General features: G+C 37.8%; 4 protein-coding genes across 5 annotated transcripts; 2 read left to right on the forward strand and 2 right to left on the reverse strand.

The window, feature by feature from the left end:
• Positions 1-25251: 25251 nt before the first annotated feature.
• On the reverse strand, positions 25252-29321 carry LOC149808142 (uncharacterized). The gene is made up of 2 exons (XM_089973814.1): positions 26443-29321; positions 25252-25640 (listed from the first exon to the last, which is right to left on the reverse strand). The coding sequence occupies exon 1, from the start codon at positions 29070-29072 to the stop codon at positions 27222-27224; it is 1851 nt and encodes a 616-aa protein (XP_089829940.1). The 5' UTR covers positions 29073-29321; the 3' UTR covers positions 25252-25640; positions 26443-27221.
• A 3195-nt stretch (positions 29322-32516) lies between these two features.
• LOC149808143 (very long chain fatty acid elongase 7-like) lies at positions 32517-72916 on the forward strand. 2 transcript variants are annotated; one of them, XR_016424080.1, is made up of 8 exons: positions 32517-32816; positions 53406-53593; positions 59346-59429; positions 59854-59910; positions 65241-65346; positions 66009-66145; positions 68032-69100; positions 69219-72916. XR_016424080.1 is itself a non-coding variant. In XM_089973828.1 (7 exons), the coding sequence occupies exons 1-7, from the start codon at positions 32768-32770 to the stop codon at positions 68275-68277; spliced, it is 867 nt and encodes a 288-aa protein (XP_089829954.1). In that variant the 5' UTR covers positions 32517-32767; the 3' UTR covers positions 68278-72916. The 2 variants fall into 2 exon arrangements, 1 of the variants encoding a protein (XP_089829954.1); XM_089973828.1 differs by having other exon boundaries at positions 68032-72916.
• A 30433-nt stretch (positions 72917-103349) lies between these two features.
• LOC149808144 (uncharacterized) lies at positions 103350-108051 on the forward strand. The gene is made up of 2 exons (XM_089950016.1): positions 103350-104128; positions 107400-108051. Exons 1-2 carry the CDS (start codon positions 103468-103470, stop codon positions 107624-107626), a joined length of 888 nt encoding a protein of 295 aa, XP_089806142.1. The 5' UTR covers positions 103350-103467; the 3' UTR covers positions 107627-108051.
• A 5818-nt stretch (positions 108052-113869) lies between these two features.
• LOC149808145 (protein FAM161A-like) lies at positions 113870-139239 on the reverse strand. Its single transcript, XM_089973844.1, has 5 exons — positions 137489-139239; positions 133103-133178; positions 128414-128575; positions 124313-124412; positions 113870-123166 (listed from the first exon to the last, which is right to left on the reverse strand). Exons 1-5 carry the CDS (start codon positions 139236-139238, stop codon positions 122960-122962), a joined length of 2295 nt encoding a protein of 764 aa, XP_089829970.1. The 5' UTR covers position 139239; the 3' UTR covers positions 113870-122959.
• Between the last annotated feature and the right edge of the window lie 4940 nt (positions 139240-144179).

Consider the following 144179-nt stretch of genomic DNA (forward strand, 5'->3'; position numbering starts at 1 on the left):
AATGAGTTTTTTTCGTAGGGGTGGAGAAGCTTTGGACAGGACAGATAACATGTCCCCATGTTTGGCTAAACGTGGTGGTAGTCCTTTTCTTTTCTTTCCTTGGGGTTTTCTGGAGGGTGACATCTTTGCTTGTGGGTTTCGGGACATTCACCAAACAGACACTAACGTCGATGACTTAACACACACCCTTTTATCTTTTTTTGGGACTATCGCTTTGTCATAAAGGTGACAATGTTTTTCCCAAAATCGCCAAGGAATCCTCCCCTTTGTTGACGCCTCTTTTTCTTGGAACGACTGTGTCTTTTCTTAGGGTAACGTCGATGCTTGGCTAAGCGCTTTGTCGGATGACGCGTCTGCCTTTGTCTCTTTCTTTTGTGGCTTCTTGGAGGTGACATCTTTTACAAGTTCACTGATACCCCGAGTTGGTCACAGGTCTTTTTATACTGGAACGCGTCGCCACTGATTGTCTTTACGTCGTATCAGTTTGAGGACAGGCATGACACGTCGTGCAGGGGTACGCAACGGACTAAATCGAGCCAGTTCTTGCTTGGACAAATCCAGTAAACTTTGTAACATACCCGATCTTTCATGGACTTTGATTTTGGGAGAAGGTACTTTGTGAGCAGCAGCCACTGCCGCTAAATTGGAGGGTCCTGCCACTGGGGAAGTTCTTTTGGGGGTCATCAACGGAGAAGTTCTTGGTGTGATCAACGTCTCCAAGTACTCTTCAGTTCCTGGTGACATCAACGGAGAAGTGGACAAACGTGAGGCTGTCGGAGACGCAGTCACCGCTGTGGCAGGTCGTGGTTTGCGAGTGTAAGGTTGCGTCCTGGCCGAAGTGCCTCTCTTGCGACTAGTTTTCTTCTGTGGACTTTTCTTTTTCTGAGGACTTTTTCTCTGTTTCTTTTTCTGGGGGCTTCTTTTCTTTTTTCGGGGTGGTGTCTGGTAAGAGGAGGGTCCTGCCACTGGAGAAGTTATTCTTCTTGGGGACATGGTCTTTTTCTTTTTCTTCTTGGGGCTTCGTTGGACTTTTGTCTTGGGGATAACTTTGGGGGCATTAGGATCCCATCTTAAGAGAGAGCGAATGATGACCCCTCCTAGAGTACCGCTCCCTCCAGGTTTCAAAATGATTTGTTTTTTGGTTTGAGTGTTGATGCGGGGATCGGCCAGTTGGACCAAAGCAACTTTGTTTCGATCGAAAAAGCGTTGGGTTTGATGAGGAATCTGAATGATTCCTTGGAGTATTTGACGTGCTGTCACCGTGAACCATCGTAAGACTTCTTTAAGACTAGCTTCTAAGACACGAGCTCGTGTTTGTGGATTTTTTTCTCGACTGATGCCATACAAGGCACGAATCAATTTGACGGGAAGATGCGACTGAAGGGACGTCATGTTCACACTGTGTGAGACAGACGAGAAAGGGTCTGAGGTGTTTATAGATTTTTTTATGGGGAGTGAAATGAAGTCGAGGACGGAGACGTGTACAGGACAGGCCCTCCGTCTTGGCACCAGTGGTGAAACAAGTGGGTACGAAATCGCAAATCCTCGGGGGTCGTAGGTTTCAAATCGACGAGTAAATAGGCGTGTGGCGTTTGAGTGGCATCGTCGTACGCCTGAGTCAGCCAAGGCGTTCCTAACTGTTTGGCTAAGACTTGCACTTGCGATTTATCTCGAGGGCTTTTAAACAAGACCACGTAATGCGCATTGAGACTGATGGTGCGATGGGCTTTACCTTGTTGAAACAAATTTTGGGTGATGTAAACGACACTGGCATTACGGTGATGCCCTTTGCGCGTGAACCACAATTTAATTTCTTCTTCGTCTTCTCCTAACATGTCGTCGAAAATGACCAAATGGGTTTGACGGGAGTCAGAGACGATGCCGTCGTCTTCTTTAGGAATGCCTTCCACAAACACGATGGAGTCGCCTTGACTTTCTCGCAAGAGGCTGTACGCCGATTGCCACTCTTTGTAACACCACACGATCCGCTGAGGTGGCCGATCGATCAAATGATGTTTATGTTCGATCAAACGTTTGACGAATTCGGTTTTGCCTGAACCGCTAGGTCCGGCAATGAGCATGTTAAAGGGATGGCGAAGATACAAAGCCTCCCAACTGGCACGATCTAAGTGTTCGTCGATGACTTTGACAGTAGAGGAAGAGGGAGCAGAGACAGCAGAGGTAGCCATGGTGTGAGAAATGTCACTTGTGACACGAAAAACAAACAAGACGAGAATTTATATACTTTTTCAGAACACGTTTATTGAATGTTTTTTTTCAAACATGAATACGAAAGACAAAAGTACATAAAAGCCAAAGGCCTAAGTACAAGGATAAAAGGCACATGATAACTATGAACGTGGAATAAACACAAGTGTCTGTACAACAACCACATGTTTTGGGTAATGTTCAAACCAGTTCTATAGTAGGGGGTAAGGTCACACAAGTGTCCTCCCGAAAGGGTCTTTCAGGCCTGTCCACGACAGTACTGTCCTGGGTGACGGGTTCTTCTGGCACCGTCACTAACACGGGTTGAAAAGTAACTTTTTTCCTTGAACAACTCTCGTGCATACTGGGCCACTTCTTGGGTCCAAGCCTCAAAACCCCATTCTTTCCAGGCACGGACATCTGTCCAATGGGGATGTAAGTCACAAGCTACACACACATCGTCATACACGTCTTGGGTAGCTAAAAGTTGACGAATCTTTTTTTCCTGTTGAGGTCGAGAAGCATCCAGATGAAATCGCAAGGCTTTGAGCAAAAGGAGTTTTTCGTGACCATTTAAGGCCATTGAGGTGGTAAGTACTGATCGTAAAGAGTCCACAAAGAATCGGCTGGTAAACGAAATCCCAGAAAACAAGTCACTAAGACACACACCACTTGTCGTCCCAAATTGAATGGATACAGTTCTTGTAATAATCGATGGTAATGATCCACGGTTTGAATATGGTCATTGAGTTCCTTCCACGGAATCTGTTCAATGACATGTGACATAAGCCGTGGCATGGCAGCATGTTTTTATATTCTCTTTTTTTCGGATGCAATACACGTACTTTCTAGCCAGAGATCTTGGTTCTCCAGTAGGGAATCTAAATCTTGCATACTGTAGCCGAAACGTCAGAGATCGTTTAGAAGTTTCCTCTTCCGCTAAGTAGATTCCACGTAACAAATGTTGGTAATCCTTTAACTTGTCTTCCTCAATGCGTTGCACTAGGTGAATCTCGAAGTAACCATAATTATGAACATGTCGATCATTAGCGACCTCAAAGTTTTGAACAATGTCTGACCATTGAAAGAATTTCTGACGAATCAGTTCTCTTATACCATTCAGGTACCAGTGGTTAAAGATCTGGTGACGTAACGGATGCAATTGTTCTTTACGTTTCACTTGTATTTTGACCAGCTCTCGGTAAATCCTTTCTCTCAACTCCACAGGCAAAGCACGAATGTTCTCTTGTAAAGTATTCATGAATAGGTCAGTCCGTACAATTCACAAAAGTAATCCACATAGTGAGTAATTTCTGACCACTGCCATTCAGGGTAACGTCCAAGAATGTCACTGAACTCTTTTGATGTAAACGGTCTAAAGCGATACAATAGAAGAAATGCACCCTTGACCCAAAGAAATCTAACACACTGGTTGACTTTTTTCACTTTCCTCTTATGAATTTCTCGACACAAAATTTCTACAGTTCCCCACTGAGATTTCACTCTGGCAAACCCCTGCCAAACTTCCTTGTAAATCTTCTCTTGTAGTTCTTTAGGTAATGATTCAATATCGTTTTTGAAATGAAGTTTAAATACTGGTCTCGGTGATGTCCAACATTTGACTCCTAGCCAATATGGTTTCTTCTTCGTCAACGACATGGTAAGTTACTTCAATGTCTCGGTCCAACTAAGGGTAAGTAATGACATTTCGGTGACCATCGAGCATGTTCTACGTAGGCCGAATCTTGCGGTTCCCAGTGGTGAAGTGACACACCGCAACTGAAGCACTTGACTTTATCTCCTTCGCCCAAGTAGAAAAATCCGGCTCTGGCTAATTCTTCGGGGGTCGGTCCTCCCAGATACTTAGGCCATTTTCCTTTGAACGATTGAAAACAATTTTCAAAGTCGCAGTATTCCGACAAACGCACAGGAAACGAATATTCGTTTTTCACAGGTTCGTTACGATGAGGGTTGAGTGACATGGGCAGGAGTTTGCTCAAGGCTGGATGACATCCGTAGGGGGGTAGACGTGAAGGTGAACATTCCCCTTTAAAACGAAACCCAGTAAAATGTCCAAGAGGACGAGCGGCATCACTTTCGCATCCCTCAGGTTTGACACGCACAGCATCACTTTCCATGATAGGGGTAGGGACACTAAAGTTCCCATGATGCTTTACGGCATCGCTCAGGTCACAACGTACAGCATCGTACCCATCGCAAGGCTCACAATCGCACTCGTCTGCAAACTCCGTTACGCAATTACAATGGTAACCACATGGACAATCGCAGTTTCCTTCCGGACATTTTCCGTCGCAATGCATGGGTCTTATCCATCCAATATTAGTCACACTAGAGGAAGATACAACTTTTTTACAATCCCCAAACTGGAACGATGTCTCTTTCAAAGTATTCATCTTGTTCGCTCGGTCTTGGTAGTCACAATGAACTATCGATCTTGACCATAGCCCCTTTTTATACTAGTCGCAATGCAGTCTCCAGCTTGTACATCTTTCCTTTTTTACGTTTTTTATGTCTTGTTCTGGAAGGTACCGTCTCTAAGGTACCGTCAACATTGTACCGTAGTGTGATGGGTGGAAAGGCCATAGAAAGGTAAGGGCAATGCGGAGACCATCGAGTATGCTCCAGAATAGCTGAATCTTTATAGATACATAGATCCATTCGTAATTTCAGTCCGCAAGCGAAACACTGTACCTCGTATCCCAATCCTGACTCAGGTCCCAAGTAGACAAATCCTGTTCAAGCTAAAACATGCGAAGAAGGTAATCCTTCCCTATCCGTAGGCCATTTCTGAAACGTGTCCAATCGACGGGCACAATCACAATAGTCAGGTAAGAAGACTGGAAAATGGTAGGGTTTGAACTTGGAGTTCTCATCGGATTTCTCACTCGATTCTTGCTGTGGCGAAGTCATCTTTCTGGTGGGGTAACTATCCTCTTACAACCAATGTTTTATACCAACGTGTCCATACGGTAAGGTGAAATGATTGGGAAGTCGCACTCGCTTCTGGTACACGATTTGATAGACTTTTTCCAAGGGTCGACTGACGATGTGGTGAGTGGGTAAACGTACAATCTTGTTCGGTTGATAGGTGGTCACTTTAAAGTTTCCATCCTCTCCCGATTGCAAGGCTTCTTTCAATACCCCAAAGTTGACCACTCGACTGGTGCGATAATTCAGAGTCAGTCCTTTCACTTTGCACGTCGTGTGCACTTCTCCTTGTTTGTCCCGGTATTCGTAGCCGTAATTTTTGGGACCGCCACTGACGAAACTTAGAATCTTGTCGTCGGGATGCTCGTCTGTCCAGGCTCCTAAACGGTCTCCTTCGATGTTAGGGTGATGTTGAATCGGGTGATGGATGTAAATGCAACTGTCCGTGTCAAAGTACAGGACGCGTTCTTCTAACAGTTCTAAAGCTTCGTACAATTTTAAGCGAGCATGGGCTGTCACGTAAGCCGCAATGATGACATTTCCAAAAGGGTCGTCTTGTACAAAGTCCAGATCTTCTTCGTAATTGACCAAGATCAAATTCTCTCGAACGACGTCCACGTGTTTCATGTATTTGGTTTTGTCGTGAATCATCTGAAAGTAGCGGGAAGGTTCTGTCAAATATTCCGTCTTGGGTAAACACGGTCGTTGTGCCATTTTATCCCACAAGCAATTTAACATCACTTTGGCAAACGATCGCCTGCCTTCGTTTTTCTCGATGCGGTCTAAAGTGATGCCTTCTTGTTCGTAGTATTTCTCTTTGAATTGTATTTGGTCTTCGGGAGTGTGACACCAGGAAGGATAGCCGCTGGCTTCTTGCTTCAGTTTCAAAAAGGCATCCACGAAGTCTGCGAAAATGCCTTTCTGAGTAGGGTCACCCTTGCGGTATTGTTGTGTCTTGGGAAAGTGGCAAATTTCGTACACTTCTAACAGTTGGTATCCCATGTCCAGAGCTTTGAACAATTCTACGCTGACCCAGGTTCCCGTCAAGGCTCGTTCTTCCTGGCTGTGATGGCAAGGTTGGTCTTGGTTGCACGTTTCGGCACAAGTACGGCACAAGGGAAACATCAGTTTGCCTTGACAATGGTGAGGTAAGACGGGATGGTATAGGTTCGTGGGAGGCAAAACTTTGCACTTGATCAAGCCTTCGTATTGTCGAATGTTGACCAGGTCGATGTGTTCCGTCAGCAATTGCGGGTGCCCTACAGGAAAGCGACAATATTTGCACACGTAGGGATACAGCGAACACACGTCCAAGTATTTGATTTCTTCTCCTTTCTCTTCGTCGGCTTGGTACAGCAAACAGGTGGCATTGGTCCTTCCTCCGTACAAACTATCCCTCGGGTTCAGCGGGTCCATGAACTGGTAACTTTCCACGAGGCGTTTAAACTCGGGATCGGTTTTCATACGGTGATCGTACTCGTGTTCCCACATTTCCACCACTTGGTATCCTTGCTGTTCTAACTTTAGGCGCCGCTGACAAGTGTCCTGGTACAAGTCTTCCATGGTTCGTTGCAAAAACTGATTTTTAGTGCCACGGTCAGGGTAACAGACGGGACATCCGTGAAATAAGCAACCGTTAAACTCGTACACGATCTTGGGGTTTTCTAAGTCCCAGCCATCAACCGAATACATTCCGATGGTCTTTTCGCCCCCTCCGTTGCGGGCATGCTGAATCCACTTGTCTTCCTTGTCGCACAAGTAATGTAACCAACGTAGGGCTTTGACCGAGTATTGACGTTTGACATAGTGGGTCGTTTGAGGACTGATGACAGCCACGGTGTTTTCAGGCATGAATCGTTGTCGATACACTAAGGAACACGCTTTGGCAATGGTGCAGGCTTCTTTCAAAGGATCGACCCCTCCGTGTTCCATGAACAGTTCTCGAAATTTTCCACAGCAACGCCGTAAAATGTCCACGTCGGAACGACAATACTTTAGCATTTCTTCCTGAAAGTCGAAAGGGTCCGAGGCGTGAGCCTGGTACCAAGCGTAGAAAGCTTCTCGTTGTTCGGTACGCATGTTGTCGGGGTCGTAATAGTGAGCCTCAGGTAAATGGGGTAGAACGGCGTGTTGATTGGCTTCCGTATTGAAAAAGTGTGGAAAGTACCCTTTAGCCATTTCTGTCATTCCAAACGTTTTAGGCATTCGACTCAAAGGCATGGCCAAATAGCTCATCGAATCTTTAAACTGTACTTGTCCCACTTGCATGAAAATGATTTTGGCTCCGTTCAAAGTCACTTTAGGACGCTCGGTGCCTTGTTCCGTATAGTACCTCAAAAGAAACTGTCCATCGTATCCGGAGAAATTGTGAGCCATCACCGTGGCATGACGATGACAATCTCCGTAACGTTCGATGTCCTCTTGGCTCCACGTCTTGTCGACGGGGTCTAAGACCCATTGGGCAAAATCGGCTAACGTGTTCGGTCCCCGAAAGATTTTTTCACGCCCTCCAGGAATCTTGCTGCAGTGAGGGCAATGACTGAAGATAGGTTCTTGAATGCACTTCTCGCACGCTCGATGAGCCACGCAGAAATTAGGAATGTGAATGCCGGTTTCTTGCATGCATTCGAAATCGAAAAAGATGAAATTGCCTTTCTTCTTGTGACCGTCCTCTTTCTCTGGTGGGGGTTGGTATTTTTGCACGTAACATTGGTGTTCCAAGTCCACGATGTGGTGACAAATGTGACATTTTTTCTTTCCTCGACATACGTGTGCCTTGGCAGCATTGGTACATATGACTTGTTCACACGTAGGGCACAATCTCAGGAGTTGACAAGCACATTTCTTCTGTGAACCTTGCGTTTTCAGATGTTGTTGGTAACAGGTAGGGCTGACAAACGTGCGCAGACAAGTTGAACAAGGCACTGGTTCTTCGCTCAGACAGGGTGAAGAGGCCAAACATCCTGAGCATTTCAATCCACAATGCTTGTGTTGCTCTCGATTATTATAACCATGGTCACATTTCTCACAGTAATAACCGTATCCCAGGAATCCGGTGATACTGGTAATGGTATCGAAATGGTCATCGTGATGATAAACATGAATGTATTTTCCGTCCTTAAAATCTTGCCCTCGAAACAACAAAGACCCGCGCACTTCTTGAGGGTGCACTTTCAAAGAGTATCGTGGAGCTAGGGCATCTTGCAATTTTTGCATCTCAGGAATGCCACAGGGTGTATCTTTGGACATGCCAGCTTGTCGTAACAGGAGTTCTGCTTCACTTCGTTGTTTGGCTCGGTCCGATTGTCGAATGTTCTCCCAGTCTCTTTTCCATTCTACCGTGTCGTTCTTGTTGGCATAGGTTCGTCCCACCACGATGGCACGGGCTAAACACATCTGGTCATGAGGATTGTGAATTTGGACAAGGCTACGCTTAATGCTGCGAAGGTCGTTCACCAATAACATCTTTTTGCGTCCGGTCCCTTGAGGAGGAGAGACGTGGGTCATGTCCAATGTGGCTTTTCCATCGGTGATGTCAAACTGGTCATTAGATTGTTGCACGTGTTGAATCTTGTCCATGACTTTGGAAGCGGTCAATTCTGCAGGGGTGCTAAACTCGATCCAAACAGGGGATTTCAAACCGACGTGTTGTATGGAAAGTCTCAAGCGATCGTCTTCTTTGGGTTGACATTGTCGCTTGAGTGAAGTGAGCAGAGAATCCCACACTCCGGTGATGAACCCTTCTGCTTTCTCTAACGGTACTTCGGACTTGAAATCTTTAAACTTCACCATGTATTTGTAAGCCGTGGTTCTAAATTTTCTAGAGGAGCGCTTTTCTGTCTCTCGAATGGAATATTATTTTTCAGGGTTGACTAAGGGTGGTGAACTTGGTTTAGAGGTTTCAAATTCTGGTTCACTCATGTCCTCTTCAAAATCACTGGCATGAATTTGTGCCAAGACTTCAGCCCTGGTTCGAGGCGATAGATCACGTTTCTGCCTCTTACTTTCTTCTTCTTCTTTCTTCTCGAATGAATAGGATCGTTTCATCTTGAAAGCAAAAAGTCAAATGACTCAAGTTCAAACACCATGAGCTACTTTATAGTCATAGCAGACCAGCGTATATAAAAGGGTGTGTGTCTTATCCTTTCACTATTCATTTCACTCTCAAGCCGAGCACAACGATGGAAGAGACTAACCAGATGGAACGTTTCGTCAGAGCTTTGCGAGGGGTCATTAGAAAATTCTCTTCAGACCAGCCTACGGACTACTCTCCTTCCTTTCGAGATAAAAGTCAAGATACTTGCTATATCTGTCAGAAGAAAGGGCATTGGTCTTCAGAGTGTCCAGACCGTCAAAAAAGAACAAAAACAGGGACTAAAAAAGACAAAAGTCAAGATACCTGTTATTATTGTAAAGAAAAAGGACATTGGTCTCCAGATTGCCCAAAAAAGAAACAAGAGGAGTCAGAAGAAAAGAAGGATTCTTCAGAAGAAGAGAGGGATTCTTCGGAAGAAGAGAGGGATTCTTCAGAGGAAGAAGAGGAAGAAAAAAGACAATTCTATTTACAAGAGGCAAAGAAACAGGAGAAGAAGAAAAGAAGAAGGGAAGAAAATGAGGAAAAGACGGTGAAGAAATTCAAAAAACAGAGAGACTAAACAAGGAGAAAGAAGAAGTTAATGAACTTTTTATTAAAGTGTTGTGTTGTGAATTGTGAATTGGATTGTAAAAAATGGATAAAAGAATAAATTAATGATATAAGGTAAGAGTCTTTTAGTTCTGATTTTAAAATAAGAACGTACACTCACGCACTCATACACAGACACGTACTATAAGGGTAAAATGGGTGGGGTTTTTTTTGAGTTATTGGCAAATTGAAACTGTATTTCTTTTCGAGAAATGTGGGTGGCCCTGAAAAGGGCCTTTTTCTCTTTATGATGTAGGGGTGAGTTTAAGCAATCAACTTTAACTGCCTTATGCCTTTGCCACGGCCAAGGCCTACTTCTGGACTGCGTAATGTTGATGATGATAATGATTGGGTTGAAATCACTAAGGGTGGTACGGTAGGCTTAGTCACAGGGTTGACGTGTTTAGCTCGGGAAGGTCGTATTCTCTTCGGTCGTGATAAAGAAGTCTGATACATTTGTTTCAGACTTCTTAACTCCGCTAAAATGTCCAACAGTACCGTGACCGTTTGATTTTCACCCTCTTGTTTCTTTGCTGCTACTTCTTCTTGCTGTTGTTGCTGTTGTTTTTTTCTTACCTCTTCTTCTTGTTGCTGTTGCTGTAGGAGAAAAGCCTGTTCCGCTTCCTTTTGTCGTTGTATAAATTTCTCCAATTCTTCTTTCTGTCTCTGTCTAAAATTCTCCACTTGCGGTAATGAAGAAGGTAACGAAGGTTCCGGAACAAATTCTTGCGAGGAGAGAAAATCCACAAAATCCCAATTCACCTCTTCTGAAAGTAAGTCCGGGTTCCCTTGGGCGGTCTCCCCTGCTGGTGCACCCCATTGGATCGTTTTCTGAGTTTCCGTCATGTTGAATCACTGTCGCATAGATTGACTGCACACAAGCGCTAGCGAATCTATATAGACTACGTGACGTCACAGACTGCTCTCTTCGGATTGGATGCGGGCTGACTGAATTCTGTAACGCGTGTTCGGATTGGTGAATGAACTCAATCCGTTTCAATCCTACCTCTGCCTATAAATAAGCGCAGTTCAGTGCATTGATTCACCTGTTCTCGTCGCTTCAAGATGTGGACCACAGTTGAGTCATCCACCCTTGTGTCTTCCATGATGTTTAGGACAGACATGCTCATGTATGTCCGATCCAAGTGGACCGTTGTCCACAGGACAAACACCAGCCTGTGGATACGTAGGATCTACGTTTGAAAGACAAGGATGCCTGAAAAGAGTGCTAATTTACGGGCCAACAGTGAGACGCAGCCTAAGGACAAGAAGAAGACCAATGCGGTGCCCTTTATGTTAATGAATACATTAACATAAACCCAAAGGCCCTTTTCAGTGCCAGCCATATTTCTCGAAAAGAGATAGCCTTTCCATTGCCTACCCCTTTTTTATTTTTTTTAAAAATAGAGACCCTCCCTGTTTCAATTTTACATAGACCCTATACAGTCCCAGGGTTTTTTTGGCCATGTTAAATTTACATAGACCCTATACAGTCCCAGGGGTTTTTGGCCATGTTAATTCCCATAGACCCTATATTGTCCCACGATTTTTCTCCATGTTAAATTTACATAGACCCTATATTGTCCCAGGGGTGTTTTTAATGATAAGTCCCATAGACCCTATACTATCCCTATTCACTACTAGTATACAGGACTGGGATAAAACAGCATTGTTACTCGTTGAGTCTACATGACTAGGACAAAAATAGCACTGCTACCAGTCGAGTTTACAGGACTGGGACTAAGGCAGCATTGCTACACCACAAGTATACAGGAGTGGGACAAACACAGCATTGCTACTCTTCAAGTCTACCGTGCTGGGACAAAAACAGCATTGCTAATCGTCAAGTCTACAGTACTGGGACAAACTCAGTATTACAACTCTTCAAGTCTACATGACTGGGACAAAACAACATTGCTCCTCTTCAAGTCTACATGATCTGGGCAAAAATAGCATTGTTACTCGTCTAGTCTACTGGACTGGGACAAAAACAGCATTGCTACTCTTCAAGTCTACTGAACTGGGACAAAAATAACATTACTACTCGTCGAGTCTACTGGACTGGGACAAACAAAATCATTGCTACTCTTCATGTATACAGGACTGGGACAACAGCAGCATTAATACTCATCAAATCTACAGGACTGGTACAGGCAGCATTATTATTCTTCGAGTCTACAGAATTGGGATAAAGGCAGCATTACAAATCTTCATACGTTCAGTGGTTTCTCCGAACATTTTGCACTGAAGTAACTTTGAAATCCTTGGTAAGAAAAGTACTTTAGTTATGAAAATTGCATAAGACATTTCATCGTGCGCTTACCCATATTAAAATCTGAGTAAGAATACAACATTTCTTGACTTGCACCTGATTTCTTCACTTAAATGTTTGTTTTCCATGACTTAAGGTAGAAGTCCCTGTTTGAGTCACTTATTTAAAATGTCCACAAATACGCGTCTTCTTCATGACTTTGTAGTAAGTGTATATTATATATCTAAAAAAAACCAAAACATTTAAGCTAGAGTCCAATGCAATATTTGGACCACAAAAAAGAGCTAGTACATATCATGTAGTTAGGTGAAATGTTTCCGTTAATTCTTTAAACCTTTCATTTCTTCATCTCTCTAAGCATGTGCACCTCATCCATTTTGACAAAAGCTGGTTTGTTCTTATAAATCTACATATTAACGCTGCCGCGCGGAAAGGTTATTATCCAGGAATCAATGACCCTTATTTGCCATCTGGACCTTGAACTGCATCAGCTATGGGTTGGACGGTCGCCTTGAGAGCAAAAATTATTTAATAGGTCAAATACGTATATGCCTATATAATACGCGACAACAGTCTCGATGCGACGATATATGAGAGTCTACTCTTATCGCAAAACGAAGGAAATTTTATCTTTGGCTGAATCAGTACTCTAGTCATTACACCCCGATAAATATTTTGTGGCTGCTTGAGCTCTGGTCAGTATACACTGCGGTTAGTACACTGCAGTAGCTGCCTTTATATCCAGTTATTTGACTATAACAAAAAGTAGAATTTTAAACTGTTATGTGTGAAATCATGGCTTATTAACTGACGCCTCTTTACAAAAGACAAAAACAAAGAAAAAAGTCTTGATGCCAGTAAAACCACAAGACCAAAAGACCAAAGTTACCAACTTTAAATCGGTAATCTGTACATGTGTGCATATATAAAAGAAATGGACAAACCAGTAACCATAGATACTGCTATAATAATTATTAGCAATACCATCGAATATGTAACCATATTCAACGCTTTAAAAGAGGCATCCGAGTGTCAGTGTCACGCCAATGCATTAAATGACATGTCCAAATTGCTCAAATGCATTTTACCAAACTTCACTTAAATCATGAAATGATTTTCACACACACACACACACACACACACACACACACCAACGTTCAACAGAAGTTTATTACATTTTACAAAAAGCATCCTGGTTTGAAGGAATTTCTCTTTGATACAAATTATGCTGATCAGACGACAAACGTAACTGACTATAACTTATTAAACAAGAAAACTTTACGTAATTTTTGTTCAAAATCAATCTACTCCCTTTAATAAAGTTTTGACGGAAAGCATTGTATTAATCTACATATATTTCCTTGCATGTGGCCATTAAATGACGAATAGGTAACTAATCTTGTCATATTAGCATTAAAATGTTTTCAACTGCATTTTTATTTGTTTAAAATATAATCTTTTCGTGTGTAGCAAAGCTGTGTACGTCTGTAATTTATCTTTTTAATATTTTATTTGATTCTTAAAAGGGGGGTGGGGTGATACTCATTGCACTCTGGGATACAAATTATATTTTAATCAGGAAAACCCCACTATAAAAAGAAAATGCAGCACCAAGACGTATTTCATGCCTTGAGCACAAATGAAAGCTGAAATATCATCTTCCGGCATATTTCGAAAAATTTGAAACATTGTCTTTTAAAAATATTTACAAAAAGGTTTGTCTTCACCATATTACGAGCATGGTTTTAAAATCTTATGCCAACACCCCCCAAATGTAATGATTTCCCAGCCGTACCAAATGTTAAGCTTCGTTGGCAGCTACTAACTTCAATACTAATCGTTTCTTTTCAAGTTAAGCATCATTTACCTAACCCAACAAAAATGTAATGGTTTTTATAGACGGAGTAATCTGCGACCATAATTGTATTCAAAAGTCAGCCATCAGGTATTTGCAATAAGCACATGAATGTATGACAAGATCAAGATGCCAAATCCATCTATCTAATACGTTAATTATACTGAAAATGTGCGCTTAGCAAGAATGATAGTGCACTGCATTACAGAGGTAAAGATGGATGAAATCAGATCATCCTTTATTAACTTGGTTATAAAAAAATATTTTAGATGGTAGTGAATAATAAATAATTTAGATCCAGACAAACTGGAATATATCGTCCGCATGTTTGTCATGCATAAATATGAATAAATGTATATTTATCTACGTTTTCAGTAGATATATGTAATCATTTATTCATACATTTATTGGAAATGTACCAGCATTATTTTGTAACTTGTTTTCTATTTAATTATTATTTTTCTGATAAAATCATATGTGAAAACATTGTGTGACGTTCTGTCGTATTGGGGTGGGGTTCTCCCAATATAATTTAATTAAATTAAATTGAAAGTTCCACCCTGGCTCGTTAGGTTAGAAAGTTAAATTAGTGATGATGTAGATTTACAGCTCTGAGCCCCCAGTCAGCGATGCCGACGGTTAAATTATAGAGAACACGAAGATGAAATTCAATCAATAACAATTTAATAAATGTGATAATTTAAAACCGATAACTTCCAATCACTCGTCTTTCCCTCGACCAAGTGACAGCCTAATTCATCCCGTGATTTACAGTGTGAGTTCGATTTTCCCCCTGTCCTTGCATCTACTCATCTATTTCTTCCCGCTGATTCTTCCTTCTTTCCGTTCCTCTAACTCCCCCTTTGTCTCTGTTTCCCTCTCTACTATCTCCTCCAGCTTCGCTCCAGACTTCAACCTCTCCTTTCTTCTCCTTTCCCTCTCTATTATCTCCTCCTCCAATTCCGCTCCCAGACTTCAACTCCACCCTCTTCTCCTTCCCTCCTTTCCTCCGTCTCTCTATCCGAGACAACGGGACCAAACTTTAACTGGTCTGTCCCTCAAAGCTTCCTGTGAAAAACCACAAGGCGTTAATAAATGTTTTATCGAACCTCACCTCACACTATAACGACAATTAACCATCAGACAGCTGTCACTGTTTCGGCCACGCATGCATACACATCGAAATTCCCACACACTTCTTGCAGGGTAAACAATGGCGTAATAACACAGTATCAGCGAATTGTTATACAGACATCAATACATTGCGTCACGTCGGTATATACACATATATATTTAATCTCATCGTACTACAATCTGACAAAATCAGACGCATGTCTGTACATTACAAATATTCAACAATGGCAAAATCCATAATCATATGAACATATGTGTTAGTCTACTATAAAACACCCACATAGCAAAGTACAATATTAACTCTTACGACGGCTGGCAAGCTATATAATTCTTTACAAATATCAACTCATTTCTTCAAAATATGCAAACATATTAACAAAACAAAGTAATTCTTCGTACTACGATTCTAGTACTAATAAAGTATACATACGACCTACAATTAAAATGCAGTCGCATTCCACAAAGACCGAACAAATATCTACTGACCTTTTGAAGCTTTCTGTACTTAGAATTTCCCGCTCTAAGATTTTCCCGCCAATAACGAATGGCTATTCGGAGTTACGCTAACCTCTTCTCTGGGTAATTTCTCTCAGCGAACTAACTTTTGCCGGAAAACGCAGGGATATCATTCTACCCAAATCAAGGTCTCCCCCCTATCTCGATTCTGATTGGGTGGCGCTGTGCCCCTGTCCAATTGTCTTAGCGGACAGTTCAACCTGTCTGTCTGTTTGCAGGGGAAAGAAGTTAGGACACTCCCACTTCTTCATGCAATTTCTTTTGATCTTGGAAACATTTCGACACCTATGTGATAATTGGCTGTCTGTGACTTTGCAACTCCGATGTCCGGTTCTTCTATTCTAGCCACAACAATCTTACGTAACGGATTAGTGCTAGCCTTCGGCATTGTTCGACATCAAACAATGACCCGTCAGAATTACCTGATTATACATGTTACAAACTGGGCTACTCTGGGTCGGGGTAAACATGACACATTGTCACAAAAACAAAGCTACAGGCGACGCTCTACGCGCTTGAATACCACAAGCTGACGATTGTCTTCGTTGACGATTACTGGTCCGATGCATCTTCCCTAGCCAATGTTCCGATGCGTCAAACCCATCAACACTTTGACGAATCGATCAGATATTTCAGTGCTTCGGGTCTGTGAATTTCATTGGAAGCGGTCGCAGCCACCGCTTCCAGTTAAAATTAAAGTCGTTCAAATCAGAAAACTGTTCCTACATGATCTAGAGAAGGGGAGTACACAACTGGAATGGACTCATAAATAATCATTTTTCCACTGCTGGCCCTTGTTTGTGCAAATACACTCTTTCCGTCTACCATTTCCGGCTGATACAGGTGACGTTCACCAGTTTCGTATTTTGCAAGGGTTAGAATTTTAAAGCGGAGATAGCAGTTTTTTGAGAGGGCACATTTGAAGTATGGGCAAGCTGTATACTCTATAATCCATACCAATTTCAGCAACAGTACAAGAAAGTAACATAGAGGTATATCAATATTCTCTCCACTGTACATGTTGCTAATGTAAACAACTTCACCTTACACCCGTCACTTTCTCAGAAGTTCATAATGTCTGTAGAGCGCCCCATATAAAACACCCCTGTTACACGCTTTTGGTTGGTTGGCATTGCATACTAAGGAAGGCAACAATAAAATCCATTTGATGTCGCTAGGACAACGTACTGAAATATCTGATCGATCCGCCAAAGTACTTGTCGGATGAATATGATTTTTAATTACAAAATTTTACAAAGCACAAATAGATTTTCCTCTGATCGGTATTGCCAAGTTACCCAAATGACGAAATAGGTACTGGATATACACTTATTCTTCTAGTCGTGTAAGGAAAGACTTTTACAGTTTTGCCACTGTCCTGTGATATTATAATCTCTCCTACAGGACACGGTAAACAGCAAAACTACAATTGTTCGTCTGCTGGATCGTGGATGTAGAATATGCCTAAGGCACCCTCTTGCATGTCACAAGACACGGCCAATGGAGGAAACTTGGTATGCATCGAGTGATGATAATCATTATAAGAAGAAAATAAAACTGACTTTGAAGTTTACGAATTTTACCGTTATCTTTGTTTTGTACCCATTTGTTTGATATGTCTAAATTTACTCCGCACCAAATAGCCAGAACGTTGTTGCTGTGCCGTTCAACACACACACACACACACACACACACACATACATACATACATACGTACGTACATACATACATACATGCTTCGTTTCATAATTATTCAATATATCTTCTCTCTCTGTCACCTTTCATTGAATATTTTCACTGGGGACCGGGATGTATTATGCTAATTGAAAAAAAAGCCTTCTGCACAAAATCCGTTGTTATAAAAATAAAATTGTCCAGTTGCCATTAACGTAAGCAGAATATGTTTGCGATAAAAAATAAAACTTTAATTTCCCCATAGAATGAGAAATGTTATGTAGTTCATTTTTAAAAATCTACACTATAAACATATTGCGTCAGTGACAAAGTAAATAATTGAATCATCTGATTGTATCTATGGACGATTCCAAGTTAACAGATGTCTTTCCCAAGGGTAAACTTCAATAGATGATGATACCGTACGTTGTTGATCCAGATTAAAGCATCGCGTAGAATAATACCTATTTTAGAACAGTTTAATAGACTAAACAGTTTAATAGACTAAACAGTTTAATAGACTAAAAGGGAAAAATTGTATATTGACCGATTATCTCTGTATCACTTTTATGACTCTCTCTCTCTCTCTCTCTCTCTCTCTCCTTGTACAGGGCCATTCAAGTGTCTGAATTAGAACAGCTCAATCTTATTTTTAATAAAACATTGCAGTTATAAATGTCTGTTTTACAGTTGTAACTCTACAATTTAAAAAAAAACAAAACACAATTACTGAAACTTCCAAGGCAAAGTTGGGTGGCTGTGGAATAGTTCCGTGTTATTCTCATCTTTTACCAGAGGTCCAGAATTTGTATTCAGAGATAAAATATAGAATTAAAAATCAAATTCACATAAATAAATAAACTCCATTCTGCATTCTCACAATACATGTTAGCAGAAATATTTATAACAAGAAAATATTCATGTCAACCATTACGACATTATTATAAACTTAGTTTCTATGGTAACTGCATTTACTAAATATTCAGATATACATTCCAAAATGTATTCATTATTTAATCTTTTGTTGTTTTTTTTTCATATAAAAGTTGGTAAATATTTAGTGCATACAACAGAGAGAGAGAGAGAGAGAGAGAGAGAGAGAGCAGGACGAATTGCAATAAAATGATCACGTCTTCAATACTTTCATGGCATATTTGACACAGTCTAAAATAATATTATGTAAGCTCATATCTGTCAGTGTTAGCTTGCAAATCCGATAACCCGCCTAGCAATCTACGTATTAGGTTTATTTTGTACTGATATCAATATATGTATTATTCAAAGCTGAAATTCAATCTCGAATCAATCCTCTTGACAGTCTTGATACAAATCAAAACAATACTATTCATTTCAGCGGTAGTTTAGTTTGCTCCATCTAGCTATAATAGATTATCCTCAGTTGTCACCACAGTTAAATAGTGACACTGGTATGAATTCGAGTTTGTGCTTGGTGGGCTGCTTTATTTTTCATGTTGCAGATTTTTTTTTTTTAAATTTGGCTGATTGGACACATCTTGCTGTTTTAGATTGATATTCCATGGTGAAATAAAAGAGATGTACATTGAAAGTACTTGTGATCATGAATACATGTAACTACAGGTGCACGTTGTTAGGGGTATACCGCTGTATCATTTTCCGGAGATAAGAATCACGAACTTTCTCACTGTACCGGTACTTCAGTAGTTTCTGTCAATAAGGAATGCACGAATTAATAATATTAACAGCAGGTTTTCAGTTTTCATGACAAAGCAATTCAATTTTTTTTTCTTTATGAATGTACAAAACAGTTTAATTTATCACAATATAATTTTTAATATTATAACTATCCTTATATTTTTAGTCCTTATATCACATGCTTGACATGTGTCACGTATGCCAAAGTGGTGGGGAAATGAGATGCTGTGAAAGATATTCGGGCCAAATACAACTGTTGGAAAAGTTTGGATTAAAACGTGTAATTTTTAGTCAATTACTAGCATATGTTAATGTGTTAAGATTTATACTTTGTAACACTGCGCTGCGTATCATCCTAAGATTTCCAGGGGAGCAGTTGGTTTCCTTTTGAATTTGACATAATTTCTCTAGTTTACTATATATTTTCTCGCTTAATAAGTAAGCGTGTTTTATGTTTACAGACACTCTCTCATAAATATCTTGCCCAGGTGTTAGTATCTCACTCGAGGATTTTCAGCCTACTGTATGGTGTAGCCAGCAAATTGTGGGCGTCATTGTTAACACTTCTTTTTTTATAAACAAGCTCTCAAATGTCAGAACACCTTCTTCCAGTGTGTCAGCCATAGTGTGTGCTTAATTATCCCACTTTAGTTACAGCTTTTAGATTACAACTTATAGAACAATTAACAACATATAGCAAATTCATCTACTATAACGTACTGACAATTTTTTTTTAAAAATCGGAGGGAGGGGCTGCGATTTCTTTTGAGCTGAGATATAAAAAAAATGTAACTGAGTGTATTTTTTTTCTTCTTTCAAATAACGTAATAGATATAGGACGGTGATATGTTGCTATAAATTAGAACGCGATTTTTTTGCAGCTATCGACATATGGATTTTTCTTTTTTTAATTTCACTGCCCTGCCCCAGAACATTAAACTGTCGGTTCCTAACATAATTGCGGTTTACAGTGGCACATGTCGCTGTATGTCCAGAAATACCGCGACATACGGCGGTACAATATTTTTCATGGTACCCATATCTACATTATTGAATCACACACACACACACACCTTATTGTAAACTACTTTTATTCGTACACTTGCTCAGTTTTGGTAGGGAGTGTGTACAGTACACTTTTAAATTTTTTTTATTTAGAATGGCAAGAAATCCGGACAACTGGAGAGTCATGTTTACATTTATAAAGCATCATTTTTTTTATACCAAAGTACATATAAATTATACATGTTTCATCCCACCATCACCAGATCCGTATAAAAACAGAACATTGAAGATGGTGCATATGATGAACTCCACCTCTAACTGAAACATTATTTTCGAAAGAATAACTCTGCCTTCTTTGGCCTAATGGTTTACGTTTTGCCTCTTTTTTGTTTTCTGTCTTAAATAATTCTTTGTTATTTTGACTACCTTCCTTAAAATTAAAACCATGGAAAATTTAATTGACAAGTAAATATATGATAAATGGTACTAAATGTTCTGATAAGTCTCTGCTTGCTTTAAATTTGTATCCTACGAACAAAAATAGAGACAACTGTTTTAAACTGACTTCCTGTTTCAGCCACTATGATTTAGTGTTGGCGCCAAACATGTACTTACGAATCATATGATGCGTCTCAGATACAAGGGTCACTGTACAAATCAATTTACTTAGACATACCAAGAACAATGCAGGTTATGTCCGATATATTGTGTACTTATGACTGAGATAAAGCTATTATCGTGCTGCATAAGGTGGTTTGTTTTCTTTTGTTTTAATCGTGCACCCTGTTGCATAAGGAAGAGAAAGAATTCCTACGACAGAGGATAGGTAGACGACAGCGGAAATGCGCCATTCATTTCAGTTATTGGAAGATACATAGTTTCGATGCATGTTGACCCACAGATGTACAGATTATGAACATTTCCCTATCTGGTAGTAAAGATAACACAGATATCGTTTTCACTATACAAGTAAATGCTCAGCCCAGTTAATCTCAAGGATGCACGTGCAGCTTATCGATCTTGGTATTATTTTGTTCATACGTCATCAATTACATTCGTCAAAGATGAGACAAATGTTGTTTTGTTTTTCTGTCCGAACAAGTACATTTTTTAAAAAATCTTCCCAATAAATTAAAAAATGTTTGTAAACGTATATCTTTATAGCACCTGTGTAAGAATAACACGTTTTTCATTTAACTTTGAATTTCAAATTCATTTATATAAAAAAAAATCCCTTTAAGTATCACGTGCTTATCTGGCATCAGCTCTGACAAACATCATGCATCAGTTACTAGGCAGCTTTCAATCACATGGATTGCATGCGAAACCGAGAACTCTTTACGACTGCATGTACGTGGGTGCGTATTAGAAAGGAGATAAGATATGTTTTACATGTGAGTTTATCTACCCTGTGAGATTCAACAGCTAAGGTATTTGTGCTTTTCGCGTAGGAATATGACGCTGTGTTTCATATAACAATTGGTGTCGGTTTCTAAATATCCTACCGTACATTTTAAAGTAAGTTTTCCAAACAGCGTGTTCTAACAGGCTTGGAATACCTTGAAAAATAAAAGATTTTATAGTGCCTTGAAAGGAACACGTTTTGCTAGCATCTTCCATCGTTGAAGTATATGCACCTTGACACAATTACGAATTATTTCCATAACGCATTTGTGATACGATAGCGAAGTGGCCTTGAATTCGTAAATCTTGAGAGTGTGAGATTGAGCATTAAATACGATTAGCTACTAAAACGGATTGTATACAAGTGTTAGCTTTTGTCACCAAAACTTCCAGTATATTTTTCTAGACTTAAACACAAGAGAAGCTATCGTTTCTAAAATCTGAGGGTTTTATGACTGGCATTTTCTTTATACCACGTAACTTCCAAACTTTATTAGAAGCGTTGCATAATTAAATGGGAGGTGGGTGATCACATGCCTTCACATACAAGTCCGCAACTGACCTGGTGCGTCACCACCCGCACCCGATACGTCCATTTCACAAGGGGCAAATAATTCAGACGTAACAAAGATGCATTTGGATCCTCAAATTGAATGCGTGCAATGCTCGCTAGGGTATCCATCTGAGTAATCTTTGCATAAACATGTTAAAATGTTAATAGCTTGGAGTCTGTACAATGCTCACTGTGCAATAAATTGTTAAAATAAAAAATAAAAAAATATCTGAATCATCTCAAACGTAACAAAGAACAGTCCGAATAACGTTTTCTTTTTACCTTTCATAAAATATTTGTCTGGCATTGTCGATATTATAGCATTTAAAAATAACACACACGCATTCCTATTATCATACATAACCCATCTCTTCCGGTACTGTATGAACTTCATCTCGTTTTTTCCGTTCTGGTATCGTTGCCACCTTTTGTGTGAAGTGAACAATTTTCCACATACATTACAAACAAGCAAGTTTTCCGCCCGTATCATCAAAAATTTCAGAGGTAGTTTCTAGCACATTTTTTTTTCAACATTTGTTAAATTTAACGGGGTCCATTTTGATCCATGTGGAAGGGTTCTCCAAAGCTTTTGCAAATAGTATGTTAATAGTTGGCGGTTTGATAGCTTGTACTATCATGGATACAGTGAATACCGAGGTCCTCTCTTTATTTTTTTTTCCAGGCTAAGATCGTTTGTGAATCGAGAAATTTTCCACCGTTAGAGTGTTAACTTATTGTCCTTTTAACTTATTGATGATGTACAGTCCCTACCCACCCTTGTACAAGTCAGCATCAACGATCTCAATTACCATGGACATTGACATGATCCATTTTGCTAGGCGATCAAACTATTGTGATGAATTCCTTATTTCACGTGTTTTTACAGAAATGTATCACGGATGCATCTGAAGTGTACTATTAGGATTTAGTTCTAAGTGGGCTCAAGCAGGCATGTGAGAGGTTTATATATATATATATATATATATATATATATATATATATATATATATATATATGGCATAAGTTACATTATTTCACACCGCTCCGGTGGCCTAGTGGTTAGATAGAGCGCTCAATCCCCGGCCGAGTCATACCAAAGACTTACAAAAATGGTACTAACAGCTGCCTCGCTTGGCGCTCAGCATTAAGAGGTTAGTGTTATGACTGGTCGGGGTCGGCCTGGTGTCAGGATAATGTGACTGGGTGGGACATCATGCTACATGTCTGCGGCATGATGCCCCAGTGCTAGACATCACTATAAACAGGCCACACTGCAGACATCGTAGCGATATGACTGAAAAATTATTACAGCTACGTTAAAAATCCAAATCACACACACACACACGCACACACACACATTATTTCATACTTCTTAAACAAACGTTAGAGTTTTGTCCCTTTATTCTTGTAACGGTCACGTATCTCATTAGCACTATAGCACCATTGGCTTCCATAAAAGCTCAAACCAGACAAATACAATATGTTGGCTTGATTGTCATTTTATACAGATGAATCTACAGTATCATCATTTACATTGTACGACCACAACCAAATTTAAAATATTATTTTGTAGCGACACTTAAACTAGTTAAACGATGTCTATCTAATACATCGGTGAAGTAATTATAACATAATTTTAGTCTATACAAAAATCTGACTATACATCCCCGTTTGTTTGTACCCCCTAATATTTCAATAACGAAAACGTTTAATGTGATGAAAAGTGCTCAGAACTCAGTCAATTGAATCAATCATTTATAATTTCTAACTTAACTGTGACCAGAATGACACTAATAATGGCACTGCACCTTTCATGCTTAACGGACTTTCCATACTAACACGGCGCCATATTGCAATCGCTCTAGACTAGTTTATTTCCATCAGACAACATAACGAAGTAGTTCAACCTATTCGGTAACTGCCGGATAATTCCGTAAATTAACATAACGTTGAGAGTTTGGAATAATATCCCCTTGCACACATGACCATAGAAATTAAACCGCTTGTTAAATCCAAGTGAAAGGCAACTTTGTTGTTGTCATTCTTTTCCTTTGCTTGATTCGACATTGTAAATATCGGAAGCTGACGACATATGTACGTACATCTGTAGTTGTACACACCCCTTTGCTGAAAATGAACTTGTCCAAAAACTGGAAATGGATCTCGAGCGAGTCCGTCTATTATATTGAAAACTTCCGTTAAGCATGAAACGCGCATAAGATGACGGTGTTAGGGTCACTCGACTCTCAGTCAGTTAGAAATTATAAATCAGTAAATGAATTGACTACGTTACTTGCACTTTTTATCGGGGAAGTATAGTCAGACTATAATAAGATACTTCTGTTTCCATGCTATAGTCTCATTATACATCCCCGTTTGTTTGTAACCCCCTACCGATTTCAATAATGAAAACGTTTTATGCGATAAAAATTGCACAGAACTAAGTAAACTGAATCACTGATTTATAATTTCTAACTGACTCTGACCAGAATGGCACTAATACTGGCAACCCCTTCACCTTTCAAGCTTAATGGACTTTCCATATTAACACGACGCCATATTGCGTACACTATGGGTTAGTTTATTTCCATCTGACAACATAATGACGTAGTTCACATGTGATTTTGATTTTTAACGTAGCTTTAACGATTTTTCAGTCATATCGCTACGATGTCTGCAATGTGCCAGTTTATATTGATGTCTAGCATTGGGACATCATGCCGCAGACATGTAGCATGATGTCCCACCCAGTCACATTATCCTGACACCAGGCCGACCACTCCTAACACTAACCTCTTAATGCTGAACGCCAAGCGAGGCAGCTGTTAGTACCATTTTTGTAAGTCTCTGGTATGACTCGGCCGGGGATCGAACCCGAGGCGGACGATCTAACCACTAGGCCACCAGAGTGGTAATCCTATTTGGTAACTGCCGGATAATTCCGTAAATTACCAGAACGTTGAGAGTTTGGAATTTGTACACATGAACATAAAAGTTAAACCGCTTGTTAAATCCACGTGAAAGGCAAATTTTTTGTTGTCATTCTATTCAACATTGTAACTATCGGAAGCAGACGACATATGTATGTAGTCGCAAACACACTCGTTTGCTGAAAATGAACTTGTTCAGGAATGTGGGGGTGTAGTGGTTGTCTAGGGGTGGGGTTCTTCTTATAGACTTTAACGAATTATGAGAAGTTCCCCTGGTCCTTATTCAGAAGGTTAATTCTGGACACTATATTATTTATTGACTAAATATATTTATGGCTACGAGCCCCCAGTCAGCAATGCCGACAGTTAAATTAAAGAAATACAAAGATGAAATTTAAACAATAACAATTTAATAAATGAAATTTAAAAGAATTTAAAGTAATCAATGTCTCTCTTTCACCCAATGATCCCTTTGATCATCATTTGAGTTCACAGTGTGAGGAGATTTTTCCCTTCTTGAGTGCTACTCATCTAATCTCTCCTTTCGTGATCTCCACTTCCGCTTCCTCTTCTATAATCCTTGTTCCTTGCCGTTATCTTGACTTCCGGTTCCTCTTCTAGTATCCGGAACCCTTGACGATATCCCTTGAGGTCACCCGAAATTCACTCGGTATCTCTCACCGTCACCCGAAATTCTCTGAACTTCTCTCGTCCCCCGAAATTCTCTGAAATTCTTTCGTCCCCCGAAATTCTCTGAAATTCTTTCGTCCCCCGAAAGCTTCCTGTTGAAAGGTATAATGCATTAGCATAGGGTTATAAAAATCTTCCCTCACACTACGTCACTGAACTGAACCATCAGTTTAAGGCGGGACATTTGGGTCGCGCATGCGCACACATCGAAATTCCCATACACTTCCGCCGCTTACAAAAATGGCGCCATAACACAATCACACAAAGGATTCAAATATCTACATACTGAGCCCTATCAGTATATACATACAAAATATTTCAAACATGATTGTACTAAAATATTACTACGATTAGTAATATGACTATCTATATATTTATATATATTTATATATATTTCCTACACAAGCGTACCAAATCCACAATATTCACATTCAAATGGTGATAAACGGCAATCCGTTACTCAATGGCAAAATCTATCATTACGTAAACAAATTTCTTGTCTACCAAAATATAACTACGCAAAGAATTACAATATTAATTCTTATAGCGGCTAGCGAGCAATACAATTCTTCACAAATACAAATCGTCCTTTCAAAAGGGCGTAAACGTAATAATCCACGAAATAATATGCACACATATTACTAGCGAAAGAAGAGAACATTTTCGCCTCACAAATCAGGTGTACATGGTAACATTATGAATAATGAGGCAACGAATCAACATCGTAATCAATCGTAAACAAAAGTACTAGCTAAAGTCATGAAAAAAATGCAAAATATTAAGGTCATAATTAACTATTCATACTTCAATACAAGTAAAATGTATACATACGACAAAATTCTCTTCAATTAACAGCAGTCGTATCAAGCAGAATCAACGTAACATCAAACTTACCTGATCGAAGCTATTTCATGAATTTCCTAAATTCCGCCAATTTTTACGAATGGCTAACGGAGTGTGTGTCACTGCGACTCTTAAACACCAACTGACGAATTTCAGGCTTGTACCAGTCTTATGTCAGTTTCTCGAATCAAGTCCCACCTACAACGCATCCCGATTGGATGGCGACGGACTCTGGTCATTTGATCGAACTGTCAATCATAAAAATGTCAGTCTGTGTGTCCCCATGTACTGTCCAGCCTACCATTGTCGGCTTCCGGCTCTTTGAAGTTGTCTACGTCACGTGTTCCCATGTACAAAGATTCCCGCCAGATTTCCACTCAAGAGCTCAAACAAAGACTGGGTTACGTAAGAGGATTAGCCAACTTAGGCACTTGGAAAAACAAAGCTTACCTGGCTCCACTTACAGACTTATAAATACATGTATAATACAAGGGGTTGGGGTAAAACATCACATCCCCCCACGCTTGAGAATAAAATCAGGATTTTATTCACTCAAACTAAAAAAGCAAAAGTGTTACACGATATAAGAACAAAATCAGCAAAATGAACTAAATGCTAAACTGAGTATGAACACGAAAATATAACAAATGATCTATATCATTTCGGCGCTTCTACTCATGAAATCTGCGCCTACGTTTTCAGATCCTGTCACGTATCTGATCTGCATCTGGTACTGCTGTAAAAACAGCGACCATCGCATCAATCGACCATTGGACAACTTTGCCTGCGCCAGATAGGCGAGTGGTTGGTGGTCGGTCTCCAATATGAACTTACGTCCATATAGGTATCGCTCGAACCGTGATATGCCGAACACGATTCCAAGACATTCCCATGTGTCCACCCATGAGACTCTCGTGTGCAAGTTTCAGTACTTCGCAACGCTTTTCCTTTGGCACGACGACTTGCTTGAAGTGTTCGTTGTGTTTCCTGGCGTGGCGATACAAGATTCCCTTCTTGTAGACAAACTTCACCGCGCCGTTCGGAGTTTCCCTTTCTGTTCCCGCTTCTGCGTGTTTGTGCAACTGCGCCAGAGTTGCGTCCTCCTGTTGCAGCTTCCTTAACTCCGCTGGAATAACATTACTAACCGGTGTCGATGTAACTTGGATTGGCTTTTGTTTCGGCTGTCGACTCATGGCCCTGGTTTCAACAGCACTCACTGGCATAGGTGTGCAGGTTTCGGGGTTCGGCTGGGGTAACACATAACGGCAACCCAATATGACGTCATGTGATAGCCCCTCCAAGCAAGCAGCTTCAATTTTCCCCTTCACGTATGGTGAATCGAGGTCAATGACAGCTACTGGTAATGAGTCACGCGCGCAGTTCGCGTACTGAACTTCTATTACCTCCCCTGTATAGTCCTCCGGCTTGACATATTTCTTGTCGACAAGCGCGGGGACGCTGCACCCAGTGTCATACAAGATGGTGGCGCCTTCACCATTGACAGTTGCGGCCGCAAGGTTGGCTGGGTTGCGACTCGCTTCCGGCACACCTTCCTTCTTAGCTACGACATTCACCTGGGTCTGCCTGCCCTTGGGACAGTCCCTGGCAAAATGCCCCAGGCGCTTGCAATTAAAACATGTCGGCGGCCCTCGCCGACTTGCAAGTCCTGGTTTCGTGGGTGAGGCCTGTCCAGGTCGATAGGCGGCAGCCCTACCTGTAGGTGCCCCTCCGACCTTCCCGTCGCCCTGACGGTTACGGACAGCCGGCTCAACCTCCCCCATACGACGCGACTCAGAGGGTCGGGGTCGGTCAGCAACCCCGGAACCTCCACTCTTCGAGTGCGCCTGCTCGTATCGCTCCGCCATGTTAGCGATCTCTTCGAGCGTCCGGTGTTCTCTTTCTGCTAAGAAAACTGTCAACTCGCGACGGTAAGTACCCAGGACATGTTCCTTGAGTATTACCTCGCGTAGCCCTTCGTACGTGCGTTCGACTTCGGCCATTTTCATCCACTTCTCAAATAAACCTCGAACACGGTTGTGGAATTGAGAGTGGGTCTCTGTTACCTTTTTCACCGAGTCCCGGAAAAGTTTCCGGTAAGTCTCGGCGGTCAGCCGATAATGGCAGAGAAGCGCCTTCTTGAGGGCAGTGTAGTCATCAGCCTCTTCTGCAGTTAAGCCGTGGTAGACTTCCCGAGCTGCACCTTGCAAAAAGGCTGAGACATTAATGGCCCAGTGCTGTTCAGGGACCTGATGAGCGCGTGCGAGTTTCTCAAACTGGACGAGAAAATCGTCAATAGCCTCCTCCCTATCATTGAAGCGTGACATGTTGATCTGGACTATCCGGTGGTCGATGGAAGGTCGGCCGGTTGTTCCAGAGCTTGTACTGGCGTCGTCCCGTCCGTTGGTCCTAGCTTCAACTCTGACCTTTTCCATCTCCAGAGTGTGAGCGAGTCTGGCTAGCTCCAGCTCTTTCTGGGCGTCTCGGTCCGCTGCTATCTTGGCTAACTCTTGGTCCGCTGCTATCTTGGCTAGTTCTCTCTGGGCTTCTCTTTCCGCTGCTTTTTCGGCCTTCCATTCCTTGATCCTTTCTTCTATAAAGGTTGCCAGGCGATCTCCCTCGTATCCAAGATCTTCCGACCCCATGGCGCGGTATTCCTTTATCATTTGTCGTTCGGTAGCCATTATACTAATGTAAAGTGATACCTTGTCTCAAAATTCAAACAATATACAGATATTTGTAATACCAGTTTAAATACTTACCTGTCGACAACAACTAGTTTCGTTCAGGTAAGATATTTGTTCGATATCTGCTTCACACGTACTGCTATGAATGGAAGATCTACAAAGCCTGCACATATGACAATAAAAATACAAGATGAGAAAATCACAAAATTTCAAATACAAAGAATGGAAAATATCTCACACTGTTCACTAATACTTCTACCAATAACTTTAAGTCCCAAAATAATATATATGTCTAATTCATATCCCGGACGAAGCGCCCACTGTGGGGGTGTAGTGGTTGTCTAGGGGTGGGGTTCTTCTTATAGACTTTAACGAATTATGAGAAGTTCCCCTGGTCCTTATTCAGAAGGTTAATTCTGGACACTATATTATTTATTGACTAAATATATTTATGGCTACGAGCCCCCAGTCAGCAATGCCGACAGTTAAATTAAAGAAATACAAAGATGAAATTTAAACAATAACAATTTAATAAATGAAATTTAAAAGAATTTAAAGTAATCAATGTCTCTCTTTCACCCAATGATCCCTTTGATCATCATTTGAGTTCACAGTGTGAGGAGATTTTTCCCTTCTTGAGTGCTACTCATCTAATCTCTCCTTTCGTGATCTCCACTTCCGCTTCCTCTTCTATAATCCTTGTTCCTTGCCGTTATCTTGACTTCCGGTTCCTCTTCTAGTATCCGGAACCCTTGACGATATCCCTTGAGGTCACCCGAAATTCACTCGGTATCTCTCACCGTCACCCGAAATTCTCTGAACTTCTCTCGTCCCCCGAAATTCTCTGAAATTCTTTCGTCCCCCGAAATTCTCTGAAATTCTTTCGTCCCCCGAAAGCTTCCTGTTGAAAGGTATAATGCATTAGCATAGGGTTATAAAAATCTTCCCTCACACTACGTCACTGAACTGAACCATCAGTTTAAGGCGGGACATTTGGGTCGCGCATGCGCACACATCGAAATTCCCATACACTTCCGCCGCTTACAAAAATGGCGCCATAACACAATCACACAAAGGATTCAAATATCTACATACTGAGCCCTATCAGTATATACATACAAAATATTTCAAACATGATTGTACTAAAATATTACTACGATTAGTAATATGACTATCTATATATTTATATATATTTATATATATTTCCTACACAAGCGTACCAAATCCACAATATTCACATTCAAATGGTGATAAACGGCAATCCGTTACTCAATGGCAAAATCTATCATTACGTAAACAAATTTCTTGTCTACCAAAATATAACTACGCAAAGAATTACAATATTAATTCTTATAGCGGCTAGCGAGCAATACAATTCTTCACAAATACAAATCGTCCTTTCAAAAGGGCGTAAACGTAATAATCCACGAAATAATATGCACACATATTACTAGCGAAAGAAGAGAACATTTTCGCCTCACAAATCAGGTGTACATGGTAACATTATGAATAATGAGGCAACGAATCAACATCGTAATCAATCGTAAACAAAAGTACTAGCTAAAGTCATGAAAAAAATGCAAAATATTAAGGTCATAATTAACTATTCATACTTCAATACAAGTAAAATGTATACATACGACAAAATTCTCTTCAATTAACAGCAGTCGTATCAAGCAGAATCAACGTAACATCAAACTTACCTGATCGAAGCTATTTCATGAATTTCCTAAATTCCGCCAATTTTTACGAATGGCTAACGGAGTGTGTGTCACTGCGACTCTTAAACACCAACTGACGAATTTCAGGCTTGTACCAGTCTTATGTCAGTTTCTCGAATCAAGTCCCACCTACAACGCATCCCGATTGGATGGCGACGGACTCTGGTCATTTGATCGAACTGTCAATCATAAAAATGTCAGTCTGTGTGTCCCCATGTACTGTCCAGCCTACCATTGTCGGCTTCCGGCTCTTTGAAGTTGTCTACGTCACGTGTTCCCATGTACAAAGATTCCCGCCAGATTTCCACTCAAGAGCTCAAACAAAGACTGGGTTACGTAAGAGGATTAGCCAACTTAGGCACTTGGAAAAACAAAGCTTACCTGGCTCCACTTACAGACTTATAAATACATGTATAATACAAGGGGTTGGGGTAAAACATCACAAGGAACTGGAAATGAATCTCAAGCATGCCCGTCTATTATATTGAAAACTTCCGTTAAACATGAAACGCGTATATGATGACGGTGTTACGGCCACTCTACTCACAGTCAGGTTAGAAATTATAAAACAATGAATGAGTTAACTAAGTTCCTTGCACTTTTTTTTATCACTTTGAAGTTTTCCATTATTGAAATCGGTGGGGGGGGGGGGGTACAAACAAACGGGGATGTATAGTCAGACTATACAGTATTCTTACACAATCCCGTTTGTTTTGTAACTCCCTTTTCCGATTTTAAAAACAGAAGGCATCAAGGATATAAAAAATGGACAAAACTTATTTTTTCAATCATTGATTCAGAACTTCTAACCTGAATGTCGCCATAGGGTCTCATTGACTGTCAACTTGTTGGCTTTTCGAATCAATCAGGGGTTTCTTTAGCAACACGGTCGCCATAAATGCTTGGGCCAGTATGTGTTTTCAAGCAACAAATTTGATATAGTTCACAGTCTTTAAAAATCTCAATAATTCCGTAAATTTTGGATTTACCTCCCTTCGAACACATGTGTACAAGAGTTTCTCCTACTTTGCAATTGGTTTTAGAAATATTAAAACGTAACATTGCAAATATTGGACGCACACAACACAGTTTTTAATGAACTATACTAGAAACCTGAAAATGATCAGGGAGCAGTCTGTTTGCTTGTTTATATCGGGAGCTTCTGTTTGCGTTGATACGCCAATAATAATACAGTGTTTGGGATCCCTTGGCGACAATCAGGTTAGAAATTATAAATCAGTGAATGAATGACTAAGTTTTGTGCATGTTTGTATCCATGTAAACAAACGGGAGGGTGTGCGAATACTATGGTACTTTGCTCCCATCCCCGCCATATAGTTCGGGGGACATATCATTTTACGTACATTTAAAGGCTTTTTTTTTTTTTAAATTCCCTGACTTTGGCACTAAAAGCCATGAACAGGAATCACAAAAGGTGCAAAGAGTTTCTTAATACTATCAGACTAATAGCCATGTAGCAAATACCACCTGTGGAGCGACGATGATGCCCACGAGTGTATCTTTACAAGTAAATGAATTATATGAAGTCGCTTTACCAGCAGTTTCAACATTTAATGAATCCAATAAATTTAATTATATAATCCAATGAAATCCGCTTGAGTTGTTTACTCATCGAGTAACGAATACACATCTGTTGTGCTTGCAAAATGACGCTCCCAAACAATGGATAGTTCTAACTTACGGCCAGTACTGATAACATTCTCTGAGTGTTACATTCGCCAAACCGTTCACATTTTTTATTTTTTAGTTTATTGCAAGTAATTTTTGTAAACCCCGAGCCATTCGAGGTAGGGTAGGTGCTTGTCAAGTAGTAAATACGGCGCTCGTCACGCACGGCTTCCATCCTAATACTTGACTTATACAGGAATCGTGCGAGCACTTAAACACCGAGGACAACTAACTTGCCTGAGTGGTCCTATCACTCTTCCACTCAGGCGCGACACCGGCAAGATGGAGTCTATACTGGATCTTTATGATAAGCATATCACACGAAATGCCGGTAAGCTCTCTCTCTCTCTCTCCCTCTCTCTCACACACACACGCAAACACAGAATATACTCCCGCACATATACACATAAGTAACACTAATTATGATGATGGGGATGGTGGTCGTTCTAAATGGTCGTTAGTGTTGTATCAAGGTGCTAACACAGCTAATACTACTGCTAAAGCCACAATTTAAGGCAAAAGCGCGAACGGAAGTTGTCAACTAAAATGTTGCAGTGATGGGACGATTACCACGCATTGTATCCATGGGCGTTGTTGATCTAAAGATGAATTTTGGGTGTCCATTATGGACCAACCGTTTAATTTTCGGGAAGGGGGTGGTGGCGGTGAAACAAATATCAGGCCACCTACTGGGTATCGAAAATAATAAACGTGCTATTATATTTAGAGATGAAACTCATTAGTATCATAATAACAAGTATCAAAACTATCTTCAAGCAAAAGAAAAAAGTATATTGGTTGCAGTCATAATCTCAGCCCCTCCCCCGGAACTAGATGGTCGGTTCTTTAGTATCCGATGGACATCATTCGCTTAGAGTAAAGTTCTTGTAAGTTTTGGGGAGCCCAGAGACATAGATGCTGTTCATTAAACCATCTAGAACAATAAAAATGTTTCTTGTGTTCAAGCGACAAAATTCAGTAAGAGAAGGGCGTGAAGTACAGAAAAGACACTTGATTTAAAAATCGTATTGGTCACAGCAGCTATTGGAACGTATATAAATAAATAATACAGAATTTTTGTGCCGTGGTATCATTACACTGATCACGGATCAAGTTGCACGAAGAGTGCACACACACACACACACACACACGATAATCAATTAACGTTTTTTATTCCGATATGAGCGTGTGTGTGTTTATAACGTTATGCAATATGTTACCTAGATACCTGTGCTGGGACCCGGTTTTATCGACTCATTTATTAAGGCTTCCATAGCTTACAGTCAGCTTTGTAAACCACAGCTTGGTTCAGTTGTATGTGGACACTTTCTTATCTTTAATAAGATACATGTATTATTTCATTTACTAGGACGCATGTATCAAATAAATCCCATTTTCTCTTTAACCATCGGACTTATCCACGATCATACCATAGTCAGGCGTTCTTAATCATTTGTCACATGATATTCTTGTGGTTATTGCCAAAACTTGGGTGTATGTTGCAGTGAATTGATAAAGGCTTTGCGATACAGCGAGTCTTCGGCGGATGTACTTGACAACTTCTGTTTCATAGCTTGATTAAGAGAAGCTGAAGATATTTTTTATAGTTCACCTCTCTGAAGTAGATGAGAGCTCGTGCGCTAAGCCCAAAGTCAGCAGCGTCCGCACACATAAAAGCATGAAAAAAAAATTGTGTTGCCTCACTGCATCTCTAATTATTTTCTTGTGACTTATTTGTTAAGATGTTACATTTAGCTGAAGTTTTTTTGCACCTTGCATATAGTTGTAGTTGTTGTAGGGTTTAACGCCATTTTTCAGCACACGATAGGCTATACATGGCGGCCAGTATTAATGGTGGAGGAAGAACCCGGGAAAACCCCAGAAAGAACCACCGACCCACGAGAAGCTACTGGCAAGCTTTCTCACATACCTACATTGGCTGAATCCGAGACTCGAACCTACGCAGACAGAGGTGAGATGGCAGTGATCCGTAACGGAGAGCGCTTTAGACCACTCGGCCATTCGGGGCCCCCCTTGCATATAGACTGTTATACCTGTAATCACGAAACACGGTGAAGGGATGCGTGTCGACAAGTACCACACATAGAAGGCCACTGTGATATATTCACACTTCACTTACTTGGGTTAAATGTTGTGTTTTAAGTTTATTTCTCAAGCGCAGTTCATGTTAGATTCATTAACTAAATACTTGCTTGCATCTATTATTGTCTCATGTGTACAACAGAAAGTCACTGTGACCTACATTTCACATTTACTGGATTAGTATTTGCGTTAACTCCTAAAAAACGTTTTCTCACCTTGTATAGATACTATGATATCGGAAATGATGAAACTTGGTGAGGAGACGCGTTTTGTTTTCTGTGGTACCATAATCACAAAAGGAGGGCATTGTGACCATATTTCACATTTCACTGAAATGATTTCATTTGTGTTTTTAAGTTGTCTTTTCAGGCATTGTTCGTGCTAGAATCATTAAATTAGATCATTGTATGCATTTCTATTCGGGCCACACCCATACATTGAAAGATCACTTTGTATTAGCTTATGTTAATAATGTGGACTCAATACAGCGCCTAAACTTTAGAAGCTCAAAGCGCTTTACAGATAACGTATAAAAGTATATACAACGACAAGATTACAAAAACAAACACAAATTACAAAACTAAATGAAGATATTAGATTTGCTTGGATGTCATGCATTAGTTGGGTTCTATTTTTCATAGTGAGGTTTCTCTTGGTAGCAAACCGCTGGAGGGTTTAGAGCAGAGGTGGGCAAACTTTCCAGTGCAAGTGCCGCATACAGAAATTTACCCCTTGTCGCGGGCCGCATAGTTAATTAAGTAAAATAATTAATATTTGAAATAGCAAAAACAAAAGGTTTTTCTAAATAACATCTAATTAATTTTCAGTTGTTAATATGTTGTTAATATCTGAAAACTTAAACGTAAACTTCAAAAGAAGCACATTTATTTGATAAACAGAGTAACATAAACAGAGTCAGTGCGAATGATGACTTGTTCCTAGTCCGCATGAAAACCCTTGGCGGGCCGCATGAAAGGCCTTGGCGGGCCACATGCGGCCCGCGGGCCGTAGTTTGCCCACCCCTGGTTTAGAGACTTATACAATGAGATGGCATATAACGCAGAGGTGATCTGATGCAAGTTCTTGGGACACCAATGAAGACATCTGGGCATCAGATCTCTGAAAAATTCAATCTAACATGTGACCATGTTTGCGGGTGGGTTGTTTGAGGTCGAAAATATGAATATAATCTATGAGTTTTGATGTGAATGATTTCCAGGACAGTCAAAGTGAAAACTGAAATCTCTAAAAATAATCCAATTGCCGCCTATCGAATTTTCATAACTCAGGAGGCTAGGAAACTGCTCTAAAAAGAGAGATTCAGTCAGCTTGTTGTTTCGACTAGGAGGAGGTCGGTAGAGGCGGAAAAAATGGACTGACCTTTACTTCATTGAAATTGAGGTTTAGGCCTTTTCAAACGACGTGGGTTCGAAATTGATAGTTTTTGTGTAGTTAAAACGGTGAATTGTGGAGTTCTTTGCAATTACATCAATTATGTCTCCGCAAAAGTGGCGTGGGAACGACTTGATGAAGTAACGGGAGGGTGTTAGGTCTACACAGTTTGGCTCATCGCCTGACAACGTTTCTTTTTTTCACTGCCGCTTATATTTAAGGAAAGATGAATGAAGTCCCAGGTTATTAAGTCTAGTGCACAATGTAGTATCGAACACCAAGGAGTTATTTAATGCAGTTAAAGAGGGCCCGTCAAAGCATAAACGGGTCGACTGACGAGTATGACATTGATGATGTCATGTTCATAACAAAAGACGGTTGTAGTATAAGTGGGGCAAACGACTGGAAAAAAAATCTAACAGTTCTTCCCCACCCCCGAAAAATGAAGAAGCACACTTCAACAGAACAGCCAATGCACGACGAAACCACCAATGTAGATGAACACAGTCAACAAACACATACAGCATAAGAAAAGGCAAAAAATCCAGAGCAGCAACGTCAAGCATGTTAAGTGATAGCTGCCATTTTGAATTCCCATTTGTGTTTAAAGTTCTCCTCTCAGGCACTGTTCATGCTAGAATCATTAAATTAGAGGGTTGTATACCTCTCTATTAGGGCCACACCCGTACATGTTCGGCTTTTTGTGTTAGCTTTTAAATGCACGCTTTGTATATGCTATCCTGTCTAGAATCACGAAAGTTAGTGAGAGCGGATGCATCTTGATGAGCACTATCTCCACCCTGAAAAAGTAGGCCATTATTTCTAATTTGCTACGTTTCAATGAGTACCATTACATTTTATATCTAGCGTTCATGTCTAGGCACTGTTCATGCTACAGTCTTGAAGTTGACGATGATATACATCTCAGTTGGATTCACACTCGTACAACAAAAGAAGCTCTGTTGAAATTACGGGCTCAGACACGTACGAATTGCGCGAAATTTGCCTGCCGGGACAAAGTTACGCTCCAGTGCAACGAAATCTATTTACTGAGAGATACGGTGCTTGCGATACATTTTTTCATTAACAGTGGTAGTTGCAAAAGTAAGTTTCTACTTGCTATTAATTTGATTCAACTTTAGGAATACTGTTCCATGGCAGAATGATACATTTGTCATCTTAAGTCAACACAGATCGAATATACGTTACACTCATTTTCAAAGAATCCCGATTGTGTGGCACACACGTTAACGGCAAAATATGATTAGCTCAAAGGGTAATACTTAAATGACACCCATTCATTTGGTTGATGATGTTACCTTTTGAGCCAGTCATATTTCGTAGAGTCGCAAACACGGTATTTCGGTAAACAGCACGTTACATATCAGCGTAAGTTTGACACCACTGCAGGCAAAAACCCCGCAATTCGTACGTTTCGTAGCCCGTAACTTCATTTTGATGTAAAAACAGAAAAGTCAATGATGGCTTGATGAATAGAAAATATATATTGAAATTGATGCGGCCAAAATACGCGGATCGACCAAAGTGTCGGCCCAAACCATGATCTTTGAACCATACAACACGTAACATTTCTGGTAACAAGATCAAGAGTAAAACCAGCCATAGATTAAGGTCATGTACCTTCTAAAATGGAAATAGCAGAAGGAGATTGAGGGTCAGGCGTGGAACGAAGATTTTGGTAGTTACTTATCTTGTCTCTTTTATAAAATGATATACAGGGTCCTATGTCAGAACGGGTTGTGGGGGTAATTTCAGGTAATTTTGTCACTCGGTATGATTTTTTCCCCCTTCAGATTATTGTTTTTTTTTGTTTTTTTCAACATCAAGCTCGCATCGAGCACCTGTGACTTTTTTCAGCATGCTGCGACAACGTAAATTTCTGATCATTGTTGTTTGGATAAAAATGTATAGAAAAGTGTGTCCTTTCTTTTTTGGCTTTTGTTTTTCGGTTGATTTTTTGTGTGTACAACGACATTGGAAGGAGCATTTTTTTTTGTTGGTATCACGTGACTATTGGATCTCCAATGACATGGACATGTAGGCTGCGATTTGGGTTGCCATATGACTAGCAACGCGGGTCAAATTTGTCAGCATTGTAGTTCGTTTTGTGTGTCAAAGAATTAAAGACAAAGCCAAAATAAGTCATCTTCCGACGGATTTCATTCAGGTAGAGCTCGTATTAAGGTCGTTTAAGTTTTTGAGCTCAGAGGTAAGCGGCTACCCTATGCCGACACGGTGCTGGCGGCGAATTCCAACTTCTCAACCCGAAATACGCTCCGACTCCACACAACATTTTGAATGTCTAAAATGAGACTGCAAGGATCAGAGGAAACTCAAGGCACAAAAATATGTCAGTCGAAGGGGACCAAGTCACAATGACCACCATTGGCCTTTCCTGTCGCAACATATGTGGAGCATTCTGCCAGCGTTAAATTTTTTTGTGAAGTTCTAGAAAATATTTTTTTTAAAATTAGTTTTATTTATTAAATACTTTACCAGTAGGTATTATCAATGTGTAATTACGTTCCAATAAGCGGTCAGAATTAATTAATTACAATAAAGCTTTTGCTGCGATCATTTGAAATTGATACGGCCAAAATACGCGGATCGACCAAAGTGTCGGCCCAAACCATGATCTTTGAACCATACAACACGTAACAGTTCTGGTAACAAGATCAGTCGGATGTCTACAGACATGTTTGGCGCGAACTTATAAAGCATTCCTTTTTTTTTTCTTCTTACGACGATAAACAAGTTTTTGTTCTTAAATTGGACGGAACTAAGCGTCCCTATTTGGTACATTGTATCATTGTATAAAACGTAATTTGAGTGTGCAGAAGACTAGTACCCTGTCTTGATACTAATACATATTACACTTGTTTCGTCTTACTGAACGCAACAATGCATTCAGTTATCTGTATAGATTTTTGGGTAGTACACAGGTTGAGAGGCAGGCTTGTATGTTTGTATGCATGAACACAAACTGGTAGGTTAGGGGTAAGTAGATAGGTATTTGCACGTAAACTGGACACAGTAGACAACGACCAGTACAAAATAGTTGAATCGTCAGAACTGTGGCCGATACTCTCTATTCAAAGATAGATTCAAGGTCACGCGCTAGTGTCGCTACATATACTCGTACGATGTGGATCAGGTGATTCATTCAATGAATCTGGAGTTCATATATACCCTCTAGGCAACAACGTTAGTAACTGAAATACCTGCATTAGGGCTGTCTACATAATTAGTGTCGTAGCTACCTGCACGCAAATAGGCAGCTGCATATGAGGATAAACAAGAAATATGAGAAATTATCAACTTTTTTTATTATCTCCTGCATAAACATCCAAAGTATTATTGACTTCGCTACTGATTACACATATATACGCTTTAGATTATGTTTTTTTTTAAATAAAAAAATAACAGAATATACACGATTGAAGTTTCCTTTTGCTTTAAATGTTCGACTCGTTTAAATGGGTGTGATATACAACTGTACACTTTCCGTACAGATTTGCCGACTAGTTTTATGGTCAACTGGCTGTGAATATAGTGCAAGGACGTCCATTTTGAAAAATACTGTACCCAACCCCTCACACTTAAATGAGTCTTACTTTGGTTACGGCGAAGTTTGAGTGGGGTTCTGTGGAGTCATAACACTCAAGAGATCACACGATATTAGTACTGCCTATGCGCAAACTCGGTCTTGAAACGTGGGTTGTACACTAAATGGTATGACGACCATAACGATTTAAAGAACTAACCGCCCAGATTCTAATCTCCCATTCATATAAAAAAAATCTTAGAAAAAGTTGTTCTATCCCATCTTGCATCTCAGCTGAATTCCAAGTCTTTTTAGCAATGTACAGTCTGCATGTCGCCCTTTCCATAGTACTGAAACTACTCTTATAAAAGTAGTTAATGACATTCTTTCTGCTTTGGATAGCGGAAAGATTACGGTCCTCGCCCTCCTTGATTTGTCTGCAGCATTTGGCACAATAGACCATGATATATTACTTCACCGTCTCCAGCATGCATTTGGCATTCATGATACAGCCTTACAGTGGTTCAAGTCCTACTTGGTCAACAGGACACAAATTGTGTCCTCAAAGGGAATACACTCCAGCCCATTTGATATATGTCGTGGTGTTACACATGGGTCTGTTCTTGGATCTGTTGTCTTCATTCTATACACTCAGTCGCTCTCAAGTGTCATATATCATCAGCCAGTGTCTCACCAGTTGTACGCTGACGGCACCCAAATATACAAATCTAGCCACCCAACTGAAGTTGATGCTACTGTCCAAGGTGTAGAGATGTGCATTTCTGATGTGAAATCATGGATGACTTGTAACAAGCTGCAGATGAATGATGATAAAACTGAGGCCATTGTGATCACAACACAACTCTCTGATTCACATCCTTTATCTCAAACAATAAATATCAGCAATACCAACATTAAATTCACACAGTCAGTACGAAACCTAGGCGTTACTCTGGACAGTAGTCTCACATTGCACCAACATGACATAAACATATGCAAGGCTGCATATCTTGAGGTGAGACGCATCAGCTTCATTCGCAAATATCTTTCAGCTGATTCGACTAAAACACGTGTGTTCATTAGTACTTTCAAGACTGGACTATTGCAACTCAATTATGTTTGGTTCGTCTCAATATTTACTCCATAAACTTCAAAAAGTTCAAAACACAGCTGCTTGGATCATACTTAGAGTACCACGATCAGAGCACACCTCCCCACTGCTCTGTACCCTATAATGGCTATCCATTCAATCCAGAATCAAACACAAAATTTGTTTTATGTACTACGTTTAACTGACTGACTCCAGTCCAACATTCCTATCCGACCTCACCCATGTGTATACACCAGCAAGATACTTATGCTCCTCTACTGACAATCGTATACTCATTATTCCCACTATGAAAATGAAGTCATATGGACAACTTTCTTTTGCATATCAGGGCCCAGCGACGTTAAATGAATTGCCCACTGAACTTAGACACAAAGACACAGTGATCCCATTCAAGAGTGTTCTTAGAACTCACCTATTTCGACTGCAAGAACTAACTTAAAGACCTAATAATGTTTCCTACCTTAAATATTGTCAGCATGTGTTTTTGTTTTCTAATTTCATGGTGTTTGTTTTTTGTAATCATATCATTATATTTTTTTATGTTATAGGTAATGTCTAATGTTGTAAAGCGCTTAGAGCTTCTAAAGATTAGGCGCTATATAAAGTCATTATTATTATTATTATTATTATTATTATTATAACATCACTGACTTAACGGGGGGGGGGGCATCACCTACGTTGACTGTCGTGTAATCTCGTCATTGTTATATGACACCACAGACTTTGCCTTAACTTGACTCGTTTACAAAGGGTGTTTTTTTCTTTCTTTCTCATTGTATATTTCTTGGATCACATGAGACTTTAAAGCAGGTGCACAAACACGGAATTACTAAACTCAAATTTATTTCCTAACATGTACGCATTAGCATGTAGAAATTTACATTTAGATCAAAATATCCAATCGTATGAACCATAGTTAAATGCCCGTGAAACATTCACGGTTTTAGCTCTGCATTCTAATACTTGTCATGTGTAAAGTGTCGAATTTTGAATTGTATTGAAGCTTAAGGTTTAATGCATTGAGCATTAAAATTTTATCACATTTAAGCCAGAAAAGTCGTTGTGAAGGGTCACTTCGATCTTTCTTCTTTTCTACCCCCATGTCAATGTTAAAACTTGAAAGGCTAGAATTTATGACTCATTGAGATTGTACAGGGCATTGCTACGCTGTCCTGAGAAAGTAAACATTTGAGCTTCCAAGCATCACCGCTTCATAGGAACCCATGTCAAATTATCATTTTCAAAGAGAAATTTATATGCCCTTACTTCACAGATTCGATGCTGTGTGAGATCTGACAAAAGAAATGTTTATCTTGGGATAATTTATGAACCGCTGCTACCGATTGGGCAGAGTAAATTTTAGCTTACACTTTGAAAATAATGTGAATTTAAAGTGACGACCTTAGTCGAAATTCTTTAGTCCAAAAGTCAAAGAGGAGAAGTGGCTCCGAGGACGCCTAAAAAGAATGGTGCTTTCCTCGTTAAACAAGAAAAGGGGACCAGGTGGCTGTCTTATAAGAAAAGACAGGATTTTGTGCGCGAAAGCACGCTTTCTGAAAGAAAACAGCATTAAGGTACGCAATTTTAAATTTCCCACGTAATTTTCTATTTTTGATTGTTTTATACAAATGTGTTTGATATGACTAGGATTCATATTAATTATCGTTTATTCAGTTTCATGGAAATCGTTTGATGCTAGAGTTGTTATGCAGTTTATCTCTTTAATTTTACAGTTACTAGTTCATTGATAGTATTGACGATTGCATGCTTTCCTTGTTTTCATATGTGTAGGATTTCATAGGGTTATGTGAAATAATTTCCTTTCTCTGTTAGGACGATACTGATAATCGTGATTTAATTATAATCACATATTTATATCTGATTTTGTAATGTTTAAATAATCTTGTAAGTTAGGGATTGCTGTGAGCTAGACTTTTGTGATTTTTTTTTCCAAAAGTAATCGAGCATGTGGTAGCATAGGTAAAGAGATACGGTAACTTTCGATATACCGCTAACGTGGTAATTATGGCCTGTCGCCATAATTAGTTCAGAATTTATGCAGTGTGGATAGCTAGTATGCTTCTCAGTAACGTAAATGAAAGAATTTATGTACGTGTAAAAAAATGGTGTATACAAAGATTTAGGGGAAATTTTGTCCTTTAAGGAACAGCTTTCTGGGGAGAGACGGGACAGTCCGAAGACGGAAGTCCGAGAAAAGAAGTGACGAGTTCAGAATAAAGGACTAGGAAGTCCATGAAGGGGTGAGAATAGGAAGGCTTGTTGAAACAGGTAGAAGACGTTGATACACGGTCAAGGGAGGAAGGAGATGCAATCAGTCGTGGACGTGGACATTACGCTCTTTTCACTACTCGTTATTATGATGAAATAAATCCAAATTAGACACTGCTATTAAATTATGTTGACATAACATAATTTTGATTGAATTGGAATAGCCGCTATTAATTTGTTTTTATTAAATTTGTTATTTTTCTTGTCTAAGGGGGCTTGTATTATTTCTTCCCAATATCCTTGCTGAGTTCCCTGTTGAAATTCTATCGTCCACTCTCACCGGACTATAATATCGAGGGAGGTCATCCTCTAGATAACGCCAGCCAAATCCAATTAACCACCCGTTTTACTAAGAGGGCGACGTTACATCATGCTTATCGAACGTATGTTTATTGTACACATGTGCAAATGTCTTTGCATTAAACCATGGAGCTATCCTAAGAATTATATCCCATAGCAAAACATTAACACTGGCTTTCGACTCTGCATCACCTGTGTGGTGTATTGAGATTACAGTCAATGCCAGCTTGTGTCATTGCAATCCACCACCATCTAAAAGTCCGTTTTTGTTGTTGTAAAGCTTAACGCCATTTTTCAGCACAAGATAGGCTATCCATGGCGGCCAATATAAATGGTGGAGGAAAGAACCCGGGAAAACCCAGAAAAGAACCGCCGACTCACGAGAACCTACTGATAAACTTTCTCACATAGCAACATTGTCCGAAACCGAGACTCGAATCCACGCAGACAGAGGTGGGATGGCAGTGATCTGTAACGGTGAGCGCTTTAAACCATGTGGCCACTTGGGGCCCCCGTGACAAGTTCGTATGTCATCTCATAATTGATGAATAACTGTATTCTTCTTACGAGTTAATAATTTTCTTCTGGGATATTTACGCAAAACATACACAATACAGACTCCTATTTGGAGGATGAGCCCTTAAATCAACAACGGGATAAGGCCGAAATGGACTTCTGTCTTTTAACGAGTCACTATTGTCAGTCACTATTATAGGGTATATAACCAGATTGTTAAACCACTGTGTCAGCATTATTTAGTAAACACGGTTGCTGACTTCTAAGTTCTATATGTTTTAAAGTCAAATCGTTAAGTGTAAGATAACTTTATGAGAACAACTAAAACTAGTAGCACAGTAGTGTTGCCTACTTGGCCCTTCAACAACAACAAAAAACTCTTTTAAGGAATCTTATTGCAAGAGAGTGTGCTCTAGCGCTAGGGTACCACGAAAGATTTTGTACTGCGGTATACCACGCTATTTCTGAACGTAAGCTCAATACGTACCACGATATACCGCAGTTATATTAGGGACCAACAGTTTGATGTTCTGGGGCAAGGGCCTACTAATTATTTTTTTAAAAAAGGCTGGCAAAATATTGTGCACTGATTGATAGCAAACAGCACCATATTATATCTGGTATATTTTAAATAAAAATGAATTATCTTGAGATAAAGAACAAAAATCGGCTCTAAAGAAACTCGCTTCACTATTCCCGATAATTAAATGATCTGCACCTTAAAGTCGATGGATGCATTTGTCTGTGTTAAGTTTTGTATATTTTGTCATCTTAAAACTGACTAAAATGGAATGATTAAGCTTACACTGTAGCCGACACCCTATAAAAAAAACTACTGACATTAAAGACTTTTCGATGACAAATAGGAAACGTTGACATTGAAACTTACAATTTACTAACTACATTATTAGTTATAATAGGCAGGGAATCGTTGAGTGGGATGCCAACACCCGGGCAAGATATTTAACAGAGAGGATCAGTAAACTTAAAAACACTTAATAAAACGAGAAAATATTTAGGGATTACATAAAAATTCTAGCAGAAAACTATTGCTTTCCTGACAATCTTACGCTGATTGACAGACTTGCAAAATAAATAAATGTGTTTAACATATTAACATACGCTAGAACATTATTACAAAAATAATTTGTACCCCCCCCAAAAAAAAAAAAAAAGTTTCTAAAGTCTGGATTTGGCACCGATATCTTTCGCAACATCCCACCACTTTGGCATACGTGACATGTATCAAACATGTGATTAAATAATCATAAATATAATTATATTTGTAATATTCATAATCAATCTATGACAAAATACAACTGTTTGATTAAAAAAAAATTTTAAAAATTATTTTTTCATGTAAAATGAAAACATGCGGTTTGTATAATAAAATTCGTAAAAAAGATTACTCGGGAATTACGTATATACCTTTCTGACAGAAACTACCTCAGTACCGATACATTGAAAAAGCACCGTGGTACGCACCATTGAAAAATTATCACAGTAAACCGGTATAACCGCAGTACCGTGCACCACAAGTGTTCTCCCACAGGTTCACTATCTTTTTCTATACCTATGAAAGGGCATTTCAGCGTGTATTGATAACGTTATACCCTTAACCAGTCTCAACCTTTTTAGTAATACAATCCGGCACTGTGCTTCTGATTGAACTTAACGAACTGTCATCATATTTCTCTATATAATCCATCTGTGTGTGAATGTTGAGTATTGTTTTTAGTTCTCTGTCTCCAAGATGAAAGAATGGGTATCGGTAGGTTTCACTGAAGCATGTCTGTTTCTAATAGCTTGCCGATAATCGACTCGCAATTACTACTAATTTTGTCAGCCTCTCTGCAGTAGATGTATTTTCTTTGAACATAGAATGGTCTTCTCTTTGGAAGAATCACTGGAATATCTAAAAGCATTTCTACTACGGTGGGATAATACCTCTGTTTATGCCACAGAAGAGTCACCATCAAGCATTTCACCTTCGTTTTCTCTCAGCTTCAGAACGCATCTGCCTATAAACTGTACTACAGTTGTAATATGTGTTTAAGTTTTATTACAAGGCGACTCACATTCCTGTCTGATATGCTATACTTTCCTTTCTGTCAAGGTTACTATAATCATTTATAGAATCTAACAAATTCCAGGAAAAAAAAATCTTGTTGATATCATGGGGGTATATACCGGTTCATCGAAATGAGGTAATAATCATAATTTTACTGTATTTTTAACATTCATAATACCGTCTATATACCCTACATTTGTGTCACCTGTATACCTCAAATTTGTATAAACTGGTTGGAACAGGCTGGTGAGCAATCTCGGGCACAAGCAATCCTATTTTGGTAAGCACCTATACTGGAACAACATATTGCGTATTTCTTGATCTGTAATACATATTTCATGTTCACTGAAGCTGATTTGCATTTTTGACATTATCACGAGTATGTGGTCTTAAAATAAGTATTAGAAAAAGAGTGAGAAGCAAGTTTTGTAGATTCGTCAAATAATTTATTTCCCTTGAAAACAAAGTGAAAATATACTTACGGTATTGCGAATTAAATCCCAAATAATCATACATTTACTAAAATAAGTCATAATGAATAAAATTCTGAATAGTCTTTAATGGCATTCCAAATAGTTTCCAACTCTGAAGGTGTTGATGTGCCTGTAGTGGCGTGTATTCTCTAATGAACTAATATACCAATGTCCCTAGTTGTAATGATGTGCCAACAGTCTTCTCTTGAATCACAGTAATATAATCCGAGGTTGCCTTGTTTGAATTCATTATAATTCCAAGTTAATATCTCTTTCCAAGAATATTATAGAGCACCTTGTATTTCCAGAGAAGAATATTTTGAGCTAAATAATTTCTCCCAGAATCAGAATCTGAATACAATAATAGAAATGATTTCTGCCTAGGTGTTATCGCAGGAATAAATAATGTTTCCAGTAAACAAGATTATAAAGCCCTCTACTTGACCTGCGACACAGTTAGCATTTTCTATATTTTAAAAAAACAAAACATTTTTGATGGAAAATTCCATGCTTGAAGATTCTGTTACTAAAAGTTTAATAAAGAGCATGGTAAACACGGTGTCCTTGACTGAGGAAAAGATAATGTTAACTTGTTTTGATAATGATCCCAATACTAAACCCACGCTCATCGAGAAAACATTAGCTTTGTATTAGTTGTTTACAGAATAAACTGATCAATGATTCTGGTCAGGTAGACAATGAACTTGATTTTGAACAAGGTCAGCTGCAAAATACAATTTTACATAACGAATAGCATATAATGATTTTTTTTTAAAAACGTAACGAATAATGCAAATTCAGTAATCATAAAAATATTTTCCTGAACAGTTTGAAATACCAGTTTTGAAATCTATATAACAGTTGTGAAACTTTATATGAACTTTTTTCATGACATTTTATTTCTTCCCATGTTTTGTTTAGATGTTTGAATCTGCTTGCCTTACAAATGGCCATGCTTTTATCTTTACATACCTGATCTGTTTGTTTTGTCAGTGCCAGACTTTGCAGGTAATTTTATGTGCTAACATTTGGGTTAGACAAATCTTCACAGAAGCTCTTCCATGGCTTCACTCTCTGAGGGGCGCTGTACTTTTCTTTTTACCTCTACTGCCATGGGGATATGGTGATCTTTCCGTCCTCTCTATCCAACGCCAGGACATCTACAACGGCTTCACTCTTTGAGGGGCACTGAACCTGTCTTTTCTTCTCTACTCACTGCTCCGGTGGCCTAGTGGTTAGAGCGTCCGCCTCGGATGCGGGAGGTCGTGGGTTCGATCCCCGGCCGAGTCATACCAAAGACTTTAAAAAAATGGTACTAACAGATGCCTCGCTTGGCGCTCAGCATTAAGAGGTTAGTGTTAGGACTGGTCGGCCCGGTGTCAGGATAATGTGACTGTGTGGGACATCATGCTACATGTCTGCGGCATGATGCCCCAGTGCTAGACATCACTATAAACTGCCTCACTGCAGACATCGTAGTGATATGACTGAAAAATTGTTAAAGTTACGTTTTAAACAAATCCAAACCAAATCTTCTCTACTGCGACGAGTATATTATCTTTTTGTATCTCTCTGTCCAATGTGAAACCCTCTACATGGTCCAGTAGGTTTTCCTGCTCTATTTTTCGTCTCCTATTCAGCGAGTATAAGCACCACGTATGTTATTCTACAGTTTATGTTAGCTTAGAGAGAGAGAGAGAGAGAGAGAGAGGGAGGGGGTAGGGGGTATCGTGATTTATGCATAATTGTTCTTGGACTAGCTGAGTGAAAACATTTATTCTAAAGTAGGCAGTACCTTTAGGATTAGGAAAAATTATTCAAGGACTTGAAAATTTAAGTAATTTAGTCGGATGAAGGTCTTTAGTGATATTCTAGTGTCATGGGATTACCTTGAAGTAAAACTTTTGGATTTAGAACTGAATGTTAAGTAGTACAAGCATGTTAGCGCATATGCATATTATAACCTTCATTCGTAATGCCTTTGGACAGTTTCTGGATTTGTGTGAAATTGATAGTACAATTTAAGATAGTCTAAGACTTTTCATACACTATAATTTATTTGTAATTCTTTCACTTTGCTTGATTTTATATTTTAGGGAAATAAATTGATATTTTAGAAAATTGAATGCTTGTTTGTTTTACCTTGTCCAGTTATTTAAATTTAAGCCCCTAGTCGTAACATTGGCTGATCGTCGCAAGCCACTCGTGACAATTCGCTACGCTCCTGTATCAGCCGTAGTTACCTGTGCTGAGATTTCTTCGTTTTCTTTTCATTAGTACACATAAACAAAATTATGTCATCAACAACACCGTGTAAGAATCTTTTACACACCAGTGAAAGTGTCTGTTTCATTGATCAATAAGTGGCTGTGTTTAAAAGAGAAACTTTGATTAGGTAATTTAAACAGCGTGAAATGGCACGTGTGGTCACAGTGCAAGACAATTTTTCCTTTGCTCGAGGCAAACTTCACACGTTCATATGTTTTACAACCCGATTATTTCCATGCAGGCATAATGGAGATGCTGACTACATGCACGCCCTACTTACCTCCGAAACTGAAGAGCTTGACAACATGCAAAAACTACGCCGATCCAAAACTGAAGATTTGACAACGGACGGAAGTGCTCCAACGAACATGGGCACATGTTCACACTATGAAGAATTTTGCATATAATTACGTTTAAGACATATATTACACTGAGCTTACAAAATCATTACAAAAAGGGGCCATCTATTTGGAATTGTTTTACTAAGATTTTAACATATTTGTGAACCGCAATTAGGTTGGCGTAGGGAACTATACCCAAACTTAGTAAATCGTCAGATGGCAGAGTTCATGCTTAGTTGTGTAAAATACATTCGTAGCGATTGGTTAAGGTTTATGTAGATTTATCAGCACTGGTGGCCACGGGTAATTAAGGAGCATGTCGGATTTTCGCCCGCGGCGATGTTTTTTGTTGTTGTTGTCATTGGATCTCTTATCTACTAATTTGCTGTTTATGTTGAGACTGACTTTCTCTTGTTTCTTTAATTTTTGTAAAATAATCACAAAGATTTAATTTTGACTCATCTTTTTAATGTGACTTGGTCATTTTCAGGGTTGAGGATGGGGTGAGGGGCTTGTTATAATCTGCACTAACAATCGTATTCTCATTACCTTGTCTACTTGCACTCTCAAAAACACACGGGTTTATTTGCCAGTAGGTATCCCGTTCATTCCATATTCGTATACATTGTCATTCAATCTTCCTGTCACCTTTTGATTGACTGCTTACTCTGAATGCTAAATAAGACCGCCAAGACACCAGTATCCGTTCTTTGGTACCCTGTCTTGTGCTGCTATGACGACTATCTGGGTCTGTATCAATAACATTCGATCTCGTCAAATTCTCAAAATAGACTTTTGTTACCATTATTGGAGGTCAGGTGGGTGTCTTTCACTTGATGAAGATGGCTTTGGACCCATACTGCCTTCCACGCTGGCCTTCGCTGCGATCTAGGCAAGCAGCCTCCTGCCGTATAAATCTTCAAATATTACAATGTACGGGACAGGATACATTCATAAATATATTGTTTTCGATTTTTACTTTTAAAAATGATGCAACCGACATGAACTGTTGGTTCTTTTGGTGACTATGGAGGTAAATTTAGTTCGAAAGGTACCCCATATATTTAAACAATGCCTGCCCCGCTGTTAAAAGAACGAAACAAAAACAAACAAACAAAACATTCAATAAAAAATTTAAAACTCTACTTGACAAATCATATTATGTATCAGTGTGTTTAAAAAAACTTGCATTAACAGTGATGTATTGAGTTAGTAAAGAATGCATCAGTACAGTAAGCGTCATTTACAGTCAGATGGTTCAAATTATGCCCTACAAACGCATAAAATGAAGGAGCTTCCGGGGACATTTCCGTTTAGGACACCACCCGGAATTCCATCCCAGATACTTTCAGTCTCATTAAAATCAGATCTCCACTATCCTATCGGACAGCGACCTCTTAGGGGTTGTGTTTTGGTGATCATTGAATTAGCCAATGGCAGTGCAGCATTAACAAATCTGAAATTGAATTAGATCGTTTGACACACATTGGTACTCTTCACCGCACTGCTCATACTCCCAAACGCGAAGATGTAAGACTTCATCTGATTGACTGATAAAATTAGCGATTGTGATAATAACACAGGTCACCAGAACATGACTCCTAGGCGGTAGCTGTCATATCTTCACGTAGGACAATTGAGATCGGATTTTAATGAGAGTGAGAGTCCTTTTACCTACTTCCCACCCCACCCACAGTTCATAGCAACATTTCTGGATCAGCTACTGTCCATTGCCGCCTTCACAACAGCCACTTCGTGATCAAGAGCCACACACAGCGGTTGTCCACAACGTGGTCATCATCCAATTTCCACGGATTCGTGGCCATCTTTTAAAACGATCAAAACAACCTCAATTGTATGTTACGACAAAGAAGTATATCCGTAAATTTTATCCAAATCGGTCTTGACATCAGTCCGAGAGTGTCCTGATTTTGAAGAATGTTCTTGCACAGTTGCAGATTGTTTTCCGACATTTTGTACGTAGCTGTCATTTAGCCATATTACGTCATACGCATATTCAGCTGCAGAATATTGTATTCATCGTTAATTTGTCTATCGATCGGCATTACATTTCTTTGCTGATTTGAAGGAAGCATATGAAACATTTGTTGAAAGAAACATCATTTGGATAGAATGTGTGGTGTATATCGACCTTTACGTTTGTGAAGTATAGAATTACCAACAAACCACAATACCTTATACCTCAGTGCTAGCCAAGAACATTAAATAAAACAGGTCCAGAACACAAGTCATAGTTCCTGGATACCAATACAACATTGGCGCCGGCAGGTGTGTGTGTGTGTGGGGGGGGCACTTGCCCCACCTCCGCCCTGGATTTCACCTTTAAACATGTTTTGGGCAACATCCGTAAAACTTAATTCTACGGGCGCCACTGCAATACAAACTGATTAATTGCACTTCGCTAGCCCATATGAAATACATGGTAATTGACTTAGTTTTGTGGGATATTTTTCCGTGGATATACATGTGCATCCGTGCGAATAACAAACAAATTGGTGTTTAGGTTCAGTTGACCTGTCGCCAGAGATGTAACAGAGCCTACCTCATTATAGCAGTACACTATATCAGTGTCAGTATTTTATGTTGACACTTACCCCATGTGAATTGGTATTAATTTTACTGCATTTACTAATTTTGAAGTTAATCGTAGAAGCTATTAAGAACTGATTTTGTACATGATGTATAGTGACAGTCGGCAAGTTACGGTCTCAGTCCTATCAACTTCAGAAGCACATATAAATCGCTTGAGGCACCACGCCTTTGTCAGCGATGGTATTTGTCAGAGGTCGTTTGATACTGCCACGTTTTAGGAATTGACTGAGATACGGAGATACGTTAAATGCCTCTTAGCCTAGCGTGGCTGAAGTTGCACATAACACAAATTCCTACAGTATATAATGGCCTATAAGATGAGTCCAACTGCGAACTGCAGAGACCCAGATCTGCCGGCTCTGGCAGATCTGGGTCTGTGCAGTTGTTTGGAGAAATCAGTAGAACAAACGACATAGGCCCTGACCTGCGGGTGCATTATGCTATATCAGAATCTTTGTTTGCAGTTTGACTCGACTTATAAGCGAGTATACAGGGTATGTCCTGCTTACCAACATAGACTGCTAAGCTTGTCGTTTAGCTAACATTTCTATCTCATATGTGGTTCGGTCATTGAGGGGGGAGCAATCTCCCAGAGCCTCCTGCATTTGAAATGTTTCAGGGGCATACCTTTAATTAGTCCTACCTGTAAGACCCGACGCTGATATTTATATTGTGGGCGTCAGCACCTCAACAAAATCAAAATGTGCTATGTCTTACATGTAGGACTAACCTTTAATGATCTACCTGTAAAGAAAAAATACCCTTGGAAACGTTTTGGTTGTTTTCGCGCTCACTTTTCTGTTAAGGAGGGGGTGTCTGCTCCCCAACCCCACAGTATTCGCTCCAGAAATTTCAACTCTTTAAAGCATCAACATTTAAAGGTTATCTGTCTGTCTACACAATAATGACTGTAATGATGCTTAATGTGTACTACATGCATGTATGGTTTACTCAGATATACTTAGTTTTATGAGGGCTTTTGAGAGGTATGATCTTTTGGATAAAAATATCTCAGAAAAAAATCGTATTACAAGAAATCTCTTATTCGTTAAGAAAGTGATCTCCAAGAATAATTCAGTGAGATGGTCCAACATGTTGTGAGCTTTTTCATTACACTATTAAGCGTCACATATTTCAGCAAGATAAAAAATATGTCTTAGATGTATTCCGGGCAGTAATTTACAGAAAGAAGTCTTGCATTTTGTTCGCCAGAAATTGAACCAAAAACAAAACTGAAACCCAATCTGTTCGTTTGATATCGGCCATTTCTACGATTGGATTGGCTGCAGGAGTGTCCAAGTCAACGAACGAAGGGGGGAAAACGGTTTGCTCGTTGTTAACAGTTAAATCCACGTTTCGTAAATAGCCAAAGTTATCTGAATGGAAGCTGTATGAAATTCGAGATTCGATTGATTTCAAAGTTGTTATTGGTCACAAATCTTTAACAAAATCTCGAACGGGTCTGATTGCAATATTTATAATTCATATATTAACACACTGACAGTAATAATTCTTGTCATATCATGAAAACTACTTGTGATTAAAACGGAATACTTTCCTGAAGATGATTAAAATGACGATTATGATCAACACCGATGACCACATTTTCAGCGTTGATTATTTTAAATACGATGAAACCGTTGAAACAGATATTACGTTACTGTGGGTTTTTTGGTCATTGTGGTGTAAGAGTGTTGTTATTTTTGTGGTATCGAACAGGAGAAGGCAGACATTCAAGAATATGAGAACAATAACAGTGATACAGCGGAATAGGGTGCTATTGACAGCTCAGGTGACTATTATGACGACGAAAAGATTATTATTGTTATTATTATTATTATTATTATTATTATTATTATTATATCTTGTGTCTTTCAGATCCACGCATCAGGGATTGGCCCCTAATGCCTTCCATAGTTCCGTCCGTTTTAATAACTGCCCTATATTTGGTGTTTGTCCTCGTTATGCCGAGGGTAATGCAGAACAAGCCAGCACTGAACCTTCAGATTCCTATTGTTCTTTATAACTTTGGAATGGTTTTCTTTTCCTTCTACATTTTTGTAGAGGTAACGTATATCTATCTGTCTTTCTGATTGCCAGTTTGTTTGCCAGTCTGTCTTTCTGTCTTTTCATTTGCAAGAATTGATTTCATTAGAAGGAAAACCCCATTCACTTGCACGGAGATTCAGAATGTATGTCCAGTTAATAAGAATTCAAACACATTTCGACATCCTCATTAGAAAATATTTCCAAAATTTTATATTTACCTGAGACCAAGTGGACCATTTATGTTGCAGTTGTCTTTAGAACATATTTTCTTTCCGACACATATAAGTTTAAAAGAGGCTGATTGTTTCCTGTACACAGAGTCTGCGACCGAGGGCAGAATATATACTGTATACAAATAAAAATTTGCGTCATTTTAGTTAGAGGACTTCCATTTCTGTTTGAATTTTTGTCATAATATTCTTGAGTTTGCTTTCTTATCGTCAGAATAATTGATGATGAATGTACATAACATTGCCTATCAGAAATTTTCGGTGTAATATAGCTAAATGTGCATAGTTTGCAAAATTTACCGCTGTTGTTTGTTTGTTTTTTTTTGTTTTTTTTTAGTTTTTGGGGTTTTTTTTGTAATCCTTATACGTTTTGCTCGAATAAATGGAGTTTTCTGTATTGCCTTTGTCCAGTCATCGTTTTGTTCTTTGTAGTATGAAATCAAAGTTAACAAGTTAACATGGAACTTGTAAACAAGCAAAAACCCCGATGCAAGAGAAACTGGCTCAGAAATTATTCTGTGCTGCTGAAAATCAAATATTGTTTATTTTAAAACTTATCGTCATATGACCATTTGATAACATCTGCTGTTCATCATCAATCTACAGTTTTCTTATGCAACGCACTTTACTTTTTCGCGAACTTACTCGTGCCCTCGATATGAATAAATGCTATTTTGGGATGAGGAAATTAGGGGTATATTGCTTAAACTTGTGAATGAGAGAAATTTAAATTGTCATCAACCCCCATCCTTTAAGACAACTGCACACTATAAATGGGGAAACTTTTGAATGAACAAAATTGCTAACAATGCAAAAATAGTCGTTTCGTCAGGCCAAATAAAATGTGTAAAGAATTAAGTGGCGTCAAGTAGCGGCTACAGCTAAACATTGATATTTGCATCTTTTCATTCGTCTGAAAAGAAAGAAATTCCTCGAGACATAGAATATGTTTTTATACACATTTGACCTCATTGTAATGTCCACATTGCTCCATAACGTAAGATCGCTCCGGTGGCCTAGTGGTTAGAGCGTCCGCCTCAGATGCCGGAGGTCGTTGGTTTGATCCCCGGCCGAGTCATACCAAACATTTACATAAATGGTACTGACAGCTGCCTCGCTTGGCGCTCAGCATTAAGAGGTTAATGTTAGGACTGGTCGGCCTGGTGTCAGGATAATGTGACTGGGTGGGACATCATGCTACATGTCTGCGGCATAATGCCCCAGTGCTAGGCATCACTATAAACTCACACTGCATACATCGTAGCGATATGACTGAAAAATTGTTAAAGCTACGTTAAAAATCCAAATCACACACACACACACACACACACACATGACGTAATCGCGTATCCCTATAAATACAGAGAATCGTCGTTTTTTTCTTTTCTATAATAATATATACTTTAAATTGAATTAGACTCAAACTTTGTAGCGTCGTCCTCTTAGTAAGAAGGATGGTTAATTGGATTCGGCTGGCGTTATCTAGAGGATGGTCTCCCTCGATTTTATAGCCCGGTGGGAGTGGATAGATAGAATATCAACGGAGAACTGGGAAAGACTATTGGGAAGAAATAATGCAATACAATCCCCCTTAGACAACAAAATAATTTTTTTAAACCAATAATAATTAATAGCGGCAACTCCAATTCAATCTAAGTTATGTCAACAGAATTTAATAGCAGTGTCTAATTTGGATTTATTTCATCATAATAACGAGTGGCGAAAAGTGCGCAATGTACACGACTAATTGCTTCACCTTCCTCTCGTGACCCGTGTATCACGTCTTCCCATTCTCTACTCTTACTATTTGAACGCTTCATCTCTTCCTGGACCTCCTAGTCCTTTATTCTGAACACGTCATCTTTTTCCGGACTTCCGACATCCGTCTTCGGACTGTCCTGTCTCTCCCAGAAAGCTGTTTCCTTAAAGAACAAAATTACCCCTAAATCTCAATACGTATCGCTTTCTATACGTACATAAAATTTCCTCACTTACGTTACTCATAAGCATAACTAGCTATCCAAATACTGCAGAAATTCTGACCTAATTCGATAGATCATCACTCTCGCTTCACAGCGACCGACCATAAATTAACAAGTGAGCGGTGTATCTGACATTACCTTATCTCTTTACCTACGCTACCACATGCTCGATTACTATCGCATAAAAGTCACATAATTTTAGCTCACAGCAATCCCTAACCTACAAGCTTATTTAAACATAACAAAATCAGATTTAACATGCGATTATTGTTAGCTCACGATAATCAGTATCGTCCTAACAGACAAAGGAAATTATTTGATATAACGTTATGAAATACTACACATATGAAAATTTGGATCGCATGCAATCCGTCAGTTCTATCAATGAACTAGTAACTGTACAATTAAAGAGATAAATTGCATAACAACTCTAGCATCAACAGATTTCCATAAAATTGAATACACGGTACATAATATGGATCCTAGATATATCAAACACATTAAACAATCAATCAGAAATAGAAAATTTCGTAAAAAATTAAACTTGCGTACCGTAAAACATGTCTTCTCTTACAAGACAGCCACCTGGTCCCCTTTTCTTGTTTAACGAGGAAAGCACTATTCTTTTTAGACGTCCTCGGAGCCAAACTTCTCCTCTCAGGAAATTTCGGACTAAAGAGTTTTGACCAAGGTTGTCACTTTAAATTCACATTACTTCCGTACGCCTTACTTTGCTCTGACCAATCGCTTATAGCAGTTCCTAAATTTTTCCTAAGATAATTATTTCTTTTGTCAGATTTTGAATAGCATAGAATCTCTGACCTATGTTGCAATCAATTTCCCTTTGAAAATGACTATTTGACATGGATTCCTATCAAACGGCTATGGTTGGTAGCTCAGATGTTTACTTTCCCGGCGATGGCCGGGTCAAGTCTCAAAGAATCATAGATGTTGGCCTTTCAAGTTTAACACTGACATGGGGGGGTGGGGAGAAAAGAAGAAAGGTCAAAGTGACCCTTCACAAAGTCTTTTCTGGCTTAAATGTGATACAATTTTAATGCTCAATGCATTCAACGTTATGGCTGAATACTATTCAAAATTTGTCACTGTACAAACTTAATTATTACATCCTTTGGCTGGAGGTACAGGACAGCGGATTAAACCTAAAGACTTCGAGCATTAAAAACATTTTCTGTTTTGTTGTCTGAAATTTTAATTTTTTTATTATCTATCCTAATGATTTTTAGTGCAAGGATATTTTCACAGAGACAGAGAAGTGTCATTTTATTCTGTTTACGGTCACCTGCCGTAAGGTCCAGTGAGCTTATAGTTTGGCTCTATGTCCGTCTGACAGTCAGAATTTGCTTGTTACTATTCTGGAGGCCATGTTTTCGATCGATTTTTATCCAACTTTACATCATAAACATTTCTGTTGAGTTCGAGTTTGGTTGAGATCGAATCAGAATATTGAGGTGATCTTGTACCAAATTGGCTGTAATTCACGATTTTGACAATTGAAAATCAGAGGTTTTGGTAACAACAAAAGTTCTTCCCCTGACCCAAACATTAAAAGCACATAAAAATAATACAATTTGAATACAAAATGCATCCATTTAAATTTTATACTTAGCATAATAATGCACTTTGGGAATTAAAGAGCATAACATACAAATATAACAAGTAACACTGTAAGTAGATGAAGTAACATGTTTTGAATTAAGTATGTACAACTGATGAATTGTTACAATATTGAGACAATATTATTATAATCTGTTTTGAGTGGATGAAGAAAATGTAATAAGAGCTGGTGTGGTGCTGGATTCCTATGGAAGCATACCAGGTTCATTTCCCAGGACAAACCATGTTGGTCACCACTTTGTGTTCTTAGGCAAGACACATTATGCTCCTTATCCAACAAAGCAAATGAAAGCCTCCTGGCAAAGCATAATGTGAAAAAAGAGGGGTCAGAATATTGTAAGTGATGATGGTAGAGCTCAGAAATGACCTTTAGGGACAGAAATGTTAAAGTAACCTCGACCCAGCCAAACTGACAAATTATTGTTCATTTCATGGACACCAATAAAGAAGAGATAGTAAAGGAAGAAACACTAGAAAAATGAGTATTATTATTATTATTATATTATTATTATATATATATATATATGTATGTGTGTGTGTGTGTGTGTGTGTGTGTTATTCTACTTTATGCATTTACTTTTCCTGATTGATTGATTTTTCTTCAGTAGAAACATACTTGTAAAATAAATGTGTATTTTTATTTATGCAAAATAAATTTGTATCTTTTCATATTTATTTGAAGAGAATAAATTCAAAAATTTTACTAGATATGAAATTCTTATATGTTTGGAAGCAAGTTTTGTACGTTTGGTGAAACCAAGTTTGACAGTTGCTAATTTAAAGTGCCAGAAACATTTGTGATTTATATGTTATCACATAATTTTGTTCATTATTTTATAGCATTTCAAACATTATTAATCACATATAAGTTGAAATTTATATTTTGAAGTTAAAACTTTTAATTAAAAAGCTCTAATATGTTTTTCTCCTAAAAATAAATTCCAAATTAATTACCAAGTGTAAAAAAATGCATTGCCAAAGCAGAATTTTGAAAACCTCCTGTGCATTATAGTTTCAGTGAAAGCCATTTATAGTTTCATTGTAAACGTATCTGCTAAAGCTCTTGGATGACTTTGATTCTGAGCACAAGACTATGGATATTAATTAATTGGAAAGACTATTTATATATCTATTACAAACCACTACTTCATCTCCAACAATATACATACTCTAGGACAGGGGTGGGCAAACTATGGCCTGCTGGCCGCATGCGGCCCGCCAAGGGCTTTCATGCGGCCTGCCAAGGGTTTTTATGTGGCCTAGGAACAAGTCATCATTCGCACTGACTCTGTTTATGTTACTCTATCAAATAAATGTGCTTCTTTTGAATTTTAAGTTTAAGTTTTCAAATATTAAAAACATATTAACAACTGAAAATTAATTATGATGTTATTTAGAAAAACCTAAAATTATTTTACTTAATGAACTATGCAACAAGGTGTAAATTTGTGTATTCGGCTTTTGCACTGGAAAGTTTGCCCACTTCTGCTCATGGAGTACATGTATAATCAAGATTCCAACCATATCAGTTAAAGTTGTTTGTTCAATTTTGTCCTTTAGCACAAAATTTAGACAGATGAAGAGTGGAGTAGAGCAGAATCTGAAAATGTAAAATGTCTTGAAATGCTTCCACACTGTTAAATATTTACAGATAAAAGCATTGCCATCACTAGTCACTGCAAATACCAGCAACATGTTAAGGCATGATTGTTAACAATTCAGTAAATCTTAACCAAATATAGTCATATCAACCTAATACGAAGTTTGGGAGAGAGTTTACATGGGTTTGTTCCAAAGTAATATACAAGTCTGATAATGAAATGGTCAACTCTTATATTAGCCAAATGAGTGTTATCTTGTTATAATTCTTATTTTTATTGAATAATTTAGCTGAAATGTATGCAATTTTCATTTACAAGATACTGATGGCTGGATGGCTGACAGACTACTCTGTATTTGGTTGTCAGCCGGTAGATTACTCTGACTCAGCCAATGGTTTCAGGGTGAGTACAAGTTTTTTCTTCTTTAGATTTGGTCCATCTGGAATCTCAAGTTCCCTTATAGCATATATCTATCAATAGATGTAATGTTTTTTTCTATGATATTGGTCTGTTATTCTTAGCTAGGCAAAAGCATGTATTGTTAAAATGGCAGTACTAGAATAATAAAATCAGTCAAATTCAGACAGCAAGGGCAATTTGATATTGTACAGCATTATATTATACGTGCTGCTTATCATATTTTTTCATGTTTAATGTGCTCCTTTTTTTTTAAAGGTTTGTAGCATTTTCAGGATTATAGATTTTTTAATTCATGTATTTGCATATTTTTTCAATTGAAATACTGAAGATATAGAAAGTAAAAAAACATGTAAGATTGAATAATTTAGGGAAATAAGTAATTAATGATGCAGTATTTTCTTTTCAGATGGCGAGAGCATGTTGGTTGTTTTTCATTTCAAAATATGTAGAGCTTTCAGACACTGTGAGTATGAAACAGACAATTTTTTTTAATGTATCATTATGGAATTCACAGAAATGAGTAATATTACGGAACTGTTAGTAAACCCAGACGTTTAGATATCATTGAAATAATGACCACTATGAACTATCCATTATGGCTGCCATAGAAACCATGATGGAAATGATGTTATTACAAATAAGGCTGCAATGAAAGCAGCTTAGTGTTGTTCCTGCCAATAAACATTTACAAAATTGGTAATGTGTAAATGAATATGCATGTGGTTAACATTGACACTGGAACAGCCATTTCCAGTTCAACTACTGGTATATATTAAAACATTTTTGGTTAAAAGGATTGTTTAGTAGGATTCTTGTGTTAATTTAGTATTTATAGCATGTATCTATTATTTTCACATTGAGTGTGGCATTGCTAGAAAAGAGCAGTTAATGAGAATTGGTTACAGAGAATTATATCTCTGTTTGTTTTATCAATTGCAAGTATTGAAATATATCTATATTCGCTAAATATACAGCAGGTTCTTTTACTGATAAAGCTAATTAGAAATTTCTGTAATCAACATTATTTGCCTTTAAATAACATGGTTGTTAATACAACCTTTGATTAATATTTAAGAAAAAAAGGTGAACAGTTTTATGTTTTTTTAAGCCACTGCATAGTTTCATGGTCATTGTTGATCCTACACCAGGATCTCATGCATATGTCTAGGAAGTACATCCAAATTCATTAACAATTCTTGTAATCCTGTACTTCTATGTGACAGAAGGAAACAAAATCACTACAATCCAAGGGATGTTACACTGAAATTGTTAGATGTAGTCAACAAGGGCATGTCTTACAAACTGACTTGCCATAATACAAGGTGAAGAAATTACAGCAAGCTAAACAGCTGCAAGTTGAGCGAGGTACAGCATGTACATTATAATAGCTGTTAACTGTTCAGTAAGATTACTGGGTAGATAGATGGACAGTCGAGTTTCTAATTATTTCGATTAAGTGGCATCGTCTTAGGCATTGAAAACTGTTTGAACATTTTGGTAAATTTTGCAACCTTAATCACTATTCATCCATAATGGGTGGTCATATCAACATGGGGGCAGGTACTGAAAGACGTCTAATAATGTCTTGTGGTCTTAAATAAAAACAGTGCCATTTTGACATGCAGTATTTTTGCCACACCAGCCATCTTGTTATCGCTGCTTCTCAGGAATAGGTGGTCATATCAACATGGAGTTTTCACTTATAAACTGCTTATGATGTCTAGTTGGTGTTTTCACTTACAAACTGCTTATGATGTCTAGTTGGGGTTTTCACTTAAAAACTGCTTATGATGTCTAGTTGGAGTTTTCACTTACAAACTGCTTATGATGTCTAGTTGGGGTTTTCACTTACAAACTGCTTAAGATGTCTAGTTGGGGTTTTCACTTACAAACTGCTTATGAGGTCTAGTTGGAGTTTTCACTTACAAACTGCTGATGATATCTAGTTGGTGTTTTCACTTACAAACTGCTTATGAAGTCTAGTTGGAGTTTTCACTTGCAAACTGCTTATGATGTCTAGTTGGTGTTTTCACTTACAAACTGCTTATGATGTCTAGTTGGTGTTTTCACTTACAAACTGCTTATGATGTCTAGTTGGTGTTTTCACTTACAAACTGCTTATGATGTCTAGTTGGTGTTAAATGAAAATGGTGCTGATCTTATGCTTACTATGTTCACCATAGCAGTCATCTTGAAAAAATACTGCGTCACTAATCATTCTGAATGGATGGTCATATCAACATTGGGGTTTTTCTTAAGTATAGTTAGTTCTAAATAATATTTATGGTACTGATCTTACATGCATTATAGTTGCAATGGCAGCCATCTTGAAAATATTATCATTTTTAATCCTGAGTATCAAGTAATGTTGACAAAGAGTTTTCACCAGAAGACTTCTTATGATGTTTAGTTGATTTGGAATTTAAAAGATTATGCTTAGAATGCCAATACAGCCTGTTGAAAATCTTATTATCACTGCCTCTTATAAATAGGAAATCATACCAAGATGGGTTTTTTTACTAAAAGACGTTTCTTCAAAAAAATACCAGAATATCCAATATTATATCATTGATCACATCTCCGCATCTTTGAAAAATTCTCAAGAATCCAGACAACTACTAATTATTTCATTTATTGCTGAGTATTTTCTGTCATTTTGAATCTTTAATAAATGTCTACAGTTCATATTTAAAAGTCTTTGTGTTACAACTCTATTGTCTTAAACTAGGTAACTGAAGGAAGCAAAGATCAACAAATTTATTAAATCAATTAATAATTTATTTTTCTAAAGTTACAAAGTGAAAATTTAAAAGGTCTTACAGTATTGTGAATTAAATCACAGAAATTCCTAAATATTCTATCACAAGTCCAAAATTATAGAAGGTTCAGAAAGAATTCCAATAATCCTGAATGTGCTGATGTACGAGTAGTCTTGATGTATCACAGTGCTATAATCCAGAATGTCTTTGAATGAGTCACCATAACGCTAAATTAATGTTTTAGTACAGAAAGTAAATGAGCACTTTGTAATTCCAATGAGAAATTTAAATAATTCCTCTCAAATTATATCTGATCACCTCAAAAAGTGATTCCACAAGCTGATAGTTACATAGGAAAACATAAATCCCCATCTAGTCCCTTATATACAGACTGTCACCTGACCTATGACATAACAAAATGCCCAGGATATTGGTCATTTTTCTGTCAATTTTTAAACAAGTTCTCCTCATGAAAATACCAAAATGGGTACACAAGGTCAGGTCTTGACTTAAATTTATGTAAACATCACAGCAAAACTCCGGTATACAATATAATTTCCAATGGAAAAACCAAGATCCTGAACTCAAAGTCAAGTAAGCATGTTTTTAAAAATGTCTTTAGTCAGGTAGGCCCAAACTCTTACCATCAGTTGTGGACAAAGGTTAAGTACACAATACAAATTGAATATACATAACACTGAATGAAATTTTATCTAGTTTATTACAATAGAAATTGTACAAATAAAGTGCCAGTAATGTCCAGTACTGTTGTATTAAAAGGTTTCAGATAAATGAAGTAACTTACATACATACATATTTTTAAGTTGATAACTGTATTTTTGTTGGGTTTTTAATGCCATATGAGATTGCTTTTTGTTATTTGTCCAATTATATTCATGTTGTTTAGTCCAAGTTAAAATAAAAATTGTAGTATATTTTAGAAGCTATTTAATTCAAAATTGTTGACCACTCTGGTGGCCTAAGTGAACAGAGCATCTGCCTCTGATGTGGTAGGTCACAGGTTCAAACCCTGACGGAGTCATACCAAAGACTTGTAAAAATGGTACTAACAACCGCCTTGCTAAGTGCTCAGCATTAAGAGGTTAGTGTTAGGACTAGTCAGTCAAGTGCCAGGATAATGTGACTGTTATGACGCCCCAGTGCTGGACATCACTATAAACTGCCACACTGCAGACATTGTAGTGATATGACTGAAAAATTGTTTAAGCTATATTAATAAAGCAAATCATGCACACATCATACACATTAGTCATAATTGTATACTTTTGTAATTAATTGTTTCCATATTTCTTTGCATTTAACATCTGCCTAATAGTGAACAGAGTAGACTTCGATTTGCCAGTGCATAATGCATCCATAGATCAATCACATAATGTACACCCATAGTCCAATCACACAATGCACACCCATAGACCAATCATATAATGCACACCCATAGACCAATCACATAATGCACCCATAGACCAATCACATAATGCACACCAATAGACCAATCACATAATGCACCCATAGACCAATCACATGATGAACACCCATAGACCAATCACATAATGCACACCCATAGACCAATCACATAATGCACCCATAGACCAATCATGTAATATGCTGACAGCCACTATTCATCCTACTTGTGATTTAAAGTGTAGAGCCAGTTATACCAGCGCATTATGAGAGAGAGAGAGAGAGTTAGAGAGTTTTTAATCAGCACTGGGCCAGATATTCCAGCACATTATATGAGAGAGAGAGAGATATTTAACTGGGCCAGATATACCATCACATTATGAGAGACAGAGAGAGAGAGAGAGTTTGTTTTAATCAAAACTGGGCCAGAGAGAGAGAGAGAGAGAGAGAGAGATTTAATCAGCACAGGGCCAGATATATCATCACATTATGAGAGAGAGAGATAGAGAGAGTTTGTTGTAATCAGCACTGGGCCAGATATGCCAGCACATTATGAGAGAGAGAGTTTGTTTTAATCAGCGCTGGGCCAGATATACCAGCACATTATGAGAGAGAGAGAGAGAGAGAGAGAGAGAGAGAGAGAGAGAGAGAGAGAGAGAGAGAGTTTTAATCAGCACTGGGCCAGATATACCAGCACATTATGAGAGAGAAAGAGAGAGAGAGAGAGAGAGAGAGTTTTAATCAGCACTGGGCCAGATATACCAGCACACTATGAGAGAGAGAGAGAGAGTTTTAATCAGCACTGGGCCAGATATGCCAGCACATTATGAAAGAGAGAGAGTTTTAATCAGCACTGGGCCAGATATACCAGCACATTATGAGAGAGAGAGAGAGAGAGTTTTAATCAGCACTAGGCCAGATATGCCAGCACATTATGAGAGAGAGAGAGAGAGATGAGAGAGAGAGAGAGAGTTTTAGGCAGCACTGGGCCAGATATGCCAGTACATTATGAGAGAGAGAGAGAGTTTTAATCAGCACTGGGCCAGATATGCCAGCACATTATGAGAGAGAGAGAGAGAGAGAGAGAGAGAGAGAGAGAGAGAGAGAGTTTTAATCAGCACTGGGCCAGATATACCAGCACATTATGAGAGAGAGAGAGAGTTTTAATCAGCACTGGGCCAGATATACCAGCACATTATGAGAGAGAGAGAGAGTTTTAATCAGTACTGGGCCAGATATGCCAGTACATTATGAGAGAGAGAGAGTTTTAATCAGCACTGGGCCAGATATGCCAGCACATTATGAGAGAGAGAGAGTTTTAATCGGCACTGGGCCAGATATACCAGCACATTATGACAGAGAGAGAGAGAGAGTTTTAATCAGCACTGGGCCAGATATGCCAGCACATTATGACAGAGAGAGAGAGAGTTTTAATCAGCACTGGGCCAGATATGCCAGCACATTATGAGAGAGAGAGAGTTTTAATCAGCACTGGGACAGATATACCAGCACATTATGACAGAGAGAGAGAGAGTTTTAATCAGCACTGGGACAGATCAGTTCCGTAATAAGATTATAGAACATATATAGCATTTTGACTTTTTTTCTTCAGGTATTCTTCATACTTAGAAGGAAAAATAGTCAAGTTACATTCCTCCATGTATTCCATCATGGGGCACTGCCAATCTTCTGGTGGTTTGGAGTTAAGATTGTACCAGGTAACACTGCATGCATATTTGCAAAATAATGTGATCTCGCTCTCTCTCTCTCTCTCTCCGGAAGCATATATATCAAAAGATAATATTCAAATGTTAAACATGGTATTATCATCACAATGGTATCAATGCATGCATTATAATTCTGTATTTTTTATATAGATATATTGTATTACTTTCTGAGATGAATTGGTTTTGTTTTCATAGGGAAAATTCTGAATTTAAGCCCAGTGAGAAAGATAAATCTTTATGTTCATTCAAATTTTATTTTATCATATCTATACTTATTGTTGTTGTTGTTGTTGTTTTTGGGTTTTACGCCATTTTTCAGCACAAGACAGGCTATACATGGCGGCCAGTATTAATGGTGGAGGAAGAAACCGGGAAACCCCGGAAAGAACCACCGACCCACGAGAAGCTACTGGCAAGCTTTCTCCCATGTCCACATTGGCCGAGCCCGAGACTCGAACCTACGCAGACAGCGCATATCTATACTTAAGCATACATTGTATTTTTTTAAAATTCTAACAAACAGGATGAGAAATCAGTTAAACATTGCACATTCTTGAAGGTAGTTCTGGAAGAAATATCATTTTGATAAAAACTTTTTTTGTCTGCAAACTATTGACTCTACATTAAATCATATCTCTATTTGTCTTACGTAGGAGGGTTCGGCACTTTTCATACGATGGTGAATGCCTTTGTCCATACAGTAATGTATTTCTATTATGGAGTGTCAGCCTTGGGTCCCAGATATAGAAAGTATCTATGGTGGAAGAGATATATAACCATTTTACAGCTAGTGAGTATGAATCATATTGTATGACCACCAATCATTTCATCATACTGTATATGTAAGTCTTAGTAATTTTGGAACTATTTGAAACAAAGCTTATAAAAGCAGGCAAGTAGTTTATTATAATTTTTTTCAGCTCAAATTTTTCTTTCAGCAATTTTTTGGACACCTAAAATACTGACAGCTATTTATTTCAGAGGGTTTTAATGTTCCAAGTTTTTTAGACTAAATGATTCACTCAGAAGACAGATTTGAAGCCAGCTTTCTACACTGCAATGGTGAAACCATTGATGTAGGATATAGCTTTATACTTAATTTTCCCTATTGTATATACTCACTTATAAGTCAAGTCAAACTGCAAACAACAAAGATCCAGATCAAACGTAGTACAGTATAATGCATCTGCAGATCAGGGTCTGTGTTCTTTGTTCTACTGGTTACTCCTAGCAAAGTGCATAGATTGGTTACTCCTAACAAAGTGCACAGACCCAGATCTGCCGTCACATTATGAAAAAGATTCCACTCGAGCTTGTGGATATTATTTAAGAAATGGAAGAATGTGGAACATGGACAACATCAGAAATGTCTGATTTGATGGTTTGAATATGCAGGGGGATGAGTGTTAAAATATTCATTGTGACCTGGCCAATGTAATTATGCCATGAGGGAAAAATCTAATTCTGTCATGTGACATGCATGTGATATAGTACATTTTACCATGTGCATCAACATAAGCAGTGATGATTACCTTGTCTTTAGCTGTGTACAATTTTTCTATATGCCTTTGTTGATACTCTGTTCATTTAGATTTAGTATCAAACACAAGATGCTATGTGAAAGATCATGTCCAGTATTTATTCTTATATGGATTATCATGACATTTCTACAATGTATCACTATGTCCTAGCTAGAATTTACCCAGACAGTGCATTGCAATTATGTTTAACACATCAAAGATTTATCCAGCACTCATTTTTACCTTAAAAAACACCATGCTGAGTCAATTAACTCAATTTTGGACAAGGTCAAGTCCAACATACAATGTTACATTACAGTAGCATAAAAAGAAACATAATTATTTTTAAAAAATTAACAAACAAACAATGCAAATTAAATATACATAACAAGAGTTACAACAATGGTAAAACAGACATTTGTAACTGTAATGTGTTATTAAAAATAAGATTGAACTGTTCCAATTCAGACTGTTGATTGGCTCAGTACAGAGAGAGAGAGAGAGAGTAATAAAAGTGATACAGAGATAATTGTTTTTTTTTTCTTTTTGTCAGTTAAACTATGTTCTATGTGACAGTTCTAAAATAGGTATTATTCTGTGTGATGCTTTTGACTGGATCAACAATGGACGGTGTCATCATCTATTGAATTTTACCCTTGGAAAAGATATTTGTTAATTTGGAATTGTCCATAGATACAGTCAGATGATATTATTAAATTTATTTACTTTGTCACTAGTGCAGTATATTTATTTTGTAGATTTTTTAAAATGAACTACATAATATTTTTCATTTTAAGAGGGAATTAAAGTGTTATTTTTATCACAAAAGAACCCTGCGTACTCCAGTGGCAACTGGGAATGTTTTGATAATAACGTTTGTTTTGCAAGCAGCTTTTTTATTAGCATATTGCATCTGAGTCCTCTATGAACATATTCAATAAAAGCTGATGGAGAGAGAAGAAATATTGAATAATTATGAAACGAAATCTTATGTATATATGTATGGATGTATGTCTATATGGATGTATGTATGGATGGATGTATGTATCCATGCATGTATGTATGTTTGCAACTCGTTATAAAAGTGTTATTAATCATTATTTTTATTGTTACTGTTATTGAAATATACATTTACTAGTCTTTTCTTTGTTTTCAGACCCAGTTTTTCATTGTCACTCTTCATAACAGCCAGCTACTCTTTGTCCGTTGTGACAATTATCCAGTAATATTTGCCATAGCTATTCAAGGATTTACCAGTAGTGTAGCAGTCCTCTTTCTGAATTTCTATATTAAAACTTACATAACCAATCGGCAACATGGAAAAGTTGAACAGAATGGACTTGCTCAAAATGGACACATCACCCAAAATGGTGAAGTACATTCAAAGATGAAATATCACTAATAAATCCACATCTGTATTTAGTCAGGCAGCACGTATATTCAAAAATGTACAGAAATATATGGCAGTTTGACATATATATCATAGTTACATTACAACCATTAAACACACATTCCATATATGTACACATAAAACAGAATGCTGCGCTGATTATATATGAAAACACCAATATTTCTGGATATAGGCATCTAAAAGACAGCATAAAGGTTGTCAAACACATTGCAAACAAGTGACATGGACTGCATAGCTAAGAATAATAACCAATTTGTTCCTCCACAGCTTAGCTTTAAATTCAGTTTTGTTATGTTTTCAGTGGAGAAGGATCAACATTGGTTTGCCTTTGTAGATTATCAGTCCTCACAAATCTGTGACAACTTTTCTACTGACAAGAACTTCAGTATTCTGTAACAGTTGTCAGTTTTTCTGTTGACAAGAACTATAATATACTGTAACAATTGTCTTTTTTAAATGACAAGAATTATAGTATTCTGTAACAGTTGTCAGTTTTTCTGTTGACAAAAACTATAATATCCTGTAACAATTGTCTTTTTTAAATGACAAGAACTGTAGTATTCTGTAACAGTTGTCAGTTTTTCTATTGACAAGAACTATAGTATTGTCAGATTTTCTATTGACAAGAACTATATATCCTGTAATAATTGTATTTTTCAAATGACAAGAACTATAGTATTCTGTAACAGTTGTCAGTTTTTCTATTGACAAGAACTATAGTATTGTCAGCTTTTCTATTGACAAGAACTATAATATCCTGTAACAAATGTGTTTTTCAAATGACAAAAACTATAGTATTCTGAAACAGTTGTCAGTTTTCTATTGACAAGAACTATAGTATTGTCAGATTTTCTATTGACAAGAACTATATATCCTGTAATAATTGTATTTTTCAAATGACAAGAGCTATAGTATTCTGTAACAGTTGTCAGTTTTTCTATTGACAAGAACTATAGTATTGTCAGCTTTTCTATTGACAAGAACTATAATATCCTGTAACAAATGTGTTTTTCAAATGACAAAAACTATAGTATTCTGAAACAGTTGTCAGTTTTCTATTGACAAGAACTATAGTATTGTCAGCTTTTCTATTGACAAGAACTATAATATCCTGTAACAATTGTGTTTTTCAAATGACAAGAACTATAGTATTGTCAGCTTTTCTATTGACAAGAACTATAGTATTCTGTAACAGTTGTCAGTTTTTCTGTTGACAAGAACTATAATATCCTGTAACAATTGTGTTTTCAAATGACAAGAACTATAGTATTCTGTAACAGTTGTCAGTTTTTCTGTTGACAAGAACTATAGTATTATCAGCTTTTCTATTGACAAGAACTATAATATCCTGTAACAACTGTGTTTTTCAAATGACAAGAACTATAGTATTCTGTTACAGATGTCAGTTTTTCTGTTGACAAGAACTATAATAGTCTGTAACAATTGTGTTTTTCAAATGACAAGAACTATAGTATTCTGTTACAGATGTCAGTTTTTCTATTGACAAGAACTATAATATCCTGTAACAACTGTGTTTTTCAAATGACAAGAACTATAGTATTCTGTTACAGATGTCAGTTTTTCTGTTGACAAGAACTATAATAGTCTGTAACAATTGTGTTTTTCAAATGACAAGAACTATAGTATTCTGTAACAGATGTCAGTTTTTCTGTTGACAAGAACTAAAATAGTCTGTAACAATTGTGTTTTTCAAATGACAAGAACTATAGTATTCTGTAACAGTTGTCAGTTTTTCTATTGACAAGAACTATAGTATTGTCAGCTTTTCTTTAGACAAGTACTGTAGTATTCTGTAACAGATGTCAGTTTTTCTGTTGACAAGAACTAAAGTATTGTGTAACAATTGTCAGCATTTCTATTGACAAGAACTATACTATCCTGTAACAATTGTCAGTTTTTCTATTGACAAGAACTATACTGGTAAGTATTCTTTAACAGACATCAGTGTTCATATGACAAGAACTATAGTATTCTGTAACAGTTGTCAACTTTTCAAATGACAAGAACTGTAGTATTCTGTAACAATTGTCAGCTTTTCTATTGACAAGAACTATAGTATTCTGTAACAATTGTCAGTTTTTCATATGAAAAGAGCTTTAACATCCTGTAGCATTTGTCAGTTTTTCAGATAGGCAAGAACTAGAGTATTCTGCAACAATTGCTTGGTATGCAATTATTTAGTATATATTCAATACCGATATTGTTATTTTCACCATTACAATTTTTGTGTAAATTTGGTTACAAAATATAGACGCAGGCTGTATAAAGGTACTGGTTACAAAACAAACATTTGAGTATTTCCCCTTTATACTGTATAGGAGTTGTTAATGGTTTTGAAAGATAAAAAAGTATCATATCCACTAAAATGTGTCAATAACTCTGCAGAAAATCATTTTTGCTAGCCAAGGTTCCAGTATGTTAACCCTCTCTACACCTTGGTAGATTGAGCAGACATTTCTGTGCTTTGGGTCTATTTCATTGGATGAAGCAGCAAGCCATCACATCCAATCAAATTAAGTTGTTCAAACTTGAACACTATTCCTACATGATTGATTCAAGGGAAGCACACAACTTGAATGGACTCAAACAAACAATTTTCCAGTGCTGGTTGATGTTTGTACAAATACCTTTCACTCAAATACTACTGTAATTGCTTCTTCTCTCTGGTACATATTCACATTTTCAATGTTAAACTTACAAAGTATCCTTTGAAAGTCAATTACCTCTACCATTTTTGGCCAATATACAATATACCACTGTTACACACTATAGGTTAGTTGGCATCACATGCTAAGTAAAACAACTCGTGAAATCCAAAAGATGTCTCTAGGACAAACTGCTAAAATATCTACTTGATCCACCAAGGTGTAGATAAGGTTAACATATCAAAACATTGGCTGGCAAAGATGCAGAAAAATCAAAAGGCTGAAGATTGGTGAGAAAATCATATATTTGTGACGGAGGAAAATGTATGTTGATCTAATAGCAATTTTGTAGCTATAGTAATTTCATAAAGTAATTTTGTAACCATAGCAATTTCATACATGCATGCAGCTTCTGTAGGTACTTATTCATGACTTCATTGTAGGATCAGAGTTGCCTATACATTTTTCTGTAGTCCTGTGGTGATAATAGAATTACATCTTTTTGTAAAAAAAAATGCAGATATGGAAATTATTGAAACAAAATACAATTGAAACTTGACCCTCTCAATGACCATTGGTGTATTGAAACACAGTCTGAATTTATAGGTTTTTTTGCCGACATCACCAATGTAGGGATCATAATTTAGAAGAATTCCACACCCATTTCTGTGGCAATAATTTAATGTGTCCTTTTTTCATCGTTCTTTTTTGTTGTACCAGAGGTATTTGCAGTAATATATTTATCTTGTGAGTTTTCCTCTATTTTAACAAAAACATAGGTAGACATTTTTTAATATTGCCTATATTTCATCCATCTTGTCCTTAGTTTTTGCCGTGACCCTAACAATATGACATACATACATGTACTTGCTTATAAGTCAAGTCCAACTGCAAACTGCACAGACCCACTTCTGCCATCACATAATGCGCCAGCAGATCTGGGTCTGTGCAGTTTGTTAGGAGCAATCAGTAGAACAAACAGGATAGACCCTGATCTGGAAGCACATTATGCTATGGAAAATCAGGATCTTTGTTGTTAGCAGTTTGAATCAACTTACACGCAAGTATGTACAGTATGTCTTGCACATGAGTTCAGCAGGATAATATGAGATCAAAGGTGTTTATTTGTATTGCTTGTATATTACACAAACTATACATTCCGTTTATTTTATTGGTGGAAAACTATTTGCTGTTAACCATTTTTTCATTGAATTATCACATATATTTCTTGAGGCATTATGCTATAGTTGCAGTTAACCCCTTAGATAATTAGAGAATGTTCTGCCCACTAATTTGCATAACTATTTCTTTAAGAGTCTCCTTACAACAAATTACGTGTTTAACTTTACGCATTTGGTGAAAATGTCATGAGAATAGGATGATAACTGTGAAGACTTTGTTATAAATTATTATTTTATATAATGCAAGCTGCATTTTATTCAGGTATTCCTGTTGACTTCTGTCCAGCCACTTGACCAATTCAGCAAAGGTAAACATTAACACCTTGCTTGGTGATTAGACTGGTCAGTGGGCCATTGATTCCTTTATTGACATTCAAGTTTTTTCCCCATTTTCTGAAGGGGTTACCTTGCCATGGTAGTTATTTTGAAAATGCATAGTGAAAACATTAGATATCTATTCATCTTTGGATGATGATTTGTGATGAAAACTAAAGCACTGCTACACGGTTCTGTTTTATATAAATCAACAATTATTTATTAATTCTTCGAATACTTTGCATTAAGTTTAAGTTTTTTGAAGTGCTCATTCAGCATTATACTGTATAATGAAATACCTACCATGAGGAGGCCATCCATTGTTAGAAAGGGGGATAACTTATACAAGACACAAATACGGAACATCAGCACACAAAACTTATTTGACAGCTGTTGTGCTCACCTGAGATAACAGGTCATAATTTGCCATTTGTATGAGTCGTAATGCAATAAACTATATATCCATGATATCTTTGTTATCTTTTTGAAAGTAGAACGATGTGTACCAACAAAGAATTCTTTAGTTCATTTTCTTTTTCTCCTGTAACCTTGATTGCTAACTTCCATACTTTCAGTCAAAATCAGTCAAAAGATTTAAATCGTATAAAGTAATCAAACAAGCAAATAATCGAACTGACCTTAGAGCGGAATCCATTTTCCACTCGTCAAGGTTCAGATATATTAAACAGACCAAAACCTTGGGTAGAAACACTGTGGGCAATCAAGAAACACACAGTATAACTATCAGTGGTACATGTGAGAGAAAGAGCAAAGAATAGTAAAGAATAAATATTACTTTCCCAATGTGTCTGAATGAGAACATACTCTCGACTTAAAAAATGTAAAATGAAACCAGTATGACCACTGGTACAGTAATAATGTTTTCTATTATATCAGTACATTTATATCTTATATTGCACAGATGCATCTCGCTTGTTGGGATTTACACGTTTTCACATGAGTCTGTATTTCTCATATTGTTTCTGTATTTTTGTATTTACAACATTTTTGGGCACAATGTTTATTAAGTGTGGTATTAAATAAAAACTATATGTATGCATGAGAATTCTACATTTTTAAAGAGGTAAATGAATTATTCATCATACATAAACTGTATAAAATTCATACAACTTACAAGATCCACTTGACTCGATGGAAATCCTGTAAATATATGTAACTGATTTTAAAACGTAGCGTTCAGGCTCTATGGTCTTAAAGTAAGTAATAGAAAAGAGTGAAAACCTACAGGTTTTGTAAAATTCAGCAAATAATTCATTTCCCTAAAAATACTATGTGAAAATTTAAAAAGAACTTACAGTATTGTAAATTAAATCCCAAATAGTCCTGACAGTTTTAATACAACTCTACAAGTATGGAGTATTCTTAATTAATTAGGCTGGTGTTCTAAATGACTTGGTAAACTTTAATCAAAATATGTAACTAATATAAAATCAAAATCTGTCTTGACTTATAGTTTAATAATTTAATTACCATATACATGCAGTATTTAATTACTAAAACTCTGCGAATTGCAAATACAATTGTTGAGTTGATATGAAGCAGATCGCATGAGAAAGATGCATAATCAGAGCACACGAATTAAATTAAATAGAAACATGTTGTACTCACTATTAATAAGTTAGGTGAATTCAAAGGCAACATTAAAAAATGAAATTATTTGCGTTAATTAAAGTATAAACATCGTAATTTATAACGCTATCTAACTATAACAAAACGTACCTATTGAAACAAACGATCGTTTACTGGTATGAGTAGTGAAAGGGGTCACCCTAGCGACAATGGGAATTAGCATTACAGAGACCCCTGGGTCACTCTAGCGACAATGGAAATTTAACATGGAGAAAAATCGTGGGTCACTCTAGCGACAAGGGGAATTAACATGGGAAAAAACCCTGGGTCACTCTAGCGACAAGGGAAATTGAACATGGGATTTTTTTTTTTTAAATTTTTTTTAAAAAAAATTTTTAAAAAAGGGGTAGGCAATTCAAAGACTATCTCTTTTCGAGAAATATGGCTGGCCCTGAAAAGGGCCTTTGGGTTTTATGTTAATCTATTCATTAACATAAATGGCACCGCATTGGTCTTCTTCTTGTTCTTAGGCTACGTCTCACTGTTGGTCCGTACATCAGCACTCTTTTTAGGCATCCTTGTCTTTCAACGTAGATCCTACGTATCCACAGGCTGGTGTTTGTCCTGTGGACAACGGTCCACTTCGATCGGACATACATGAGCAAGTCTGTCCGAAACATCATGGAAGACACAAGGGTGGATGACTCAACTGTAGTCCACATCTTGAAGCGACGAGAACAGGTGAATCAATGCAGTCAACGGCGCTTATTTATAGGTACAGGTAGGATTGAAACGGATTGAGTTCATTCACCAATCCAAACACGCGTTACAAAATTCAGCCAGCCGCATCCAATCCGAAGAGAGCAGTCTGTGACGTCACGTAGTCAATATAGATCTGCTAGCGCTTGTGTGCAGTCAATCTATGCGACAGTCATTCAACATGACGGAAACTCAGAAAACGATCCATTGGGGTGCACCAGCAGGGGAGACTGCCCAAGGGAACTCGGACTTACTTTCAGAAGAGGTGAATTGGGATTTTGTGGATTTTCTCTCTTCGCAAGAATTTGTTCCGGAACCTGCGTTACCTTCTTCATTACCGCAAGTGGAAAATTTTAGACAGAGACAGAAAGAAGAATTGGAGAAATTTATACAACGACAAAAGGAAGCGGAACAAGCTTTTCTCCTACAGCAACAGCAACAAGAAGAAGAGGTAAGAAAAAAACAACAGCAGCAACAGCAAGAAGAAGTAGCAGCAAAGAAACAAGAGGGTGAAAATCAAACGGTCACGGTACTGTTGGACATTTTAGTGGAGTTAAGAAGTCTGAAACAAATGTATCAGACTTCTTTATCACGACCGAAGAGAATACGACCTTCCCGAGCCAAACACGTTAACCCTGTGACTAAGCCTACCGTACCACCCTTAGTGATTTCAACCCAATCATTATCATCATCATCATCAACATTACGCAGTCCAGAAGTAGGCCTTGGCCGTGGCAAAGGCATAAGGCAGTTAAAGCTGATTGCTTAAACTCACCCCTACACCATTAAAAAAAAGGCCCTTTTCAGGGCCACCCACATTTCTCGAAAAGAAATACAATTTCAATTTGCCAATAACTCAAAAAAAAAAAAAAAAAAAAACCCACCCATGTTACCCTTATAGTACGTGTCTGTGTATGAGTGCGTGAGTGTAGCTTCTTATTTTAAAATCACAACTCAAAGACTCTTACCTTATATCATTCATTTATTCTTTTCTCCATTTTTTACAATCCAATTCACAATTCACAACACAACACTTTAATCAAAAGTTCATTGATTTCTCCTTGTTTAGCCTCTCTGTTTTTTTGAATTTCTTCACCGTTACACTCTTTTCCTCTTCTTCTTTCTCCTCGCTTTCTTCCCTTCTTCTTTTCTTCTCGTGTTTCTTTGCCTCATTTAAATAGAATTGTCTTTTTTCTTCCTCTGAAGAATCCCTCTCTTCTTCTGAAGAATTCCTCTTTTCTTCTGACTCCTCTTGTTTCTTTTTGGGGCAATCTGGAGACCAATGTCCTTTTTCTTTACAATAATAACAGGTATCTTGACTTTTATCCCCTGTTTTTTTTCTTTTTTGACGGTCTGGACACTCTGAAGACCAATGCCCTTTCTTCTGACAGATATAGCAAGTATCTTGACTTTTATCTCTAAAGGAAGGAGAGTAGTCCGTAGGCTGGTCTGAAGAGAATTTTCTAATGACCCCTCGCAAAGCTCTGACGAAACGTTCCATCTGGTTAGTCTCTTCCATCGTTGTGCTCGGCTTGAGAGTGAAATGAATAGTGAAAGGACAAGACACACACCCTTTTTATATACGCTGGTCTGCTATGACTATAAAGTAGTTTATGGTGTTTGAACTTGAGTCATTTGACTTTTTGCTTTCAAGATGAAACGATCCCATTCATTCGAGAAGAAAGAAGAAGAAAGTAAGAGGCAGAAACGTGATCTATCGCCTCGTACCAGGGCTGAAATCTTGGCACAAATTCATGCCAGTGATTTTGAAGAGGACATGAGTGAACCAGAATCCGAACCCTCTAAACCAAGTTCATCACCCTTAGTCAACCCTGAAAAGTATTATTCCATTCGAGAGACGGAAAAGCGCTCCTCTAGAAAATTTAGAACTACGGCTTACAAATACACGGTGAAGTTTAAAGATTTCAAGGCTGAAGTGCCGTTAGAGAAAGCAGAAGTGTTCATCACCGAGGTGTGGGATTCTTTGCTCACTGCACTCAAGCGACAATGTCAACCCAAAGAAGACGATCGCTTGAGACTTTCCATACAACACGACGGTTTGAAATCCCCTGTTTGGATCGAGTTTAGCACCCCTGCAGAATTGACTGCTTCCAAAGTCATGGACAAGATTCAACACGTACAACAATCTAATGATCAGTTTGACATCACCGATGGTAAAGCCACACTGGACATGACCCACGTCTCTCCTCCTCAAGGGACAGGACGCAAAAAGATGTTATTGGTGGACGACCTTCGCAACACCAAAACAAGTCTCGTCCGAATTCACAACCCTCAAGACCAGATGTGTTTAGCCCGTGCCATCGTGGTGGGACGAACCTATGCCAACAAGAACGACACGGTAGAATGGAAAAGAACCTGGAAAACTATTCAACGTTCCGACCGAGCCAAACAACGAAATGAAGCAGAACTCCTGTTACAACAAGCCGGACTGTCCAAAGACACACCCTGCGGCATTCCCGAGATGCAAAAATTGCAAGATGCCCTAGCTCCACGCTACACCTTGAAAGTGCACCCTCAAGAAGTGCGCGGACCTCTGTTGTTTCGAGGCCAAGACTTTAAGGACGGAAAATACATTCATGTCTATTATCACGATGAACATTTCGATACCATTACCAGTATCACTGGATTCCTGCGATATGTTTATTATTGTGAGAAATGTGACTATGGTTATAATAATCGAGAGCAACACAAACATTGTGGATGGAAATGCTCAGGATGTTTGGCCTCTCCACCCTGTCTGAGCGAAGAACCAGTGCCTTGTTCCACTTGTCTGCGCACGTTTGTCAGCCCTACCTGTTACCAACAACATTTGAAGACGCAAGGTTCACAGAAGAAATGCGCTTGTCAACTGCTGAGATTGTGCCCTACGTGTGGACAAGGCATACGTACCAATAATACCAAGGCACACGTATGTTCAGGAAAGAAAAAATGTCACATTTGTCACCACATCGTGGACTTGGAACACGAATGTTACGTGCAGAAATACCAACCCCCACCAGAGAAAGAGGACGGTCACAAGAAGAAAGGCAATTTCATCTTTTTCGATTTCGAATGCATGCAAGAAACCGGCATTCACATTCCTAATTTCTGTGTGGCTCATCGAGCGTGCGAGAAGTGCATTCAAGAACCTATCTTCAGTCATTGCCCTCACTGCAGCAAGATTCCCGGAGGGCGTGAAAAAATCTTTCGGGGACCAAACACGTTAGCCGATTTTGCCCAATGGGTCTTAGACCCCGTCGACAAGACGTGGAGCCAAGAGGACATCGAACGTTACGGAGATTGTCATCGTCATGCCACGGTGATGGCTCACAATTTCTCCGGATACGATGGACAGTTTCTTCTCAGATACTATACGGAACAAGGCACCGAGCGTCCTAAAGTGACTTTGAACGGAGCCAAAATCATTTTCATGCAAGTGGGACAAGTACAGTTTAAAGATTCGATGAGTTACTTGGCCATGCCTTTGAGTCGAATGCCTAAAACGTTTGGAATGACAGAAATCGCTAAAGGGTACTTTCCACACTTTTTCAATACGGAAGCCAATCAACACGCCGTTCTACCCCATTTGCCTGAGGCTCACTATTACGACCCCGACAACATGCGTACCGAACAACGAGAAGCTTTCTACGCTTGGTACCAGGCTCACGCCTCGGACCCTTTCGACTTTCAGGAAGAAATGCTAAAGTATTGTCGTTCCGACGTGGACATTTTACGGCGTTGCTGTGGAAAATTTCGAGAACTGTTCATGGAACACGGAGGGGTGGATCCTTTGAAAGAAGCTTGCACCATTGCCAAAGCGTGTTCCTTAGTGTATCGACAACGATTCATGCCTGAAAAGACCGTGGCTGTCATCAGTCCTCAAACGACCCACTTTGTCAAACGTCAATACTCGGTCAAAGCCCTACGTTGGTTACATTACTTGTGCGACAAGGAAGACAAGTGGATTCAGCATGCCCGCAACGGAGGGGGCGAAAAGACCATCGGAACGTATTCGGTCGATGGCTGGGACTTAGAAAACCCCAAGATCGTGTACGAGTTTAACGGTTGCTTATTTCACGGATGTCCCGTCTGTTACCCTGACCGTGGCACTAAAAATCAGTTTTTGCAACGAACCATGGAAGACTTGTACCAGGACACTTGTCAGCGACGCCTAAAGTTAGAACAGCAAGGATACCAAGTGGTGGAAATGTGGGAACACGAGTACGATTACCGTATGAAAACCGATCCCGAGTTTAAACGCCTCGTGGAAAGTTACCAGTTCATGGACCCGCTGAACCCGAGGGATAGTTTGTACGGAGGAAGGACCAATGCCACCTGTTTGCTGTACCAAGCCGACGAAGAGAAAGGAGAAGAAATCAAATACTTGGACGTGTGTTCGCTGTATCCCTACGTGTGCAAATATTGTCGCTTTCCCGTAGGGCACCCGCAATTGCTGACGGAACACATCGACCTGAAAAACATTCGACAATACGAAGGCTTGATCAAGTGTAAAGTTTTGCCTCCCACGAACCTATACCATCCCGTCTTACCTCACCATTGTCAAGGCAAATTGATGTTTCCCTTGTGCCGTACTTGTGCCGAAACGTGCAACCAAGATCAGCCTTGTAAGCACAGCCAGGAAGAACGGGCCTTGACGGGAACCTGGGTCAGCGTAGAATTGTTCAAAGCTCTGGACATGGGATACCAACTGTTAGAAGTGTACGAAATTTGCCACTTTCCCAAGACACAACAGTATCGCAAGGGTGATCCCAGTCAGAAAGGCATTTTCGCAGACTACGTGGATGCCTTTTTGAAACTGAAGCAAGAAGCCAGCGGCTATCCTTCCTGGTGTCACACTCCCGAAGACCAAATACAATTCAAAGAGAAATACTACGAACAAGAAGGCATCACTTTAGACCACATTGAGAAAAACGAAGGCAGGCGATCGTTTGCCAAAGTGATGTTAAATTGCTTGTGGGGTAAAATGGCACAACGACCGTGTTTACCCAAGACGGAATATTTGACAGAACCTTCCCGCTACTTCCAGATGATTCACGACAAAACCAAATACATGAAACACGTGGACGTCGTTCGAGAGAATTTGATCTTGGTCAATTACGAAGAAGATCTGGACTTTGTGCAAGACGACCCTTTTGGAAATGTCATCATTGCGGCTTACGTGACAGCCCATGCTCGCTTAAAATTGTACGAAGCTTTAGAACTGTTAGAAGAACGCGTCCTGTACTTTGACACGGACAGTTGCATTTACATCCATCACCCGATTCAACATCACCCTAACATCGAAGGAGACCGTTTAGGAGCCTGGACAGACGAGCATCCCGACGACAAGATTCTAAGTTTCGTCAGTGGCGGTCCCAAAAATTACGGCTACGAATACCGTGACAAACAAGGAGAAGTGCACACGACGTGCAAAGTGAAAGGACTGACTCTGAATTATCGTACCAGTCGAGTGGTCAACTTTGGGGTATTGAAAGAAGCCTTGCAATCGGGAGAGGATGGAAACTTTAAAGTGACCACTCACCAACCGAACAAGATCGTACGTTTACCCACTCACCACATCGTCAGTCGACCTTTGGAAAAAGTTTATCAAATCGTGTACCAGAAGCGAGTTCGACTTCCCAATCATTTCACCTTACCGTATGGACACGTTGGTATAAAACATTGGTTTTAAGAGGATAGCCACCCACCAGAAAGATGACTTCGCCACAGCAAGAATCGAGTGAGAAACCCGATGAGAACTCCAAGTTCAAACCCTACCATTTTCAAGTCTTCTTACCTGACTATTGTGATTGTGCCCGTCGATTGGACACGTTTCAGAAATGGCCTACGGATAGGGAAGGATTACCTTCTTCGCATGTTTTAGCTAGAACAGGATTTGTCTACTTGGGACCTGAGTCAGGATTGGGATACGAGGTACAGTGTTTCGCTTGCGGACTGAAGTTACGAATGGATCTATGTATCTATAAAGATTCAGCTATTCTGGAACATACTCGATGGTCTCCTCACTGCCCTTACCTTTCTATGGCCTTTCCACCCATTACACTACGGTACAATGTTGACGGTACCTTAGAGACGGTACCTTCCGAAACAAGACATAAAAAACGTAAAAAAGGAAAGATGTACAAGCTGGAGACTGCATTGAGACTAGTATAAAAAGGGGGCTATGGTCAAGATCGATAGTTCATTGTGACTACCAAGACCGAGCGAACAAGATGAATACTTTGAAAGAGACATCGTTCCAGTTTGGGGATTGTAAAAAAGCTGTATCTTTCTCTAGTGTGACTAATACTGGATGGATAAGACCCAGACATTGCGACGGAAAATGTCCGGAAGGAAACTGCGATTGTCCATGTGGTTACCATTGTAATTGCGTAACGGAGTTTGCAGACGAGTGCGATTGTGAGCCTTGCGATGGGACCGATGCTGTACCTTGTGACCTGAGCGATGCCGTAAAGCATCATGGGAACTTTAGTGCCCCTACCCCTGTCATGGAAAGTGATGCTGTGCGTGTCAAAAGCGATGCTGCTCGTCCTCTTGGACATTTTACTGGGTTTCGTTTTAAAGGGGAATGTCGACCTTCACGTTTACCTCCCTACGGATGTCATCCAGCCCTGAGCAAACTCCTACCCATTTCACTCAACCCTCATCGAAACGAACCTGTGAAAGACGAATATTCGTTTCCTGTGCGTTCGTCGGAATACTGCGACTTTGAAAATCGTCTTCAATCGTTCAAAGGAAAATGGCCAAAGTATCTGGGAGGACCGACCCCCGAAGAATTAGCCAGAGCCGGATTTTTCTACTTGGGCGAAGGAGATAAAGTCAAGTGCTTCAGTTGCAGTGTGTCACTTCACCACTGGGAACCGCAAGATTCGGCCTACGTTGAACATGCTCGATGGTCACCGAATTGTCATTACTTACCTTTAGTGGGACCGAGACATTGAAGTAATTTCTTACCATAATAATCTGTTCATGGATACTTTACAAGAGAACATTCGTGCTTTGCCTGTGGAGTTGAGAGAACGCATTTACCGAGAGCTGGTCAAAATACAAGTGAAACGTAAAGAACAATTGCATCCGTTACGTCACCGGTGTTTGAACCACTGGTACCTGAAGGCTATACAAGGACTGATTGAGTTGAAAGTGTTCCATTGGACAGACATTGATCAACGACCTCCTGGTTATAAAAAGGAATGGTTTGGTATTGACGATTCTATCTACTACATTGTAAACGTACTGCATCGAATTCCAGAGGAAGAGTTAACGAATTACCAACATCTTGAACACAATGTCAACTTGGTGAAAGAGGAAACTTCTGAACGAATTGTAATGTGTAGATTAGTGACTCAACGATTTAAATTCGACACTGAAGTGAAACCATGTTTGTGCAAAGAGTACATTTCTTGTGTCAGACCAAAGAGGATTTAGTATGACCTATTCATGGATACTTTACAAGAGAACATTCGTGCTTTGCCTGTGGAGTTGAGAGAACGCATTTACCGAGACCTGGTCAAAATACAAGTGAAACGTAAAGAACAATTGCATCCGTTACGTCACCAGATCTTTAACCACTGGTACCTGAAGGGTATAAGAGAACTGATTCGTCAGAAATTGTTTCAGTGGTCAGACCTTGTTCAATACTTCCAGGCCCCCGATGATTTACGTGTTGATCATTTTGGTTACTTTGAGATTCACCTAGAGCAACCCATTGAGGAAGACGAGGTAAAGGATTACCAACATATTTTACGTGGAATCTACTTAGCGGAAGAGGAAACTTCTAATCGAACTCTGACGTTTCGGTTACAGTATGCAAGATTTACATTCCCCACTGGAAAACGAACATCACTGGCTAGAAAGTACGTGTATTCTTTTCGAAACAAAGAGACTATAAAAACAGGCAGTTATGCCACGACTTATGTCGTATGTCATCCAACAGATTCCGTGGAAGGAACTCAATGACCATATTCAAACCGTGGATCATTACCATCGATTATTACAAGAACTTTATCCATTCAATTTGGGACGACAAGTGGTGTGTGTCTTAGTGACTTGTTTTCTGGGATTTCGTTTACCAGCCGATTCTTTGTGGACTCTTTACGATCAGTACTTACCACCTCCATGGCCTTAAATGGTCACGAAAAACTCCTTTTGCTCAAAGCCTTGCGATTTCATCTGGATACTTCTCGACCTCAACAGGAAAAAAAGATTCGTCAACTTTTAGCGACCCAAGACGTGTATGACGATGTGTGTGTAGCTTGTGACTTACACCCTCATTGGACAGATGTTCGTGACTGGAAAAAGGGGGGTTTTGAGGCTTGGACCCAAGAAGTGGCCCAGTATGCACAAGAGTTGTTCAAGGAAAAAAGTTACTTTTCAACCTGTGTTAGTGACGGTGCCAGAAGAACCCGTCACCGAGAACAACCACTCGCTTCAGGACAGGACTGTCATGGACATGCCTGAAAGGTCATTCCAGGAGGACACTTGTGTGACAATACCTCATGTAGAGACTGTAAGAACATTACACACTGTCCCTAGGACATCTTGGTTAACCAAACCATGTTGTACAGACACTTGTTTATATTCCACTTTGATCGCTTTGCTGTGTTTTATATTCCTGTACATCACTATTTGGGTTGTATGTATTTTTGTCTTTCGTGTTCATATTTGAAACATTCAATAAACGTGTTCTGAAAAAGTATATAAACTCTTGTCTTGTTTGTTTTTCGTGTCACAAGTGACATTTCTCACACCATGGCTACCTCTGCTGTCTCTGCTCCCTCTTCCTCTACTGTCAAAGTCATCGACGAACACTTAGATCGTGCCAGTTGGGAGGCTTTGTATCTTCGCCATCCCTTTAACATGCTCATTGCTGGACCTAGCGGTTCAGGCAAAACCGAATTCGTCAAACGTTTGATCGAACATAAACATCATTTGATCGATCGGCCCCCTCAACGAATCGTGTGGTGTTACAAAGAGTGGCAATCGGCGTACAGCCTCTTGCGAGAAAGTCAAGGCGATTCCATCGTGTTTGTGGAAGGCATTCCTAAAGAAGACGACGGCATCGTCTCTGACTCCCGTCTAACCCATTTGGTCATTTTTGACGACATGTTAGGAGAAGACGAAGAAGAAATTAAATTGTGGTTTACGCGCAAAGGGCATCACCGTAATGCCAGTGTCGTTTACATCACCCAAAATTTGTTTCAACAAAGTAAAGCCCATCGCACCATCAGTCTCAATGCGCATTACGTGGTTTTGTTTAAAAGCCCTCGAGATAAATCGCAAGTGCAAGTCTTAGCCAAACAGTTAGGAACGCCTTGGCTGACTCAGGCGTACGACGATGCCACTCAAACGCCACACGCCTATTTACTCGTCGATTTGAAACCTACGACTCCCGAGGATTTGCGATTTCGTACCCACTTGTTTCACCACTGGTGCCAAGACGGAGGGCCTGTCCTGTACACGTCTCCGTCCTCGACTTCATTTCACTCCTCCCATGAAAAAAATCTATAAAAACCTCAGACCCTTTTTCGTCTGTCTCACACAGTGTGAACATGACGTCCCTTCAGTCGCATCTTCCCGTCAAATTGATTCGTGCCTTGTATGGCATCAGCCGAGAAAAAGATCCACAAACACGAGCTCGTGTCTTAGAAGCTAGTCTCAAAGAAGTCTTACGATGGTTCACGGTGACGGCACGTCAAATACTCCAAGGAATCATTCAGATTCCTCATCAAACCCAACGCTTTTTCGATCGAAACAAAGTCGCTTTGGTCCAACTGGCCGATCCCCGCATCGACACTCAAACCAAAAAACAAATCATTTTGAAACCTGGAGGGAGCGGTACTCTAGGAGGGGTCATCATTCGCTCACTCTTAAGATGGGATCCTAATGCCCCCAAAGTTATCCCCAAGACAAAAGTCCAACGAAGCCCCAAGAAGAAAAAGAAAAAGACCAAGTCCCCAAGAAGAATAACTTCTCCAGTGGCAGGACCCTCCTCTTACCAGACATCACCACCATCACCCCGGAAAAAGAAAAGAAGCCCCCAGAAAAAGAAACAGAGAAAAAGTCCCCAGAAAAAGAAAAGTCCACAGAAGAAGAAAACTAGTCGCAAGAGAGGCACTTCGGCCAGGACGCAACCTTACACTCGCAAGCCACGACCTGCCACAGCGGTGACTGCGTCTCCGGCAGCCTCACGTTTGTCCACTTCTCCGTTGATGTCACCAGGAACTGAAGAGTACTTGGAGACGTTGATCACACCAAGAACTTCTCCGTTGATGACCCCCAAAAGAACTTCCCCAGTGGCAGGACCTTCCCATTTAGCGGCAGTGGCTGCTGCTCACAAAGTACCTTCTCCCAAAATCAAAGTCCAAGAAAGATCGGGCATGTTACAAAGTTTACTGGATTTGTCCAAACAAGAACTGGCTCGATTTAGTCCGTTACGTACCCCTGCACGACGTGTCATGCCTGTCCTCAAACTGATAAAACGTAAAGACAATCAATGGCGACGCGTTCCAGTATAAAAAGGCCTGTGACCGAGTAGGGTATCAGTGTTTTTAGGTGCTCCTAAAGACTCAAAGATGTCACCCTCCAGAAAACCCCAAGGAAAGAAAAGGAAAGGACTGCCACCACGTTTAGCCAAACATGGGGACCTGTTATCTGTCCTGTCCAAAGCTTCTCCACCCCTACGAAAAAAACTCATTCAAACGGCCTCCAAAGAGGTCATCGATACCGTGTGCGAATGTTGTTTGAACGTTTTGAAAGGCACGATCCCTTTGTCCAAACACCAGAAACAATGCTTAGGCAAACATCGTCACGTTCTTCGGAAAATGGTTCAAAAGAAAATTCCCATTCGTCAAAAAAAGAAGATGTTGGTCCAACGTGGAGGCATTTTACCTCTCTTGTTAGGCCCCATACTGAAAGGAGTCTTGGGAACCATGTTGGGAGGACTGATGGGAGCAAGATAAAAAGGCCTTCGGAAGTCCCAAGATCTCAGAATTCACCCCTGACAACCCCATGGAAGGACGAAAACTAGCTTTAGTGCCTTACAAACGATGGATGGAATACCATCGGTGGCAAGAACAACGCACCCCGCATTTACCTCCCAATCCCAATTTGAGCGAGATGTCCCAGTTACAACACGAATTGCAATCCTTGCTGGATCGCCAAGATTTGTCCGAAACAGAAAAATCGCAAAAGTACGGTCAACTCTTGCAACGACTGCAACTCTTTCACCAGAAAGCTTTAGACGAAACAGCTTTACCCACTTTGAAAGATTTTAAGACCTTGATGAAAAGTCCAGCACCATCACCAGTACCAGTACCAGTACCAGTACCACCAGTACCCGTGACCAAGACAGAAAAAGGAAAAGAAGAAGAAGAAGGGTTTCAAACTCCACCAGAAAAAGTACGCAAGTTAACAACACCACCTACTTCCAGAATTGGATGGATTAAAAAGATGATGGCCACCCCTTCTTCCTCACAAGAGAAAAAGAAAGTGAAGACAGAAGTGAAGACAGAAGTGAAACAAGAACCGATATCCCCTGCTCAGACATCCTCCTCCTCCTCCTCTTCAACACCTATTGCCGGTCGCACACGCAAAGCCTTGCAATCCAAGAAAATACCCCAAGAGAAAAAGAGTAGCCTCTTCCAAGAGTGGGTGCCTTATTAAGACACCAATCAACACAAAAAAATGGAAAAAGTCTTAGCTAGCATTTACTACGATCCCTCCCATCCTGCAGGTTACGCAGGAGTTCAAAAATTGTATCGTGCTGCCAAAACGCGACTGAAAAGTCTCCGTTTACCTCAAGTGCAACGATGGTTACAAGAACAAGCTACCTACACTTTACACAAACCCATTCGACGCAAGTTTGCCAGAAGTCGCACCCGAGTGGAAGGCATCGATCATCAATGGCAAGCCGATTTAGCCGATGTCTCTCATTTGGCCAGCTACAATCGTGGTTACAAATATTTGTTTTGTGTCATCGACGTCTTTTCCAAATTTGCTTGGGTCGTGCCCTTGACTTCCAAATCGAGCAGCGAGTTAGTGCGAGCCCTGCAACGGGTGTTGAAACAAAGCGGTCGTCGCCCTCTTCGATGGCAAACGGACAAAGGCACCGAATTTCTGAACCAAGCTTTCCAAAAAGAATTAAAGAAACGTGACATTCATTTTTTTACCACCGAGAATCCCGAAACCAAAGCCAGCATCGTGGAACGTTTTCAACGCACTTTGAAAGAACGCATGTGGAAATATTTTACGCATCACCACACTCTGAAGTACATCGACATCTTACCGCACCTGGTGCAAGCGTACAACCAATCTTACCATCGAAGCATCGGACGTGCCCCGCAAGACGTGACTCCCGACAACGAAGTGCTGGTGTTCGAGCGCCTGTTTGGTACGTCCCCGACAAGGGCTGTCCCCAAGAAAAGTGGAGAGTTGACCGTAGGAGATTGGGTGCGCATTGGCAAAACCAAACGCACTTTCGACAAAGGTTACTTACCTAACTGGACGACCGAATTGTTTCGCGTCACTGGACGAGTGCATGGCCGTCATCCTGCCGTCTATAAATTGGAAGACATGAACGGAGAAGTACTCAAAGGAACGTTTTATTTGCCCGAGTTACAACGTGTCACCAAAAAAGAAGACGACGTGTACGACATCGAAAGCATTCTCGAACGCAGAACCCGTAAAGTGGGCAAACGACGTGTCAAAGAAGTCAAAGTACGTTGGAAAGGATATCCACCCAGTTTCGATTCTTGGATCGACGCTTCTCAAGTCATCGACTATAAAAAGAAGAAGTGACCATCATGCCCTTTCACACAGCAGACGCAGCTACGTCGACCAGTCCTTCTTCCCCTAGTTCTTCTGTGCAAGATTTACAAAAACAACCCTTGTGGGTGTGGTGTGGAGAACGTGTGCCTAAAACGCAAATCGTCTTTTTCTGCCAAATCTTCGTGGTGTATTGTGTCATCGGGGCAGCCATCGCCAATTTGAGTTTGCAACAAGGAGACAAACAATTGTGGACCATTTTATTGAGCAGTTGCATCGGTTACCTACTTCCCAATCCCTCCCTGAAATTCTCCTCGAACGGGAACGTTGTGTCCAGTGCCAGTGTCAGTGCCAGTCACCACTCCAACAACCACAACCAGAACCCCATTTTGGGCGGAGACACGCCTCTGACATCCACTAACCCCTCGGACAGCCACAGAACTCTGGAATTATGAGTCACCAAAACCAATTTTACTTAACCTTACCCAGTGACAGTTCCATGGAGGTGTTTCCCAACAACACGTTGTGCTGTTACACGGCCAAATTACCTCAAGCCATCCCCTTAGATCACGAAGCCCATTGGGAAGTGGCTTTAGTGGAAATGATTCACCCGACCCAAGTTCACAATGTCCTTCCCAATCAAAATACTTTTAATGTGGAAGTTCTTGACGTGCCATTGCAAGTGGAATTGGATAAGAGATCCATAACATCTGACGTTAAAAAAACCTATAATGAGAAAACTAAAACGTGGACCTACCAGTTGTTCATTCTCCCAGGTTTAATGGTGTGTTTATAAAAGCTTTGGAAAGTGTCAACAAAAGTGTCACCCTGGAGTACCACAAAGTAGCTCGTCGCTTCTTAATAAAATTTGAACGGAGTAAAATCATGTCCATTTTATTTTGTCCTGAATTGTTTGACATGTTGGGCGGAGACATGAACATGAGAACGGCCATACTCAAGAACAACGAATTACCCATCGTTTACGACAACGAGTCTTTTAGCAAGTTATTTCGTGCCCCAGTAGAACTGAACCAAGGACTGAATTTGATGTTCGTGTACTCCGATGTGGTGGAATACAACGTGGTGGGACACACCTCCGTACCGTTACTGCGTGTCATTCCTTTCAAAGTGGATTCTGCCACGAACGCTGACGAGGAAGGTGGAAACACTTACCACGTCCACCGCGAATTTGTCCATCCTCACTATTTGCCGGTCAGCAAGTCGTATTTGGACACGGTCAACATTACTATAAAAGGAGATTTGGGACAAAATATTCCATTCACCAAAGGAAAAGTCACGGTGAAACTCCATTTTCGAAAACGGTTCTCTCACGACTCGTAAGTAAGTCATGTATCCAGTGTACCGAGGGGTGGCTCGACAGCGAGGACACGGTTTAGGAGACATGTTAAAATCGGCCTTTCGTTCGGTGGCCCCAGTGTTGAAACCGATGGTGACACGCGGATTGCACGCCTTGAAAGATGCGGCACTGACACAAGGCAAAGAATTTCTCCAAAATGTCATCATCGACAAACAAAACCCTAAAGAAGCCTTCATGAGGGCAGGTAAAAATGTCTTGCTGCAAACGGGCAAAGACATTTTGGGTCGACGAGAGACACCTATAAATGCCCTGCACGCTACCGAGTCAAGCATTCAGCAAGGACAAGGCAGAAAGAGACGACGAAGAAGAAAACACCCTTTCACCAGACTTCAAGCGAGAAAGGCCAAGAAAAGAAGAACCGTTCGAGACTTAGACGTTTTCGATTATTGAAACACAGCAACAACAAAAAAAATGATGCACCGAGAGTCTTGCGCTTGTTCCAAGACGGAACTGGATCTGTTTGCCATGCCCCCCACGATGATGACCATGCAAGAATCCCAATGGGTGGAATTTAATCCCATCTCCTCATTGACCGATTCCGCTCCCATCGAGTTTGAAATCAAGGGGCAGCCCGAAGATTACATCGATCTGAATAGCAGTTACTTGTACTTGAAAGTCCAAGTTCTAAAAAAAGATGATAAAGGATTAGAAGACGATGACGAAATAGGTCCCGTCAACAATTTCATGCATTCCTTGTTCAGCTCAGTGGATTTGTACTTGAATAACAAACTAGTCAGCAGCAGCATGGATACATACCCTTACCGTGCCTACCTGGAAAATCTCTTGACGTACGGAACAGATGCCAAGACAAGTCATCTCAATGCCTGTGTGCTATGGGCAGATGACACAGCGGGCAAGTTCGACGCAACAGATAAAAGCAATGAAGGCTTTGAGGCAAGAGAAAGCAAAATCTTAGACAAGAGGAGTTTAGAACTGATGGATCGTTTGCATTTGGACATGTGGTTGCAAGAGAAATATTTGCTGAACGGGGTGAATGTTCGCTTGAGACTGAATCGTAGCAGTACCACTTTCCATTTGATAGCTGCTGATCTTAATAAGGTTCCTAAAAGAATAATCCAAGAAGCCAAACTCTACGTACGACGCGTAGAAGTGTTACCCAAAGTGGCAAACGACATCAGTCAGACGTTGAGCAGAACGACCACCAAGTATCCCATACGACGTGTGGAAGTGAAAACGTTCACCATTCCCGCTAACCTGCAATCCATAACCGAAGATCATCTGTTTCAAGGACAGCTACCCAAGCGTTTAATCCTTGGTATGGTCGAGAATGAAGCCTTCAACGGAGCCATCAATCGAAATCCTTTCCACTTTCAACACTTCGGTGTGAAGAAAATCGAAGTCAGTCGCGATGGCAAGACCTTGTGTACCCGACCTTTCGAACCTGACTTTACCAACAAAAATTACTTGAGATCGTACTTGTCCCTGTACGAAGCCACGGGTCAGTTAGGAACCAACACCAGTCACGGCATTGAGTATGACGATTATGCAGAAGGCTATGCTTTGTGGGCTTTCGATTTCACTCCAGACCAAGGCAGCGACGAGGGACATTTCCACCCTATAAAATCTGGCCAGATTCGTGTGGAACTTCAGTTTGCAAAGCAACTGGACAAGACAGTGAACGTCATCCTGTATGCAGAATTCGATAATACCATAGAAATCAACAGTTTGAGAGAAGTCATTCTAGATTATTAGAAAGCCATGGAAGACTGTTATCCCTCTTTACCTAGTGGAGAAACTTTGGAGATGGAATGTGAGGAGACCGTGGAAGGAGAAGAATCTCAAGACAAAGACGAAGAAGATATCATAATGAAGTCGAGATGGCCAGAACAAGAAGCCCATTTAGTCTCCTGTTTTGCCAAACACTTGGTCGACAAAATGACGGAATTGATCAAGAAAAATTGCTATGGATGTCAAAACGATCATCCCAGTCAAATTCAACACGATAAATGCCTGATGTTGAGTCAAGAAGAAAAATTGGACGAGTATCTGGACGAAGCTTGGAGTCTCATCTCGAACGAAGACGTGTTGCACCAGTGGTATAAAGACTTGCGTGAACATTCTTGTCCACCATTAACCACTCAAGAGATCCATCGTATCGAAGCTCTCCTGAATCAGAGTGAGGAAACAGAACGAATAACCGTTTATTCGTCAGACATTTTCAAGCAAAAAGTCAGGATCGAATTGACGACTTATTATTACCTGTGAAGAAGAAAACAAACAACACAAAACAATGGATACCTGGGAACTTTATTACCTTTTGAACCACAGTTCGTATACGTCTTCTTGGAATCCTGTCGTCTGTGCTAAAGATGAACTCCCTCATCGCAAACCTAAAGACCATCAAGCTTACGTGATCAACACGGACGACAGTCATCTCCCAGGAACCCACTGGGTAGCCGTCTACTTTCCTCAAGAAGGATGTGTGGAATATTTCGATTCGTATGGATTGCCGCCTTTGGAAGACGATATCATCGACTTTATGAGAAGAAATGCTCAAACCACCCGATTCAATAACGTGAAATTACAAGGCACAGATTCCTTGGTGTGTGGACAATACTGTGTGTATTTTCTGCATCATCGCAGCCTGGGCTATTCCTTAGAACATTTAGTGACTCATTTCGATCCTCGTTCTTCTGCTAGAAACGATGTGAAAGTAGATAGATGGTTTTGTGACCATTATGCTTATCTTTTGTCTCAAGCTAGGAAACGTAGTGTCCATCAATGGCCTAATGATTTCCAACAGTGGAAATCACAATTTCATTCACAACGTTGTCAGCCTTGTTTAAAGTAGATTGCATTTAAAGAAAAAAATTGTTTGTGATTTGAAAAAAAATTGTTTGATGTTATAGTGTTGGTTTATTGTTAAAAATGTTGTTGTTAGTTAGTGTTAAGTGATTTTTGAATAAAAAATGTTGTGTTTTGAAAAAAAATGCCTTTGTGGTTTGTTTAGCTATAAGAATGTTGGATTGATGCTCTTTCATTTCTTACTATCCCTCTCATGAACGTTGCGGCTCGAAAACCGTGGGGGATGTTTTCCTTCACGTCCGCGCTTTCACTTTAAGAACCGGGTTGTTCCCAGTCTAGCCATCCATTGTCGACTCGTCCTCCTAAGAAGATGTGCTCCAAACTAGCTAAGCTCAACGAAGCCTACGTGAATTTGCATAGGGTCAGACACAGTCTGATACCGAAGCCAGAAGAAATAGAGAATGTGAGAATGTTAAAAATCACTGAAGACCTGATAGAAGAGCTCTTCAGAGAAGAAATGAACAGGGAGAAAGAAGAATGGACAGAGAAGTACAGACTTCAGAGACAGCAGCAACAGCAGCAACAGCAGCAGCAACAACAGCAACAGCAGCAGCAACCTGAAGCTGTCAGAGGCTTTGTGGATTGTCGTATCGACACCAAAGAATTCTTCTTCTCTTTCCGAAGAAGCAGACCAATCGCCAGAAAGTCTATCCTCAGAGGACATCGCATTCTTAGAAACTAAAAAAGAATGCCATAGCAAAAAAACAAAAAAACAGCCCTTTTCAGGGCTACCCAATACTCTAGAAAAGAAATAACTATTAATTTGCCAATGTGTGTAGGTAGAGTAGTGTGAAAATAAACACTAACTCTTTATTAATAGTGGAAGTGTATGTGTTTGAGTGTTTGTGTTTGTAAGTGATAAAGTAGGTTGGTGTGGATAGTAGATTAAAATGATGTTTGTTTTTTTTTTTTTTTTGGGCTGATTGAGGTGTAGATTTTGGGTTAGATTGGATTGCTTTGCGTATGTGGATAGTCTATTGAAGTGATGGGTAGCATAAAAAAGTGAGCGAGTGTTTCTTTTAGGTCCGCGCGTTTTTGTTGTTTCTTGGTCATGATCTAGGTAAGATGAATTTTATGTTTTTAGGGGATGTTTTCCTTCACGTCCGCGCTTTCAGTATAAAATGAAACTCGTTGGGCAGTCGAGCTACCCTTGTTGATTGATCAACACCAAAAATGAACACGAGACTGGAGAAACTGTTGGAACTTCATGTGCATCTGGAATATGCCAGGCGCATATTAAATGAACTGGCCGCTGAAGCCATTGTCGAGGAGGGAAGGATAAGAGAGGAGGAAAGAAGAAAAAAAGAAGAGGAGGAAAGAAGATATAAAGAAGAGGAGGAGGAGGAAAAGGAGAGAAGAAAAAATTTCAGAATCCCAGAGAGTGAAAATTGGGATTCTGAAGCGACATATCCTGCCTCTGCTCTCTCCCCCCAAAAGGTAAAAAGTAACTGGGGGATAAGATGTGTATGTGGCGCCAGGCCTGGAAGGTGCCACCATTAACCAGGTGTCCATGAAGTTCCAAACAAAAACAGCCCTTTTAAGGGCTACCCAATACTCTAGAAAAGAAATAACGATTAATTTGCCAATGTGTGTAGGTAGAGTAGTGTGAAAATAAACACTAACTCTTTATTAATAGTGGAAGTGTATGTGTTTGTGTGTTTGTAAGAGCTCAGGTATGTTGGTGTGAATAGTAGATTATGGGTTTCTTAGCAAATGTGGAGAGTATAGTTAGGGTTATATTATATGAAATGAGAAAGTAGGGGGATGTTTTCCTTCACGTCCGCGCGATGTTCGGTCATCATCTAGGTAAGATCTATTTTATGTTTTAGGGGATGTTTTCCTTCACGTACGCGCTTTTCGTATAAGAACCCACAGTATTCGTCGTTCAAACCATTCTGCAAAGAATACAAAGAAGATGGCGTCAAACCAAATGGACAAATTACAAACCTTGCAAGACGTTTTAGACAATTTAGGAATAATGGAACAGATGCTATTAAGACTGGTTGAAGACCATTATTCCTATAGTCCCCATCGTGTAAAGATGGAAATTAACAATTTAAGGAAAGCAAAGGACAAGATTAGTGGTGTAATGAAAGAGATCAAGGAGGAGAAGGAGGATGAAGAGGAAAAGATAAGAATAAGAACATGGAACGAAAAAATTGAAAAAGAAGAGGAAAATGAGAAGAGGAAGAAAGAAGAAGAGGAGGAAGAGAAGAAAGAAGAGAAGGAGAAAAAAAAGAAGAGAAAGAGTGTTGGAGATAAAATAAGAAGTTGGTGGAGGAAAAGAAGAAATTAGAAGAAGAAAACCCAAAGGCCCTTTTCAGGGCCAGCCATATTTCTCGAAAAGAGATAGTCTTTTGAATTGCCTACCCCTTTTTAAAAAAATTTTTTAAAAAAAATTTTAAAAAAAAAATCCCATGTTCAATTTCCCTTGTCGCTAGAGTGACCCAGGGTTTTTTCCCATGTTAATTCCCCTTGTCGCTAGAGTGACCCACGATTTTTCTCCATGTTAAATTTCCATTGTCGCTAGAGTGACCCAGGGGTCTCTGTAATGCTAATTCCCATTGTCGCTAGGGTGACCCCTTTCACTACTGGTATGCATAAATATATAAAATTGAAAATAACTTTCAATCAATACCTCCTGTTTTTGTAACATCTTCAACAATTCTGTCATATCCGTTAATTCTACAACAATAGTCTACCGGGTCCTGAATTCGTTGTAAAAGCAACCTATTACTATTACAGGGTTAATAATAATAAATTTAAAAAAATAATTAAAAAAAAAATTCGTTGTAAAAACCTCTCTCTGTCGTCACTTTTCCGTCGTGTCATTAAATCAAAGAGTACCCATGCAAGGCAATCTTTCCGGATATCTAGTGGTATGACTCATTTTGGGACGATTTGAAAATTGCAAACTAGCGCGCTAGTTTACATTCTAGCGTGCTAGTTTGCATTAAATCAAGAGCCTTGAAGGCATTAAGATGAAAACTAGCGCTAAATTACAAACATTAACGCGCTAGTTTTTCTATCGCGCATGAAAATAAAACATACGTGCAAGTTTTCATTTTAGCGCGCTAAAATGAAGAAACAACAGCATTTAGCGTGCTAGGTACAAAAAATAGCGCGTTAAAAGTGCAGACATACGCGTTTGTTTTTATACGTGCTAAAATAGACTGACAATGACACGAAATACTATTCGTATTCAGGAAACGAAAATTACTGTTGTGTCTTTCGTCGTTACAATATTTAATGTGCCTTTATACATGAAAAATATGCATACGTGAATAGGTATGTGCCTTTAGAAATTACAAATATACAAATACTATTATGATATGTTTATTTATTTCCGTTAAATGTTATTTTGGATAGACCAACAACTTTCGATGTGATGTCATATTTTCCAAACCGGCTCTACATATGTCATTTGATGTGGTTAATTTGTCTCGCACGTCCTTCATGTGCCGTGACAACGTTATGATCAAATGCATTATGAATTATATGAATCTGGAAATAACAATTACTTTTTTTAATTTATAAACCATGTTTCCAATAATTTAATTTGTAACGGAAAATGCAGCTAGCTCACTAACACCAGCTATCACTACTAGTACACACGTTTTCTCTCTCTCTCTCTCTCTCTCTCTCTCTCTCTCTCTCTCTCTCTCTCTCTCCGGTGGCTTAGTGGTTAGAGCGTCCGCCTCAGATGCGGAAGGTCTCGGGTTCGAACCCTGGCCGAGTCATACCAAAGACTTACAAAATGGTACCAACAGATGCCTCGCTTGGCGCTCAGCATTAAGAGGTTAGTGTTAGGACTGGTCGGCCTGGTGTCAGGATAACGTGTCTGGGTGGGACATCATGCTACATGTCTGCGTCATGATGCCCCAGTGCTAGACATCACTATAAACTGTCACACTGCAGACATCGTAGCGATATGACTGAAAAACTCTTAAAGCTTAAAAAGACATGACATGCTAACACAAAATGACACGAACTGCGCGCAAAAATGGTGGGGTAAATCGGGATGGTACAAGTCCGTGAGAGGCAAGACTTTGCATTTAATTAATCCTTCGTATTGTCGAATGTTGTCCATGTCGATGTGTTCGGTCAGCAATTGCGGGCGCCCTGCGGGAAAGTGAGATGTTTCCACACGTAAGAATACAATGAACACACGTCCAAGTATTGATTTCTTCTCCTTTCTCCACGTCGGCATGGTACAGCAAACAGGTGGCATTCGTCCGTCCTCCGTTCAAACTATCCCGCGGGTCCAGAGGGTCCACCAGCTTATAACTTTCCACGATGCGTTTGAACTCGGGATCGGTTTTCAAACGGCGATCGTACTCGTGTTTCCACATTTCCACCACTTGGTATCCTAGCTGTTCTAACTTAAAGCACCGCTGACAAGTGGTCTCGTACAAGTCTTCCTAGGTTTGTTATAAAAACTGATTTTTAGTGTCATTTTGAGAGTAGCAGAGGTGACATTTGTGAAATAAGCACCTTTAATTCGTTCAAGATCTGAGGGTTTTCTAAGTCCCAGCCATCTATTGAATACGGTCCGATGTTTTTTTTTTCGCCTCCCCCGTTGCGGACATGCTGAATCCATTTGTCTTCCTTGTCGCACAAGTACTGTAGCCAGCGAAGGGCTTTGACCGACTATCGACGTTTGACAAAGTCCGTCGTTTGAGGGCTGATTACAGCCAGGGTGTTTTCGGGCATAAATAGTTAGCGGTATACTAAAGAACATGCTTTGGCAATGGTGCAGGCTTCTTTCAAAGGATCGATCACTCCGTATTCCATGAATAATTCTCGAAATTTTCTACAGCAACGCCGTAAAATGTCCACGTCAGAACGACTCTACTTTAACATTTCTTCCTGAAAGTCGAAGGGGTCTGATTCGCGAATTTGGTACCAAGCGTAGAAAGCTTCTCGTTGTTCGGTGCGCATTTTGTCGTGGTCATAGTAGTGATCTTCAGGCAAATCGGGTAGAACGGCGTGTTGATTGGCTTCGGTATTGAAAAAGTGCGGAAAAATAATCTTAGGCTATTTCTGTCATTCCAAACGTTTTAGGCATTCGACTCAAAGGCATGGCCAAGTAACTCATTGAATCCTTAAACTGCACTCGGTCCACTTGCATGGAAATGGTTTTGGCTCCGTTCAAAGTCACTTTAGGATGTTCGGTACTTTGTTCCGTATAGTATCTCAAAAAAAATGTCCATCGTATCCCGAGAAATTGTGAGCCATCACCGTGGCATGGCGATGACAATCTCCGTAATGTTCGATGTACTCCTGGCTCCACATCTCGTCGATGGTGTCTAAGATCCATTGGGCGAAATCGGCTAGCGTGTTAGGTCCCCGAAAGATTTTTCCGCGTCCTCCAGAAATCTTGCTGCAGTGGGGGAAATGACTAAAGATAGGCTTTTGGATGAACTTCTCGCAAGCTCGGCGAGCCACGCGGAAATTAAGAATGTGAATGCCAGTCTCTTGCATGCATTCAAAATCGAAAAAGTTGAAATTCCCTTTCCTCTTCTGGTCATCGTCTTCCTCTTGATGTTTGGAATGGTATTTTTGAATGAAGCATTCGTGTTCCAAATCCTCGATTTGGCGACAATTGGGACATCGTTTATTTACTCGACAAGCGTGTGCATTTGCACTATTGGTATGAATGCCTTGTCCACAAGTAGGGCACAATTGCAGCAGTTGACAAGCACTTTTCTTCTGTGAACCTTGCGTCTTCGGATGCTTTTGGTAACAGTTTGGACTAAGAAAAATGCTCTGACAAGAAGGGCAATGAACTCGTTCCTGTCCTTCGTCAAGACAGGGTTTAAAAACCAAACAGCCTGAGTATTTCGATCCACAATGTTTGTGTTGCTCTCGATTGTTATAGCCATAGTTACATTTCTCACATATATATATATATATATATATATATATATATATATATATATATATATATATATATATATATATATATATATATATATATATATATATATATATATATATATATATATCTCACAGGAATCCAGTGATACTGGTAATGGCATCGAAATGTTCATTGTGATAATAGACGTGAATTTATTTTCCATCTTTGAAATCTTTGCCTCGAAACAACAGAGGTCCACGCACTTCTTGAGGGTGCACTTTCAAGGTGTAGCGTGGAGCCAAGACGTCTTGCAATTTTTGCATTTCAGAATGCCACAGGGTGTGTCTTTCGATAGTCCCGCTTGCTGTTACATGAGTTCTGCTTCTCTTCGTTGATTGGCTCGGGCCGAGCGTTGTCCCAGGCTCTTTTCCATTCTGCCGTGTCGTTCTTGTCGGCATACGTTCGTCCCACCACGAAGGCACGGGCTAAACACATTTGGTCTTGAGGGTTGTTAATTCGGACGAGGCTCTTTTTGGCGCCTGAAGGTCGTCCATCAATAACACCTTTTTGCGTCCTACCCCTTGGGGAAGAGACACGTGGGTCATGAACAGTGTCGCTTTTCCATCGGTGATGTAAAACTTGTCGTTGGATTGTTGCACGTGTTGAATCTTGTCGATGACTTTGGAAGGTGTTAATTCTGATGAGCTGCTAAACTCGATCCAAACGGGTGACTTCAGACTGTCGTGATGAATGGAAAGTCCCAAGAGATCGTCTTCTTTGGCTTCACATTGCCGTTTCAGTGTGGTTAACAAAGAATCTCTCACATCGGTAATAAAAACCCCTCTGCTTTCTCCAGCGGTACGTCAGACATGGAATCTTTAAACTTCACCGTGGACGTGTATGCTGTAGTTCCAAATTTTCTAGAGGAGCGCTTTTCCGTCTCCCTCTGGACCTGGATTCGGACTCACTCATGTCATCTTCAAAATGGCTGGCATGAATTTGAGCCATAACTTACGCTACTGTGCGAGGCGATAAATCACATTTCTGCCTCTTACTTTCTTCTCCTCTCTCCACGAAATGATGCGATCGTTTCATCTTGACTGCAAAAAGTCAAATTTCACTCTCAAACCGACCAGAACCATGGAAGAGCCCACACAGATCGAACTTCTGATCAGAGTCTTGCGAGGTGTCATACGAAAGTTTTCTTCAGACAAGCCGACGGACTACTCCCCCTCCTTTCGAGATAAAAGTCAAGATACTTGCTATATATGTAAGAAGAAAGGGCATTGGGCTACAGAGTGTCCAGACCGTCAAGAAAGCAAGACAGTCGTCATAAGAGAAAAATTCAAGATACTTGTTGTCAATGTCAAGAGAAAGGACATTGGTCTTCGGAATGCCCTAAAAAAAGCAGGAGTAAAAGGAAGAGAGAGGGTTATGAAAAGGGAAAAAAGAAGAGGTAACCTCCCAAAAGGAAGAACCCCGACACGTCCAGAACGAGAACAAAAGAGAAGAAACGAAAACGAGACGAAAGTGAGGAAGAAGAGGAGGAAAAACCTGTGAAAGTGAATAAATTAAAAAAAAAAACAGAGAGAGTGAAAAAAGACAAGAAGAAGTATTTGAACTCTTTAAAGTGTTGTGTTGTGAATTCGATTGTGAAATTTGTAACAGAATAGACCAGACAGAAAATGTAAGTGTCTTTCGGTTTTGATTTTTATAATCATAATAAGAACCTATACTCAAGAACTCACTCACACACATACATCATGGGCAAAAAGGGATTTTGAGTTTAAATTGATTTTGGCAAAATGAACACTATCTTTTTTCAAGCGAGGTGGATGGCCCTGAAAAAAACCGTTGGGTGTTTGTTTTTATAAAATAATATATAAAAAAAACAGGAACGGGAAGCAATCAATTTTAACTGCCATAAGTTTTTGCCACGGTCAAGGCCTACTTCTGGACTTGCTCCTGTCGTTGATGATTTGGTAGAAATCACTAGGGTTGGTATCTCAGGTGTAGTAACAGGGTCGGGCTGTTTGGCTCGGTAAGGTCTTTTTCTCTTGGGTAGTAATAAAGAAGACTGATAGATTTGTTTCAGACTCCTTAACTCTGCCAAAATATCTAAGAGTACCGTCACCGGTTGACTTTCACTGTCCTTCTTCTCTCTTAGACCTTGTTTCTTCTCTGTTGCTTCTTATTCTTCCTGTCGTTTGCTTCTTCTTGCCTCTTCTTCTTTTCCTCTCGCTGTTGATGGAGAAAAGCTCGTTCTGCTTCTTTATGCAACAATTTCTCCAATTCTTCTTTCTGTCTTTTTTAAAATCCTCGACTTGTGGTAAAGAAAGAGAAGGTGGTGAAGGTGCTGGTACTGGAACAAATTCTTGCGAAGAGAGAAAATCCACTAAATCCCAATTAAAATCGGTCTCTTCTGGAAGTAAGACTGTGTTGACTTTGGTAGCCGCTGTCATGCCATCGCTTCTCGTCTCCACGGCCAGTGCACCCGAATTCATCGTATTCTTAGTTTCCGTCATGTTTGAAAACTTTGATGCATTGATTCACTGAGCACATATATAGGGAATGTGACGTCACATGCAGCTCTCTTCAGATTGGAAGACAGACTCCACACTGACTGAATTTTTTAACGCGTGTTAGGATTGATGAAAAAACTCTATCCGTTTCGATCCGCTCTTCCACTATAAATAATCGCGGTTCATTAATTTCGCTTCACCTGTTCTCGTCACAAGATGTGGTCCAACGTTGAATCATCTACCTTCGTATCGTCGATGCTGTTCCGAACGGGCATTCTGAAGACCGTATGTGAAATCATCATGGACAACCGTCCAGATCACCGATACGAGCGTTTGGAAAGGAAGAATTTATGTGGAGAGACAAGGCTGTCTGAAGCGAGTCCTTATCTACGGTCCAGAAGTCAGAAAAAGTTTGAGGAAGAGAAGAAGACCTATGCAATGCCTTCTGTGTTTACGGAATGATGTTAACATAAAAACCAGCGGCCCCTTTCAGGGCCGCTCCATTGCCTCGAAAAAATTTGCTTTCTTGCCTAAAACAATTTTTTTAAGTGTCATACATGTGTTTACCTAAGATAGCACGTATTCAGGTCAACCACTTGCAACACTGTTGCCATTATTCCACTAGTTTCCAGTACAGTGACGTCACTGAAGAACTATAGAATTGGGGTTTTCCATAGGAATTTCCACAAGTTGTAGCTATAAATAGATACCAAAGTTTTCAAACAAGATCGTCACACAAGTTGTGACTATAAATAGATAGTGGGTTTTTCCATTTGAATTTCCGACAAGTTGTAGCTGAAAACAAATACTAGGTTTTTCGAAAGGAATTTCCTACCGGTGGTGACTATAAATAGATAATAGCATTTTTTTACATAGTACTTTTGGTAACGTATGGGATAGTCTATTTTGTGAGATTTTATCGCATTCTCTTACATTTTAAGCTAACACAAGGCGTTTGGATAGTGATTATGATCTAATGGATTGTATAGTGGTGTAATGGAGGGGTGATACTAGATATTGTGTTTGTATAATATATTTGGGGTTTGTTTTTTACTCTTCCCTCAGTGTGGATATTATATTTTGGGTTTGTTTGTGTTTTTCTTCTTCCCTTTGTGGCGTGTGTGTCTGTGTGTGTGTGTGTTTGTGCTTGTGTTTGTTTGTATGCGTTCGCGTACGTTTGTGTGGATAGTAGAGTGTGTTTGTATGCGCTCGGGTTCGTTTGTGTGGATAGTATACTTGTTTGTTTTTTCTTCTTTCCGTGTGTGGATAGTATACTGGGTGCGGGTCTCTTTCCGTGTGTGGATAATATATTTGGGTTTTTTTCTTCCCCTCTTTCCTCTGTGTGGATATTATATTTTGGGTTAGTTTTTTCTTCTTCCCTCTGTGGTGTGTGTGTATGTGCGTGTGTGTGTGTGTGTGTGTGTGTGTGTATGTTTGTATGCATTCGCGTACGTTTGTGTGGATAATATATTTGTTGTTTTTTTTTCCCATGTGTGGATAGTATATTTTGGGTTTGTTTTTTCCCCTTTTCCCGTGTGTGGGTAGTATATTTGGAGTTAGTATGCGTTCGCGTACGTTTGTGTGGATAGTATATATTGCGTTTTTATGCGTTCGCGTACGTTTATGGTTATATAATATTTGGGGTTTGTATGCGTTCGCGTACGTTCGCGTACGTTTGTGCGGATAGTAGATATTGCGTTTGTATGCGTTCGCGTACGTTTGTGTGTACAGTATATTTTTTTTTCCTCTTACCTATGTGTGGATAGTATATTTTGGGTTTGTATGAAAATTAAAGAAATCCAAGGACCACTCATATGCCTAGAAAATATTTGCTTTCTTGCCTAATTCTTTTAGTCGGTTGTATAGTTGTTTGTGTGATAGATTGTCGTTCATAAATCTAAGTCTATGTGTTATATATGTATAAATCTCTACTGTATTTGTCTCTACCTAAGGTAGCGCGTATTCACGTCAGCCACTAACAACATTGTTGCCAGTGTTCCGCCCTATTGAGGTGAGCCCCTAGCTACATTGTTACCAATCTCCAGTATTGTGAGGTCACCACATCTGTTCCATTTCTATTGTCCCTATACAAAATCCAACCTTGTGTCTTGTCGCTGTAGTGGCCCAGGGTGATTTTAAAAAATGTTGCCGCTATAGTGGCTCAGGGGGGGTCTTGTAATGCTAATTTCCATTGTCGCTAAAGTAGCCCCATTTACTATTAACCTTCACTGGCTACTTGTTTTATCCAGTATCAAATACAAAATCTGTTCATTATGCTAAATTTAGTTTATTGGCTCCATACCAATATACCTCTCTGACATCACCCCTATACAGACCCCTTTTAGAAACTTACGCTCCTATTCCTAAGCTAGCATTATCATTGTTCTCACTGTTGAAACGAAGTTATACGGACAACGTTCTTTTGCTTACCAGGATCCAGCTACGAGGAAAGAACTACCCATATACAGTAGATACGAGGACACTGTAATCTTTTTCAAGAGCGCTCTTTAAACTCACATTTTTCCACTGCACGAACAGACTTAATAATGTTTACTTCCTTAATTATTGTCAGGATGTTTTTATATTGTAAATTGTGTGGTGTTTGTTTTTTTTGCAATCTTGTCGTAGTATGTTTTTATGTGTTATCGAATATTGTAAAGTGCTTAGAGCTTTTAAAGATTAGGCGCTGTACTAAGTTGTTGTTGTTGTTATTATTATTATTACTATTATTATTACATGTTATACCTTCTTTATAATTTTAAAATTTTCATATAAGTCTTGACAAATGATATACTAATTTTCTTATGCTAAAAAACCCCAACAAATTTAATAATTTTTACGCCTTTAACTTTCTTTATCATTTTGTTTTTCATTACTCAGTTACAAAATGAAAACTAAGCAGAACAAGATGAACTGTTTGAAAGGATACTGAAAGGTACTAATAAACGAAAATTAAAGAAAAGAAAAACTTGTTGCCGGCGCAAAGAGGCACGATACTAATTAAACCCATTAGTTGTTGTTGTTGTTGTTTTTGTGGGGTTTAACGCCACTTTTCAGCACACGATAGGCTATGCATGGCGGCCAGTATTAATGAAACCCTTTAGTACACAGATTGAAGGAGTAGCCTGGTTCACGGCAAGTTGTGACTTTTGCGCCAGTAAGCAACACGTTATTAGTCTAGCTGACGACGAAACAGATGCATGACGTCACGTTAGAATCGTTTATAAGTATCACCTATATCCTTGCCCACATATGTCTAGACGCGATATAGTGTTAAGTACTTTGCTAACATATTCTAGCGATGGGTCCTGCGCTGCAAAAGTGTGCTGTTCGAGAAAGACACGTTGAAAACACCGATGGCGAGGTTCAATGGCGGGTTCTTGCTGCCCCGGAGCTAATACGCGAGGAACTTGTACAAAGGGGGAGGCTACAAAGGCTTCAACTTCATCAAATCTGTGAGAAACCCTATAAACCTTCCCGCATTCCGCCAGAGCATGCCGAAACCTACTGTTACTGGAAGAGTCCTTTCTTGCCGGGCTGCAAGAGGCTTGAATGCCATCCCGATGTTCTCCACCTATTCCCTAAAATATATTCCATGAACATTGTAGAGAAAAATCTTTATCAGCATCTTGAACATAATTACTATATTGCCAAGGCTGGAACAGTCGATTTGAGTCCTCATTGGCTGAAGCATTATTTTGGAAAGACCCTTCGAGTATACCTTCGTCCTAACGACCAGCAAAATAGGCAATTCCAACGTTTCCCAGAGGTAGGGATTCTGACAAAGAAGATCCGTTACATTGATATAACCATGAAGAAGGACGAGGAACTGGTTAACAAATGTTACATCACAATTCAAGAAAACCACGGAGGTCTGTACATGAAAAAAAGGCGCAAGTGTAGGCCTCTGAGAATCACGACAGTCATCGTGGATCACCAGACTCCTTCAGTAATTATGCAAGGTAACATTTTATTTTCTAATAAAGAACAGTTGAATTTAAATCTAATCGATGATGTACAATTTTTAATTCATGCCCAGTATACAAGAAACATTTTGATTGGTTTGGTTTGAATGTATAATTGATATTTCTAAATCTTTAGTGTAGGCTTATTTTTTAAAAATGTGTGTGTTCGGTTAGTTTCGCGATTGTCAGAACCGGTATTCTGCAACAAAGTATGGGAAACTAACTGTGGATGTATAATACTCAGACCAAGCTGGGAAAATATTGCCAGTGTTATCAGGTCCAGATGCTTTTTTTATTCAACTAAAGTAGATATTAATTTATTTTAAACTCTTGTTCTTAAAGTGCTGTCATTTTGATTCTCACTCTAAAATCAGACTAACGTACTGATGGTTAGTGAATATTATTTCAATGGGTGATATTGTACACAAATATCGTATAATAAGTATATGTTCTCCTTATCTGTGTAAATTAACTCCGAATTTTCATATCATATTGGCAGGATCCGAATCTTCACTTGCTCTTGGCAGGATCCGAATCTTCATTTCATATTGGCAGGATTCGGATTTTCACTTAATATTGTCAGGATCCAAATCTTCACTTAATATTGTCAGGATCCGAATTTTCATTTCATATTGGCAGGATTCGGATAATCATTTAATATTTGGCATGATCCGAATTTTCACTTACTATTGGCAAAATACTAATTTTGATTTAATGCTGGCAGTATTTTTTTTATGAATATCTTGATATCTTAAAAGAGACAATTCTTTCAAGAATAATGCTGTTTTGAGTTGTTACTGATAATGTCCGCAAGTCGAGCATCAAAATGTGTTATAAATTTTATATGTAGCTTGTATTCAACAATATGCTTTGGATTATTTGATTCCAATGCCTATTTTCCTAATTCTTTCACTTTTAATTATGTATAGTCTAAAATCTGGATCAAATCAATTGGCTATGATGCAGTGGCGAAGCAAAAGCTCAAGTCATAGGGGTGGGGTTTACATGTGGGGTTTACATGTTTGTGTCTTGATATAGTTATTATATATATATATATATATATATATATATATATATATATATATATATATATATATATATATATATATATATATATATATATACATATACACACACATATATATATATATATATATATATATATATATATATATATATATATATATATATATATATATATATATATATATATATATATATATATATATATATATATATATATATATATACCTTTACCCGTATATATTATTTTGGGTGGAGCTCTACATTTTTCGTATTTTGCATTGGGTTGGAATTATAAAGAAAAGAATTTCCCATATTTTTGTCATTGGTTATCCTGGTTATTTAAAAAAGACCCTGTATATGTTAGATATTGTTAAAATAGCTTTTAATTCTATTTAGTTTGGAGTACGATTGATGGGTGTAACGTGTGTTATAAAAACAAACAGATTGGCCTTACTTGATAAGTGCAAAACTGTAAGTTCTATTTGGTAAGTTTCACTTCATGGAATTCAGTGATAAATAGTTGTAAAAATAAAAGAGAGCCGATAACGTTTTTATACTTTTTTATATATTTTTAATTTTTTCATTGTACTTTCAAAAGTTGTTATTGCACACTCTGGCAAAATTCCTTTTAGCTATTTACATAACTGCTAAAGTACGCTGATTTTTGGAGCACATGGTTGCATGCATTTTAGTCAGCTCTCACAGCTGTTATCTTCGCTAGTTAAGGTTTCGATATGGTGACCCTATCTACACCTCGGCAGATCGAACAGATAGTTCAGTGCTTCGGGTCTATCGCATCCAATAAAAAGCAGGCTGTTCAAATTTTAACTCTGTTCCTACATGATTGATACAAGGGGAGCACACAGTTGAAATGAACTGATAAATAATAAATTTTCAACTGTCGGTTCGTGTTTGTACAAATACATCCTTTCCCTCAGATACACCTGTAAATGGCTTTGGTACTTAGTATTCGATGTTACACTTACAAAGTATCCTTTCGCCTCGGCCGACATGCATTACAGTTTTGCTACGTGCTATTGGTTAATTGGATTATATACTATGGGAAACAGTTCATGAACTCCAATAGATGTCGTTAGGATAAAGCACTTAAATATCTGTTCCATCCGCCAAGGTGTAGATAGGGTTTACACATCGGAACCTTTGCTAGCGAAGATGGTCAGCTGTGTGCTTTGAGCTTGTACAATTTGCACAAGTAAAATATGCAAAGAAATTTCAGCCACATTATATCAAAGTAGCACAGAGGTATGACAATGTTCGTACCATGTTGAATATGCAAAACAATTTCACGTCAATCTGTCACTCTGTCAGAAGTACGTAATATATGTTGAGCGCCCTTGGACGACCGCATGAATACTTCTACATCAGGAGTTGCAATCCGGGACGTAATTCACCGTCAGTGAGAAGTATATTCGGAACTACTTTTATTCATATGGTACAATAGGGCGATGGAAGGAGATAAGATCAATCTGATTACAATTAAATCTCCACTTTTCTACGTGAAGATCTGACAGGGACCATTAACGGGTCATATTCTGGTGACCTGTGTTATTGCCCTAATCGCAAATTCATCAGCCCATCAGATTTTCGATTTTGGAAGTTTGGCTGAAGAGCGTCAATGTGTGTAGAACAATCTGAGTCTCTGTCAGAATTCTGAAAGCTGCATTTCTAAAGTACAGTGGAGACAGGACCCGTTCAGATCATTTTTTTTTGGGGGGGGGCAAAATTTATTAAGGGCCCTGACTTTCCTCGAAAGGGCACGAAGGCAATAGATTTTCTGTCTGTTTACTCAAAGTGTGCGTAATACCCATTAATTTTAATCGGATTTGAGAAAGGTTAAAATCGAAATATTGTCTGTCGTTTCTGTCGCAGCATATGTGGTGAACTACATAGGGGGTTGGAGTAGAAATCACCAAACTATCAAATAGATGTTTACTCCTACAGCAACGTCTGAGGATATTTTTGGACACTCAGGTTACTATCGTTTTGTTTGTTTGCTTGATTTTGCTGCTGGTTTTCTTTTTTTTTACGTGAGATGGTGTGTATTTTTAAATTAAATGTTAGTATTGTGCATATTAAGAATGTCTTTTGAAACCAATCCAAAATTAACATTTGTCAAGGATCTCCTTTCGCCAACTATTAAAAAGATACCCCACCTTCAATTTGTTGATTTTTTAAAAGATTCTTGTGGTCACTGATGCAATTATTTCCTGCTTTTCTGTAGGAGAGGAGTTTTACCTCATATTGAACCAGACGTTCACAGCGAAGCAGGTGGACCACGTAGATGACCCTGGGGGTCTGTTGGACATTGGTGGATACTATCGGGATCTGGACACCCACCCAGACATCGCCATCATGTTCAGCGTCTATATCAGAACTAGGGATCTCCCGCCCTCAGTCGTGGCAAACTATCTGAGGTCTGTCAGCATCAGGAATCTCCTTAGAGGCTAAGATGATAGTTCTCAATTTCGAAGCGCGGAATATTTTTGTTTTCTGTATTTATTCAAAAAGTACTTTTTTACATTGTCAGGAGCAAATTCTTCAGTAAGTAGAAAATCTCGGCTGAAGAATAGATTGAATTGATGCCATCTTGAGCAGAGGATGGTTCAATATATTCATATTACTATTATTTTTATCCTTTAGAATAATCTTTGGAATAATTTTGGAGTACTTCGAAAACATATGTCAGGTGAATGGGAAATAAAAAAATTTAGGACTGAAAAATGTAAAACAAAAATGTGATAAACAATCAAAGCCATGTCAGCACCGCTCATTATTAGCTTCGGTATGATTACGAGATTACTGCCATGAAAATGATTTAAATAATGCTTTGTAGCAAAGTTCGAGTTTGTTATTTTGTAATGCTTTTAATTGTGTCGACGTTTTCTTTTGCATTATTAAAAAGATATATATCAACCATATGATTGCTGCTTTTTTAATCAAGAATGTTTGCAATTTGTCACCATGGGTACGGTTTAATAAACTTTAACTGGGAACCGAAATCTTACATTAGTTATTGAATAGCAAAGATAGTAAATGACCTCGATGTGGCACCACTCAGTATATCAGTTTCTCGAAATGCATTGGCGGCCGAGAAATGCCGAAGTCGGCTGAAATTTGGGGTATGTCACTTTAACAAAACGAATAAAAACGAACGCGATTAGATAGCTTTCTTTCGTTAAAAAAAATTAAGTCTCATATACCGACTGCGGCAATCCTCGGCTACCATCGCATTTCAATAAACTGAAATGTATGTCAACTGATCTTGAAAAAGTGCCCACTTGCTTGTGTCCGAACAGGAATCTTTCCGGAAAAGAGACATCACAGTTAATATAACGCGACTAAAGGAATTAGACTGTAATCTGTTAAAAAGTGTCAATATGGGTGTGATATATTCATGGAAAACATGTGTCCTGTAGTTCCTCTGTTAGTCGACAGGCCTTTTTGGTCATCCAAGGCTTCGATTCGTTAACTTATATACATCTTGGGGGATCGATCCAATAGTTTGGTGCTTTGTACTTGCGACATCAATCGAATATCATGAGTTGCCTTCCTTAGTATGTAATGCCAACTGGACATAGAACACAATTAATCTTACTATATGTTCTCTACATTTGTTTCTCAGTACTGACCTTTCCACTGTGTGACAATCAATGCAAATCATATGTTAATCTAAAATACCTTCAAAAGATGACTTCACGGTGAAGTTCTTGTCAAAGGTTGACCTGCTCTTTTTTGAGATACTGGACTGTCAACATAGCAGCATGTAAACAGAGCACAGATTTCACTTCCGGATCATCACCAAGGCCTTATTACTCACCATGCACTGTCGCCGAAATACACACAGACAACAACACCCTGAGCTCATATTATCTAGAATAAACAGTTAAATCCCTACCAAAAATGCATAAATAAAACTCTTCTAACACCACCAAAATGAGAGAGAGGAAAAAATGTTCTAAAAATAGACTAGAACTACATTCGTGGGTACTGAACTGGAAGTATTAATTGTGACCCGATTCCAACTAACTAATGACGTGTAACAGCAGTGCATTGTACATTGGACGAGAATGGTAGAGGCAATTGACTTCAAAAAAGGATATTTTGTGTGTTAAACATCGAACGTCTGACAACGTACCAGAGAAAAGCCATTACATATGTATTTAACGGAAGGATCTTTGTACAAACACAGATCGGCAATGGAAAATTGTTTATTTATCAGTTAATTTCATTTGTGTGCTACCCTTGTCTAGATCATGTAGGAACAGTGTTAAAATTTAAACAACTTGATTTTGATTGGATGCAGTAGCTTGCTGCTACATTCAGTGAAATTCACAGAATCGAAACACTGAAATATCTCATCGATCCGCCAATGTGTAGCTCCTGTAATAAATCTAAGGTATGTGCCATTTGTATTTACGTGTCCATTTGATAGATTTATTAGATATTAGTGATTAGTTGTTTGGTTATGGGAAGTCGTTCTTGGGGAAATGTTCCTCAGCCCGAGTAATTAGCCAATATATAGGGTTACACGTCACAGAGTACAGTGTTGATGAGATTTCATGAGGGCATGGTTTAGTTTCGTAATGGATTCAGGTCAGAGCCGTATAAGCGGGCATAAGCCTATGTAAATCTAAAGTTGTTGATTGATCTCTATGTGATCTATTTGTGATAGTAGCTGATATTTTGTAAAGTGGAATAATGTAGAAGATATTGTTCTATTATATGGAGACGCCTTTTTATTACTATGATGGTAAATATGATGGAGTGATACAGGTGAAATCAGGTTTCTAATCGTGATTCGACTGACCCAGGGATAGAGTAGGAAAATAGTTCCTGTATTTGGTGTTTGAGTGGTCATTAGTTTTCTATGGTATTTAAGTACTGGCGCTATCTTATGGAAATAGTTGTACAGCCCATTCCGAGTTGTAGTTGTATTATTGACACGTTGAGTCATACAGCTCATTCCGAGTTGTAGTTGTATTCCTGACAGGTGGAGTCATATTTCATAGTGTTACAGCCTATTTCGAGTTGTAGTTGTATTATTGACACGTGGAGTCATATTTCATAGTTATACAGCTCATTCCGAGTTGTAGTTGTATTATAGACACGTGAAGTCATATTTCATACAGTTATACAGCCATTCCGAGTTTTAGTTGTATTATTGATACGTTGAGTCAGAGGCGTAGCTAGGAGGGGGCAGGGGGGTACATATGTCCCCGGGCGCCAAGGTACAGGGGCGCCAAAATGAGGCTTACAACGTTACATTATAATAAGTAAACAAGGGTAATATTCAAAAATGTGATTAAACGGGGAGGGGGCTGGGGCGCCAATTTTATAGTTCGTCCCCGGGCGCAAAATATCATAGCTACGCCTCTGCGTCGAGTCATATTTCATAGCGTTACAGACATTCCGAGTTGTAGTTGTATTATTGACACGCTGAGTCATAGTTGATATATATATATATATACAGCTCATTCCGAGTTGTAGTTGTATTCCTGACAGGTGGAGTCATATTTCATAGTGTTACAGCCTATTCCGAGTTGTAGTTGTATTATTGACACGTGGAGTCATATTTCATTTATACAGCTCATTCCGAGTTGTAGTTGTATTATTGACACGCTGAGTTATAGTTCATATTTATACAGTCCATTCCGAGTTGATGCATGATGTATGAATATCATTGTAAGGAAGGTCGGCACGAACAAATATTTGGAAGGGAGTCATATTTAAAAACATAGCTGTTGAAGACATAATAAATAAGGCTAAACATTTTGAAGTTAGAAATCAGACTAGTATTTCTAACATAATTATATATAAATAAGAAATCATAAATGTAACAGTCTTGATCTAAACAAAAACCGCTGGACCCAATCAAAATTGTCATAAAGTGCTAAAAAGACGCATTTGAAAAATTGTCCGTGCCCCTGCAAATATTAAGCAATAAAGCAGTGGAAGCCATTATGTTCCCCACACAGTGAACGATAGCTCATTGCATGCAGATTTATAAGAAAGAAGACAAAACGCTATCGTCTAATTATACACCAATGTCTCTAATGATTCGTGTATCAACTTTTTTTGAAAGAATTATATTAAGACATCACCATTTGTTCATTTAAATTTTGTTTACCTAACTAGCTGAATGGCAGACTTCTTGAAATATCTGCTTGGATGATTGAACAAAACTGCAAGTTTGTAATCAAATTTTTCAGACAGAATGCACAGTTTAGGATGCGTTTTACAGTAAGGACAAAACAGCAATGGAGACTTTCTTTGCAGATAACCACGTTATTCCAGATAAAATGAAGGGGGAAATCACATACAGTCTCAAACAGAAGAAAAGAAGAAAAGAAATAAACTTTTAATGAGAATTGTGTAGAGTGGTGTATGAGATAGTATGTAAATAACTGCTTTGACCCAGATTTCATAGTTGATAGGTTCAGGAGAGAAGGAAAAGAAAGTGTTGTTGTTGTTGTTGTTCTAGGATTTAACGCAATTTTTCAGCACAAGATAGGCTATACATGGCGGCCAGTATAACTGGTGAAGGAAGAACCCTGGAAAACCCAGGGAAGAACCAACGACCCACGAGAAGCTACTGGCAGGCTTTCCAACGTACCCACGCTAACCGAGCCTTGGACTCGAACCCACGCAGACAGAGGTGAGATGGCAGTGATCAGAAACGGTGAGTGCTTTAGACCACTCGGCCACTCGGGGCCCCGAATGAAAAGAAATAGCAGTATAAAGAAAAACCAGGTTTGTAGATGGCTTTAGATTCATGGAACAACATTTAGTAAAAATGGCTATATACATCAGTGATGAAAAATTTACAAAAACAACTGAATTAATTAATAAACATTCAGTCTAAATATTTGAGGTTGGACATATACTCCATGCATACGTAAATATATTGATTGCTTTTGAAGGTTTAATAATTTTTTTATACCACTAGCATATAAGTTGTTCCAATTAATGAACGATGAAGTTGATGATTATCCGTATGTTCAGTGAGCCAACGAACTGTTCAACCTTCAAAAATATTTGAAATCTTTGAATTGATCGGTATGATTTTAACTTTTTATCTGGATCATTTTTTTCAACTAAGCTTTCGATGAACAGATGATAGTCATAACCAGACAAGTTATTCATAAAATATGGTATGGAGTGTTAGATGGACAGGGTCTCTTAGTTTTCAATGATGTCTCTGTCACACATGTAAAATATGTTTGCCAAAATAAAATGTTATCTTCCCCTGTGAAACCAATTTTTCTTCATGCACTAACCCTGCAAACTGTACACAACGCATAGTAAAATATTTGAATGCAATCTGTACCTCTCATTATGACAGGACTTGTATCTCTTGTGGACTGATTGCACGTACAAACAAAACCTTGATGGGATGTATTTGGCTGTTCTAATTATCAAGGATTGTGTCAATTTCGCTTTCCACTGGTACAGTGATACAGTTCATGAAAATCAAGAACTTTTTCTGGATAATCTTCTCCATATAACCCCTTAAATTGAAGGATTTTTCAAGGTTGTGTGAACCATGAACTTGGTAAGAAAAATATGCAGGCAATAACACTCCTGTTTCATATCAGAACTGTAATCAAGCTGGAATATCAACATTTAATTTGCTGTTATACACATAAATTCTTCCAGTCCAACTAATGTACACTGCCTCACTACATCTGTTGAGAAGATATCAGATAGTACAGATTAGGTACAATATGAAGTTAGTAAACACTCTATTGTTTGTAAATTCAAGCTAGATTGAATGGATTTCTGAAGATGGTTAATATTGCTTGGAGCTGTATAAGACAGCATATGCTATGTCCAGTAGAATTCCTATGCCTTGATGATCTGACTAGATCATCATGCCTAGCACACCTGCACAGCCAATAAATTTGGTGTAACCAGTGACAAATATCTTTATAACAATGTGGAGTGTTTATGACTGGGAAAACCCGAGTTTGTACAATCTAGGTGTGTGATTCTCTCAAGCCCAACTGGCTAGCATTGTGGAAATATATTGTCTTTTGTGCTAATGATGAGAACTGCATGTGCCGTCACTTTATATGAGTTGTAGAGCATTTTATATTTTCGGATGGAGTCTATAAAGCTAGCCTCATTGCACTCATGAATGAAACTGTAGTGAGAGAGGACAATAAACAGTTTTTCTAGCTTGAAGGTCATAAAACATAGTTTGCCAAACATTTTGGTCCTCTTTATCAAATCACTATAGTCCTTGGTCAACATCCAAGAAAAGAAATCTGTAACTAATTTATCAAGGTTGCTAGTGTGACAAAATCTAATGTTTACAAATACTGATATACCTGGTAATTTTTTCTGGATTTATGAATAATCTTTGAACTTTTGTCTTATTGATTACCAATAACATTCCTTGCCCATCTAGCAAAATAAAGTGTTATGTGTCCTGAAGGACAATATTCTCTGCCCATTCATTAAGCCATCAAAAGCAAGCAATACTGAATGAAAACAGGAAGCAAGAGTTGATGCTGAACCAACAGTGAAAGAACTCAAGATAATGTAACCACTGGATGATATGCTATTTTCAAGCATGTCTGACATTCATTCAGCTATTTAAAAATAGCATTAGTGAATAAAAAAAAACATTAATGCCATATCAGTTTTGAGCCAAAATATAAATGAGGCAATCAAAAAGTAGACTGCATGTTCATCTAAAATCTTTATTAAACTACTTCATCCAAAACTAAAAGACATTTGGATTTAAATGCCCAGTTAACAACAAAATGTGACATTTTAACTTCTGTTATTTATCACAGAAGAGTACCTGCCACCATCTGAAGTAACAGAAACATAATCTTACCAAAATTACACTGCACTGTAATCTGTCCGTACATTTGTGTTCAATCTGATTTGTTAAAATTTCACACATACTGCATTATTTACAGAATGTATCAAAATATGCCATAAGTTTGAAACTTTTTTATTCTTCTGTCTCATGTTTCAGAACCTTTTGGCCTTGGCCCTGGACATTAAAAATAATTTAAAGTAAAAAATGGAATTCTAACATTTTGATCAAAGAATGAAATCGAAAGCAAGTTTTAAATCAGATGTGAATTATTTTCTGATCTATGTATAACCTACATGTAAAATATGCAAATAAGTTTCCAATTCATTGCATTCTTAGACGTAGCCAGTTCTAGATCTCTTTTTTTTTTTTAAAAGTAGGCTAAAGAAATGAGCCATGTTGTCATGAGAGTGAAAAATTATAATATTTAACTAGTGTTTAGCTATGGCAGGTACTTCATTATCTGAAATATCATAAAAAGTTATCAACTTTACAAGTATCACAGATTGTGGATTGTACATAACAAAAAGCCTCAACCTTTCAATTGATGACTTAAGGGTTACAATTTACCTCTAGGCACTGATATAAGTGAAAAAACATGGAAGAAAATTCTGTTACATTCTACATTATATCCTATGATTTGATTCAACACTAACACACAAAATGAAATATTTCACTGGATGTTTTACAGCAAAATACTCTGTCAGCTATTTTACAAGTTCTTAGCTGAGTCAAAATTTGCAGTACCATATCTAGAAATATGCCGAGTCAAAATTTGCAGTACCATATCTAGAAATATGCTGATTCAAAATGTAAAGAAAACTTAAGACTAAAGATTGTTACTGTATTACAAAAATAAATACCGACTATGCATAAATTACCTGCTTTAAATAGTTGTTTTATGTGGAAAGTGTAAAACTTCTATATATACAATTTTACTTGCTTATAAGTTAAGTCAACTGCAAAATGCACAGACCCAGACCTGCCATCACATAATATGTCAGGGTCTGTGCTGTTTGTTAGGAGTAATCAGTAGAACAAACAAGAGAGACCCTGATCTGCAGGAGCATTACGCTATGGTACATCAAGAGCTTTTGTTGTTAGCAGTTTGCCTTGACTTATAGGTGAGTATATATGGTATGATGCTATACAGGTAATCCCTCCTTGAAATAGGAAATAAGCAATCAACCTAAACACTAAGTGTGTTATTGTGCCACACCTTTTACATATTCATCCTTTACTCATCCATCATAACAGCTTCATTGCTGATGATACATATCTAAATGTTGCTTACAAATGTTCAAGACTGTAAATAAATCCAGCTGGCATTTTCTCAGTGAACAAACTAATGGATAGATCTATCAAATGGTAACAATTTAAGCACATCTGTGTATAGAAGGGTAACAATTTAAGCACATTTGTGTATAGAAGGGTAACAATTTAAACACATTTGCGTATAGAATGGTAACAATTTAAACACATTTGTGTATAGAATGGTAACAATTTAAGCACATTTGTGTATAGAATGGTAACAATTTAAGCACATTTGTGTACAGAATGGTAACAATTTAAGCACATTTGTGTACAGAATGGTAACAATTTAAGCACATTTGTGTACAGAATGGTAACAATTTAAGCGCATTTGTGTATAGAATGGTAACAATTTAAGCGCATTTGTGTATAGAATGGTAACAATTTAAGCACATTTGTGTATAAAATGGTAACAATTTAAGTGCATTTGTGTACAGAATGGTAACAATTTAAGCACATTTGTGTATAGAATGGTAACAATTTAAGCACATTTGTGTACAGAAATGCTTTAAACTGTATTTTAAATGTTATCCCTCTTTTTAATAAAACCCTGCAGAAGAGTGTTTACCTTACACAATTACATAAACATCGGTAATTCAGGGAAAAAAAATGACATAGTTTATACTGTTCATTCTCTGTATGTAATGATTCGGTCCTTGAGAAAATATGTTACTGTGATTATTATGTATATTCAAATTAAGATAAACCAGAAAATAGTGACTCACGCTAAACACTTTGACATTTAGCATCGTTAATGATACCCATTTTACATATTCAAAAGTAATTAAATATTAAAGATTTTCTTATACATAATGGAGTGTATACTCAATCTTGAATTCTTAATCATTCATATAATCCTAAAAAATATGCTTTGGTTTCATGTGCTTGTATTTTGAGGTTGGCCCTCAGTTTGGTGCTGCATTTTTCGAGCATGTATATTCATGAGAAGGGAATCATAATAGAGCCATAATAATACAATAAAGATTTTTAAAGTGTTTCACATGGGACTGTCATTTTTACAGTGCTTTAACTGTGAAATGTTATATCCATATACATGGCTTTTTTTCAAAATGTTTATGTATTTGTCAATATCAATGACATTGGATATACACATAGTAAATAATTTATACTGGTATGATTAATGTCAGAATTCGTATGTAATGGTAATAAAATTTTCAAACAAAATACATCTGTGTAAAGTCATATTATCATTAAGAAAAATGATAAACCAATAAGTTTTACCATCAAATGAAAGTGTCAACATGTACATGTACCAGTTGGTGAAGCATAAAATCACTTTTATCTGAAATCATCTTTTTGTTTAATAACTCAGCTGTTTCCTTGTGATTACTAATTTTGCAAACAATATCTTCAAGGCACAACAAATTTACATATGATTTGTAGGTATCACAGGTTTGACAGTGTCACAATCAAATCCTTGTTACCAGACCAAAGTAGATCAGCTTCTATTACACTGGTAATGACACTGGTTTGTTCACTAAGTCCACCATTAACAGAAAAGTCTGCAACACAAAATCTGTGGTAACATCACACCATGCATGAATAATCACACTGATTATGAATAGTACATTTATTTCACATTCAATTTTTTTGTCGAGGCTCACAAGTTATCTTTGCATTAGAGCATATTGGTACTCTGACTTCTTCAAATTTTCATTTGTAGCTTTGTGCCTAAATAGACCTTTTATTTTTTTGCCTGGCGATTTTTTGTCATTTTCACAACAGTCAGAATTCGAAATGAGCACAAGAAAGATTTACTTCAAGCTGTACTCAATCAAGAAAACTGGTATATAATGATATCTCAAGGATATTCCTAAATTATTTAGTAAAGAAAAAGTACAAAGCAGAAACATTTTTTTTCTTTAACTGCATTGAACCAGCAACCTGTGATTCTAAAGTACCGATTATGAATGAGGCACGATTATCACACCTTTATTTCCTGTCATGTATGTTAGACCATTCTTATTTACTGATTACAAATCACATGTGATTGTCATGCTTTTGTTACCCAGTGTCTTTGCTGTTATGCATTTGTTATTTAAATGACTGCCATTGATTATCTGACTTCAGCATGTCAGGTGATAAAAAAACATTATAGTTAAGTTAATTTTCTCAGGTGGACCACTCAAATCAAATGCTATAACAAATTAAATGTTGCAACATAATAGCAAAGCCTTGGAATATAAAATAATTAGGAATATGGCTGGGAAATTAAAGTTAAATGTTCTAACAGAAAACATTGCATACAAGTATGTAATAAAGAATCTTCACTGTAATAATGTGAAATGCTATGTACACAAAAGAATTGGCACTACAATTAAAAAAGCTTTCTGGGACAAGGTCTGCAGTCATAGTACTATACAATATATATGAACAAAAGCTTGCCTTTATATTAACTGCTGTGAAGAAAATTGGCACTATTATTTATTTAGCTTTACAGTATTCCATCTTAACATATACCAAGGACAACACGTGAATTTTAAATACTCTTGCTCCACAAAAATGTTTCCATGAAGCGCAAATCCTCTTTATAAGCCAAATAAAAGATTGTTAACTTAGGAAAACCTTAAATATAGTCCCCTACACATTTTTTCATATTGCTTATAATAAAGCTTATGACAGATCTCATATCACACACTTCTCCTGTAACAATTATGTGCTAACAAGCTGGACAATTCTGTAGATAGCACTCTATGGCAAAAAGCACATTAAGTAATGTCAACATTATCTAACAAGTGTGTATGTCTAATGTAAGGCGAGTTGTAATATCAGAAATGTTTGCTTCTTGCTACAGAAAGCTATGTCTATAAAAAGGTTACAATTCCACTATTTTTAAATAGCAACTTTTATGTAGCAAATAAAAAATATATGATGTACCTTAAAGAATATGCTGGACTATACATGTCTTTTTTATAATTCTATATTTATATTCTATATTTATATTCATTGCTTTTTTATACTTCTATATCTATATTCATTTTTTTATGCTTCTATATGTTTATTTCTTTTATAACCTTTTATTTTATGTTCATGTCTTTTGTATACTCTATATTTTTGTTTGCTAAATAGCATATTATGGTCAGATCTTTATATATTCTATAACTTCTAGATATCAAAATATACAAACATTTAAATAAAAATGCATATGAAATAAAAAAAGCCTTTTAAAGAAGGAATCTGCAAAATGTAAATAAAAGATATACCTATGCATGGTAGATATTACAAATTTTTTAAATGAATGAATACAAAGTAAACTAAATATCATTATGTTCCTGTCATCTTGAGAATATCAGCATTCCCATGTCATCATTCTTATCAAAATTGTCAACTGTCTGTAATTTCTAATGAAAAACAAACATGGTATACACAGACTAGCTGTAACATTCAAAGATATGTTCAAGAATTCATTGTTCATTCTACGTATATTCTTCAGCACAATATAGTAATCCATGATCTTGCAAATCTTATGCTATTTTATTAAGTCTAACAGTGATGAAAATGAATGAGATATTCTTGCACGTTCTGATATCAAATACATACTAAATGCATATTACACCTACTTCATAAATAACAGGACAGAATATAAAACTATTTCATCAAAAAATGTATCAGTGTGGAATGTAACTTAATAGAATTACTTTTCTACTGAAGGGTGCTGTGTAAATCACCTTCAGGATGGTAAAAAGGGGGCTTGGAACTGTTAGGAATGGGAAGGTTATTTAAAGGTCACTGGCCACCTATATTGTACAAACGTGTGATATTATTATAGTTATAAACAAAATTCATTGGTTATGTATGCACACCACAAAAATGTTTAATTAGACTTAAAACTCTGCTTTATAAAATGAAAAAATGATTCAGCAATCTCCGTAAACAATCGGTAGTTTCTGCGTGTAAAACTGGATATGACATACATTTATCCCTTCTATTCAACCTAACCATTCATGTGCTTAATTTCCCTATGTAAATGTCTATGTGATATAGCGTACGATCATGCTTTTTACAGCAAATATGGTGCACTGTGTTGCATATGGATGTAACCAAAAGAGTGATGATGGGAAAAAAGCGTTCTTTCATTTTCTGAAAAACCATGTTTACCAGAAAAAATTTAATCTGTGGGATCGAATAGGGGAGGGATGGGAAAGTTGTATCATTTATGCTGGATTATAGTGAATTTGGCCCAAAGACAATTTGGTCCAACTCGAAATACAATTCGGCCAAACTTAACGATAGTCTGGACTTTCTTTTTCTTCAACAAAAAAGTCGATGCTATGTAAGATAGGTATTAGGAGGAAAAAAAAAACTAAATTTAAACAAACTATTTTGATATTCTTTGAAAGAAAATAATCATACTTCGTAACATACATATTTATGAGAGAAAACACAAACTGCCATCTTGCTTGTTCTAATTAAAATATTTATATATATTTTTTATGCTAAAAGATATATGCATCTGCACAACAACATTCTCAATTTAAATCTTCCAGTCAAATTATCAATAATCATTTATAAAATAAAAATACGTAACAGATAATATTCTACATAATATGTATACATTTTGCTAAGGGTAGTGTACAAGAGATATTATAACAAATATACCTAATTTTAGGCTTCACATTGTAACACAGCTGCAGACAATACATACTAGATTAAACATGAGAGAGAGAGAGAGAGAGAGAGAGAGAGAATAATGTTGAGCATTTTGTCAGTATTTAGTTGCTGCAATATGAAGCTCTTACCAGTTAATTTTTTATTTTTTTATTTTTCAAGTTGTCTTAGTGTGTGCGCATGTAAATTGAAAGCTTGTCATTAGTGGTCAATATCGTCAATAATATTTGCTCCATTATTCCGTACAAATTAGAAAAGAAATAATTTTGTGTTTAAATTTGTGCCCCCCCCCACCAGTACAAAATAAATTGATAAACATACACTTGTTTGAAAATAAAATGAAAGAAATTAACCTTGCACAGTTATCATATATTCCTTCATTTTTCATCATGTGAAAATTATTTTAAAAAAATATATATCCACAAACTCCGTATATGTAGCGGATGCTGGCTTGAGTATGCATCCTTAGTGTAGTGTATATCATTTATGTCAAATAACAAAATCGCAAATGAGACGAAAGTATCACCTGATTGCTTGAAGGCACCTGCCATTTACACATGATAAGTTACTTATTGCAAACTGACCCAGATTGTATTGTATCCAGGTTAACTATAAGGCGGTATCTCGCAAATAGTATCCAGGTTAACTGTAAGTCGGTATCTCTCAAATAAAAAAAATAATTATTTTAAAATGCATTCAATGTGAGTGCAAATGATAATATTTTTGCTAGCATGGGTTACAAAAGTATTATTAAAGCAAGTTATTATTGTGTATACTATTTGCCCTGCAAACATCAATTATGATTACATATGGCAAACAAATAGAAGCCCGGGTGATAAACACAACTGGCATGGAGCAATAAACTCATTGTTTAAACTTACCGACAGGATACCAAATACATAGGTCATTTTATTACAATGCAAACCAACCCCGGAAACTTGACTTTGGTATCTTTTTAGTGTGCCGATTTTTTCTTCTGAAGTTGGTGGATTCTTTAAGTGTGCCGGTTTATTTCATCTTTTTTTTAATATAAAGTCTGTTGACACATGGAAGCCAGCATTGATTCTTTTTACCTGTATTAACAGGAATTTTCAAAATAAACTGAAACAATGGAACAGTTTTGAAAGCGACACAATCTAGTGCATCCTGCATGCATACCGATATATGGCTGAACAGTAAATTAGTTTTCATTAGTTTCATCTAAATATTCCCCATCCATAGTTTATAGTGTTTTATTTTTCGACAACAAGAAGCATGTACTTTGTCTTGTATGAATAAATGTATGTCATTTCTGGTTGGCGTCCTCTATAGGTGGGAAATTGTAACTAAGGGGAAGTAACAGCATTGTACACTTCTATTTCGAGTAATTAAATTATTATTTCTTCTTTACACTTGATAATTTTTTTGTTCTTTTTGTGCAAGTATAACTATTTTTAATCATGTAATGCAAATCTGATATAAACAGGAAAATGTTGGAGTATGGCTGGTGACCTTTAAGAGAAACACTTGCCTTCGGCCCCTCTGAGGAATTTGGATGAAATAACACAGTCAACTTTTACCAAGTTTTGTTACAAGGTTGACTTTCTAAACCTAAATATGCCCTCTAACAGCTGTTTTGGGAAGAAAGAAACAACAACTTCCATTTATAAATTAATTTTACATGTAAGATATTCTAATTAAACATGATAAATTAATTATGTAAAAAAAAAAAGTAATTATAAATAAATCATAAAGAAACTAGTTGCTACTGTTTATCTAAACATATTATCAGTGAATGTAACTAGAAAATGATACAAAAGACATTATCAACTGAAGGTTAAAAAAAATAACAATTGATATATATATACTTAAACTGTTGCAATCATTTTGCAAGAAATCAAGCAATCTCAAAAATTTGAAATAAACTGACACAATTGGCGTATCTATATTTGCTTTACAAACGCTTTAAATTAGTTAATATGAAAACTACATTCAAATTTAAAATACAATATTTTCTGTACAACTCCATGAAACATAAAGGACAATCTCAAATGTTGGAATTTCCATCATCCTAGGACATCATGGAAGTCCAACCTCAATAAATTTGGGTCATGTCATTCGGTCAATTTTTCTGTCATGGTTTAAGTATTATAAAATGTTTTTATTGATGCTATAAACAGAATTTCCCATCTGCATAACTACTATTTGACCAAAAAAAGTGTACTATACAAAAGAAAGCAAACTGAATGTAAAACTGAAAAAGAATGTTTTCCCCTGACTGCATTCAATTTCAAAAGAAAATCTGCATTTTAGCCCATGTTAAATTTCAAAATAGATACACATAAGTGCCACAATTAATTTCAAAGATTCTGTCATCTTTTTGTTCCATCCACTTATCTACAGAATGTGAAAATACATGCACTTTTATCTATGTCAACAGTGAAGGTGTCTGTTTTAGTATTGTACAATGTCTATATGAGACTATTACAACTAGTCTAAGTCTATCAGTGTCTAGTTTGGTATTGTACAATGTCTGTATGAGACTATTACAACTAGTTTAAGTCTATCAGTGTCTAGTTTGGTATTGTACAATGTCTGTATGAGACTATTACAACTGGTCTAAGTCTATCAGTGTCTAGTTTGGTATTGTACAATGTCTGTATGAGACTATTACAACTAGTTTAAGTCTATCAGTGTCTAGTTTGGTATTGTACAATGTCTGTATGAGACTATTACAACTAGTCTAAGTCTATCAGTGTCTAGTTTGGTATTGTACAATGTCTGTATGAGACTATTACAACTAGTCTAAGTCTATCAGTGTCTAATTTGGTGTACAATGTCTCTATGAGACTATTACAACTAGTTTAAGTCTATCAGTGTCTAGTTTGGTGTATAATGTCTATATGAGACTACCACAAATAGTCCAAGTCCATCAGTGTATGTAATATACCAGATTCTGCAACAGCTAGCCATATGTTAAAGTCAGTGGAGAACTATAGTTATAATTTAATGTCTAATAAAGTCACTAAGACCTAGTTCTCTTCTAATGGGGACATAGCTCTTTCCCGGGGTGAGTCTGCCTGGTTTTTGATGTAGGTATCTTCAAAATCATCTTCATATCTATCATCATCGTCCTTCACACTGCCTGTTTTTGACCCATGTCGAATAAATTCCTCATCCAGACCAACACTCCGCAGTGTGGCATTAAATTTCTTCTCAGCTGCCTTCTTGGCATTTGTCTGTAAAAGACATGTAAAAATATTATTAAAGCATTTTTTCAGAATCAACTTTAAGTTAGAAGAAGCTAAAGCCATCAAACCAGATTGTTTAAGTGTTTTGGAAAGTTTTCTTAAAACGTTTAATAGGAAATTTCATCTTTAACTCTAATTCTACTGTGGCCCATCAAGCAATGAGCAAAAACATGAAACAAGAGCCTTCAATGTGCACACAAAGTCAACACTTTTCTAAACCTGTCAATAATATTCTAATCCTATCAAATGGTTAAGTTTTTTTACATATGACGGATCACAAAATTATAGCAAACTGTGCATTGTGGGCTTGAAATTAAATAAACTAACCTCTCAGATTCAAGGAAAATTCTCTTCCAACAAATTAGTATAGCTATTTTATTAAAACGGATATTTTGCATTTAGAAAAGTCATGATGACTAATGAAGAGCTTATAAATACGCAGTGATATTGTCATGAAATTGTGTCTGGGATACCGATTTAAAAAAATGTATCTCATACAGTACAGTTCAAAAGGTGACTCACTATGCTCCTTGTCTAATCTCATACATTTGATAAACACCAAGCTGGGTGATTAGATTGGTGACCCAATGGGCTTCTTGACCAATTCTATACATCTGGTAAACACCAAGCTGGGTGATTAGATTGGTGTCCCAATGGGCTTGACCAATTCTATACACTTGGTAAGCACCATGATGGGTGATTAGATTGGTGACCCAATGGGCTTCTTGACCAATTCTATACATTCAGCAAACACCAAGCTGGGTGATTAGATTGGTGTTCCATGGGTTCTTTGACCAATCCCATTCATCAGGTAAACAAAAAGCTGGTTGCTAAGATTGGTCATCCAATGTACTGCCTGACCAATCCCATACATCAGGGAAATGGAAAGCTGGATGATTAGATTATGAACTAATGGGCTCCATGACCAATTTCACACATTTGGTGAACACTAAACTGGGTGCTTAGAGTGGTGACTCACTGGATTCCTTTACCAATCCCTTACACTAGGTAAACACCAAGACTGGTCAGCTGGCTTTTGAAATTTCTGTTATGTGATAGTTGACTGGCAGTTGTCGTGCTAGGCTGAGTTTAAATAACAACTTTGGTAAACATAACTGGGTCTACGGTACAAACCTGAGACTCTTGTTCAAAAAGGAGTGGCCTCTTGCTGATTCTCTCCTTCATCTCTCGTAATTCTTTCTCATATTCTTCTATTCGAGCCCGTTCTGCTTCCCTGCAAAATAGATGATAAACAGTCAGAACTTAAAACTAAACATTGTTATCATCACAGCAAACTAATTTCTTCCTCATTTAGCCTAGCGATAAAGAGGCTCAAGTATGAACGACTTTAACAAAGGATGACAGGCTAAATGGCCCCCACTTTGACAGCTGTATCACAGAGCAAGACACTTTCCACTACAACTCTAAGGTCCACCCAACTGCAGGCAGTGAATCAGCAGCCACATTTGCTTTCGGGAAGAGTTTCTAACAGCTGCCTTCCTAGCAGCTTGAAAACAGTAACTTTCATAACTATCCTGTGAACCTGTTAACTTAAAAGAACTATGCTATTTTAACAGTTGCTGGTCTGACGCCCAGCAGGTTAGAAAGTTAATGCTTTAATGTAAATATTGTTACAACTCTAAGTGTTAACAAAATTAAACAAAAAGAAAATGAAACAAACAATTTAAGTAAAATCAACAAGCAAATTTTTTTCCCTGCAATACAAAATGAAAATTCAAAAGATACTTACAATATTATGAGTTAAATTAAAGGTCCAAAAATATACAATGCCCTGAATTAATTCTAATAGTCTTGAATGTCCTGATAGCACAATAATCCAATCCACAATGTCTTTCAATGAGTTCACAATAATGCATTAATCAAGAAGTCAATGAGTAGTAATTCCAATGAATATTTTAAATAATAAATAATTCCTCTTGAATTGTATGATTTCAGCAACACAACTGTAAACTCGGATCATAATTGGATTCCCACACACTTGTCTAAAACAGGAATGAATTATTTATCAAATCCTTATTTATACACATTTTCACTTGACCCGTCATACAAGAAATTGAAGCAACCCAATGAAAAAACCTATTCTAATTGTAAAAAAGACTGACCTCAACTCAAATGCTATGGAAACATTCATTTCACAATATACAATCATGGACAAAAGTTAGTATATAATATAAATCAAATATACATAAATATATATCAACTTGATCTTCTTGTGGAAAGGAAATATACCATCAACTGTTAAACTGAAATGCATGTGTTCCTACATTTAGCATCCTCTTTGGATCGAATAAGGCAAATGTACAAACATAATTTTGATTGCTACTATACCTCATTATAATGTAGGCATTTACAGACCTCAGTATAATGTAGGTATTTACAGACCTCAGTATAATGTAGTTATTTACGGATCCAAATCCTTCATAATAATCAGCACTCTACTGAACTTCCTGCTGTAATTATCATTCATCCAGATATTTATCAAGACATGATTACCACAAACACCACACAATATCCCCACTCCATATTTAACAGTCCTCTATGTCTCCATGGCTGATTCTGGATATTACTAACCAGTGGAAATTGACAAGCTGGACATCTGGTAAAGGGATGTGAACTGGAACTAAACTTACTATGCAGAAACCATTATTTTCTTATTAGACTTACCATGACTGTGACCTCTGACTTCTAGACCCCATAATCAATAGATTTCTTCATGACCCTAAGTGAAAGCCATCATAACATCATAAACTTTGGTCAAGGAACTTGCTTCATAATAAAAGTTATTCTGCAAAACCTATATTTTGTTTGAACCATAAAAAATTAACTGACCTTTGACCTTTTGATGCCAAAATCAATAGGCCTTATCCATGATTTAATAGCAATCCCTATACAAACTTTGGTCTAGGTACATCTTTCAAGAAAAAAAGTTATTATGCAATAAAACATTTTACTTCCGTTAGTTACAGTGACCTTTGATATTTGTCCTGCAAATCAACTGTTTGCTTCTTACTCAATGTGCAAGTTATCCACATACTTTGGTGATGAGTATATGGCTGAGAACTTAAATTTTGTGTAGAAACCATTTTTTTCTTTGAGTTAAAGTGACTATAATTGACATTTTTATCTCCACACTGACAAACATATTCCTTACCTTAGGTACAAGTGCTCCAAAGTTTGTTCCAAGTATGTGATGTGATACAGAACTAATGCCAATGTGTGGAAACCATTTCTCTTCTTAGAGTCGCAGTCACCTTGACCTGTGACCTTTTCACTCCAAGACTGATAGCTTCTTTCTTACCCCAAGTACAAGCTATTCACACAGTTGATACATATACATGTATGTGAATTCAAATTAATGTAATTGTTCAGAAACCTTATTTCTTCTTGCAGTCACAATGACCTATGTCTCTGACCTTTTGATTCACAAATCAACAGGCTACTTCCAAGCCTCAAGTGCAAGATATCCAAAGTCTGGTCTAGGTATAGGATTTAAAACTAATATTATTTATAAGAAATGATTTTGCTTCTTACTGTCACAATGACCATCGCTTTTAATCCTTTGACCACAAAAGTGGCAGGCTTACTCCTTATTTCAGATAAACGCTATATACAACGTTTTGGTCTAAATATGTGATGCAGAAAAGATGTAATTTTGCAGAAACGATTTTTCTTCTTTGAGTCACAGTGACCTTGACCAAACTAAAATGAACAGGTTTCTTACTTACCTGAAGAAAAAGCTACCTGTAAACTCTTGTGGTATGTAGTTATACCCCAAGCACAAACTTGCCACAAATGAGTTATGAGATGGAAACATTATAATTTGTTTCAAAAAATCAATAAATATATTAATTTTCATCTGGGATTTTTAAATCATTTTAACCAATTTTAAATATGTGATCTAGATTTAATGTTATTGTGCAGAAACCATTTTTCTTCTTTTAGTCACAGTGATCTGACCTTTTTGAAAGGTAACAGGGTTCTTTCTTTCCCCATGTACAAACCATCCACAAAGTTTGGTAACTGAAGAAGATGGACAACTTAAGCTACTGTGCAGATAATGAAAAGTCAATCAACAGATAAGACAGACAGACAAGGATGGATTGGGTCAAAACATAAAAAACTTTTCCAAATGGCAGATGTGTAACAAAAATCATGTCTCTCAATGTCCATATAAACAAGGCTTCATACGAATCTGAAACTAGTATAACATTTACCAAATCTGATGCTTAGTGTAATTATTATACTGTTTGGCTTTCCTGTGAAATGTCAATATTTCTAAAGAGTGGTGCCTACTTCCTGATGTCATACATGTGTTTCTATAAGCAAAATTAGTGCTAAAATGAATATCTGAATTTTCAAACAAGAATACTTTTTGGTGAATATTCTAACTGGAAATTGGTATTCAAATATACATATGCTCTTACTGTAGTCCTGCAAAACTGGTGACCTGACAGCAGCTGTAGAGAAACTATGCAGTGCTATCTAGGAACACTCTGAATTGAATTCCCATGACAGAAAAAGACACAATACAAACTCTATCAATCAACTGACTTGGAAAAGCTCATCTTATCAGGACTAGCTTTCATAAAACTTTTAACCTTGACTACATACTGAATTTTGGACATGCCATCATTTGGAAATTAATACAAAAATTCTCTAAATGGCCTAGTTTTGAATGTGCTGGTTATCAAATTGTATGGAGATATAAAACTTTAGGTTACGTAGATAAGTACATACTCAAAATATGATGTTTTCTAAAAGTGGGGCTAGGCTTAGACATACTATATGTTTTACCAAGTAGGAAAATAGCTTTCAGAATATCCGTCAGATAATTTTCCCATATACTGTTTTCATTAGCTATCACTAATTATGTAGAGACAATAATGGTGTCTACCATGGTAATGAATGGGGGAAAATTTCAGCAAACAATATCTCTTTTAAGTGTTTTTTAAAGTCTACATAATAATCACGTTGGTAATTATTTACCATATCGTGTAGAAATTCTGGCTTTATGTCTTCTGATTCAACCCAAATTGGCATTAATGATAATAATTAATTAATAATTGCAGCATATGAATATTAACTGGAAATGGGTAACAAATATCAAAACTGTAAAATCAAATATTTATTTCAGCACGAATTAAAACAAATGTGGCAACAAAAACATGTATTTAATATTTTGCCCTAATTATTCTGGAGTAATTGAATAATTACCTTATTTTCCTCTTTTTTTCCTCTGGAGTCTCTATGTGTCTTGGCGTGGAGTCCAATGTTCTCTCTTGGATATAACGTCTCATTTTCATCTGCTTAATTCTACGTCGTCTTTCTTCTTCTATCTCTTCTCTCTCTTGCTTAGTCAGCTCATTCCTCTTTTCTCTAAGACGGCAATAATTGGATTGATTAAATGACAACAATACTGACTAAATAACATATCTGCAATGTGACTTTGCATTGATTAAAAAACATGATACTGACTAAATAACATATCTGCAATGTGACTTTGCATTGATTAAAAAATATGATACTGACTAAATAACATATCTGCAATGTGACTTGGCATTTAAAGGACTAGTTAGCATATTGTTAATTTACCATGTTCTACGTGCGGTGGAATAAAATCATAAGAACTCTCAATACACATTTTCCATTTTTCCATTAAAAATTGAAAATATTCTGCTTTCTGTAGGGATCAAGTAAAACATTTATTTACCACCTGGTTGCTTTTCAACATATAATATGCATTTTGATTGTAAGCTTAACAAAAAGCAATACAGTTACAGCCCCAGTGCTGGACATCACTCTAAACTGCCACACTGCAGAAATCATAGCGATATGACTAAAATTGTCAAAGCTACACTAAAAATCCAAATCACACACACACACATTTTAATTTTAAATGCTGTGTGTTACAATTATTTTATATGCTGTATTACACTGATTTCATAAGCTGTGTATTTCATTGATTTTATATACTGTATGCTACATTGATTTTATAATAGTGTGTTACAGTGATTTTGTATGTTGTGTGTTATATTGATTTTATATGCTGTGTGTTCTCACCACTGTGCAATAGTATACGTACACCTCTCCCTCGGTAACTCACACACAATGGGGTCCACAAACATAGACCGCACTATAAGCAAGGGCGTGAGTTAACGAGGGACCTACAAAGACCGGAGGGGCGAGGAGGCTGTGGCATTAGGGAACTGGGCTGTTTAATGACTGAATCCTCATTTTACAATCATGTCAATAATAAGTTTTTTGTTATTCTGTTTAAATAACATTTATTTTCAAAATGTCCATGTGAAAGATCATTCCAACTGGTTTCAACAACCATCACGTATATGCGGGAAAAAAATTGTTTTCTTAATTAGCCTGGTTCCTGTAGTGGTGTTTAACAGTATCCTGGTAAATCGGGAGTCCACAGAGCAGGGAACTAGACTAAATGTTGATACACCACCAAACAAGATTCCTTTTTTCAAAAACATGTGACATTTGTTTCGTGAGACAATCATCTACATCGAAACTCAATTTTTATATTGTTCAGTTAGTACAATATTTATGTTGTGATTTCATTGGAAGTAATAATGAAACTTCTTATCATCCTTGGGGATATCTCTAAGTGCCAGTTCAAGAATTCTCTGAAACTCGCTTGCCCACAATGGTCTGTATCTGTAAAATCAAGCTCTTTATTTTACAATGTATTCATTTCGCTTGGCTGCCTTGTTATCTTTGATCACAGTTACGAAAGAGTCGGTTAATTTAAGGTAGTTTATATTACATACACAATAACATTTATAACAGTGTTCGATTGATCAAATGAAGTGACTTCACTGACATACGACTGGGGCCGCTAGACTTTAAGTTGGTAGGATTTTCCTGTCTTTTAACTTTTCTTTTATTTCACCTCCTTTATTTGATTCAAAAGACACAATTAATGTGATAATACAAAGGAGGCTATCTTTTAATTCAGTGCAACAATATAACAAATACTTCCACAAGTCAGTTATCAAAACACGGCTGGCACTTAATTAGGTTCTCAGAGAAACACTCGTTGATATAGCTGTTACGGTAGATTGACACATTTTATATTTAATTACACATTGCATTTATGATGATTACACTTAAATAGAACTAAAAGATAGAACTAGAACACAAATTTCAATTTTTAAAAATTATTATTTAATTTGTATTTATTTATTAAAGTACTGCCTCCAATCAGCGTAAGCGACATTTTCATTTGATATTTCATAATGATGATCAAAATTTCCAGGTCCTATCTACTGTTTCCGATGATACAACAAGCGATATATCAAAGTTTCTGTTACCAATTTTGATCGCAATTTTCTTCAAGTTCAACAAATAGGGATACATTTTTGGGGTATCATCAGGGCATGAGTTATTGAGGGAGTGGTGTACTCTGTGATTCAAGAATGGGTAGAGTTTTAAGATTCAAAATATTCATTCCAACCGCACATTAAGTAACAGACTAGATGTACATGTTATTTTATGGTAAGTAAAGTTACTATGATGCAACGAACCTTTACTTGTTCCATTAAGACATGAAGTTGTCACTAACATAACCAGTGTCCTTTGCTGCCACATCAATTTTAAGAAAGATCCTCAAACTCTCAGTGTAAATAGAGGTGTGTATCTTTATCATCATAAAAAGACTACCAGATACAAAAAAACAATCTCTAAAAGACAAAGTAACAAGCCATAACCTCAAGACTTTCAAAAACAGTCCATTACGGTGCAAGGAAAAAGACAGACATACCTCTCTGAAGAAACAAGCACCTGTTCCTCAATTTGTAACAATATCATGTTTATGTGATTGTGGACAAGCTTAGAAAAATCTAAATATTCCAAATAAAAAAACTGAGAAATGTTGCACACTGGACAAGACTTAGCTGTTAGAAGTTAAAACAGCGGACATAACTATTGCTAAATGAATCAAAGCCTAAGTGTTTAATGAAATGTACCTCTCCATGTAATTGTGAAAAAGTGGTAAGCGATCAAAACAATCCATAAAAAACTGAGATTCAGTTGCACACACAAGATTCACACAGGAGTCACTTATTAATTTACACCAAATAAGTGAGATAACTTTACAAAAATTATTAGAGCATTACTGTGGAATGTCTACCTCAATGTTTCCTTGAAGCAGAAAACCTTCATCCCTAACCTGTTTTTCTTCAGTGATTCTTATTTTTTTAAAAACCTTTATAGTCCATGAGGCTAAAATGTTTAAAGATGTCTGGCTATTTGCACTGTTTTCCAAACAGGGTCATATAAATACAGATCAAGGACAAATGCCCTGCACAAGATTTTGAAAACAGAAATCCAACATGCCAAATTTCTTGAAAGTCTGGGAGGCCAGGATACAAAAAACTGTAAAATCAGTTTTAAAGATGTGATCCCAAAATCAGAAACTGAAGGTCATGGAAATAGGAACCCTGTGATACTACATTTGCATGGATGAAATGTCCAGAGAACCAGTGTCTATTAACCTATGGTTAAATCTTCCATTCTTCATTCCATTCCACCAGAAATCAAAATAATTTTTCAAAACTGAAAGACTAGATATTCAACACATAACGGTCAACATTTCATTTATACTCCAAGATGAACAAGTAACATACATGTACCTAGAGAGGAAAATCAATGAAACCTTACTGTTGATGAAATGCATATTTTCATGCAATAGTAGCAATAATACAAAATATTACATCAAAACCTGAGAGACTAGTTGTACACCCAAGATATAAATAAAAAAGGAGATACAACTCTTGTAATCAGAGTCTCATGGTAGAACAATACAAACATTTGAATGTAATAGTTTAAATTAAAATTCAACATACCATCACAACAATCCCTCAAAAACTAAAGGCAAGTTATACAAACAAGATATACATAAAGAAGTCTGTTACAGTCCAAAATAGGACAACTTTTTCAGATACTGTCAAAGCCTCACAAGGGACAAATGCACACATCTTCATGCTATAGTAAAACAAATCTAGCAAATTACAAAACAAATTTTCACTAAAACTGAGCAAATGGTTATACACTCAAGGTCTGCACAATATTATCTCAATACTCATGGTACTATTATCACAGAGAATGATGGGAACCAGTCTAGAAATGGGTGAACATAAAATAGAGTATATATGGGTTGGGCTGGCCAGCATTGGTTGATAATGAAAGTAAGATTTTAAGAAAAATAAGTTTTTCAGAGCTTATCCTAGCTGTAAGTAAAAGAAATGAGACATTGTTTTATTGATGGAATTTCAGTACTTTTTCATACTCGAGTTTGGAAAACTAATTACTAATATATGCATCTGGCTCATTGGCGTGGAATTGAAAGCATGTGTTTCAAACACAAGTTGATCCAGATAATGCTGCCTGTCATATGGTTTTCTCTGTACTGGAGCTGTCATCAAGGATGTGTCTATACTGATAAATATAGATTTCATCCCGAGAATTCAGAAATTTAAAGTTATTCTATTTTTTATTCTCATGGTGTTTTCAAAGGTTTACTAAGGGAGCTGAATTAGTACTGTGAGTCCTATTACTGCCATAAGTCAAAAGGGAGATAACTGTGTCAGAATAAGGACAGCCTCACTGTGGAAAAATATGCACACTTGTCAGATGGGTTGAAAAGCCTACCAAATACAACTATCCATCAAAAACTGTTGACACTATCTGATTGCACAGATGAATATATATTAGTCCTATGTTCCTGCAATTTATAAATTCAAGTTCACTTTTCATTTATATGCAAACAGATTCAAAAACTCTCTGGACATAAAGGATGTTTTTACATTTGCTGACCAAAATTAATGCTTAATATCTTCTCCATGTTTGATGTGAAAAGGAAATCATGCCAAAAGTAGCAATACTTACTTGACCCGACTTGATCTAAGTGTGGCACTCTTTGTTAATTTGGACGGAATGGAATCCAGTGATAGAGACATATGTCCTGTAAAAAGGAATAAACTTATATGATTGTGAAGTATGGAACTGTACACATTGTCTTGCTTAGAACAAGTACTGTCTAGTATCACATGTGAAGTATTCTTGAACAGTTTATTCAAGTGATTTACAAGTATGCAATTTGCATGGCTCAAAATTAGCAGCAGTTTGCTAGTCCAATTGTTGGTTAAGTTTCAGTTATTGCCAGTCAGCTAACCTGAAGAATAATTAGTGAAGATACAGTAGGACTAGTAAATTTTTCAAGCTATTAGTCCTTCTGGCAACAAAGAAACTTGTTAAATATGAGGCTTGCTTTGCCACAGTAATACCTCAGCATACAAAGCACAAGAGCCCCTTGAAAGGCCTGTCACTCTAATGGCTGAACAAAAAGCTCCAGGAATTCAAGTCAAGACCATTTCTTTCTTTTAAATAGTGCTGAAACCATCTTTGATATTCTTCTGTGATAACAAGATTTTCAAAATTAGCAGCTACGGAGCACATATTGGATATCAACTTTGGCAATATTTTCATTTATGACAAACAATGCATCATAAATAGTCATCTGGTGGAAACCCCATGTTGATATGACTTTTCATTCTGGTGAAGCAAAGATAACATTTTCAAGATGGATGACATTGTGGGCTTTTTTGTTATAAGATTGTCACCATTTCTATTTAGCATGAACAAGATATCTTAAGAAGTCTTTTGATGAAAGCACATTTGATCTAAAAGTAATGATAAAAAAATTTCAAGATGGCCATTTTGGCAGTCTTATTAGAGGTCATATCAGCATCATTTTAATTTATAACTAACTTGACATCATGAGACATTTTTCTGAGAAAACCAAGCCCCCCCCCCCAAGCCTTGGGGAGTGAGCTACAGTGGCTCAGTGGTTATCATCCTGGACTTAAGGCTGAAAGGGTGAGGGTTCAAATCATACCACTGTACCAGCTGGAATCAACTGCCAGGGTGTGCCCTTGGGCAAGGTACCTTACTCAACTGCCTCAACACTAAATAACCAACTTGAATGGCAATGCCACAATGCACTAATACAAACCAATGATCACGGTCCATACTTTAGAAAGTGAAGTTCTTAAGCAAAACCATTTTTCTTCTTTCAGTTAGTGACCTTGACCTTTGACCTTCTGCCCCCCAAACCAAGAATCTTCTATTCTGACTAACATGTAAGTAATCTACAAACTTTAGTAAGCAAAAATGCACTCTGAGCAAGTTTAGAAGACATCATCCCACCCCAAAATGTCAGAGTACCCTCAAATTTAACAAATCTCCATATCACATCATTACAGGTACATTTTTATTCATTCCAGAAATAAACTGTGGGACCAATGGTCAAAAAGTGGGGTCATGTAAAAAAAACAAAACAAAGGGGTTACAAATATCTTTACATTTTTCTTGTTTATTCAAAATATCTTTACTTTTGGGATCCTTTTTATGCACATATGGGCAACATAGAGGAAACTTTCATTTGCCAAAGATGAAAATATATGGCAGAGCCTAAAATGAACCCTGTAGGGGGACCGAGGTATAATAAATGTCCCCTTGACAGCCTGATGATGGTGCAATGCTGGTTATGGTTCATGATTGAGAACCGATGTTTTGTGAACAAACCATCTTTCTTCTTTCACTTTAGTTACCATAACCTTTCATGTTTTGACTACCAAATCAATAGGCTTCTTTCTTACCACAAGTAAAAGCCATGCACTAAATTTCATCTAAATGTGTGAAGTAGATTTAATGTTATTATAAAGAAACAATTTTTCTTCTGTCAGTCACACTGGTCTTGAGGATTGATCCTTTGTCTCCAAAATTTACAAAGTTCTTTCATTTTGTCAAGAAAATCCAACCTGTAAAGTTTGGTGAATGCAGATATTGTAGAACAGAAGTTATCATGCTGAAAAGGCAATATCAACTGAAAGACAGCTGGATAGACAAAGCAATGGACAGATAGACAGGATCATTGCAAAATATGCTCAGGAAAATGTCAGGCATACAAAAACTTCACACACTGTACATTAATAGCTACATAAATGTGAATGATATTCTGACTTTTCATAAGAATATAAAATTAGAGCCTATTCCATTTGAGAAATAGGTTCAGTGATATTCAGGTAATATCTATGTTATGAATTATGTGATACATTCTTCATGTCAAACATCTGAGATTCATGCTCAGCAAAAGCTAGGCCTTAAAAAGATTAGGCCCCTGTCTAAATATTCCAGTGAGAAGTTAAACCAGGTCACTTTGGTTAGCATATAGAACTGAAATATTTTAAGCAGGTTGTGAATATCAAATCTTTGACATAGACTCTTTGACAAATTTATTTAGTAAAGAAAAGTGTCCTTCAGACAGACACATGCAAAGACATCTTACTGTATAAGGAAACACTTTACTACCATCATCATAAAAAGAAACATGTTTCAGATCAGTATGCATAAAAAGCAGCAATATGTTTTTAGTCATATTCTCTTGAAGATGTCATATAATGGCATCTTGTCCTATATTCTACCAACCACAAACCAATATCAGTATTAAAACAGATAATATCTCTTTGTACAAATATAAATATGGTATAATTATAGCTGCTTTCATATCCACAATCAATGGGATTTCTCTTTATCCCCATAAGTCAAGTTCCTGGCTCCTACAAATGCTTGACAATTTGCTTTCGTCTCCCTAATTTTGCAAAAACTGCTTTATAAATAGCATTAGGTTTCAAAGACAGCACTAATGAGTGCTGAAATTCTTTTTTTTTTTAAAACAGAATCAGTTCTAATGGTTGTTGTGACTGATCCTTATAATAAAGAAATACATATGATAAAAAGTAGCTAGAATTAGAAAATACCAGTTCATATTTCTAGGACTGAAATCTGTAGCAGTAAGTAAGAGTCAAATTTTGCAAAGGTTTGCATAATTTTTTTATGTATTTAAAATGTCAGAATCCAACAGATATAAAGATAACAAGGACAAATTATCAATCTATGAAGAAGGGAACTATTACAGTGAACTGTAACTGGCTTATCTATAAGCATTTAGTTATTAACAATTTACCTAAAAGTTGGCCCTTCTTTAAGGTGTAAAGATTCCGGATTTGCCTAATGTCAGGCATAACTTGTGTATGCACATATGTCCGATATAATTTTCAAGTTAACTACAAAAACCTTGAGACATATCTAGGTCATTCACTCACTGATAATCCAACTACAGTATTTGCTAACCCTGGATAATCTGACCCAGCATCAATTTTAAATTTTGTACTGAGAATTTGTTTTGATTTTCTGAGCAAAGGGGTTTCAGTTTAATGGTATAAAAAAATGAGGTTACAAAGAAATTTGGGACTGCCCCCCAAAAAGTGATCTTTAGCAGGTTCTGGCATAGCAAGAGTTTAGATCTGAGGTGATTCAATATTAATTATGTGTAGAAAAGCAGTGTAGTTTATAGCATATATTGTGTGGATAGCTCTTTCAACACTCTGATATCTGTGTTGACATAATGGAGTTTGTGTGTGGCAGGCATCCTACTGCAATATATTATCAAGACAGCTTCATAATTTCTCCCATTTAAAACAGTGCTCCCACTTATGCAAAATATTCCATAAATTATGCAAGATGATGCAGGGCATGCTCACAATGTGCATATTATTGATGTAGAATCTATCAAAAACAAGAGTTTTGAGTCTTCCTCAGCTTTGCTGATTGCCACATCGTTTCTGTTTCCCTCCCATGCTAATTACTGTTAATTATTCCTCTAGGCCAAGTGTTGAACAACACTATGTGATAGTAATATGCTAGCTACCCTATTTAACTGTGTTACTGTCAGTTGATTGATGTGTCTCTCTGGATGAATATTGCAGAAAGCTCCATATTAATTAATACTGTAGTTCCATGGTATAATCAGCTCATGCTAGTGTGACATAAATAGTGATGCATAATGCGCATGCAGATCAGGATCTGTCCTGTTTTTCCCTGATGATTCAAAACAATCCACATCGACCAGTCTGCACTGAATTATGCGCCAACATATGAGTTTAATTCAATAGCAGCTATGTGCTTTACTATCCGAGGCACTACGGTATTGTATATCCTCACACAATTAATATCAACCATCAACACTGACTCCTAAAAGTCTTGGATTTAACATCTTAGGGTATATGAACTGACTGTAGGAGCTTTCCAAAAATGTTATTATTTACTATGACACAATGAACAAGTCTTGGAAACATTCATCAATGTATTATCTACCTGAGAATAATGAACATATAGAATGTGGTTACAGGTACTTAAACATAATAATTTTACCTATATTGGAAGGTTTAGCTCGTGGAGTTTTGAATGGCCATCTGTTTTCAGTCAGTTTTTCCTCATCTTTCATCATGTCCAAAATCACCTTGTCTTTCTTGGAAGGAATTCTGTTTGTGTATAGATTAAAGGGCTCGGTAACAGTTGCTTCTTTTTCATGTTTTCGCCTCATCAGTTCTTTCTGAAATTGCCTATATAAAGCATCATAATCTGGAACTTCATTATTGATTTTTGGCCTGTGTCGACTTTTTTTCTTTCCTTTCATTGCCTTTTCTTTCAGCTTTTGCTCTGTGGCATTTTGTCTTGCTGCCATGTTGGGTGGTAAAGAAGCTGAGCGAAGTAATTCTTCGGCACGCATTTTCACTCTAATCTGTCGATATTCCTCCTCTTCTAACATCTTGTCATCTATTGATTTATCAAAAATATGTTTAGGTACTGGGTTAGCTTTGAAAGTTTGTTTCTCAGTTTTATTTTTAGCAATTACATTATCAGAACATTCATGCACTGCTTCATGCTTTTTCCTGTCGTAATCTCTTTTTAAAAAACTGAAGGGCTTTTCCTGAGATTTCAAGAGCTCTGCACAGTACTGTTTAACATATCTCCTTCTCTCTTCCTTTTTCTCCATAATTTCCTGATGTAGTGGAAGATAGACATGAGCAGGAACGGGTGCAGCTTTAAATTTCTTCTGACATTCCTCTTCCTCAACTATCTTTTTTTCCAACATTTCTTTCTCAAACTGTAACTGAGTCCTTGTTTTCTTTTTCTCTTTAGTGGCTTCCCTTAAAGTCATCTTGAAAGGTTTGGGCACAGTTATTCTATGTTTCCATTCCATTTCCAATCTTGTATCTTTTTCTCTTTCTCTTTGTACCATTGATGCTGACGATGCCCTTCTCTCTCTTGGGGCATAATCTTCTATTGAAAATTGTTCCCACATATCCTCTATGCGTGACAATGCTGCAGACAGTTCCCGAGAACGGATTGGTTCTGACATGCTGGTCTCATCTGGTATATTATCTTCATGATCACTTTCCTCCCAAGACCTATGAGCTCCAATCACTGTCTGCAGCAAATTTTCATCAAGGGTTAGACGATCATCTTGTGATCTATGCACCGGGGCAGAACTTGGCCGAACCCGCATTGATGGCAATCCTGCAGATTTCATTGCTTGTGGAATGGGCGGCTTTCCGGTCAGAGGCTTTGGTGTACGACCCAATATCTCTGAAGCAAATGTTGGGTTACCCATTTTATCTTGAACAATATTTACCGGGGACTGGGATATCTCTCGAGAACCCAGGGCGCTCATTTGTTGAATAATATCACCTGATTCCCTATGACCGTTCATAGTGGAAGCAAAACGACCCGACTCAAAAAAAGAACGACTAGTAATGGGGGCACGGCCATGTTTTTCTCTGTAAAGCTGTTCGCAAATTTCCAATGTCTTCATATGCTTCTCTTTGAGCTCAGTAAGTTTGTGATAAAATTCTTCATCTGACAAGTTGCTAAGTTGTTTTGTAATCTCATCAACGTTGACTGCAAATATGTCCTTGTCCATCCCAGCAGCCTGTTCATTATTCTCATTTCTTTCATCTTCGTCTGCTTGTGCACAATAGTATTCATCTGAAAGTCTAACGCTAAATTGAGGAGACCTCTCGTGCACTAATGTGGCACATCCTGTTTTCGGATTTACTGGTGGCTTCACAGAACTGTTCGTCAAAACTGACAAACTATGGGCTGTTGCCATTGTTGCCATGTTTGACAGAAACTATGCTAGTACAGGGCTTAAGATGGTAAGGTACTTGATTGGACTAAATATTCAAAACATGCACAAATATTTTTTAAATAAAAATCGTTTGCATCACTTAAATATTAACACTGAAAATTACTATTAACATAAACTTTCTGAATTTAATCGGGAATGATTCTAACTATTACTGCAGAGATGGGCATCGTTTTCCTTTCAATATGTCATTCGAAGCCACCTCGGTTATATTTGTGAGGCCTATATGCCTAGGATGGCGCAGTAATTTAGAAAGAGAGAGAGAGAGAGAGTCTTAGCGCTACCAGTAATATCAGAAAAAAAGGTGGAGATCTACTTGTTGGTTTTGAAAAAAGGCAAATTAAAATCAAAACTTTAACCGCATCAGACACAAAACGTGTTTATATAGTAAAACAAAATACTACAAATAAGGGTTATTCAGGTTGGGTCGGCATGACGTCACAAGCTTAGCGACCTACTTTCCGCCATATTGCGGAGGTGAAAACAATTGCTTAGTAACAGTACAGTAGCGTTAGTTATGTTCGATATGCAAACCATTTTAGTTTACCTGTATTTTGTTTATTATTTCTGTTTTCTGTTCAGAAGTGCTGCATAGTCTTCTGTAAAAGCAGGATATAAAAAACGAATGTGTCTGTTGAATATTGTTATAGACGTAATATATGTTAGGTTGATAAGGGTGGTAGTGGTGTGTACGTGCACAGGAGTCTGACGTTTTATCAATAAAGTACGGTGAAATCTCAGACAACATGAAATCACCTTATCGGTAATATAAATGAACACTAGGAGTGCAAGCGTGACCACAACCCTCCGCTCGATTCGACTTTTCTCACGCGTCTTTTATAGCTTCAGAATCGCAAGAAGACTGAACAACTACATATATACATTCAAACGACAGTGACGTACGCATAACTCTCGGACGATCATGTCATGAATCCAATCCACCGAATTAACCTTTATTTTGACCACTGCGGTCACAAACCCTTTGTTAGAATCCACCAGACGGAAGTACCCCATTCTACCAATGTGTTTGATTGATTTTCTAGAGGTTGCCACCTGGTAAGATTATCTGTTGTTTCTACTGATATTTTTTTCATAACAGAAAATAATAGTGGAGAAGAAAATATAATCCTTATATAAGAGATGTACTATTTATTATGATGATGATGGAAATGATTGAGAGAAGAAGGGGAAGAAGAAGAAAAAACAATAAGAAAGGAGAATATATTACCGATAAGGTGATTTCATGTTGTCAGAGATTTACCGTATTTTATTGATAAAACGTCAGACTCCTGTGGTACATGTCACGTATATGTGTACACGACAATATACGCCAATTAGTGTCAAGGCAGTTTGAAGGCTGTTTGTTATATAGTTTGTGTATTGTACACTTTTCATTTATCAAATGAATATAAATGCAAGGTTCATAAGATCAGTTGGCCATTTTTGCAATGTCTTTCGTTTACAAAGAGACGCTGGATAGCGATGCTAATGCACGATATTTACAGAAACTTAAAAGTTTTAGAAATTAATGATTGTCCTTATAAATTTCAGCAAATATTTTGGTAAATTACCCAACAAAATGGCCTGAAGTGACATGGCCTGATATATTTGCAACTATCTTACAGATACACCTGGTAAGTTTGTTTTTTAACAAAATATTTTGTTGAAGTAATTGAACACCTTTTTCTCAAACCTATTTTTCTTTAATTAAACTAAAACAAAATCTGAATTTTTCAGTCGGTATTGCTTGTGATCCTAATTATTTTTTTAAAGTTCTCATTAATTTATATTTTTCCATAATTATTATTCTTTATTTCTTCTATTAAACCTTGATTAACAAGTACTAAAAGTTGCGTATTTTTCAACCTATGTACAGTTATCCACACTGCGTTTATGACAATAATTGCGAATCTTAGGCATATTTTAAAATGTTGTATAAACGTCACCCACACGTTTCTAAAGTCACTAGAACAATGGCGGTCGTTTTCGCCTCGGCGGTCGTAACTATGCACTGAAAATGCCCGGATGTGAAAAAGTGCCCGGATTCCCGACCCAACCATTTTGCGGTAACATTTAATGGAATAGTTTAAAATTATTACAGTGCAAATAAATGTAGATACAAGTATTGCGTAATAAATACCATAATAAAACAGAAACACAATACCACAATATACATAATTTGGATGTTAATAACAATGTTTGAGTGGTCTAGAGCTCTCCGTTACGGATCACTGCCATCTCACCTCTGTCTGTCAGGGTTCTAGTCCTACATGTAAGACATAGCACATTTTGATTTTGTTTAGGTGTTAAAACATAAATATCAGCGTCAGGTCTTACAGGTAGGACTACGTGGGCTTGAGTCTCGGATTCGGCCAATATGTGTATGTGAGGAAGCTTGCCAGTAGCTTCTCGTCGGTCGGTGGTTCTTTCCGGGGGTTTTCCCTGGTTCTTCCTCCACCATTTATACTGACCGCCACATATAACCTATATTGTGCTAAAAATGGCGTTAAACCCAACAACAACAATTTTTTAATTTGCATATTTTTTGGGTTGTTGTATGTGCTGGAAACAGAAAATTTTCAGTAATACGCTTAGATTTATTGTTAGTATGTCATGCATATTACACCTGTATGACTCGTATTTTAGACAATGTGTTATGACTTATTATTCGCACGCCCCCCCCCCCCCTTTGTATTTATTCATTTATCAAATTTAAATACAAAAGACATTAAGGATACAAAAATTCTAAAAATTTAGTCTTTCCATTCATCAATTTCTATTTCTTTACTGATTGTCGCCAGAGGGTCCAAAACAAGGTCATTTCGATTCAAACGAGTTTCCTTAGTAATACGATCGCCATATTTGCTTGGGCGAGAGTATGTTTTCAAGCCCTAGATGTAATATTGTTGTTGTCATTGATAAATTTTGTGCATTTTCTTTTAAATATTTTTGATCATGTTCATCTTTAAAATCGACAGAGGAGTAGAAACAAACGAGAGGGTGTGCGAATACTATACAGTAACAACAACGTAAAAGCAATCGTTTCAGGCTAGTGAAATCGAAATGTTTTTTCGATTTTTTTTTTCATTACAAAGTTGCAGGAAGAACATTATACGTTAAAAGTGCAGGTATTTTATTTATTGTTGATAATTCGTCGACGAGTGTTATTTTCAATACCTCATATTTTTTAACGATCCATTCTTCCCTCATCTTGTTAGATTATCCCTAAAAACAAATTACCAATTTGTGAAATATGACTGCGTTTACCTCTAGCAGCAGAGGGAGCGAACAGACCACTTGTCTGAAACGTCATTTGCTTAAAATAAAAGCTTCTTCCGAAATAGAAAAAATAAGGTCACTGACGCTAAACCAAAGCGTCTAACTTAACCGAGAGTTTCTCTAATTGGATTACTTTATTTTTGTCAAAATTTGTGTTTACCCACCGTACGTCTCATTGAGGTCCCGCCCCCTCTTCTGCTATAAATTTATCCAAAAATTTTATCAAGTCCAATACGATGTCTTGTTCTAGGATCATGCAAATTTATTGTTATAAACCCGTACTGGGTTGATTGTGCTCGTGAAAAGAAATTTCTGAATTTAATTATATCCATGTTACCGCTACACCAAGTTTGATGAATATTTCGCAACGTGTGCGTATCGACTCCATTAAACATAACTAAAATATTACAGTTATCTCTGATCACTTTTGGTATTTGTGTGTATCGCTGAGTAACATAAATTACGTCAGTGTTTTTACGTCTGCCACGTGAAAATATTCTAGCAGGATTTGATTGCTTGTCCAGCATCACATCATCCTATACAACTAAATTATTAATAAATCCGTCTAAAACATCAACACTCGGCGCTTCATCAATATCGGTTATAAACTCGATAACATCGTTATCTTCGTCCAGTAATCTTGCGTTTTCATTAAAATCTTTAAGTACATCATAACATCGTTGATCATCAACTGAAGGAGCTACTAAATACAACTTATCCCACTTTAACTATTTCATTATCAGGTTAAGTAATAATTGCGTCTTACCCGATCCAGATGGACCTATTATTATCATTCTGATGGGATTCGGTAGCGCAGGATGGTGTTTAACTGGCTCTTGCTTTCGTGTCGCTGAGAAATAAATTATATCCATATTATAAATAATATGAATTTATATTGTTTACATTGTAGAGCTAAAACTCCAACTAATGATCTTCTATCCACAACAACAAAAAATAAAAGAATAGCATACAGTGGAAGATGTGCTATATGTAATAAGGAATTTTCGTTTTTACCCAGAATTCAACGTAAAGACGGTGGTGATATTGCTACATTAATGTCAAAGTTCCCAGGAACCCCATGGGCTAAATACCCTGGAGAAAAACATCTACCAGGATATAATTATTGTGGTCCTGGTACTCGACTTGATATCAGGCGTGACAATCAGGATCAACCAAAACCAGGTGAATATCCCATACGTGATATTGATAAAGCATGTCACGTTCATGATGTGGCTTATAAAAATAAAGATCTACAACATAAGCATATTGCAGATGTGAAGTTGATTCATTCGTTAGATTCCATAAAAAATAAAAATATCAGAGAATCATTAGCTAATTGGTTGGTAAGATCCGCGATGAAAAGTAAACTGGCGTTAGAGGCTGGTAATTAATTAATCAATTATTATAAATGGAATCAATTTATTATAGTCCAAAGGGATACTGGAGGGGTAGAGCAGCAATTAGTAAACTCGCTGATGCAGCAAATGTCACGCGCTCTGCCGCCGCAACGTGGTTAGCACGACAGGCAATATGGCAAATTTACCTACCATCACCGAAACGAATTCAGTACACACATTTCGATGTTAGTGTTCCTAATGAAGTTCATCAGGCTGATATTCTGTTTTTACCTCATGA

Source organism: Sinohyriopsis cumingii, chromosome 1 (assembly GCF_028554795.1).
Source record: "Sinohyriopsis cumingii isolate HCF-2022 chromosome 1, ASM2855479v2, whole genome shotgun sequence".
In the NCBI taxonomy this organism is placed as follows: domain Eukaryota; kingdom Metazoa; phylum Mollusca; class Bivalvia; order Unionida; family Unionidae; genus Sinohyriopsis; species Sinohyriopsis cumingii.

Coding starts and splice junctions, on each gene's coding strand:
- LOC149808142 (XM_089973814.1), bottom strand. CDS start 29,072: ATGGCTACCGAACGACAAATGATAAAGGAATACCGCGCCATGGGGTCG.
- LOC149808143 (XM_089973828.1), top strand. CDS start 32,768: ATGGAGTCTATACTGGATCTTTATGATAAGCATATCACACGAAATGCC. Junction 32,817..53,405: donor GCATATCACACGAAATGCCG/GTAAGCTCTCTC, acceptor TGTGTCTTTCAG/ATCCACGCATCAGGGATTGG. Junction 59,911..65,240: donor ATGTAGAGCTTTCAGACACT/GTGAGTATGAAA, acceptor TTTTTTCTTCAG/GTATTCTTCATACTTAGAAG.
- LOC149808144 (XM_089950016.1), top strand. CDS start 103,468: ATGGGTCCTGCGCTGCAAAAGTGTGCTGTTCGAGAAAGACACGTTGAA. Junction 104,129..107,399: donor TCCTTCAGTAATTATGCAAG/GTAACATTTTAT, acceptor GCTTTTCTGTAG/GAGAGGAGTTTTACCTCATA.
- LOC149808145 (XM_089973844.1), bottom strand. CDS start 139,238: ATGGCAACAATGGCAACAGCCCATAGTTTGTCAGTTTTGACGAACAGT. Junction 128,576..133,102: donor CTTAGATCAAGTCGGGTCAA/GTAAGTATTGCT, acceptor TTGCCGTCTTAG/AGAAAAGAGGAATGAGCTGA. Junction 124,413..128,413: donor GAAAAAAAGAGGAAAATAAG/GTAATTATTCAA, acceptor TCTATTTTGCAG/GGAAGCAGAACGGGCTCGAA.